At 37.8% G+C, this 114088-nt stretch overlaps 2 protein-coding genes across 7 annotated transcripts; one reads left to right on the top strand and one right to left on the bottom strand.

The window, feature by feature from the left end:
• Positions 1–10180: 10180 nt before the first annotated feature.
• On the top strand, positions 10181–60724 carry cep162 (centrosomal protein 162). Of its 6 annotated transcripts, XM_088905907.1 has the most exons (30): positions 10181–10281; positions 11433–11540; positions 12749–12902; positions 17814–17942; positions 20493–20636; positions 22840–22989; positions 31412–31595; positions 34035–34105; positions 34510–34571; positions 35515–35634; positions 36143–36173; positions 36288–36407; positions 36832–37023; positions 38185–38266; positions 38413–38692; positions 39178–39445; positions 39568–39713; positions 41332–41601; positions 43598–43735; positions 44253–44365; positions 46801–46906; positions 47909–48035; positions 50682–50845; positions 51314–51418; positions 52645–52866; positions 54839–55512; positions 58097–58238; positions 58390–58488; positions 58706–58840; positions 59598–60724. In XM_088905907.1, exons 2-30 carry the CDS (start codon positions 11481–11483, stop codon positions 59814–59816), a joined length of 4707 nt encoding a protein of 1568 aa, XP_088762033.1. In that variant the 5' UTR covers positions 10181–10281; positions 11433–11480; the 3' UTR covers positions 59817–60724. The 6 variants fall into 6 exon arrangements, with proteins under 6 accessions (XP_088762033.1, XP_088762030.1, XP_088762031.1 ...); XM_088905904.1 differs by lacking the exons at positions 17814–17942; positions 20493–20636 and having other exon boundaries at positions 36835–37023; positions 47888–48035; XM_088905905.1 differs by lacking the exons at positions 17814–17942; positions 20493–20636.
• Positions 60725–62897: 2173 nt separating this feature from the next.
• Positions 62898–91413, bottom strand: mrap2a (melanocortin 2 receptor accessory protein 2a). Its single transcript, XM_088905908.1, has 3 exons — positions 91261–91413; positions 79918–80017; positions 62898–65898 (listed from the first exon to the last, which is right to left on the bottom strand). The coding sequence occupies exons 1-3, from the start codon at positions 91385–91387 to the stop codon at positions 65502–65504; spliced, it is 624 nt and encodes a 207-aa protein (XP_088762034.1). The 5' UTR covers positions 91388–91413; the 3' UTR covers positions 62898–65501.
• Between the last annotated feature and the right edge of the window lie 22675 nt (positions 91414–114088).

The raw sequence follows: 114088 nt of genomic DNA, 5'->3' as shown, positions 1-114088 counted from the left end.
AATTGGATTACAGAGACAGGTGTATAATCTGTGTGTTATTGTAAGGATCCCTTTTGTACCCCTAAATAACTTATCATAGAGATCCTAATCAATCCCTCCAGGAATCCCCGATCTTACGATCGCAAGAATTAATGCAAGTTCAACCAATCCCTGCATTATTTGAGACAGCTTGCAATTTTGTCCTATTCCTGCAATATTTCTGCAGAAAACGGTCAACTTGCAAAAAAAAATTAATAGCATCCAATCCAGAGCCATTTTTACGAACCCCAGCCTGGCTCAATCAAATTCATTAACAAACAATTCACGTGTTCAAATGTCTTGCTATAATTTCACATTTCACGTTCATGTCAGAAACCCACTCTCGGTCCCATTTACCAACAAAAATAACAGCCAAAGAGCCATGCGAAACAATTCCCCAATGACAGTACTTTTTTTTGTACTCTGTGCAATATTGTGTTGGAACACAAACGTAAATCATCAATCAACTGTCGCTTTTCTACTGCGAAACACACGAGAAGGATGACTGAAACAACAAACCGGAAACAAAGAACCATGGCATAGGCTGCTGCGTTGATGTCTGTTGCTAGTACAGAAAGAACGGTAGAAAAATGAGTGAGAAATACTTTTCATGTAAATCATTCATTAATTCATTTAAAGTAATTAATTAGTTTAATTATAAGTTAAAATATGAAATTAAATTATGCAGCAGACGTGTGTGTATGTCCATGTGTGCGCTTGTGTATGAATTAATTAATTATTTTACCTAAATAGGCATAAATGTCGTTTATTTTTGTCATGCACTCTACATCGAGAGGGCGCTCCGTCTCTGTTCTGTTCCTAGTTTCCCTGTGCTTTGCTTGTCCTTCCGGTGTGTCTTTGTGTGTGGCTTTATATTTCCGGGTCACCCTTTGCTCCTGGCTCAGCATTGAGGGTTCGGATGTCTTGAGACCTGCCTAGCACCAGGTCATCTCCTCCGCGGCCTGAGGGCTTAGGTTTCTACCCGACATCGTCTGACCCCCCAAGCCCGGGCTAACCTCCGTGTTGCCCCTTTTGCTGGTTCGCATAGGGTCTTTATTGCTCTCCTGGCCATTCCACGGCATGCCCTTCTGACATCCGTGACAATCTTGTGCTAAAATTTGTGAAGAATGGGTCTCCACCTGCACAGCTGCCAACATTCCGCTCTCAAAGAGCGATCATCCTGAAATTAGGACATTTTTCAAGGAAAGGGGTGTCGATGGAGGTGCCATACATGGCACTCACCAGCTTCAAAAATAGAAAGAAATACTTGAGGGCAGGCGATGAGAAGGAAAAGGAATCACTGAAGGCAAATCTTGGAGGAAAGCCTGTTGCTGTGATATTTGATGAGACTCCAGATGTAGAGGGGAGATGTGTGCTGAACATCCTTTTGGCACCACTGAAGAAGGATGAGTCTGGGAGGGTCTTGGCCTACCTTGCAGACACTGTTCCCATGGCTGTGGTAAAATGCCTTCAGGACTACAGCATTGCCAGTGTCATTGCGTTTGATACAGATAATGCAGTATACATGAAGAAAGCCTATACTGCACCACTGCAGTCCTTATTCCCAAACTCAGTACACATAACATGTATGGTACACATACTGAATCTAATTGGTAGTGATTTCAGAAAACCATTTGATCATTTAAACACATTCAGATAATGATTATTGGTGAATTCTTCTGAAAAATCACCTTTTTCATGTCGACATGCAGTTTTCTAATTTTCCCGCAACTGTACCGGAAAATAACAGAATAAATGCCACAAACGGCATTGCAATTTTTGAAAAATGGAGCTGCAAATTCAGTCATTTTGTACCGCAATAATCACAAAAAAGTCTGCAAGATCATGGTGGGACTGCCTAATGTAAACAGTTTCTTTCTGTCAGAGAAGCTGAAAATTTTCCACACATTGTTAGCTTGGGTAGATTTCAGTTTTCCCTGTCCCATTTTATGTCTAATTCTTATTTTGGAGGAGCTTGACAAAACTATCGTGACTTTTTTCTTGCACATAAACTAATCTTCCAAACTCACTATTATATCAGAATCTGAACATATCTAAGTGTTTACCGTTACTTAAAACTGTTCAAACATGCACAAAATAGTCTGGTAATACTCATAATACCTGTTTCAGCCTAGCTTATATTATCTCTACAAATGCAGCTTTTTTAATGTGATAAATCCCTGAAATCCTCACCACAGACTTTGTATCACATATGAAAATAACATGGTACTAAAGTTATACAGGGCAATGTTGCCATAGACAATGTAATCGCATTTGATTGTGAAAAGTAATATTTGTTTATTTAATAAGGAAAGGAGATTTAAAATCTCAATAGAGCAATTACCCTGTGGAACTGATGACACACATTATAACAGACAAAGGGGAGCTAATAAGTATATCTCTGTTATTTGCCTATTGAAATATAATCTATAGGAAAATCAACAGAATGTACAGTAGCTGTTTTCTTCACTACTCTTCTTAATTTATATCAGTAAACTAAATTCAGGTATACTGCAGTTAGTAAAATAGTAAACTACTCAGGTTTGCAGATGATCTTGAATTAGGAGGATTAGCTAACACTATAGAAGCAGTAAATGAACGTTTTTACTAGCAAGGCCTTATTGTGAATGCTGTGTACAATGTTGGTCAGCACATTAAAGAAAACACATTCTAGTTCTGGAAGCAGCCCAAAGACTTGCAATCTACATAAGATTTTTTTTTTAATTCAGGGCTTAAAGGAATATTTTATATTGACTGGCTGAAGGACCTGAACAATATTAGTCTTCAACAAAGAAGACTATGATACAAGTATTCATAATCTCCCAAGGCATTGACACATTCAAGCCAACAGATGTCTTCTGAATGAACAGTTGAACATGAATCAGAAGGCACAAGTGGAAACTATGGCATAAATGCATTTACAACTAAGAACATGAGACACCTCTTTACTTAAGGGTTGTGGGAGTATGGAACTTGCCACACTATTAAAGCCGACACCCTGGCTTCTTTCAAGAAAAAGTTGGAAGAGATCCCTGGATGAATTACCAAACAAGCTAGATGGGTCAAATGGCTTCCTCTCATCTGGAACTTTCCTCATGTTCTAAATAGAAACCCACCAAAGCCAAACTGGCAACACAGGGAAAGCTAAAGTACTTTGAGGTATATTTCACATAATGTTTTGGTGGGTTGAATAATTTCTATACCTCGAGCTCTCATGCATAAATCATTCTGAAACACAGAGAAGAAACTTCACTACTGCATGTGTCCTTTTGGCAACAAATTTTTGGCAAAATGTTGTGCCAGCTTTATCAAATTCTTAGGGTTTTCCAAGGTTGTTCCTATTGTCTTTGGGACTATTCTGCAATTCACAAGGATAACTGCTGGACCTTGCAATCTGTTGTTTGGTTTCACATCCATTTTCTAACCACTTTACCCACTTCAGGGCTGCGAGAGAACCGGAGCCTATCCCGGCAAGCAACAGGCGCAAGGCAGGATTCACCCTGGATGGGACACTTACACACAAACACACACATTCACGCCAGGGAAAATGTTCCCAGTAGGTCTTTAGACTGTGAGGAAACAGGAGCACCCAGAGGAAACCCTCCTGAACAGGGGAAGATCAAATAAACTTCATAAGGCTTGCACTGATAGAATTGAACTCAAGGCTCCAGCTCTGCAAGGCAGCAATGCTCACCACTGCAATATTGTCATTTAAAAACATACTTATACATAATATAGCAATGCCTTTCAGTAGATATAAATTCTGTGGGTCATCACTGATGTATGACAATAAATGACCAAATCGGGGAAAAAAAACTGTATTCAGCTCATTACACATTACTATGCCAAACCCTTTTAACCTTTTGAAATATGTTCACGTCCGTATCTGTACACATTTAAAAGTTATGATCTACAGTATACTGTATGAGTAAAACAAATCGAGTTCCATCTAGCGGCTTTTTCTTTGATATAAAAAAAACATCTTGAGGCTTGTCTGAAAAATGGCAACAGGGGCTAACATCGCAGTTATAACTTGACATAGCAACACCAAATACAACGGTTTCGCTAGCAAGTCCTAACAGGTAAAACATCATCCATCATCAATCTTAATGTCATAGAAAAAAAAAAGGTACTGTTTCTGACTCAAAAAATAATTCTTTATTTTTTACTTAGCATTCAAATATACAGTCCTGTCAGTTTCCTCCTAAACAGGTATTGCCTCTTCAGAACGACTGGGTTTTAGTGGAAATTGACATCAAATTGCTCCTTCCCAGCTCGCGCGCGTATGTAGCGCTCCACTCTTAACATACAGTATCTAGACTAAAACACCACAATACTTTCCACGTGGTTTTGGTTAATTTTATGAATCGGTAATTGACATCAACAACCAATGGCCGTGTAAAAGCTCTCATTTGTACTTAAATAAGCAATGAATTAAATAAATCAACAATAACAATGAATAAAAAAACAATGAAATAGCAATACTCGGATGAAATACAGCACACAATGACAATTTTTAAAAACATACTGTATCTCCCAAAGCAACCAGAATGCAACACTTAAACAAGCTCTATGGAATCGATGATGGAACTGGATGCCAATAGTAACTACTGTATATGTTGTTATTTTGGAACTTTGTCGTTTTCATGCTACAGTGAAATAAATGTGCATAATTTTAATATGCATTAGGAAGACTTTTGGGAAGTTTTTAAATTTTACTCCAATTGTCAAAGACGCATCACTCTAGTACATTATAGTACAGCACGGGACTTCTAATGAAGTATAAACTCTATGTTGAGAGTTAAAACTGAAAGTAGATCTTTTCAATGCATAATAAATATGAGATCTTACATGGGACATACGGTATTGGAAAATGTAAACAATAAGAAAAGTCATACGATTAAATGAAACGATACTGACAGATAAGGCACTGCAATAAGACTAAAAAAAGTTGAATGAGATATACTGTATATTTAGAGAGCGATACTTGCTTGTTTTTATTGAGGTTATCGTCGAAGTCCTCGATGTCATATCTTTCCTCTGGTCCTGCTGTTTGGGGATAGGAAGGCTCGTTCGGATTTTTCTTCTTGCGCCAAGAACCGAAAGTTTTCTTCTTTGTCTCGTTCGGACTAATGGGACAGGCGGCATCTCCGGATAAACTTATTTGTTTTCTTAACTGCTTTTCGTTGTGTTCTTCGTCATTTTCTGAGGATTTCGCCTTTTGAAAAATCTTCTTAAATTTGGAGCCGGTTGATTTACTCATTGTATAACTAAAAAATGAATTATAATGATACAGTAAATAAAAGCTTAGACGAGAAGTCACAAAAAGCTTTTATTGCTGTTTTAAAACAGCTCACTTAATAATACCCTGTACCGTAAGTGATAAGTAACAAGCAGTAAAAATACGCCTGGTGGTTTCCTTATATAGTGAAAACCAGTTTCATGCGAGCGCAGTTTCTTCCTGCCCCTGCAGCACCACGACAGTGTACAGGTGTGCTAAGGCAGGTATTCCAAAACAATAATATTCATTTCACAGCTATGCTGTCGACTCAGCCTTCCGGGATCTTAGTGATTTGCATAAATAGCCTCCGTACAGAATAAAGGCTTGGAGCTACAGTACGTTAGTAAGTGTGCAGTGCCACCGTATGTCCACAGAAAAGTAGAACAGCATTGTACCTGATATTGTGAGTCGCGGGTAATAAGAATTGTGCAACGTGCCATTTCGCAAAGATTAGGGTTCATGGGAATCTCCAGTTTAGAAGTATTCATAAAAATTGAACATTCATTTTCCTTCCCTATAGATTTCTCCACTATGGATTACATTCAAGTCCTATGAAGGAATTCACCTTGACACCTAGAAGGTGGCTAAACAGCTACTCCTAGTTTGCTCCTTTTGCACGCTGACGCAGCTCCCCATTCAAACGCCTTCTCTGTGTCCCATAATGTCCTTCTCCACCTTTTGAGCTCCTTGCCATCTTTGCTTATTAAGCCCACATTTTAACTCATCCCAGCAATTTGCTCCAAGTCCAGACTTTCCAGCCACCTCCCGTTTCTCTTCCAATGCCCTCACCACAATGTCATCCCGAAAACATTCAGTCTGATTCATTTCAACACTTTTTCCTCTGGTTCTGGTACCATTCAGATTAACACTACAAGGGGTCTTCACCATGGTTCCAATGAACTACTGCTCTCTTATCTTTTGCATCAAAAACTGTATCAATCGACAGTACCATCAGAGTAGCAAATCATTTTGCAGCAAGCTGTCCCACACCATCTTCATTTTAATACCAGCCATGTCAGCTCCCAACATGCCAGACAATGACAAAGGTCAGCCTAGCAAGAGTGCTCACCACCATCCGAAGCCTCTGCAGAAACACCTCTACTGACCAACCGCCCAAGGGAGGGCAGTGTGAGGTAAAGTTGAGGATGCTTTACGGACAGAGTCAAATTCCAACCAGGTTTTCCTCTCATCAACCTCTGGACAGTATCTGTAACATGCAGTCTACACCAAGGCCTAGCATTTCAATGTCCTAGATACTGTACAGATTTTACAGATATATTGTAGAAAATTAACTCCCTTGATAAAAAAAGACATAACATGTAATTGAATAAGTGGCAATAAACATCCACAGACACAGCACAACACATACAGAGAACTGTATATCAAACTGTATAAGTTAAACTAGAAATTTAAAATGGCAACATTTGGACTTAAAGTCCCTGCTTTAGAAAAAGACTTAAGTGCTTATGTACACAGTTCATTTTAATCTTCTAGACAAGGTGGGGAAGCAAACAGTTTTGGGATATATAGTTGAAAGTGTAGAATTTATATAAAGGAATATTATGTTAAAATTGTACAGTGCACTGATATAACCACCTCATAAGAGAGCTTTTTCCATTTCTGGAGTCTCTACACTGCCCTCCAGCGATCTAACCCAATTTCAACAATCCGTCTGCTCTGTTACATGCTTTAGAATATTGTGTACAATTGTGATTGTGATATTGGAATTTTTAATGGCATAAAGAGATATTGCTATCCTGGAACCTGCCAAGAAAAGAGTGACCAGAAACATTTCTTGATTCCAAGGAATGTCTTACACTGACAAACTAAAATAATTAATTTCTATTCATTTTGAACAGAGGCATAGTCACATTCAGCACAGTAGACATCTTGTGAAATCCAGGTTTCTGTAAATATATAAAGATTTATTTCATGAAAACTCCCAAACTTTACAACAATGTGACACTTCATGTTTAGCTCTGCCACTCTCCAGTTTCACTTCATATACAGAGAGTCATAGACAGGACTATTTTTGTTTTTCCTTCCTACAACTATGTGAACCCTATCTACCCAGTAAGATTTAATCTTGCCAAGTCCTTCCCTCTCATTCACAATCGGGATAAGGACTTGGCCACTAGTCATTCCCATAAACTCTCCAGTCATAGACAGATTTCCCCCAGCTGCTTCTTTAGTTGCTGTTTTTGATCCGGTTTGACATGCTTCAATCATTCTCTTTTGCCAATTTGTGACATAATCATTGTTAGTTAGTATTCCATTAACCTTTAGGTTAAACAGAAGGTTGATAGAGAGTCTTGGAGTTTTTCCAACAGGAGGTATTAAGGTGGGAATCTGCTTGATAGTGATAGTGCCCTTAGAGTCCTGTTGTAACAGCATTCTTTTAAAGCCCATGTTGTTTTGTTCTAGGACTCCCTTATCTTTGTTTACAGCCTGCATTAAGTAATGATGCTGTGTTCTTCAAGTTCAAGTTTGAAGAAGCGGACTACAATTCATACAAGATCTTGGCCACCCAAGAAAAATATGACTGGTACTAGCAAAGAAATCCCAGTGTCTTTTACAACTGCACTATGGGAGTAGGCACTTCCTGTTTTAGTGCCTGCACTGGTGCAATCTCAGGGGCTTCCATGGTGTAGTCATTGCCTGAGACCATATTTCCAAGAAATCCCACCTTTCTTTTAAATAGCTCACATTTACAAGGAGTAAGGTTGATACCATACCACTGGTATCTTTTGCAGTACAGCTCGGACATTGATTTTAGTGGTCTTACGGATCTAAGCCTGGTAGATGACATCTCTGAGACCTTCTTCCATGCCTCTCTGAAACTGCTGGAGCTGAGCCGAGTCTGAAAGGGATGCAAACCCATTTACAAAGTCCCCAGGGGTAATGTACCCTGTTAAAGGACAATGAACCCCTGATGATATGCCATACCCTGGTCAAGGACTGAAACCCATGAGCTGCCACTTAAGAAATTTAACAAGTCCTGCTCCTTGGGAAAGGATGGCGATCTGGCATTGCTCTTCTATTTATAGAGCCTCAAGCTTCCTGTCACAGGAGCCGGTTCTAACTCCCATGAAGTGCGTTTTTCAAGACCCTATGCAGACGGTATAATACAGAAACGACTGGAGAAGGACATCAGGGGAAGGTACAGCAGGATTAGGATGGGTTGACAGACAGGGAGCGGTGACTGTAGTGATCCGATGCACGGGGGGAAGTGCGAAAGCAACCAAGTCCAAGGAAGTCCAAAACAGGAAGTTGGGGCGCAGTCCATAATCCAAAGGCTGGGAGATCCATCCAAGATGAATACCCTTAAAATCCCCGGGAAGGGGAACCGAGACCGGTAACACAAAGAGCTAAAAACATAATGGGACCAGTTGCTCCAAGCCCCAGACCCAGATGGTCAGGATGCCGGGGAATAAGGTCTGCCCTCGGGCTACCTGCAAGCCCGGGGAATAGGCAAGTCTTGTGGCGTCCATCTTCCAATACTGAGCCAGGAACTGCAGAGACGCTAGGCTTGTGACCAAAAAACAAACAAGACACACCAGAGAATAGTAAAAACTAATCATAACAGAAAAGGGTAGGAGCGCCCTCTAGAGGAGGGGTGTGGAACGTAACACTTCCACCCCTTTTCCTTACACAAACCACAGGAGACGAACATGGAGACCTAGAGTGTGCTATCCACTCTGTGTAGCAGCTCTTGCAGGTACGCCTTCACTTCTTGGTACAGTGTCTTTGGAATTGACAAGAAGGTCTTCTAATAAGGTGGGGTACTTTTGATATTGTAATGAAATCGGGTTCGGTGAGGACGAACACAGAGACTCACACTTGTGAAGTTAAAAACGGCGCTTTATTTCTTTCTCCGTCACCACCTGCCAGCCAGATCTCCCGCGCCCAGCCGAGAGGGAGACACAAGACAGCCCGCCAGAGAGAGCGAGCGAGCCAGAGAGGGAGAAAAGAGAGAGTAACACCCAGGGGTGCGGAACCGGGAAACTATTTACACGGAAAACGGGCGATCTCCCCAGACTGTACGCCCGTTTCACTGTGGGACAGCTGCACTGGTCAGCGGCCTTCCTAAACCCCGACCTGACCACTACCACTCCTGTCCTGCCCCTCACCGCGTACCCCAGCTGGGCGCTCTTCGGCCGCTGCCCGGGGCGAATGCGCTACAATATGCTTGTTAAGAGATGGAATGCAACCAACATCATTGCGATTGAAGGCAAAAGTCTCAAGCTCACCCATTATAATCTGCTTTAGCGCTTGCTCTTAAATATTAAATATAAGTGATCCAGTTTCACTGGGAAGTCCCATTTCTGCTTACATTTGTTTTTACAGTGTGACAACATATTCCTCACTTTCAGTTGTTGTTCTTGAGGCTTAGTCACCAAGAATGATTGTATTTCTGCTCTTCCTGTTGCCCCTGACTGTCTATGCAGTTAGTTAAGCTATAACTGAATATGCTGGCAGTGAACTAAAATAACATCTGTTTAACCACTGAACGCTACAATTAAAAACAACACTATTTTGGTAGTGTGCGCCTGTGCGGCACATATACATCATGGAAATGGGGACTCCCCCCCGTAGGAAAAGCACAAAAAACTTCTGACTGACAGTGTTGATGCATGAAATAGCAAACACATGTTCAAGATAATTGTCTTCATACAATTAGACTATTAAAAGCTGAGCCACTATGAAACAGGTGTTCGCTGCAGTCTGAAGTACGTAAACAAACCTCGCGATACTGTAACTTCTCTCGGGTCCTGGAAGACAGCCCCGCCCTCAGAGGGGCTGGTTGAGCAAGGCGGTGGTTCCGGGCTGTTGGAGTAGCCCGTGGTTGGCGGACAGATCTGCCAATAATGTCTCGCAGTGTTTACAGTGAGTGGAGCTCTTGACTACAGTGGATACCCGGGTAACATCGCGGGAAGAAAAAGGAAGAAGTGGAGGTGGCTGGGCAGCTATAGAACCAGATTGTATGATTTAACTGCTTATTGTGGGATTTTATTGTTTTATTTCAATTATCAGTTGCGTTTGCTTATTTTTAAAAGACAAATCCTTAAACCGGATTCATTTGTTTGAAATCCCTCTATGAAATCTAAGTTGTCACTTGAGATTCAGCTATCCTGTCAAAGCGTACTGTAGATGCATTCATAAACACTGTTACTTGTAAACGTGACTAACGAATGAATGTTATGATAGATTTTTTTAAAGTGTTGATACCATTTCGTTATTTTTTTTTGTTGGGGGTGAAATCAGAAATCGCCACAACTGGTCTGGGTCCTTGATTTTGAATGGGAGTAGGATTGGTATTGGAAGCGGATTATTTGAATATTATTGATTGTATTATTGATAGTAATTTTCAAAAATTTTAAATCCGCTTCCTATCCACAGTTGTGTAACTTAAGACTGATCTTGAAACACTCAACTTTTACTAAACTGTGCAACGTTCATAAATATTTTGACGTTATGTCTAGTTATTTACTGTGACGAAAAAAGCGTTGATTAACTAGTAGCAAACTTATTGTATTAGGTCTACGTGTAAATTGGTTTTCTTGCTTGCTATTTTTATTGCTAAACTTATTAGTTTAAATCAGTTGTACACTGATCAGTGCAGTATACTGTATACTCTCGTTTGTTGCACACAACAATATTTTTAAGGCAGACTATTTTAGACTTCTTTTTATAGGCGTATCATACATTAAAACGGTTTAATCAAACCCATCTTAAACAATTATTTTATTGTAGGTAGTATTTAAAACCTGAAAGAGTTTAGTTACAGCTTGATTTCCCTTTATAAGCCAAATATCCCGTTGTAAGAATTGATCAAGTGAAACGGAAGGAGCCAGGACTCCTGTGTTAACATCGCAGTTTTCTCCATTCCGAGCATTTCCAATACTGTTTATTCTGCAAAACGTGAAAATGAAGCGAGACGTATCATATTTAGGTCCGCTCTTCAGTTGTTGAAAATGTGCTTAAATGGTGTAAAATTTAACTATAACTTAAGTAAGCCAGCGACGGATTCCCCCCAAAATGATTTTATTTACCGATTTAACTAATAATATGTGTAGCTGTAAAACTGTTTTCATTGTGACAGTTGTTCTTTGTGTGCAATACATTTTTTCAGAGCTCTATGTGATCGAGTATTACACATAAGGACTTGTCTTTTGAAATCATGTCTCGCCGATTTACAAAGGAAGAATTGGATGAACAGTTTGAACAGTTTCTAAAAGAGGTGGGTATGAGTTGAACACACTCATTTGAATATTTCTTAATGTCTCCGTCACATAAATATAAAATGTTGAAAAATCGCCAATAATGGAAAAGGCTAGTTTCCATTTTTGGAGTTGTGTAGTTGGATAATAATGATTAATTGGATTTGGATAATCTTTTTTCCCCCCCAAATACAACTGTCTTTTTAGGAGATTGCATCAAAGATATTTAGACGTTCTTTATGATGTCCCTGTGTGTGTGAAACCCTGAAAGACATTTGAGTCTGGCATCAAAGTGTCTGACATCTATTTTTAGAGCAGCACTTTAGAACAGGTTTGTAATGTATACACGTGCTAGTAGTACAGTATTGTTAAGTGTTTACAAGGAAGAAAATAGTGACTATTGGTATACAACAGTATTGCACAGCTCTTGGTGCTTGTACCAGCAGGAGTAAAACCTTTCAAGAGAATTTCAAAGGAGCCATAGGCAGCATGTTTGCATTTATGGAGTTTGTGTCATTTAACCACACAAACACCTGTGCAAAATTTACTTCACAATCTAATGTGGAAAAGCAGGGAAGCCAGATTGTGTAAGCCCAGAGTTGTTGTTTTTTAAAATTTATACCCCTACCCTTATGAATCCTATCCATAGGATCTTTAATTACCAAATAGTCAGGGCCCCATTGTAATGTCTCTTCAGAAGGAGGTCACTTCCTTAAGCAGGGGGAGTGCTGTCTGTGGTATTGGTTTAGAAATCCAGTCCTAAAGGGAAGGGTGCCATCTATAGGTCCACTAAAACTACTCACAGCAGCTGTCTGGTATGCTTTAAACCTCCTATTGCCGTAGGTAATGGGTCTGTGATTTCAGGATATTTGAAAGATCATATCCGTCACAATCAAGATCAGAATCTTGAAAATAAACCTGAAGCTGCCTGTGATTGGAAGAAACAGGCTGTACAGGACAACACGTGCACATACTGTATAGTCCTGTGTGTGGGGGAAAAAAAACGTGAATGTAAGTGGAAATGGGGAACAAAAAGCAGCTTAACTGAGTGAACTTTACCTCCACCTGGCTTTAGAAAGCATTAAATCCGAGATGTGTTAAATGAAAATAACTGCTTAAACATATATCTTTTGTGGTAACAGAGGTTGCAATACGCTGGAAGTGGTTAATTGAAATGAACAAAAATCAAACTGACATTTACGTTTCCCATGGACTCCATTCTCCCCAGTCTGTCTCTGACGATTCCATTGACCTGGGCAGCTCGCAACGGCCCAGTGTTTTAGACTCCCTTGGAAAGGCAGCCAGGAAGGAAACTGCAAACACGCCTCCCAGACCCTGGTGGAACAGTGATGACGACGACAGCGACGTCCGCTCTGGTAGAGGTATGGAGAGCTCTCCACTGCAGGCCAGGCTTTCAATCCCCAACAGAATAATGTGTTTGATGGCGTTTTAACACAATAGGTTTGGGTGTTTCACATTTCTCTGAAGGGCGGCATTCAGGGCTTAGTTTTTTAATGTTTGTCACCTGCAGTTATATATATATATTTTTTTTCCAACAACTTTTTAGTTGTTTTTTTTAATGGATTCAAGATCTCTGGAGGAACTCCTGGTTTTGAAAGAAGAAGAATCTAATGCTTCACTCAGATAATGTTTTCTGCACTACTTTTTTTCCCCCAGTTTGTTTTTGTATGTAATTCAAGTCATTTTTTTTGCTCACGTTTGGTTTGAGAGGATGGAAGGTCTTCTCTGATATCTGAAAGAGAGGCTACTTGTAAAAGGTACAGGTCAGGGACTGCAACAACATATCCTTCTTCTAATCAATAAAAAAAAAAAACAACAAAACGATTTTAAGTTATGTGAGTACTGTTTCAGGATGTTGGATAGAACCTGTGGACATAAATATTCCGCCAATATCTCAGCTTTTTAATGTTGGGGTTCATCACCATTTTTATTTCTTGATCCCTTTTTAAAAAAGGACAGTCTCAGAAAGTCTCAAAATTACTTATTGAAAATTGTAATTTTACTGTATAGCAATATATTCTTAGGCATTTAATTATTATACATAATTGTTTTTATGCCGTGCTATCCAGCGCAGAGCTGCAGATCATAAGCATTGTCAGAGCAGTCTCAGTGTGGACATACTAATGAGCACTCTCAGGGATCTGGCTGAGAACAACTGTGATAAAAGACATGTTGCAGGGTTCCGAAAAGATTAATATTATACATCACCACCCATCATCGCCAGTATTCTTGTAACAGAAAAACATGACAATTTTCAGCTTGTAAGTAAATATGTACACTTAATAATAAGTAATAAATACGCATGTGAGGCATTGGGAATCAGGAAAAATGTACATTCTATATAACATGTTTTGTTTATGTTTTATTCTTGGGTTTTATGTATGTGGTTTAGGCTGCTCCTAGTGTGGGATCACTCATAGCTCCTGCAAAATGGTTTGGCAAAAGCTGTTTCTGCAGGGCCTTTCAATGATGTTTGATTGACATACCGTACAGCCTCAAGGGCACACCACTGTAATTTAATTGCTTCACTGACATCATAGAATACTATATGAACAAGAAAAAGAACATTGAGAGCAAATTATGAATTTCAATATTTCCGTCAGGTGTTCATCAGACTGAAATAGAGTCCTGACACCAGCTTGAGTCCAGTCTCAGTTAATAACACATCTAAGCTGGCCCAGGAATATTGAGTGAAGTCATATGGATTCCTTAATTTTCTAAAAGTTGTTTGATGTCAGAAAGTAGGCAATAGCTTAAAAGACAAGTATTTCTCAATTAATTTAGATATAAAACATGAGGCACACAGATTAATTATTATAACTGTAAGGAGTTCTTGGAGCCTTACGTTCAGACATTTCCACTAAATACCTAACATTGACTACCCTAATGCACTGCGGGTCCTGCGCAGGTGTGTGCCCACCAGTGGTGCAGTGTTTTTGGTTCCCTATGAGATATGCTGACTCGGGGCTCTGCAGGAGCAGTTTGAGGGCACTGGTCTAAACCAATCTTTAACAGGAGACCAGCTCCAACAAAAATTCACCCAACAAACAAGAATTTCAAACTCTGAATTTCAACACAATTAATTCCACAGATCCCTAAATCCCTTAAATACGTGTCAGCAGATATACTCTTAATTTTGCAGCCAGAGAGGCTTCACAAGAGCAGAGCCAGTACAATCAGCAGCCTACACATTCATACACCAACTCGCCATCAGTAGTAAATCTAACAGTCTAGCCCATGCCTATGAGGAGTTTTTGCTGCTACTTTGAGAAATGCGGTACAACTTGTGTGAATTGCAGCACTTATACTTAAATACAAATAAAGCAAGGGAAGTAAAATCTACATTTTCACTACACCAAGTTATCAGGAAGAGCTTTAAAGAATTTTTTTCTTACAAAGAAACTATATTGATAATTCCATTAGGTGGGAATTTTCAGTAGACAACGTCAGTGTTGAAAGAGACTCCGGATTTGTTCAGGCATTTTCAGTAGTTCGTTTTTTTTACTGAGAATTCCTATGTTCGCGGGGGAATTTAAAAGTAATTCTTGATTTTCCACTTGATCTGTTGTGCAGTGAGCCTCTTGGACCTTAATGGCTGCCATGTGTCACTCAGGGCTTTTGTCAATTTGGGGAAAATTATTGAAAGCGGTAGCAATAACAATTCTGTTTCTCTTTAATAGAAAATTACCAGTTTAACTTTGTGAGCACTAGATGGCACTAGACTGTAGAGAATTTCTTTTGAAATTAATTTTGTGCATTACAAAATGCAAAAGTTAAGGTTGTTCTGAATGAAATTTAAACCCTTTTCAGATGAAGTCTGGATTTTCAGTTGTATGTCTTTTGACATATAGTGAATAACAATGCAATTGATAATTTTCTGCTTAGGTTCCTTTGTCTTATAACCAAGGCTATTCTGATGCCTATACTGTATTTTCTAAATGATCACCTATGTGCCCTTGGGCTTTCATGACTTTCAAGTATCACTCAGAAAATAAAGGCATCGGTTAAACAAATGATCATGCTGAGTCATCATAAGCTGACAATATTGTGATACATTTTGATGTATGAATAACTGAAGTGTATATATTTTAGTTAGTTATATCTTCCCAGATAGTGGTTTATTATACTTTATGCAGCTTATTTGTTCATCAAGATAACTAACCTTTACACCTGGATTCCATGCCATTACATTTTACTGCAGGTATTGAATTTATCCTTAATTGCTAATTAACCCAGGTGCTGCAAAACATTGTGATAATTATGGATTTACAGGAGCAACAGACTTGAAATGGTGTAAAATCTGGATGCTAAGTTTGACCCTGCCTGATATGAATATTGGCAATGTGGCTGTGAGCAGATTTGTTTACTCTAATTACTCTACTCAGATGTGCAGCTTAGAATTATTGAGCATTGTTCTGAACTCCAGTTTGGAATGGGTTGATCTTTTTTTTGTCCTCTTTGGGAAACGAAACATCTTCATCTGATATCCAGGATCGTTATGAAAAGTAAGGTTAATAAGATGTTGATGGTGTTTCTAAGCAGGACAGTTTGCTAAAGATGTACCAGGAAGCATGAATTTAAAAGATGATTGCACTATATCTGCTGCTGATTGCAAACCTTTTTTTTTTCTTTCTGTAGTTAAATTTTTGTTCTCACTGTACTGTCCAAAGATTGTTGTGTCTTATTGCATTTTATTTTGTCTATATACAGTTGCAAGAAAAAGTTGGTCAGCCCTTTGGAATTACCTGGATTTCTGCACTAATTACTCATAAAAATGTGGCCTGATTCTCAGCTAAGTCACAATAATAGACAAACACAATCGGCTTAAACCTAATAATACACAAATAATTGTACTTCTTCTTGTCAGTACTGAACACATCGTTTAAACATTCACAGTCTAGGTTGAGAAAAAGTATGTGAGTAGGCTAATGACTTCTCCAACAGCTAATTGGAGTCAGATGTTGGTTACTCAAAGGTTGGTTACTGACAGATTCTTCTCTTCTCAAGAAAGAGTTGTTCATGTGAACCATGCCCCGATCAAAAGAAATATCAGAGGATCTTAGAAGAAGAATTGTAGAGATGCATAAAGCTGGAAAAGGCTACAAAAGCATTTCTAAAGGCCTGGGTGTTTATCAATCCACAGTACGACAAATTGTCTACAAATGGAGGAAATTCAGTACTGTTGCTACTCTCCCTAGGAGTTGGCGTCCTGCAAAGATCACAGCAAGAGCGCAGCGTGCAATGCTGAAGGAGGTGAAAAAGCAAAGGACCTGCAGAAATCTCTTGTCCACTATAAGAAAAACACTGAACAAGAATGGTGTTAATGAAAGGACACCACGGAGGAAACCACTGCTCTCCAAAAAAACATTGCTGCACGTCTCAAGTTTGCAAATGACTACCTGGATGTTCCACAGCGCTTCTGTGACAATATTCTGTGGACGGATGAGACAAAAGTTGATCTCTTTGGCAGAAACATGCAACGCTGTTTGGAGAGGAAAAAAAGCACTGTACACCAACACCAAAGCCTCATCCCAACTGTGAAGCACGGTGGAGGGAGCATCATGGTTTGGGGCTGCTTTTCTGCCTCAGGGCCTGGACAGCTTGCTATCCTAGAGGGAACAATGAATTCAAAATTATCAAGAAATTTTACAGGAGAATGTCAGGGTAGCGGTCCATCACCTGAAGCTTAATAGAAGTTGGGTGATGCAACAAGACAATGACCCGAAACACAGGAGTAAATCAACAACAGAATGGCTTAAACTGAAGAAAATTTCAAGTCAGAGTCCAGACCTCAACCCAATTGAGATGCTGTGGCACGACCTGAAGAGAGCTGTTCACGCAAGGAATATCAATATCAGAAATATCAATGAACTGAAACAGTTTTGTAAGGAGGAATGGTCAAAAATTTCTTTTAATTGTTGTGCAAGTCTCATCAGCCATTTGGTGGAGGTTATTGCCGCTAAAGGAGGTTCTACCAGTGACTAAATATAAGGGTTCACATACTTTTTCTAGCCTGGACTGTGAATGTTTAAACGCTGTGTTCAATATTGACAAGAAGTACAATTGTTTGTGCGTTATTAGTTTAAGCAGATTGTGTTTGTCTATTATTGTGACTTACCTGAAGATCAGACCACATTTTTACGAGTAATTAATGCAGATGTCCAGGTAATTCCAAAAGGTTCACAAACGTTTTCTTGCAGCTATATGCATCTTATGTGTTTTCATTGTGCTTTCTATTCTTTTCTGATTCCACCTAACCTTCCTTCCTTCAGCACAAGAACCAAGGAAAAGCAGGTTTACTAAAGTGAAAAAGCCACAGGCTGTCCATAAAGAAGCAGAGGCTGTGGTTAAAAATCCTGTTGGTGGAGAGGAATGCGGGCTTTCTGAGGGGTCTACTGAGGGTACTGGATATTCTGATTTACTGTAGTAGTTTGTAGAAATGTGCTGCTGGAACTGGACATTTGCTGGATTTTCTAAAAAGGTGTTGTTTCATATTCAACACTACTATATCAGACTTTCACTTCTGGTAGCAGGCTAGAGGTCATCTAAAAATCCCTTTGAGACAATAAAGGGATAATTATTCAGCTGCTCATAAAAGAAAGGTTTTGAGAAGAGCATAAAGTCCCAGAATCTGTGAAATTATTTAAGTACATTTTGAAAGGCTTTGTCCTATTTTTTAGTCTAAATACCCCAATAATCTGTCTTGGGATTTTCAGTCTTTAAAATGAAAAAGGAATTAGTTCAGCTGCGCATGTGGAAATATTAGCCTGTATGTAGTTTTATACTGTACTGTTTTCTGCTAAATGTTATATTAATATAATATGGCAGAAGTACATATCTGATATTGACATTTAGCTTCTATAGCATTAGTGTATGTGTTTTGATTAGGAATTCTTATTAGTGTATGTGGAATAATTTAATATGGGAATTTATTGTACCATACCTAACACCTGCACCTCTGGTGGCATTGTGAAAGCATCTGATATGCCAAGCGCTTACTTTCTTCACTAATGTCACTCAGTGTGAAATCAGCCTCATTTTGGCATGACCGTTTCATATTATGAAACTTGGTAAATACATGACTTTTTTTGGTACTAAAGGTGGTCCTCTGTTATAAGTTGCCCTGCTATGCATCGCTTCGCATGTATATCGTTGATGACTTGAAAAACTCAACATAAAAAAATCCCACCCTTATTCTCATTCTCTTTCTCAAGGCTCCAAAAGTCAGCAATATACAGTAGGTGGTTTGTGGGTTATTTTGTCCTGTAAATGAAAAAAATATTCTGAAGTGCAAAATCGAGCATTAATAACTGTTCTTCTTGTAGACAGTGCAGTTACAGTATACAGTACATGACTTAGATTACGTATTGTTATGCTCCAACATTAAAGTTGAGTTCTTACCACCACACACTACTGTAGATTGAAGTGTAATTTCTAACTTTAAATTCATGAAAAGTGTGTTTAAAAAATGTACCCTGTAGCAGCTAATGTCTTTGTTGGTAATGACGAGTTCACTATTTGAAAGGACTTAGTGACGCTATTATTTCCGTTTATTGTTTTTATGTGTTATAGACCTATTAAATGTGTATACCAGTGACTGAACTGTATGATGGGTATGGATCTCAAGCTAATTACATTATTTCTCATGGACATTAATTCCCCTTTCTAAGTCTTTTGATAATAAGTTGTATTATTTAAGAAAGTAACCTGCATCTTCTGTACTGTATTTAGTTAGCTACACGTGAAACACACTAATGTCTCTAAACTGACTCCTTTCCATTAGCTCTCTTTAAGTGAAACTGCCAATGTTTATGCTCTTATGGTCCTGAAACCTCCATACTTACATTGTTCTTATGCAGAAAAATTCCCCTTAATACAACATTTCACTATACGTTGTGACTTTCTGGTCCGATTGTAAAATCTGATCTTTACATGTTACAGATACAGTCTTGTTTGGTTCACATTTTCGAGTATGATGTTCTTTAGATACTAATGTATGATCACAGAAAGTTACAGAGGGGAATCTGAGACCATTTAAGAATAATAGCAAATTATATGATGGGGGTTGGGTCACTATTCAGCACAGAAATATTCACATCTTTTTGTTCTTCATTCCTGGCTTTGAAATTAATTAAACATTGACATCCAAGCTAATTATCCAATAATAAGTGATTGCTATAGAAAGACACATGTTAGAAGATCTGAAGTTGAGAAACTTGTTTTTGAGATTTAAAGGTTTCTCAGTAGTTGACTTGATCATTGATGTCCTGGGTGACATTTCTGTGATGTGGGTAAACCAAGTTTTAACAGTCTCATACCCTTTGGCAGGTAACAGAAGAATTTACCACAATCTCAGAAGACAACATGAGTAAAGGCTCACAAATATGATATAATATTTCAATGTAAAAGACGAGCCGAGTTCTCTGGGATCTGAGAGATTCCATTTCTTTTTGTCCATAGATATCCCGAATCACATTCTAATTCTTGGCGTTCCTTAAATGATGATCTCCTCACCTCGCCATTTAACCATCCATAGCTCTTGAACTACTTAGGGTCCTACTCTCATTTTCTGTGCACGATATAACATGGTAACACAGTATAAAAAATAAATAAAATCAGATCAAAAATTCATATTTTTCAATAATAAAGATGAATATTAATCAGTTCCTAAGGTGACCATTTTAAATTTGATTACCATTTTTGATTTAGCCATGTATCAAAACTGAAAATTTACGACAAATTCTTCCTCCACATGGCAAGTTTCAGGGAGGTTTGAGTTGCACATGCCAAAATTGGGTAGATTTCAAACAGAATGACTTAGTGCTTCCTTTTTAAAAATGTATTGTCCTCCTTTCTGTTTTTGGCCTCTGATTTTTTTTTCCTTTTCTGACCTATCTTTCCTTCCATCTTTATGTTGTTATGCTTGATTTGTCTACACGTCTTGCATGTAGTTTCATCTAAACCAACACCTAAGGTGCGCAGCAAGGCTCTGGATAAGTTGAATCAGCTGGAACAGCGCTACATTGCTAAAAAGGAAGCCTCTTCCAAGCTACAAGGGGAAAGCAGTGACACTGATTCACAGGGCAGTGGAGATGGTAACATTCATCACCTTTTCTGTCTACCCCCTCCCCTTTTCTGTTCTTCAGTTTGTTTGTTTGAATATAGCTTTGCTTTAAATCCAGCTTACTAGGAATGTGTCTAACAAGGAATACCTGTTATGTTTATGGAGTCTCTTCAGAAAAGGAAGGTGCTATGAGTTATGGGAATGCACATACTGACTCATCCTTGTTACAGCCATCAGATACCTATGGCTTTTATTGAGTTCATGTACAGTAAGTCAATAAATTAAGTGTGCAGACATTTCAGCTTTTTAACATTGTGAAAGAGGCAGAGCTAACTAATTGCCATATTTCATTGTGGCTTAGTGTTTTTGAAAGACACGTTCCCAGTTAAGGGTGCTCCTTATAAGATGCATTAATGCAAGTATTTTAAGAAATACCTGTGCCATGCTGATGAGTTCTTAGAAGTGCAAAATGGCGGTCTGTGGCTTCTAATGTCAACATTATATTTGCAGAGCTACAGTATATAGGATCCCTGTTGAGCTAAATCTGCTTTCTAGTTTAGCGAAACAACCAGAGCTCATTAGTATTTGTATTTCCATAATACTAGATATTTATCTGCATGCCCCATAGCAGGTACATTGCAAATTGAAAGGAATGGGTCGTTGTACTTCATTTGATGCGTGAGTTATTGCATTTTCATTCTTTGATTTGTGTCTTTTAATGTCGCAAATATATACATATCTGTCATATTTTAAAGTCTCACAAAATTCCTTGACATTTGGCTTTGTATTGAATGAGAACATGAGAAGGTATACAGACAAGAGAATGTCTTCAGTATTAGTAGTATGTTAATTACATGAATTTAAATGCTGCTGAATACACAGTCTGGTGCAGGAACTACAGTACTGTAAGTTGCCTTTGAAATGCAACGTGTGGCTCACCTGGAGTCGGGGGGTGGGACAGTGAAGTAACAGGATCATTAAATATGTGGATCTTGGGTAAAAACAGACATACAGTACAGCCGTAAGGTAAAGAAATAGTGTTCTTTATTTTACAGGAGGCTACACTGAATCAAAAGCTACCTCCCAGCTTCGCAAAACCTTCACAAATTAAAATGTCACCTGAGACTGTTCTCAAAACTCACATCTATCAATGGACTTTTGAATTGGTTGATTCTGTTTGCTCCCTCCTCCCTCTGTGAGGTGCAAGGAGAAGTTCTGTTCTCTTCTTCAAGAGCAGAGCCTTCATGGCCCAGACTGGAAACAACGGTTTGCTACTGTAGTTTAAACTGTCACTCGACCAATTGTCTTCCATCAATGGATCATTGAGGATGGCAGGTCATTCCCCTTTGTCTTCTGAGGAATGTGGTTTCAGAGAAGATCCCCAGTAGGTTTATATTTTGTCTAAACCTACTGTACCTCCCTTTAATGAGTAGGAATTGCATATTTAAAATAACATAAATTAAAGCAAACTACATAAAAAAACAGAAAGGGCCAATTAAATGTTTACTATATTTTACTATTACCAGAAATATGGTCTACAAACTCTACTGTATGCCATTTTAGTAAGCATATACTAAGATCTTGTCTATATAAATGATTTTTCTGAAAAGCTGCCTTAAAACAAGAACAACCAAAAAAAGAACAAAATATAGCAGTTTTTACCCTCTTAAAGTGTTTTCTGATGATTTTAATAAAATTTACAATTATTTACTTTTTATTTAGTGTCCAGGGTGTTAATATACAATTTTTGTTATGAAATCTGTTCATTTGGAAATGTACAACAGACTGTTTCTTTTGTATTATTTTTTAATACATCTACCTCATGGAAGGTTAAATGAAGAAATAGAAATTTATTATTACTGTATTTTCCAGAAATACTTGCTAGATAGAATATGTATTGAAGGTGAGTATGGCCAAGCTCAAAGTCCTATTTTTTTACCCTCATGTTTTGTACTTAAGCAGTCTAATTCAGGGTGAAAAGCTTGATGACTCATGACTGACAGGTTTTGGGTTGGAGTCCCACAGCTGGAGATTAGATGGGAAATACAGATTTAAACACGCTGCAGGGATTCTCATTTGGTTGGTAAAAAAAAAGATTATACAATATTCTGTGATGGCGCCGGCTGGATTCTACACTGTATTGACTGTATTATTTATTTAGACCAATGATTCAATAGTACAGTGGTAAAAATCAGAATATGGTCAATGCAGTGGTGCTAATTTGTTTTGTGCAGGAATGCTAGGAACAGGAAAGAATTTTCTGAAGTCTGTGAGAAGTTCCCAGCCCATAAAGGAAGAAGATGAGGACCAAAAGGAGAAGAAACCAGGTGACAACCAAGAAACAAATCCTGTATCTTTCAGCAGAGACAGCCTGGAGCCTGAAGGTGAGAAATTGAATTGATCTTGACTACTGTAGTTGGGGAACTTGCTTTAATAAAGTGTGTAATAATGCTGTATGTTTTTTCCTATGCTCTGCCATGCAGGCCAACTTTGGGGATTGACCGGCATATTAACTGATGCACATTTTATTCCAACTTTCCAGCCATGAGCGGTTATCATTTTAATTGATATTGCACTACTTTAATAATGAACAATTACTCTATTACAATGCACTGTAATAATCTTATTACAGTATAACATTCAATACTTTAATAATAAATATGTAGTTCGGGCAAAGAATATTTTAAAAATGTACAGAACATAGAACTTTTGGCTTACTTTTTACATCACTAGAATGCTTTACTGGGTCAGTCAAAGACAGACGTTGTAGATGGGCCAGTGCACGTTTGGTCTTGTGCTTTGAACAATTGTCTTGCAGAAATGTTTGGAGAAAAAAAGTATAGGGTTCAGTGGCTGAGAAAGGTTGTCACCAGCCTCACAGTGGCTTCCTTCACCAGTTGCTTGCCTGGCTGCTCAGTTTAGAGAGACAGTCTCATCTAGGCAGTACCTGGGTGGTACAATACTACTTTCATTTTTGGAACAAGAAAGGCTTACTTGTTAAGCACAATTATGTTGAAGATATAATACAGAAAATGGAATTAGAAGTCCATTAGCACTCTCAAATTATGAAATCGGCAAAAAGGAAAAGCTTTTAATATACAGTTGCCCGCTCTTTCTTAATACTAGCTGTATGTATTTCTTTGAACTGTTTTTGTTTGCGACAAAAGAAAGAAAATGAACATATGCTGAAATTTCTTTAGTTTTTACTTTCTAGTGTGAATCATATTGTGGTAATATAAAATATACATTATGTGTTCTTTCAATAATGCTGTCATTATGTTTGAAAATTCACTTCTTCAAACTAAGTACATTAGTGACATTTTTTATTAGATTACATCACTGTGCAATGAATACAAAGGACGTCTGAGCCTTGATTAATGCAAGATTTCTGCTTCCATGTGTCTCCTCGAAATTTGAGCAGCTATTCCTCAAAAGAGCACAAGTTCTCTGCCTGAAGAGCACATTGCCAGAGTTTTCAGGTGCTGTATTCAATGTTTTGCTGCTGGTGAACTAATATATTTAGTTGTACTGCACCTGTCTGAATCTGTCATATCATTTTCCGCTCAGTTAAAATTATCACCCTTCTTGTGATGTTGCAGGCATTAGGTGCTGTATAGTGAGGGCTGTGATAATAAACCCATTAACCAAACTAGGCTATCAAATCCTGTGCAATATACCTACCTCCTGGTTTATGGGCATTATAGACGCTTGAGGATCTAATATTAATGTGTCATATGATAATAAAGGCAGAAATAATGTGATCTAAAAATGTAGATGCTATTCAAATTTCTTTTAAAAATCTGTTTTATGGTCAGTATATGTTGTAGGGCAAAGGCTACAATTTTAAACAAACATTCAAATAAATAAATCTTCAGTTTCTTTTAGCCTTTTGTGTGTCCACTCACAGTTAATGTGCCATCTTTCAAATCATGAAAGGCAAATAAGGTGCTTGTTTGGTTTGCATTTTGCTGATGAATAGATCTGAGCCTGTTCATCTTGACATTTTTGCTGTAATACAGTGTGCACTCTTGCACTCAGCTTTCTAAAAAAGTGAAAAAATATACAGGATTCTGGTTAGCTAGACCATGAAAATGAAGGAGGTCAAATCGTGTCATTTTAATAGCAAGTTCCTAGTTTTTAAACCATAAAAACTCTTCTGAATGGCAACTGGATCTGTAAACACATTTTATGATGTGTAATATAAATGTCCATTAGAACTGGCATAAAAGAAACAAAATGATAAAAGCATCTGTGCACACTGAACCTCACCTTTGTTCCCAATTTATTTGAGAGCATGCCAGACCCTATTTTGAATGAAGAATTTAAACTTGAACATGTAGCAGAAATAGTAGCTTAAATGTTAAAATGGGGAAGTACTATGAAGATAGTTAGCGTAGCGCAGCACGAGAGCTGTCATCTTAGGTATTCACTTAAAGTGCCCTCCAGAAGTATTGAGGTAGAAAAAAGTATTTTGTTTTACAGTCAACTTTTATGTGTGATTTGAGATTACTATAAGCGATAAGTCTAATATGGATGAAAGTACCCACAAATGTTGTTTTGTTCATATTAGAATACCATGTGTTCAACACAGCGATTGAAAGTATTGATATCAGCCGTGTCTTGCAGCTGAGACATTTTTGTTAATCATCAGACGTTTTGGAAACCTTTTTCCAATTTGTGTAACCTCACCCTTAGCCATAATGACTCTTACTGAAAATAGTGGCACAGAACCTAAACAGTCGGAGGAATATGGACACTTCCTGAGGAGCACTTTAAAATTGTGCAGGAAGTTGGTCTCCGTGGTCTCTTCATGACTGTGTTTTCAGTTCTTCCCCAGAAGGTTGAGGGCTGGGAGTATGTCAAGGAATGTTTTCACTACTGTTCTTCTTGAACACGTTACTATTGGTACTGGTAGGTAAAGTGGCCCTCACCATTGCAAAAATTAAAAAAAATCTCTATGAAGTTATGTAAATAGGGGGAAACGGTCCTGGCCAACCAGCGGATTGAACTCCCAAATAAAATCAAATATTTGAATACATTTTATTTATAATTGTACCACAAGTCAAATTTAAACTAAATGTTTGATAACATTTATCAGTGTCCATGTGAAACGTGGAGGAAGACAAGTCGTGTGTCTGTAGATACATCGTAGTGGGCAACAATATTTGGTCCTTTTATTCTGTTTTATTTATTGATTGTTAAGGTGGAGGATTAGGTTCATTGCTTTTTAATGACTAACAGTGTTTTGTTGACACATTTCCTGCATTGAATTTTATTAAGATTTTTTCACACAGTAGCTTACCTTGTGTTAGTTTTATTTTACATTATACTCAATTTGGATATTGTATAAAGTACCGGCTAAGACAAAGACATGGGAGATCGGTTTCATCTGGCAACTCTCTTCATCCTAGCTAGCAACTGGATGAAAACGATCAGGTTGCCTGTTGTGGGCCCTGCCCAAGTGCCATATTAATGAGAATTATTTTTTTTCCCAAATTGAGAAGTGGTATAAGTTCTTGAGTCATGGTAAATGAACAATGTGTAGAAATAACTGTGTAAATCAAGAACTTCCTGACATTACAAAAGGTGTTGTTCCCCTGTAGTAAACACAGTAAACACTGCCATTTTCTTATTGAACAGCTGTGGTAATGCACTTTGGACCGTCACAACAAGAAGACCCTACTAGCAGGAGTGAACAGTCTGTGGTGTGTAGATCTCTGATAATAGTAATGAAGACGCTTGTCTAAAGTGGTTGCTCAACTGTATTGGTACCTGAGAGGCTTGCAACTAATAGACAGCACTAGTGATTAACTGCAGACTTTCACATCTGTACCCAACAATTCCACTTGCCCCCCTCTCCACATCTCCGTTTCCTTCCTGCTGAGAATGACATCTGCTCATTTCAGTGATGTTTGTGCTAAATGCATGCTTGTACAGACCACTTAGTCTTTAAAGACCAGTAAGTGGAAGGATGGAAAGTGCTTGATCATCACCTTTGTGCTTCATAGCTGCTGCGTGAGTAAACGTTACTTAAGATAACTAAGTTGGGAAAAAAATGTTCTAATTCAAATCGGCCACACTAGAAGCATTATGAAAAAGATTTCTGTGGTGATTTAGTAACATTTTAAAGGGTAAGATGTAACTCTTAGACCTAATTTGTATTTCATTAATAAGTATTGCTCATCTAACATTTTAGGCAGTTTTCCTGTTTTAAAAATGGTTTTATGTACCATGTATAGTACAAATTTGAATACCACATTATATATTTATTTTCTGAACTGCACATCTGTCCTCACTGTGGTATTTTCTTTTTGCCAATTCAGTTTTCTTTGAGAACGGAAGAAAATCGGTGCTGTCTCAGAAGCTGTAGCTCTGACAGCTGACTAAGCCAGGGCACATACTGTGCTGTGCTGTCTTTGGTGCAACATGAAATGTAGCACTTTACACTTTGTAACTATCTTGACAATTTTCCCTCTCTTTATGGATAGCTTTTGGTGGGTGAGTGCCGTCGAGTCAATATTGACTCATGGTGACCCTATGGACAGTTCCACCATCACTATCCATAGTTTTCATGGCAAGATACGGAAGTAGATTGCCAGGCCTTTGTTCCGCGCAGATACCGCCAACGCCGACACCCTCATACTTCTGCAGCCCAGTAGGGGTTATTAGAGAACCTTGCACCAGACATGGGACACGAACCCACTATCCTGAGATTATGAGTCTCAGGCTCTACCACCAAGGCTAGTCTGGGCCCCGGATAGCCTTTAGGTTGGTCAAAACAAGATTTACTATTTTGGATCAGGTGCTCTGGTTTACTTGTCCCAACACAGGGTACAGTGGCCTACGTTATGTGTTAAACACCAGACCTTGGAGTTTGGGTAGTAGACATTAAAATAATATTAACCAAGAAAATGGGTTTAATTTAAAACTGTGATTTTTTAGCATGTTGTGAGTGTAATGTGTCTGCTGCTACAAGCAGTATAAGCAGTGGTCCATTTTCATGAGGCAGGAGTCACGTGTACGCTATGGGAGCCACTGCTGCAACAAACGAATATTTTGATTATGGGTTATTCAGACGAATATTACAAACGATTAATCAGCTTAGTTGAAAATGATGGCTTGTAAATGAGGAAGGCTGTGACAAATAGTTTGGCATTGTTCAGTATCCATATAACTTTATTCAATAAAATAATGAGAAACACGAAACTTTGACAAAATTTTAAGTGAACTTCATTAACATCTTCTTTCTTCTTACTGCATTGTCTTTTATTCTTAAATTTCAGGAAAAAAACTTTTCTTGTACAAAAATAAAATTAAAAGTAATGTTCAGGGTTAAATATAAAAAATAAAATGAATAAAACAGGATTCAAATAAGTTCAAAGTTCAAAATAAACTTCAAATAAGTCACTTGAAATCCAGCTGTGAACTCAGAACAGCAGCAAGTAAATGCTTTTCAGCTCATACATGGTTCCTGGGGTTTTCAGAAAAGCCCAGTATTGAAATGAAGAAAAGTCAGCATGTCAACATGTTCACATGTCAGGCTTGCTCTCTTCTTTGAGCAAATGGGCCCTGCAGCAGAGATGAGACACTCTGATGGTGTCGACGTAGCAGGAATACTAAGAAAGGCCCTGGCAAGTTTGGCTGTGACGGAAAACGTTCTTCATTCGTCCTCTACTAACCTAGAGGGTCTTATTTCTTTGATGTCTGTGGTTCTGAAAAATACATCTGGACCTCTTTTTTCTGGTCATTAGAACAGTTTGGTCCTCTCTGGGATCCTCTTCTTCATCTATGCTGTCTGTGTCAGAGTGGAGAAGAGTATCCAGGACTGTCTTCTTTGTGTCTTTCCTTGGAACATTGACACACTATTGCTTTGCACATTCCCATTTGTTGTGGCTTCTGTCAACACCAAAACTTCAACAGTGCTCTGTATTTTTATCCTTTGATTGGGAGATATAAACTCCAGTTGGGAGGAGGACAGGGTTGGGTTTGTCTTCAGGCAAAGTAGTCAAAGTAGCCACAGAACTACATACATTTGCATTTGTAAATTCTAAATTAAATTAAATACAACTCCACACCTAATTGCTTAGTAATGAAAAGTTTGTGATTTGAATTTGCTAGTAATAACCTTTTTGCACAAATGTTAACTGCTGACCAGGCTATCAGTTTTCTATTCTGCAGTTACCCCAGTACTGTGACTAACCACGGAATGGGGATGGGGAGGCTAGTTCTCCTTACCATGCTGTGAAGTTTTCGTCCACACCAGGATGTTTCCTTTTCAGATGCTCGTTGTACTGCCATGGAGTGCTAAATCAACTGTGCATATTCTGAATGTTAGAGTTTTATCTTTTGTTTTAAGAAAATGTTTTCTTAAACATTCTTTGATTCTTTTTTTAACTTTTTTCTTCAACCTGTTCTATAGTTACGACGCTATAGCAATATTGCTGCCCTCTTCAGCTTAAATCATTATCTCACTGGAGGTTGGAAGCCTGTTTGAAAATGTAAATGAAAAATTGACGGCGGAAATATTTGTCAATGAATTTTTTCGATAATATTGAATAATCCTTTCAGCCGTAGTGGGAGCAAGTAGGACAGTGTGAGCAGGGAGCAAGATATAAAGCAGCAAACAAAGGAAAGCAAGTCCAAATACAGTCCAGGGTCAGAATGCAAACAGGCAAGGTTCAAAGCCTGGTGGGCGAAGTAGCCTGAACCACCTGGGGCAGCTGTACTGGTATTTTCTAGTAGTAGTACTAGTAAATTGCATCCAGGTGGTACAAGGCTTCTGTCAGATTAGTATCTGCGGCAACCAGTGCTGAATGACAGGTGAGTGCAGGTGTGGCTGGCTGCCCTTTAAACAGTAGCATACCTGGAAGTAGAACAGTGGTGCGAGCATGCCAGTGAGCATAACTTCGTTTCCTCATTAGGCTGTGATCCCCTAGTGGTGGTTCCCAAACTTGGGAGTGGGGAGGGCCAGTGTGTCTAATTGATTACTTTACTTAACTCTCCTGTGCAAATTGATAACTTTCATAAATCTATTGGCTTCTTTAGACTTTTGCTTATCTTGTTTCTGCATTCTGTCTTGAATTTCAAAAATACTCTACTTCAAAGGTAATGTTTACAACCCCTTCAAGTAAGCACAATTTTCAACAATCTTTTCAATGTACTTAGCTTTATTTTTGACCACACAGCTCTTAATAGATGACTGTCACAATTAACTTTTTTTACTTTTGTAGAGGCACAGTTGGTTAAATTTCAGGTAACACCTGAATGAGGGAAATTCTAATATCTAAAAAGTGGTAAAGGGTTGATATTAATGAAAAATGCTAAAATTTCTATAGAATTATAAGTTTTATATCTGCTAGCGGTCTATATAATATTAAACGTATTAAAAAGTTGTTACATGCTGTACAGACTGTAATACAAGAATTGCATTGTTATTATAATCCGTAAGTAAAAATTTTGAAAAAACTAATGATTGTGCTATGAGGTAATACACTTTTATCTCTTTTTCTGAACGTAGTTTGTTACCAGAAACCCTTTTGCATAGCAAAAGTTTGAATAAAGAAAAACTTTTTTTCTTCTTGGGGAAAAATCAGGATCCATTCAGGACCCCAAAATTATCACCACTATTTTTACTTATTTCACCAAAAAATGAAAAAATAATAATAATAACATTCACATTGCTTCTTTGTAATTTCGAACAGCTTATGTTATTTGAAATGTAGGGTACAACTCGCACACTTTGTAGTATTAAGTTTTCATAAAAATATAATTCTTAAAAGAGGTACTGTAATAGTTGTAATTGCAAATAATACAGTACTGCATTACTAATGTAACCAAACCCCCATTTGCTCCTGTAGACAAAAGAAAAATCCAGTTTACATCACTAAGCAATAGTGTCAATTGTCTGATCCTGTGCAGCTATAGCCATTCTGCAATGTAGTAAGATGTGTAGCAAAGGCTTGTAGTGGTGGTATAACAGGAGTCACAAGAACTGGAATCTCATATCAAAGTTCAGATTGTCTTGGTCTGTGTACCATTCCAGTAAGAGCCAGCAGCATCACCGAGACATGTGCAGCCCTACACAGCTTTGCCATCAACTGGGAGGAACTAGCTGTTTCATATCCAAGATTCTCAACTCAACAGCTGTTTTTATACCCTAATTATGGGGCTACAGTCTCAAGGCACAGAAGGCATAGTATCCTGAAGAATTATTGGAAATCCCTTCTAAGAACTCACTTATAATAGTATTATTATTCTTTTATGTAGCCTTATATTTTATTTTAATACCACGGAATGGGCCCATAGGTTAAATTCAACTGAGGCAGCGGAGAAATGAAACCCAACCTCTGGCACAAGTTTTGTGCTAATTCCTAACCCTGTTGTAATGTTTTTTTCTATTTTTATTTATATTATTTGTAATTAAATTTCAAAACCTATAGTTTAAAAAAAAAATTAAAATTATACACCATATGAAATCTAACTGTTCTGAGGAATTCCCGACCCAGTGTTAGGAAGTGCTGCTTTAGGATATAGAGAAAAAACTAAAACTGTGCAGGGTTTGTAGCTTGTGTTCCAATTCAGTGTGTAAGTCAAGAAAGAAAAATGCAAGTTAAAAAATATGATGCAGTAGGATTTGCACTTTGGCTTTTTGGAATCCACAAACATTATTATCTTAATTTAAGTTTAATGCCAGGTCTGAACTAGCAGTAGTTCATCACAATGTATGTAAAAGCTTAGTTTGTTAGCATTTTCAATGATTTATGATAATGTTAATGGATCTGCTTTGTGGCTTTCTCTCTTCATTAGAATCAGTGGTGGCATCAGGACCAGATCAGAGTGCTGCTGGGTTTGGAATGGACACTTTGGATGAGGAGGATGAAAAAGCAAGATTTTTTGCAAAGCTTGAGAGTGGTGTTTCGTCTACAATTGATTACTCCAAGTTAAACAAAGAGCTGGACTCCACAGGCTCCACTGTTATTGCAACCCTGAGGTAAAAGTCCTGGACTATTCCTCTATGTTCTAAGTTTAGAGAGAAAGCTGGCATGCTGAGCTCCTTTTGGAGTTCTTTTAAATGCTTTTAGCAACAGAATATTTTGCAGAACAAAAACAGGTACAGTGGATATAAAAAGTCCACACACCCTTATTGAAATTACAGGTTTTGCGATGTAAAGCCAGAAATCAAGATAAATCATGTCAGATGTTTTTCCATCTTTAATGTGACCTTGCAACCAACAAAATTCAAGAGAAAACACCTGCCATCAATGAAAGTGATTCTGATTAAACCCAAATAAAAATCAGCTGTTCCTGTAGAATTTCCTTGAAATTTTTGTGGTTGCATCCTACTGGGATAGCCATGGTCCTCAAGAAGCTGACAAAACATCTATGGGATCTTACTGTTGAAAGGTACCGATCAGGAGAGGGGTATAAAAGTATATCAAAGGCATTGGATGTACCCTGGAGCACGGTGAAGACTATCATCAATAAGTGGAGAAACTGTGGCACCACAGGGACATTGCCAAAGTTGATGACAGGACAAGGAGAACTTATCAGGGAGGCTACCAAGAGGCCTACAGCAAAATTAAAGGAGCTGCAGGAATTTCTGGCAGGTACTGGTCACTTCTTGCATGTGACACAGTCTCCCGTATTCTGCACATGTCTGGGCTATGGGGTAGGGTGGCAAGACGGAAGCTATTTCTCACAAAAAAGAAAGCTGAAAATGAAGAAGAATTTCACCTTCCAACATAACGACCCAAAGCACACATCCAAGTCAACCAAGGAATGGCTTCAGAAAAGGAAGATCAGTCTTGGAATGACCCAGTCAGAGCCCAGACCTCAATCCCATAGAAAACCTGTGGAATGACCTAAAGAGGGCTCTGGACAGGAGATCCCCTGGCAATTTGAAGGAGCTTGAGCTTTTTTGCAAAGAAGAGTGGGCTAAAATTGCAAAGTCCAGGTGTGCAAAGTTGATAGAGACTTATTCACAAAGACTTACTGCTGTAATAAATGCAAAAGGTGCTTCCACAGTGTATTAGTGGGGGGTGTGCAAACGTACTGTATACAACCAGGGTGTTATAGGTTTTTTTATTTCAATTATTTTTCCTAATAATTATAATTTTTCACTTGAATTTTGTTGGTTGCAGGGTCACATTAAAGATGGAAAACTTACTGACATGATTTATCTTGATTTCTGGATTTACATCACAAAACCTGCAATTTCAATAAGGACTTTTTATATCCACTGTATGTTTATCTTGAACTCTGGCTTTTTGAAAATGGAAACTTTACATGATGTTTGATACGCACTTCATCATGATAAATGGCAATTAAACCAGGTTGTATATCTGCTTCTGCTGATTGAGAATCTTGACCTTTTTGATTGATTTCTGGTTTGAGCACTGGGATATCTCGAAAGCACATGCATTGCCACAGTGGAATGGATCATATTTTAATGTATAGTAAGTCCCGTACTGACTTCTTGCAAACAAGTTTTTACAATCAAGTGCTCTTGAAATAGCACTTTTAAAATAACTTTAAAATAGTTTAAAATAGCAATACTTGGAAATACTTGTTTTATCAGAGAATATAAAGAAACTTTTTTGCCTTGTTTTGTCAGCACAAGAAGTAAGAGATCAAAAGTATCAAAACCAAAGTGAATGTGGTCCTGTAATATCTGTTAAATGGATATGAATGAAGTTATTGATATTATATTTTATATAGGTACTATAATACATATAATATATTGCATATTATGATTATAATATATTATAATATCAATGATATTGTTAAACACTGAGTTTAAGTGAAGATAATTTGTATTGAGTCTGAATGAGGTTAAAATGTTGATTCACCTGTCAGGTTCCAAATGGAAAACCTGTACCAAATGACAGTATTTTGTTTTGTGCTTTTGCCTAATAGAAACCAGTACTCAACTACTGGCTTTTAAAATTCTAATTAAAAGTTTAATTTAATGTCAGCCGTAGTCTACTTTGAATATGTGGATTCTAGTTCATTAAAATTCTACTCTTTTTCACCTCATTCCTTCAGTTCTCTTGTCATCTGTAGTTTTAATTGGTACAGTAGGTTCTATTTGGTGTTTAAAAAGTCATCATATTCATGAACAGAAGTGTCCCTATCTCTTACTCAGTGCAGTGCGATTGCTGCTGTCCTTTGTGATGGCCAGATACTTACAGTATGTGTCAGGTGCTGAAAGTTAAAATGTAAAAAGCCTTTAAAATGCTGCAATTTTATTTGCTTTTTGAATAGAAGGTTGATCATCTATCTTAATGATTCCTTTATCACCCTTCAAGTACACAGATTTTATTTGATGTTTTTTTTATCTGTTTTTGGTTTTTGAAGCTCAAGTTACTATGTAAATGGGGTATTTCGTACACAAGCATTCTGAGCGTTGTTTAAATATATTTTTCCATAGAAATGGTGAAAAGCTGTTGAGTGAGAAGGAGCACACCAAGGAAGTAAAGGACAATTCTAAAAGTACTCCTGGTAAGGATTTTGGGCAGCATCATACAACAAGCCATTTCTTAAAATGTGTAAAGGGACATAATATTGCTGTTATCAGCAGGCCATTAACATGTCAGTGCTAAAGCCTGTGAGGCTTAAACAAGTGACCTTAAAGTAATGAAAGTTCAGTACTGTGCCATATGGATAAATAGGGGCCTTTTCAATGACTGCATAGAACGCTCCAATCTCTCTAGAAAGTAAAGGTGACAACACTGGTGTCATTTTTTCCATCTGTTTATCCATTTCCAGTCCACTTTTCCTGGTGTGGGCCATTTCTCACTGTTATCTTTATTTTCAAAATAGAAAAAAGCTAGTGAATAAAGAATCAGAATACACATTTTTTCAGTTTGCAATACATCCACTTCAGATGTCATTTTCTGCTTCAGTTTCCCCTAATTACAGTGAAGACTTTGAAGATGATACCAGTGAAAAGGAAGGTCATGACCAGGTAAAGTCTTTGTTTCTTAGAGCTATTTTACAGATGCAGTTATCTGTACAGTGTTTCCTAAGAGGGACGACGGTGTTATTTTTAAATTTTATTTTACAGTTCTATGCAAGTAATCGCTAGTACGGTATGGTTAATTACACATTTGAAAAAGAAACGACTCCTCCTGCAGTAGGATAAGGGACCTCCTGGTGGGCAGTTTTTGTAGCAGCACACACTATAGTTAACGTTGCTAGGATACAGATCATCTCATACATTGTGGACATCAGCTGCATGCTTTTACTCCCCTTTCTGAAATTATCTGATTTTTAAAATAAACATGTTCTTGGACAGTGGAAGAATTAATTGTGAAAAAGAAAATGTCAAGGGACCAATTGCTCTTGGGTAAATCTTTTGTTTTGATTCTCATCATTCCGTTTATATCTGACCAGAACACCTCCGTTTTTTTGGTTTTAGTAACTAGTAGTGTCCATCCAGGCCAGTAAGAATTTACATATTGCGCATCAAAAGAAACTTACAGTATCACTCATAGCTGCAACAAGTTCACAGCTTTATCAGGAAGTGACAATCCTTTTGTAGAAGGTGTGCTGACTCTTATTGAACAGACATGAAGAAATAGGTAGATTCATGATGCTTATTAACTTTTGTCATTAACCAGATTGATGAGCAGGTGGTCTTCTGGAAAAGTCACAAGCTAGTAGCACATGTGGCCACTGCCAGAAGCAGTTACAGCTGTATATATGTGAGACATGCTTTGCACCAGATGTTGTACTGTGTGATAATGTTCCATTCCTCTAATAGATCCTGGACAAGCCCATGTATGTTCTAGTGTTCTAGTTCTAAATTGTGCACATCATCCCAGATCATTCCAGAAGTGGTTCATGCACTTCAGGTCTGGCTAGTAGGGCATTGACATGGAATAACTGTGATGTTTTCATCTTGAAAGCTGTCAATACACAAGCACCGGGAGGGCGAGCTGTCATGTCGGGACGAGTCTGCAGGAAGGCCAGCAAGTGAGGATCCACGACCTGATCAGTACAGTGCCGTGCAATCAGGTTCTCATCAGGTAATGCATGAGGAGTTCAGTAGCAGCACCCTTCAAAGTCTGTCCGCGAGACTCTTCTGAAGTCTCTTCCCAGAAAGCCTCACGCTTCTTGTCCCCGCATTGTCACTCGGTTGCTTCCTTGTGCTGTCTTCTCTGGTTCAGCAGTACGTAAAATCTCTTTCCTGGGTAGCAAAGCCCACAAGCCCCAGTAACTCTGTGTCCTGGTACTTTGTAATGTTCTCTGAGGAATGTGGTTCACACAATGATCTTACCCTACTTCTATAGCACTCTCGTACTCAAGTGTGACGTCAATGTTAGTGTAAATTAAATGATGCCAAAAATGTTTAATCATTTTCCAAACTCTGTATACCTTTTCTAAAACCATGTATAGAGTAAGTTTCCATTGATGCTCACAGTGTAGAAAGAAATTGAAGGGTAATAAATTACAGTACTGCATAGTTCATTCTGTTTATGTATATTGCATTGTTCCTTGCTTTTTTATGAATGTTTTTGGTTTTTTCTTTTCCAGAAATCAGAAGCACCTGCGATGCTGGCAAAAGGTGATTTTTTTTTATATTTGAGGAAGCAGATTGAGATTGATTTTATGGTGTTTTTCACATTACATTTGTTTGTTTTTTCCAGAGTAAAATTTTACACAGGTCCTTGTTTTTCAGTGTCTCTGCTTGATTCACTGGAGTCAACAGCTGAGGCTCAGAAGCGTAATATAACAAATGAAAAAGCTGATAAGGAGATGGAAAATACAGAACCCAGAGAGCAGGAAATGACTGGAACTGGTAGGGATGGTTAGAAATAACCTGCCAAGAAAAGCAATTCCTAATAAAGTACTACAGCGTCAAGTACCATTCCTTCATTTTAAAACTGTTCAGATGCTTCTTTGAAGAATCCGTTGTTTGTCGGAGGGCAGTGGGACTAGTAATCATGTAGGAAAGTGGTTCTTTTCTCGTGATAGGCCTTCAAGCAGTTAATCACACTAAGAAATGAACATAGACCTTGAGGGTTTTTTAGGTTACCACTTGAGGTGCATTTAATACATCTATAGCATGTATAATCCCTTGTTATATGGGAAAGAAAACATAATTTAATAGCGTACTACCATAGATCAACTAAAGTTTAAGTTATCAATGAAAAATCGAAATATTAAATAACCCACAGGTTATTTTCTTTCTTTCATTGAGGATATTATCTTTTCTTCTTTAGCAGTTTCATATGGACAGAGTGGTGCCAGTGACATGGAAGCATTGCACGAAGCCTATCGCAAGATAAATTACTCCTTCGGAGACTCGGATGGGGATCACGAAATACCTGAACACCTACAGAAAAAAAATGTCATTGTCCAAACGCTGGAAAGCACAAGAGAAACGGCGCCGAATGTCACTACCACGGAATCAGGTGCGAAACGTTTTTCAGGATAGTAGGTCAGATTAAAATTTATGAGAAGTAATCTGTAGCATTTGCATCTTCCAGTTGCTTTATATTTTGCAATACCAACTTAATTGACAAGATAGACCAAGGTAAACTTTACAGTTGTTTTTGTTTAGGGGACCTCCCACATCTCAGCATACGTCTTCTCTTCTTTGAAGCTGAAAGAGTTTACACTTCCAGATGTCCACACTTTATCTAAACTCTTGGAGACACTTCCTCATCACCTCCAGCTATAACAATGTTAATTCCAATTGTCTTTAATTTTCATTTTTCTGATCTCTGTCCAAGCCTGGATAGTCTTTAAATGGATGAGTACACTCATAGGTACTTGCTTTGCTCATAGGCCAAAACACATAAAAGCAACACTAAATTCGCTGATGTCTCCAGTTTATTACAAATGTTGGTAACAAGACAGAAGCCAGTTGAGTTTAGGTCATTTTTTGATGTGTGTGAATAATTTATGGTGCCAAACGCTACCAACCAACACTTCTTTTTATACAGGCTGTTGTGTTTATTAAATGTATAGTGAAGCAGTTATAAGATAAGATCATTTTATTGGCCAGTCTTTTTGAACATTTTCAACAGAAATTAATGCACAATTTAATTTGATGAGATAACATCACTTTATTGGCCATATACAATTTATTGTATTAGGAATTTGTCTTTTCACATACCCCAATTTGCTCTCCATGAGACACACAGACAGGGAGAGAAGCTTGGGGTCAGAGCGCAGGGTCAGCCATTTATATGGCATCCCTGGATATCCTTCAATATCATTTAAAATTTCTATTATAACAAAAATCTGTTAGTGTGTATACTGTATATAGATCATTTTAGAGAGTACTAAGTGTAGAGTGTAGTTGTGTGTGTCCTTCATGTATGAATAACATTTTTGGGTCCAACTGGAAAGATACCTTTGGTCCCTGGTGATTTGTTTTGAGTACTCCTGGTCCCTGTGCCAAATTGCCTCCAAAGTCATTTGATGCCTGCGTATACCCACCCATACGATAGTTGCAGTAGAATCAGTGAAATTGTATTGCTAGGAGCAGGCAGCAGGACAAAAAATCTATTTTATGAATCATGGCAAGAATATATTTTTGATTCCAAACTGGTTTTCCTCTGTGTCAGACCTGCCTACTGCGGAAGAACTGATGAAACCCATTGGCGTGGGACCTAGTTTTGCGCGTGGGTTTGCGCTGCAGCCAGTCAGGTATGTGTAAAGGACGAGATGTGTTGAAATCACTCATGCTCTCGCCATCACTCTTGTTCCTCTTTCTAGCAATTTCGGACACATTTTATGCATAAATTGGTCACACCTTAGTGCTGCCTCTGACGGTAGGGGTCGTGTTTTCACAGTGAAAGTGGATGTGTGGCTGAAACCATTAATGAGTTTTCTCATAAAATATCCCTGGTGGAACACAAGAACTCAGAGGACAGTGTTTTAGATTTTTTCTCCGGAGGTCTGAATAAGGAAAACTTCTCTGGGATCTTACAAGCAAGAGAGGATACAAAGACTGACAAACAAAGGAAAATTGCCGATGAAGTGGATCACTTAATGAAATATGCTGAAGATTCAAAGGTGAAGAGACTTCCTAGACACTCATCACCTGTTCTAAATAAAAACAAAACGCAGCAGGTGGGTGAAATCTTTCTCATTTAAGGTATTTGGTATTTTGTTGATAGTTTGCTATTAGTGCAATAATTATACTTTTATGATTAACTTCTTAACTTTTATGAAAAAATTATCCTTTTAAAAGTAGCACCTGCGTTTATGTACTCTAACACTATACATTTGATTTACTCTTTCATTTGCTCCTATGTGTAAACCTTAAGATGCTTTCTTACACCTCTGCTTCATCTGCTGGTACTTGAATGTTATCAAAGTGTTTAATCAATAAAGGTCCCAGTGGAGTAATGAATGGTATGTACTGCCACGCCTTGTAAAGTTATGACAGCACTGTTACTGGAAATATTAATACATTTGGAAAATTTTATTATTTTTTATTTTAGTTCATTGATATTTAAGATGAAAGTACCAAGGAATCTCAAGTAGTGTCTGGGATCCTAGAGCTTTTAGAACTAAAAGCTTTATTATCCTTATTGGTGATGCTGTTGTTTCAGACTTCCGAGTGGTCTCCTGTTTTATTGGGGAAGTCTTTGATTCCTGGTCCACAAACACCATCAAAACAAATTAAAAGCCCTCAGACAAAAAATAAGAAAACAGTTAGTGGCTCCTCTCAGTCCACAAAGAGTTACGGTCTCAGCAAAAGTAGCTCATCAGTGAAGCAGTCCTCCCCTGCCAGTGAAAGGAAGACCTTAAATCAAGGAATGAAGAGGAATAGTACCAAACTCAAATCACCAGCAGATCCAGCTGCAGTCAGGACAAAAGGTAAAATGCTTCGGCCTTCAGTTCAAAGTTACACTAATATGTATGTGACTCTGAAAAGGAGCTAATTAACGAAAAAAATGTCTTTGAAGAGGAACCTTTAATCTTTTTTTTCTGATATACAGGTGGAGATTCACAGGCTTTGCATCCCACTCAGTCCGGACTGAAAATGAACAATGAGCTAATTGCATCAGTGCAGTCGTTTGCTGCTTTTCTCCAGCAGCAAATTGATAGGAACCCACAAAGCTTTTTGAATTCTCAATTTCAAGCAGTGAGTAAAATACGTGTTGAAGTTTTTTTACTAACATACTGTAACAGTACTTAAATTTCATTGCTCTTTCTTGCCACTCCCATTCTCTTAGACTATTTAGTTTTCTCTGTGCTTAAAGTCCATGGCCTCTGATTTATTTTACTTTATTTATTTAAATTTTAGTGTTAGTATACTTAGCTGAAAATTATCTTATATCTACGGTAATACGGCAGGTATACCACTTACTACAGTATTAGCCTTAAACATTTAAGGCACTTACTGTACCCCTGTTATTTATCTCCCCTTACCCAGTGCACTTGATCAAAGCACCAGTTGCCTTTTGTGTCTGTATAAAAATAAACCATAACACCTGACAACTTATTGATTTTGTTTGGTAACTCAGCCTTTTAAGTGCAATCAAAGGTGCACGCCACTGTTTTGTTTTTTCATTGTCCTTATATTTTTTGGGGGAAATGAAAGTTGGCTTTCAGAGGTTTCATATTTGTAGCATAATCGCGAGATTGTACTGTATCATATGTAATGCTGTCACCTTTACAAGATTCAGGCTCCAGAAAGCAGGACAGAGTCGAACATAGAAGTATGTCAGTTAAGAAATCAGGTAGGGAGATGATAGGAATACTGTGAGTCATTGTTTATAATAAAGGTGCATTAGAGTCTGAAGAAAACCATAAAAGATGGCTTTTTTCAAGCTGTTGGTCAATAAGGCAGGACATTTTAAAAAGGTTAAGTCTTTTCTCTTTTATTACTATTCTGTGAAACAGACCTCACGTAAGCACCTGTATTGCACCCTCTACGTGTTTTTTTGACTGCTTTTTGACAAATTACTCTGGTCTCTTTGACTTCACTGGGTGGCCTGAATTAATTCAGACTTGGGGGAAATGTCACCAAAATGCCAGCTTGATGTTTAGGAGGTTGGAACCCTATCATTGCAAGGCAGAATAGTGGTTGAAACATAACGGGGGAAAAAAATAGATGATTCTTCCTGGCAGTATGTAGGGAAACATTAATATAAGAAGCAGATACATGCTTTGTTCTGAGCTTTTTTTTCTCTTTCTCATTTTTGGGAATTGTGGTTGCCTTTTCTCTAGTGTACAAGCATAAAATGAAAGTTCATTTATAATGGCTTAGGAAGAAGCACAAGCTGTAAACACCAAATTAAAGAAGAAACGCCAAAGGAAACAGCCACTAAATTTCTTCTTATTAATTTAGATTTTTTGGGGCCAAATGGCCTACATTTGTACCCATTTATATAAAGTAACTGTTTTGTTTTACGGAAGCAGTCTGGATGAAACACCTTGCTTGAGGATATATCATCAGTGCCTCTCCCATACTGGGATGGTATGAATGTATTCGACAAGATTAATTCATTCTTGTTTTCAAAACAAGCTTAATTGCTGATGACTGACCAGATCATAATTTTTAAATTCTCTGCAGCAACAGAATCAAAATCTGTATTTGTTTTCAGTCCAGTAGTCATATCCCCTTGCACCTCCAGTCCAGATAATACACAGACACACAGACCGCATTCCAAAAAAAAGCTAGAAAATCACGTTGCTTCATGAATATGAGCGTCTTCTGGTTTGCTACCATGAAGTTTTCAGGGATTTCTCCTTTGCAGATGGAACATTCTCAAGATGTGGTGCAAGAATTCCCAGGTACAAAGCATATTCCGAGAGCTCCAGAGAGCATCCATAGGGAAATTTCCCTTCTGAAGCGTGCAGAAGAAGCACAGGAAAGGTGGAGCTCAGAACACGTTCTTGTGGAGGAGCTCAAAGCACAGTTGATACAGAAGGAAAAGGAACTTAAGAACCAAGAAGAGGAACTCAAGCTTGCACACAGCAAGGAAGTATTTCATCTAAAACAGGAAAACTATATCCTACAAACTAAGGTAAAGAGAAGTCTTTCTTATTTATGATACTTTTGATTAGCTTAATATAAACCATTTGTAGATTTCTCATGAAACTTTCCTTAGCTCCAGTTTAGTTTTGGTAATGCAGGTAATGCACGTATTATTACGTTTGTTATTTGTAGCTGAAAGAGCACCATACACAAGCAGTGCGATTGGCGAATACATTTGGCCATGCCTCTCGGACCACACCTACACCATCTACTTCATTGTAATTTTATTTATTACACATCTGCAGTCATTGTTTACTTGTCTGCATTGTTTACATTCGAACTATTTACTAGTACAAGTTCACCTACTGGTCCACAAACACCACATACAACAGCTACCTGGTTTCTTGTTTCTTTTGTAGACCTTCCATCCCAGTACTGACCAGTAGCTGCAATGAAACAATGAATTCTTTATTTTAAACTGAATTTTATTTTAACCATAATATTACCCAGTGTCCAACCATACTCCCATTTCCTGTTGGGAGCACCTCCTCAATGACGCTGTAGTGGATGATCCTGTTAAAGAATGGATATATGGATAGTCCATCATTTTATGATTAATTTGTTGGCAAAAGTGTATCTCAGCATCTTTTGTTGTTCAACTGTCTGATGATTTTCCGTGAATTTCAAAACTGGTGTGTTTGGTGATGAGCATGTTTTGGAGAGGCAAGGAGCAGACATGAAGAGTGATGCAGTTTGTGATTACTTTCACGTTGCGAGATGTGATACACTGGGGTATTGCATTAGAACTGAGTTCTAGATTTGTGCAGCACCACTGTAGGCTCGGTGTGGATCTTAGCAATCAGATACCTTTACCAGCCATCATTACTCAAAAATGAATTGAAAGACAATGTCACAGTTCATTCCAAATGATGTGGCCAAACCTCCTCTACTTATAGGGTCAATAAATAAAGTAATAAGCTTCAGCATTAATACATATACAAGTGAATATATATTAATAATATCTGATGTGAAGCACCCAGAGTAACTTTCACCTGTAAAAGGCTATTTTTTAAATGATTAGAATGTAACTTTGTCAGAGATTTGACATTTGACTCTTTCCATGTTGTCTGTTTCCTCTAGTGCTGTTGGCAAATATTGCTGTGAATGTGTCATTTTCTTCTGTAAAATTGTTCAGCTGTAACAATGTTCAATAAAATGTAGTAGCAGACATACTTTATATGGTATTATCTTAGGTTATTCAACTCGGTTGTTGAGCAGTGGGTGTTTTAGAAAGGCAGAATGTATTTGACAGAGGTCCAATGACTTCCAGGTTTCATAGAAAAATTTCCTTCTGTGGTCTTCACCTAAGATTCTCCATAGTTTAGCAGATTTGAACAGTCATTGTTGCATATCGCTGAATATGATTCAACTTGCATGCTAAATGTACATAGCGTTTGAAATAAAGAGGGATTAATCCTCAAATTTAGCTGTAAATCAGTAAAAAGCAAAACAAAATTAAATAGATACAAAATGTTAACAAGCTGCACATTTTATTGTTTTCATAAAAGTATAATGGGGAAACACTGAGGGTTATAGTCACATTTTAAGGAGCAAGGTAGAGCTTGTCAATCATTTCAGAGCTAAAAGGATGCTTTGTCTAAGGGGTCCTGCCCCATGTCATGGGGCAAAGAAGGAGAGTCCATACTCGACAGTGACGTTTAAACTGATTAGATGAACTAGCTTACTCGGGGAAAAAGAGGTCTTGGAAGATGTGCTCATTTACAGTCCGGAATGATTTTTAATTAGCTTTAATGTGGCCTTTAACGTTTGATTGTATTGCTCAACATTTATACTACCTAACAAGATGACTTTTACCCACTCCTCAGTATGTTGAGCAAAACTGTTACTCTCATTACGTTTGTGTAGCTTAATCCTGGGTCAACATAATGATTTTGGACGACTGCATTCAAACAGTAATCATTTCCATTGCCCTTGCAATGCTGACATACCTGACTTTGACTGTTCTTGACTTATTTCTTTCTCAGCTGCACAGTGTGGAGGAAGCCAACAACAAGAAGAACTTGATTTTTGCAGGTGCTACTGATCCTGTGACAGAAGACAAGTTGAAACTCATAGAAAAAGAACTGAAGGAACAAGAGATACTTATTCAGGGTTATCACCAGGTATTTTTAACAAACTTTTAAAAAAATGTATATCCTTAGAAGTAACATCCTGGAAGACAGAATATCTTAATTTTTTCTCCGTCTTTTAAATCAGCAGCTGAAGTGCTGGGAAAAGCTGTAGAATTGTTCCAGTTAAAGCGCACGCTACGGTAATTCAAGTCCTGAAGTGAATGTCACCGATTAGATACAGGGCTAAAGATTGAGACATTCTGCTAGGTTTGGTGGAACAGTATTTTTTACTTGCTTCCTAAAATATTGTGAGCTTGAGTCTTAAATAATATTCAAGCTTAATAAATGCAGTCATATTCACATTAATGCATCGGAGAAATTAATGAGATTAAGTTGAAACCAACAGTGAGTACTGTCACTTTATTCTAATTACTTAACATAATGTGTGCTGCATATATTTGATAATGAAGTGCAATTACGGTTTTGCCTTATCTTAGAAACCAAGTAGTTCATTTACTTTAACGTCTTTTCTGTAATCTGTTTGCTTCTCTTCTTGATTGATTGCAAGGAGAATGAAAGGCTTTACAGACAGGTGAAAGAGCTGCAGGCCCAGAACAAACTCAATGAGGACAAAATGTTCAAAGAAAATCAGCGGTTAAGGACTGAACTTGCATTGACAAAGTGAGTCAAAAAACACAAGCTAATATTTGTTTTACATTTTTAATACTTCCTTACTAGAATAAAATAAACGAATATGATTGAAATAGAAATGAATAAAAAATGGATCATTAAGGCAGACACAATGGCAGACATTCAGGTTTTATACTCCCCTAATGCAGTGCATGCATTGAAATACATTCCCGCCCTGACAAAATTCTGCCCTGTCTCCACATTCCTACATAATGGGATGCACATTCTAGTTATAACGCAGCTGTCTCTCAAGGCATTCCTTTGTATTGTCTCGGTTTCTGTCAGGTTTTAGAAGCCTTTTCTGGCTGACATTTCCAGGCAAGGAGAGGGACAGTGCCTTCGTGCATTTTTTTTCTATTGAAATGTGGGATTCACTCAGGGAATTTGATTTATTTAAAAGGGTCTGTTAGAGAGAGGAAATGGAGGAGAAAGAATAGCGATTATGCCAGCAATCACTGTAAAGTACAGTGTCTAAAATTGCAGATCTGAGATCCAACAAGAGAAACCCATTTCCAGCTTGTGTGTTCAAGAACCAGCACAGATCTACTGGGAACCTGCAACAGTGCCCTGAGAAAGTATTCAGACCCTTGCATAGTTTTCACATTCTGTTGCTTAAAAGATTGTAGTAGTCATGACACTTTAATGTAGCAATTAATGTGTTATATACACAACATAATCCACATATTCAAAGCAGCAAGAAAGATGTTAATAGATTATTATTAAGAAAAATGAAAGACTCATGATAAATATTCGAATCCTTTGCTGTGGCCATCCAAAAACAAAGTGTATAAGGTTATCTTAATGAGCCACACTATTAGTTGAGCGTCTGTATGCAGTAGTACTGGTTCTCGTGATTTCAGATTTCAAAACACCTGTCTTTGTAAAGTTCCGTTGTCAGGCAAGTAGAGAATAACAGGCAAAGACTTAACCTTGACAAATAAGGAGCTTTCAAAGTAAGTTAGAGATAAAGTCATTGAAAAGCAAAATCAGGAGAAGGTTACAAAAAATATTGAAGTTGCTGTATATTCCTCTGAACACAGTCTACGTACGTTCACCAAGAAACACTTGGCATGGAGGAAACTGGTGAGCGGAGTCACTGTAAGGCCAAGAAGAATATCAGTTCAAGGATTTAGCTGAGAGAAAATGTCTGTGAGTCAGTAACACAGTCACTCCGCAAAGCTGGCCTATACTTTATGGCAGAGTGTCCATGCTTTACCAAAGCATTAAAGTGATACTGCAAACATGTAGGAAAACATTTTGTGGTCAGACAAGACAAAACTTGAACTTTTTGGTGTAATCTATCACACAACCAAAACCGCGTACTGTATCTCCCCGTTTAACCATCAACTAAATTGGCAGCAGCATCATGCTACGGGAATCACTATCCTCAGCAGGGACTGAAAACTTGTCAAGATTGATAGAAAAATAGATGGAGCAAAGTACAGGCAAATACAATAGGAAAACCTTTTTCAGGCTCCAAAAAGGCCCAAAACTGGGGAGGCAATTCACCCTTCAGCAGGACAAAGCTTCATCCAAAGCACAAGGCCACTTCTACACTGGAGTGGTTTATGAATAAGGAAGTGAGTGCAAGCCCTGACGTGAACCCTAAGATTCAAGATCTTAAAAGTTGCTTGAAAACTATAAACAATCACCAAGCAACTTGAGAGAACCTGAAAAAATCAAGAAGAATGAGCCGACATTGCCCCCAAGCCAGTGAGTGAGGCTGGTTGAGACCTCCCTAAAAAGACCTGCTGCTGTAACTTCTGCCAAACGATCTTCCCTTGCATTCACTTACACAGTCAGATATTTTTTCTGTTTAGTTTTTGCTGACATTTCTTGTAACTTATCTTACCCTTAGAAGTTTTTGGTTCGAGCATTCGAGTTTGAAATACAGTAGATAATTGGGTTTAAAAAATCGGTATACATAATTTTCGAATTTCACAGTATGGGACACCATACGATGAATCTGAATGCTTCTCTTGGTCATGTATAGCAACTGTAGAAATTAGTTTATCTGTATTTCTTCATATAAGGTTGCAATTGTTGCAGAGCAGGGAATTTGTCAGTATATTATGACTATATAGTTTAACAGGCTTTTTTCTTACTACAATATTCAGAATATTGTTTTTTATGTGCAATAATTGTTGGGTTTGTCATTATAGAGTTGCAATATTTTACATTATTTTGCAGTATTTTTAATACTACTTTTTGCTCTAAGGCTTGGATATTTGCTTAAAAGATGTAATCGATTGATAGAAATGTACTTTTGGGGGAACATATATTCTGTATTCAAATGTTCCTCTAAATGCAGTCTCTCTCTTCATTTTCTATAGTTTTAGTGCAGGAGGCTCTTTAAACACTGAGTGCTAATCGTTTTTTTAACTGACATTATGTCCTGAATGTACATATCTTTTCTTCCTTATTAGGGAACAAATTACCAGAAATAATCTGCAAAAATTTGCCGACAATGGCAGTGAGCAGAGCAGAGATCACAGCTTCACAGAACTATTAACACAGCTGCGTGCTGCACAGGTACAGTGCACATCTGTTGTTGCTTTTGAAAACAGATTTATTGTTCAGTCCTTTCTGGTATCATTAATAACTTACAGCTATTTTTCTTGACGCCTTGCAAAAAATTGTAGGTTTTGATGACACTTTTGGTAACATTTGCCAAATTATTTTTATTTCTGATCCCGTTACGATTTACTGCCTGCAAGAATATTTTAAAATAATTGAAACAGAAATAGTTTCTATAAGGGAATGTTTTATATTTTCCTATACAGAATTTAATTGTTCTTCATATCCTTGCTAAGTAACATTTTTAAATATTTTTCTAAAGCTTTTCTAGTTTGTGTTCACCAGTTCACCATTTTCCTCTGGGGAGACCAGTAAACATTTTATAAGCATTTATGCATTAATTTGTCCTTCATAAGAGCTGTACAGGTCATTCACTTTGCAACCTTTAATGGTTTGACTGAAAACTGCAAGAACGAAAACTGAATGACCAGTTCTAGCTAAAATGCTCTTGTTTTATGAATCACTTAACATTGTGCGATGGCTTAATAACTTTTCAGATTGAGGATAAAACGAAGTTAATTTTTGTTTCAAATGAATAAAGCACACTTTTGTAGAGAAATGTTGTTCTCTTGCTGAAATACAGTTCTTCTCAGATGAAAGCTACATTTTACTTTGGCCTCTTGCTGTGTTAAATCATATCCCTCACATCCTTTCTGAAATGGACTTTAGATAAAGCTGCTGTCTACCACTGAAATCTTTGTTCAACAAAAGACATTAACCCAGCTGGAACAAGCGAGCTGTGTGTGTTTCAAATGTGAAGTTTGTTACTTTGCAGTGCCATAATGGAATGACAGTTCTCTTGGTGCATTCTTTTTTGTTTCCTAGTTTTCAAGAACGCACTGATGATAAGCTGGTGCTTTTAAAAATAATTGTGTTTTTTTTTTGCCTTGCAATAAAAGTGCCTCTGAAGTCTTGGTGGTCTTTCACATACTGTAGGTCCTCTCTGTTGATTTGCAGGGGGGAGAAGCCAGGCTTATGGAGGAAGTAAGAAGACTGAAACAAGACAAGCAGTCACTAGAGGTGGATCTGGAGGTCATGAAAAAGGAAAGGGATCTGGCTAAAGCCCAAGCTATTTATGTTTCAGGTAAAACCCTTGTGTCCATGTTGATTTTATCTATGCTTGGGTGGTATCTAAATATTGTTACAAGCTGGGGGGCTTAGAAAAATGAAAGGAATGAAGCTAATGGGAAACTCATTTCTTTTTAAAATCGAAGACCCCATTCTGAACAAAGTAACTCCCTAAACAGATGCTAACCAGAGGTGAAATTTTCTTTGTATGCAAAAATACAAATGAAATATTTTGCTTCAAAAACATCTCAAAATAGAAAAGGAAATAAGAAAATATTCCTACATCTCTAAGGTGAGTTTGAAGTCTGTGGTGCTCAAATTACCTGAAAGGTTTCTGTATTCTAGCCTGCAAAAGGGGGCATCCACTCACAGTACAGTTTTTTAGATGGCTGGAGTATAAAAGAATAGTCTTTTGAGTGGATGGAGTCTTCTTAATACTGCATTGCAAGGCTCATCATTCTACTAAGCCATCCAAATGTGCTTACTGACTCGCACACGCACTTCAAAGAGTGCTCATTGTCTGAAATACTAATAGGTGTATTTAATCTCTTGATACCCTGTCACACATAACAACATGCTATAGGATGCCGAGATGAGATGTGTAGATTGTGTAATTTTCTCCTTTAATTGCTTTTATTGAGAGGCATTCTAATTGAAGTATGAAAGTAAGAAAATTACTTAAACCCTTTTTCTTCCTATAGCCTTGGTTTTCTCAAGATGTGCATGAATACACTAAAGATTAATTTCCACTTGGAAATAAAGAGTATCAAATTTACCAAGACAAATACTTAAGAAAATGGATACTTTGCAAACAATGGGAAAACAAAATGTTTTTAGTGAAGGAGAACTGTGGAACTCCTACTCTTTTTATCTCCGATGTAGCTTTTGATCACCTTTACCTGATGAGAGTGAGCCATGGAAACACATTTTGGATGGTTTTGCCCCTGCGTGAGGGGAACAGTTACACTGCTTCTACGGCATGGGGATTAGTTCACCCATCATTTGTGAGCTTTTACCATTCCATTGTTCTGCCTCTGCCTTAAATGGCATTTTCAAATACCAACACTTGAAAATGGTACTGATCAGGATGATGTGTTTTATGCTTTGCTGATTGCTCTGCAATCTTTGTTCCTTCTGAATGAAGTACTGTAGATAAAGCTTCCCTGATAAATATTTCAAGTACGCAGTACTCCTCGAGTCATCCATTGCTCTGGCTCATTTACACAGGCAGCTAGAATCTTCATGTAAATTGTGCTTTAGCCTAATTATACCTGAGGCAAAACATTTTCAGATTTAACACAATTCTGTACTGAGCTAGCAGTTAAAGGTTGACCACTGACATGTTCTTGACATTGGAGGTAATGTTCACACCTTTCAGTATACTCCAAAGTCTTCCAAAGTCTTTAGCTTTCCACAGATTTTATCTTTTGTTTTTGAACAGATTACTGAAAACCACTTGTAATGAAAAATGTCCTACCTTACGGGAGTTAACAGACACGCTGAAGGATACAGTCTTACGGGATCATTTATGATCAGTCTAAACATGAGCACAATTAGGTAAACTGCTTGTTGCATTTTCTTCAGTTTAGTATTTAATACTAAACACCGGCAACATAGGTCACAGACATGAGGAGAGTGCTTAGATCATCTAGCTTGTTTGTATTTTTTAGTTTTTATTTTTCCAAAGTTCTCATCCAACCTTTTTTGAAAGAAGACGGGGTGTTCAAGAACATGGCTGTTTAGCTTGTTTCAGACTCCTACAACCCTTCTGTTCTCATTTTGGACAGCTTTTCAGTTTTCAGTGCGCGTCCCCATAGTTTCCATTTGTGTGGCTGTGGTTACCGTCTCACTTTCAATGTTTCAGAAGAATTCCACTGGATTGACTTTATTAATACTTTGAAGGTTCTGAAATGGGTTCACTGTCTTTTTAGTTTGTGAGAGCAGGACATTCCTTTTAAACCTGGGATTCCAGGCTTATTATTACATTGTACTATTGTTTTTAACAATATGTCCTAATACTGTTTGCTGTTATTGGCTAAAAAATTTACAAAAGGTGTTTGCATAAATGAATATCTTTCTTTTTATTAGCCTCCTGCTTAGGAAAAGGATAAGTGTTTCTTTCTGGGTTTTTATTCTTATATTTAGTTTGTTTCAGTTCCTACAGTACATTTGGCCCAGTCTGATTTTTTTCAATGTCTTTTGCAACTTCTTCAGTATTTGCTATCTCATTTTGCTATCTCATATGCGCTGTTTTCTTATTTTAGTGTCAACTGCAAATGTCACTAGTTTACTAGCTAAACCGGAATCTAGATTAGTGGTATAAATTGAGAAGTTGTCATACTGCTGACCCTGTGGTACTACCCTAATTTCATCACCCCAATCTGACCACCAATTATCTATACTGTCTGCAGCTTTGATACTTCTCTCTTCAATTAGTCATGAAAAGACCTTTGAAATAAGCCGAATAAGCCCCCAAGTTCATAAAACAAAAAATAAAATTACTAAAACCGGGAAAGAAGTTTTGATACATCCTTTGAAAAGATGTTTAAGCCGGGAGAAAGAAATGTCCATTGCAGTCTGAGAAGTGCTAATTGTATTAGTACTAAATATGGCCCTGCTGAATCACTGTGTCATAGGCTGTGTGTGTCCGTGCAATTGGTAGGTGACAAGACCTTTGAGATGAAGGTTATGGAAGAAAAATACAATCAAGAAATAGCCGATTTAAAGAAGAGATTGCAGTGGTATGCAGAGAACCAGGAACTGCTGGATAAAGACACCATGAGACTCCAAGCAGCAACCTCTGAGATTGAGAAACTGAAAGAGCAGGTACAACAAAAATTTCCTAACACTAAAACTAGAGCGCAGTTTAATTTAATAAACAAATGCAAAAGAAGTTGCAGCCGGAGGTTATTGTGCACCATTCATCCGATTTTTTCCATGGCTATTAATTATTATTTGGCAGCAGGGATTGTTTGATAAGTGCAGGGATTCTTTAATGGCCTAACATGCTTCTCTGAAGGATGACCATGAATAAACATGGAAAGGTTGTTGCTACAGACCAGACTTTCACTGTCATCATCTAAAAATCACCTACACTTCTGAACTTTGAAAGACCATTAAAAAAACCTTCAAGAGTATATAATTGATTTTTTTGTAAAAGAATGTGGTGGGTAGTAACTTTTTTTTTATATTCAGCATGCCCGAATAAAAAAGCGGTTAGATTTTTTTTTTTTGTCCATCACCTTTAAAAAAGGCTATGTAAGAGCTTAAAATAACTTGAACTTCTCTGGACAGGTAGAGAAACTTAAGGCTGAAGTTGGAAACCGAAATATTCAGCAACAAAGAAAGATGAAGGAGAGAGTGGGGGATGCAAAGAGAATTCAAGACCTGGAACGACAGGTACTCTTTTAGAAGAAATGACTTCATAAAAATACTCTGCCTTTTCTGTTTTTTATTTCATTCAATATCAAAGTACAAGGCTCCTTTGATTTTCTATTTAACATATCGACCTGGCCAAATTGATCAGACTGAAGAACAATCAATGCTTCCTGACTTTAAATTTAATAATATGCATATCTATAATAGATAATACATATTCAGTGGATGGGAAAACGTAACCATGCTTTCTTTTTCTGTCTGACTCAGTTTTGGTTGTATCCTGAAGATTTAAAATAAATAACTTAAAATTTCTCTGCACTGTCCACATGAAAGGTTTCATCAGTGCACCATTTCTCTCTCTTGTTTACTGGTCTGATCAGTCGAGTTTGATCTCTCCAGGAGAGGACACCGAGTCATATGAGTCTGAGTAGGTGCCAGACCTTTTCATGAAAATGACTGTGACATTTTCGGTGTGTATTAAACAGTCATTAAACAGTATTTTTGAAAAACACATTGTGAAAACATCCTTCATAGTCTTGTTTTCATGTAATATTTTAACTGGTTGTTACTCTGATTTGTCTGGCTGGGACTTTTCTGTGCATAATATGATGGTGTGGAAATAAAGGGCCTCCCAAGGCCCACCCTTTGTTATTTTGTTTAATTTAATTCTCTAATAACTTAATCACTGGTACCAGTTGAACTTCCGAAATGTATATAGCCCTGGTCAGATTTAGGGATGTAGAAAGGAGTTATCTCATGTTCATGATAAAATATCCAAAAGATATATGTTCCAGTGAAACACATACCAGAGGACATGAGTGCATTTGATCACAAACGGGAGGCACCTCTTTACACACAGGGTTGTGGGAAGTCTGGAACAATCTATTCAGACATGATTTTGGAGACTATACTGGATGAGATAATTGAATCAGTTAGATACTAACTACTGTACCACAGGGGATAGATGAACCAAAAAGCCACCTCTGGATTCTTACCATTCTTATGTTCTTAAGACTGTCAGTATTTGTGTTTGTACATTAAATTTTCCAATTTGTTTAAACAGCATGGATATGTGATTGTAAATTGTGCTAAAATGTAGATACGATACACATGGAGTTCTAAAAGTTATTCCATGTAACTTTGCTAGTTTCTGCACTTTTACAAAGGCACATTTAAGTTGCATATTGTGTGCACATGTGTGAGGGAAATTGGAATGAAAGTGTCGTCTCTGATGCCATTTCTCACAGGTGAAGGAAATGGAGGAGATTATCAGGAGAAGACATCCAAACTCTCTACCTGCACTCATTTATGCAGCGGCCTCAGCAGGAGAAGGTGGAGCAGCAGCAAAGCCTGAAACCGTGACCTTCCTGGAGAAAAGAGTGCAGAGGCTGGAGGCTGAACTGCAAGGCAAAGACGAAGAAGCCAAGAGGAGTCTCCGAGCCATGGAGCAGCAATATCATAAAATAAAGGTACTGAGGAAATTGCTGCTTTTTCCAAAGTTCCTTTTCAATGCTGGATTTCTGAAGTGCGGCCTGTTTTTGGGCCATAAATAATTTATTTAGGAAAGCACATGTTAGCATGTCGTTACGAAAAAGGGGATGATAGTAGGGGTGTAACAAGATGAGACGTACAGTTCCAGAAATAACTCTGGAATTAGGAGAAAGTGGGAATGGAATGTATTGATTCGGTTGCCCCTTGCTCACCTGCCATTCAGCGGTGAGCTGACCCTGGGGAAGGAGTGGGTGGCCTTGGAACTGGAATGTTCTGTCCTTCTATTCCAGAAGCAGAAGTGGATGTTTCCATGGTAACTCCAGGGCCCCACTAGGGCCATAGGTGAATAGAGAGCAGAGTGCCAGTTCCCCCTTCCGCCTGCTGTGGGAATTCAGTTATGTTCTCCATACACTGGTTTCCTTGAGTCTTTTTAGATATCTCATCCTACAATACATGCACAATATTGTATGGGAGATTTCCTCCCCAGAAGCAATGGAAATTTAAAACTACAGTGGAATCACTGCCTGTACCTAAACGAGGAAGTTGATTACTTTTCTTTTCAGTTTCAGTGAACATCAAATAATACAAAGGAAAAGAAAAAAGATAATTGAACGGAAAACACAAACCAGTATGCTGCCAGAAATAATTACAAATCTGAACACATTTATTTGGCATGTTTAAATAATTGAATTGTTTTTTTACTTATTTTTTGATTTTTTAATAGCATTTTAGCAACACTGCCTTTCCACCTTATAAGCATTGAAAGAGGCAGTACTTTAAACCTTTTTGTTACTAACAGATTCATTACAAATGAATATTTTTCCTTTTTCTATCTTGCGAAGGCATATAACATAATATCAAACTCCTTACATCTAACATTCACCTTTAAATGCATAAAAAGATAAAGTTTATCCAAAACTTTGTATATCTACGTAACAAATAAATGTGCTCTTTTTCAGCCTTATAGAACACGCATCCATCATCCTGTTCATGTTTTAATCTAGAAAACGTTCACTTAACAGGGTAAAACCTACAGATGATTTTTAACCTTAAATGTAAGCTGTATCTGCCATGGGTGGTCCTGACTAATTCCAGTTAATCTTTTCCAACACTGGATTCCAGATGTACAGGGGGAATGAAGCAGGGTTTATACAGATTACTTATTTGGTTATTTTTGCATTTAAGTGTTTTTTTACTGGCAAGATTATTGGTTTTTAATGCATTATGTAAGGCAGTTTCATAATTATTTCGTAGTACTCTATATATTCCAGTTGATATTCACATTTTGTACTGAAACTGAAAAATTGTTCTTTTTGTTCTGAAATGTAATTAACAGAATAGTAGTTAACTTTGTCCCTCAGGGTAATTCTGTAAGGGTGTTATGGATGCATTAGACAATATCACACTTACAAAAAATACATAAATATTTGAAAGTGACATAAAACGTATTCAGGTTCTGTTGAGCATTACAATTTGAAATGTATTAAGGAATGTTTTTTGTACCTCTTAATTGCAGTTTAATATACTCCTTTATTGAGTATATGTCTTCTCAGCATAAATGTTTTAAGTGTTACAAATGATTTTTTAATGTGATTTATTGGTCCGTTCAGAATGAGAATGGAGATGTACTGTATGTGCCATGATAAACTATATACTTATGAAAGGCATTAAAATAATGGACATTTATGTTACAGGCTTAATTAAAAAGTGATCTACTGTATGTTGCTCTGAAGGCTGTAATGCATGCTGTGACTGCATTTGTGTCTTCCATTGTATTATTTAAGACATTATTGATGCAAGTTACATTTATAGTTTTTCCTGTGCCAATTCTCAAGTAATCTTGTTTAAGATTAATCAGGATTTTTATATGTTCCGATGTGCCTTTCTACACTTTGTTCTACATTGCTAATTACTGTAATATAAAGATTGTCAACTGTCATTTTTGTTCAGATCCAGTATGAGCAGAGGATTTCTGAGCTGGAGCAGCTGCTGTCCCATAAACTCATTCCTGAAAGAGAGGAGTCTGATCAATGGGCTGCCGAAGCAGGGGCTTTGGGAGAGGAATTGAAACAATTAAGAGAAGCTTATCAAGCCAAAGAAGATGCTCTCCAAAGAGAAATTGAAACCTTGCAAAACCAGCTTTTACCAACCAAGCAGAAAGTGGCTGAAAACTGTAGGAAAAGTCCCCAGAGACCTGAAAAGCAAGTAGAAGGGACATATAAAATCAGGTTGGACAAGCTCAGTCAAGAAGTGGCTGCCAAGAATAAAACAATACAAGAACTTTTGAGAACGGTGGAGAAGCTTCAAAAGGAAAGACGGTCCCTGCTGTCCAGACAGACAGGAGATGGAAAAGTGTGTCCAAGCAAGCTGCACTCTTCCCAACGGAACAAGAACGAGTCCGTCCCCGGGGCTGATAGGAACAGTACTGGGGCGGTTGAGGATTTTCCTGCCACTCGGGATGAGAAGGACTACCAGCCCCATGCCTTTGCTGGCTCGCATATCTCAGAAGTCCTTCAGGACAATGAGAGGCTGAAGCGGGAAGTGGAAAGGCTTGCATTAGACATGGATCAGCAGAGAGTGAAACTGCAGGCAGAGGTTGCACGGGCTGAATGTGAGGCCCGAAGGTAAATACAGTGAATTGTACTCCATACCAGCCTGTATTTCCCATGTAGACAAGAAGACAATTGAATTTTCGGAAGAAACTCGGAATTCTTTCTTGCAACAACTACAGTATTGATTTTTGGTAATGTACTGTATTATAAAAAAATGTCTTCTTGTGAAAAAATAATTAACAACTGTGTTTCTGTGGCCACACAATTTTGGGGATCTGGGCATTAAAGTAAATATGGGAACTTACCTTTCATAGTGCTTGGGTATAAAAAGATTGACATTTTTATTCCCTCTTATTAACTATCAAATTGAGAAATTTGTCCTAATATGAGCCTAACAGCAGCCTTTCTAGATCTGCAGGATCTGTTCTGATGAAGAGCACTTTTAAAAAAACTCTTACTGATATATTAACTAAATTGAATTCCTTTTTCAAGTGCCATTAGAGATTAAGCACACATCCCTTTTTAAGAGCTTTTGCCAGAATTGCTCGCTTATGAGTTAGCTTTTAAAAAATTAAACTGCTTTTTCTGTAAATTTGAGCACAGTGGCTGCTGAAGGACCTAGCTAATTTAAATGCAGAAAATCGTCGAACTGGGAATTTTGTCTTTGTTTTTTCTGCGAGAACCTGTCAAGCTGCAACAGTGAGATTGTAGTTTTATTTCTGGCTGTGCTTCTTACCACCCTATAAATCTAGTGGGTGCCATTGAAATGTCTGAGTCCTGCTGGAACAGAGGTAAAATCAGGACTGGAATACTCATCTGGTCACTGTTGAGTTATGCTAGGGTAAAAGGAAAGGTTGGTGGTAGGGCTGTAATGTTATTACTGTATGTGACCGGCATTTCGAATGAATAGACTAACAACTCAGTTTCAGAAGATGACATGGATTGACTAGCAATTTTCTTATTCTGAAGGAGCATAGACATACAGTAGGAAGAATTATCAGCTCAAAATGGGAAAGAAAGCAATGTACATTCAACTTCACTTTACATATGCTTAAGCTTTTCACTACATTGAAATTAATGTACAACTAATGATTGTCAATAACTATTGTTGTTCAGTAATTAGGTAATATAAATTCACAGTAATTTAAACCATGTGACTGTACCACTCTTATTGTTCACTGAAATAGCATGGAGTTTGAGGCTAAATGGCAATTTTTACCCCTTTTCCTACCCAGCCACAAGCCAAACCATATTTTGAAGTTGTTTTAACACCAACCTTAACAACAACGTAACACTGACACTACTGTCACCTTCAGTGCATCCTGAATTATTCTAAATTATTCTCAACTGTAATAAGAATGAAGAATGCCATACATATATACCGAGTTTGACTACTGTTTTATTGAGACTGAAAAGATTAGCTTTTTTCAGCCTTTCCTTGTAACTCATCTGTGTTGTTGTTGTTTTTCCAGACTTTATCCAGGGTTTCTTGATCCATTTTTATGAAGCTGCAACTTTATAGAAATGTGCTTATTGTACAGTTTCAGCATACACATTAAAAGTACCTATAACCGATACAAAATAACCAACAATAAATAGAAATAGTGTCACAAACTCTTTTCCAATTGTGTTCTCGTTAAAACCATAAAGGGCATTCCCTGCTTCAAGATGGATTTTAGTCCATACAGAACGACGTGTTTAAAGTTAGTGATCAAACCTTAATACATTGGTTAGATCACCGTATTTCATGGTGGTAAGCTCCTCAATTCATCAAAGAAGTTACATTGGAAACAACATATAGTGGGGTATCTTATAAGGGTGACAGCCTGTAAACACAAGTCAGTCAAGGTTACCTGAAAGAAGTGTGCATAAAAATGCAGAGAACAGACATGTAAATACAGTAAGTTTCCAATTTTTGTTGGTGGGAATATTTTGTTCAAAGGTAGCTGCATATCTGAAACTGTAGAAAAATGTTCAAAGCCTGGCACCTGCAGTCACGAAAAGGCTCAATTTCAAAAGTGGAAATAGCAGATTTTGTGTGATGGATATCCCTTTTGCAAAAATCATTTAATTCAGAAAGGAGTATGCTGTGCAGATTTAATTAAGAGACTGCAATGGTTGGCCATAAGAAAACACTTTGAATATTTTGAAATTGGGCAATTTTGTAAACATTAAATAGCATTGTATTTAGACATGATTTAAATATTGACAGATGTTTATTATTTTGTAATGATTTTTTTAGTTTATTCTTTCTTTAAAAATATTTGCATGCATTTGACATTTAGCTTTTTTGTCATGCATGCATTTGTCTGGGCCCCTTCAGCAGTAGCGCAATATTCCTAATGCACAAAGTGACAACTGCAAATGCCAAGAACACTTTTCTCAGAAACTGCTACATTGTTCTGTCACAGAATAAGGTTTCTTCTCTGACTTTATAAGGTCAGAGACATAAATAACATTTATGTTAAAACTGTGATGATGTAATTAATGGCACTATTTTAATACCAAGTCCAGGACCTGGTTTTGTAATCAATTTTGACATTTTATTTAAATAGGACTCTTTTTTTAAGCTGTGTTCAGTTTATATACCAAATATAGCTTTTATTAATAAGCTCTGTTGTAAGTTACTTTAGTTTGTCTTGGTTATTTTGCACAGGACTCAAGAGGAGTCTGTGGAATATGTTTCATCATTAAAAGCTGAACACCAGAAAGAGCTTGAGCGCCTTGTCACTCATCATGCTTTGGAACATTCTTCTTCTAAAGTTGCTGAACTCTCAAACAAAGTTTCTACACAGGAGGTAGGAGGTTTATGCATTGCCTTATTGTTTTAATTGTTCATCAGACAATATTGGTAATGATTTACTGATATTTGTTCTCCGCAGAGCACTGTGGCTACAAATGCTTTCTAATGTGCCATAAATGGATCTCTAATAACTCTTTTTTCTGCAGATAATGATCAGACATTTACGTGATCAAGTTAGTGAGTTACAGAGAACCAAAGAGGCTCTTGCTGTTCTACATGTCCGTGAAGAAACTCTGCAAACCCAGGTACCTGATAACGTTTTAAAAAATTATCTTCCTCTCGTGCAGTTGGAATGTTCAGTAAAACATAAGAAAGCAGTATTCAAATTAAATGTCTACAAAGAACAAGGAGCAAATTTTTTTTTTGACTCTGCGTTTTAAGGTTTGCATAAAAGAATGGATTTTTTTGCATCATAACCGATTTCAGAAATGCCTGCAGTTATTTATTCGTCTAATGTTGTAGATGGCAAAGCTTTTGGAAGAACTCCGAGAAGCAAAAGAGGCTCACACACCTGAACTGAAACATTTCTCCGCACTAGAAAGAAAAATTAAGAATATGGAAATAAGGCATTTGCAGAGAGAACAGGAACTCCAACAGGTAACAAAAGCCGTTGATATGACTGATAAAGGTTACACTGGGATTGTATGAGACTAAAATGTGTGATTGAACAGGGTAGTTGTTTTCTTAGGCGGTTGTGATATGGAGAGGATATTAATTGGTATTATATTTGGGAACAGTCGCAATTTAGTCAAATTACAGATTGGATGAATTTACTACATTCCTATTCTAAAAATTCAAGACAATGCTGCTTACCTCTTAAGATGTTATCTTTATATTATCTTTTTGAATTCCATTCAGAGTTGATTGTTAGGCAGCTGCATTATGGTATTGGCATGATATCGTCAGATCTCTGAAGCCAGGCGAGGCTTGTGCCTATTCAGTGCTCCAATCTTTCAGATAAAACACATTTAAAGGAGGTCCTCCCTGCTTTACCATGAAACATTCCACAGCACTGTTCATAACAGTAGATGTGTTAACCCTGGTGTCCTGCCTGAATTCAACCGTAGCTAAACCTCCTAAACCTGAGTAATTTCTCACTTCTCCACCTAATCTGCTGTGTAGTGGAGCTGCTTTTGCAGAGATGTGTATCCATGTCACTAGTTACTGTAGATTTTAGGCTTCAGTGGCTCGATATAGTGAGGCCCCTCCTATACGCAAAGCACCTTAAGATGAAAAGCACCACACAGATGGAAGGGATGGTTTTTATGATTGGAGTTAAGAAAGTAGCCTTCAGGACTTGGCTCAAGGTCGCGGTGGAGTGCCACTCAGTAGTGTTTCCTGTGCTCACTTTCAGATTATTGAGCAGACCCGGCGCGTTGTTCATGAGGAGCAGCAGCAAGAGGTGTCCAAGTGGAAGAGGCTTGCGCAGCAGAAGACTGGGGAGCTGGAGGCGTTCAGAGTGGAGCTGGACTCGATACTGGACGTGCTGCGGGAACTGCAGAGGCAAGGAGTTGTCATCCCTGCTCCCCACACAGCCGCGCAACACGTGACAGGGCTGGACTGGAGGACATGATAGCAAGAACAGCCAAGGACTGTGGTGTCATTTATTGCACACAATCAGTGTTTTTTTTTAAGTATTTTGTATAGTGTTTTATTGAAATAGCATAAATTATCCATCAAAATAGGCTCAACATGTTCTTTTCTGGTTTTGTTTAGTTTTCCCACAGGTTCCTTTTCAGATGTTTAAAGTTCACCTTCCCCTAGAGATCTCTTTTCATTTTAGCTTTGAAGCAGTAGGGCCCGCAAGGGCATTTTGTTGTCCAAAATGCCAAGATTTTCAATCCTTCACTTCAGTCTTAAGTGCAAGTAACAAACAGCAAAGGAAAAGCTCTCAATTCTGAATTCCTTTTCTGCCCCTGAAATGTTCAGGTTTGGCCAAACACTCCTCTAATGGGGAAGACCTATTTGTCTGCTGCTAAGGAGGACCGTAATTGTGCATGTACTTGGATGTGTTTTATTGAAGAAGTGTGCTGCAGTGATATGTATTATTGGGAAGGTGAGAACATTGTGTCCCCACTTAACAGATGCTTTCTTGTGTTGGGATAGGGGAGGGAGAGCAGATCTCATGCCTGTGTTATTTTAGGCAGGGTTCTATTCCACCTGCATTCTGAATTGTTCAATTAAATCCCTTTGCATTTATTTTTTTTTCTGGTTTCTAGATTCTGTTAGTCCATCTGTGTGTGCCATTTGAACAAATGACAGATGATTTGACTCATCTGTCCTGTATTAGCAGTTAATAGAATCAAGGATCTCGTCCAGTCTTTTCTAGAAAGAACCCTTTGTATTCGTTCTTTGATTTATGTGCCCTTCCCTGTGATTTTTATTTGTGTCCTTTACATGTTACAGTTATTTGAAATTTTAATCCATTTTTAAATTTAATTTGGCAAGTTAGAAGTTAGAATAAATAATCTGGATACGGGTTGTTCTTGATTCATGCACGTTTATTTTGTGCGTCTGTAGTTAGTATGCATTTAGGAATTCTCAGTTTTTCACACTTTGCCATGGCCAGCAACACGGGACTTGATGGAGTGTTCAAGACAATATACGAAGCAACAAATAGAGTTGCTTGTAGGGAACATGTGGATTTAACCTTTACTAACCTGGAGTAAACCTACTTGTTCCCTTGTTACTCTAAAGTCAAGTAAAACAACAAATCCACAATCATTCAATAAATAAAGCAAAGGTCTAAAATAATGTTCAGAAACCTGAATAAGGAAATACAGTGACATAATGTAATATTATGTTACTTTAAACATTTAAAAGGACTGAGGATGGATGCATGGTCAAAGTGTATCTACTGTACTGTATGTTCACACAATTCCTGCATTTTCAACATTATTTAACACACAATACCGTTCAACCCACTGATAAACATTAACAAACGTAATTTTAAAATGACTTTATTTTATATATCTTACATGATTAAATATGTGTGATTATTTTTATTTGGCTGTTCAACACTCTGGCTGGGAAAGCTTACCACCCAAGTTATGTGGATTCTTATGTGAAATTGTTTTTTAAATTTCTGCTGTGCTTTTCAGGGATGCATCTGCCCTGTGTAAATCAAGAACTACCTGCACTATTCTTTATGTGCATATGGATTTCTCACTTATGTTGATAAAGTACAGTACATTTCCCAGTATTCTGGGTTTACAGAAAAACAGAATGTGCCCTTTACGATACTTACTGTACATGGCACTGCAGAAACACAAACCCACTTTTGCTCACTTTGTGGTTTTCAGAAGTACCTTTTGGAACCTGTTGTCTTGTTGCACTTTTGTGGGCTGAGCTTAATATTTGGATTTTTTAAAGGAAGTAATTTGACTTAGAATTCCTGTAGTATTCCAGAAATTAGATGGATATCCCATCCCCGATATTCAGAGTCAGAGTTATCCTTTTTGTATTACTAATATACAGTTTACATGGCACAGTATATGCTCAGAATATTATTTAAAAAAGTAATATCTGTGGCCATTTGAATACATTCACTTGATTACGAAGTAATCCATTGAGTTGTCAATATAATTGCTTTGAAGGATTTTGAATATATCCGGGTACCTCATACTCTGCTCTGCTCAACACTAAACATTTAAAGTTCTTCTGGACTACCATTATAGGACATTCCTTTATCGTTTACAACTGTCTTTTACATTCTACTCTTAAATATCTGTTTGCTATCACTTTTTCAGTTCTCAATCCAAAGACGTTTCCTTGAATGATTATGGCCTTCAGTTAAAGAAGTAATCCTTTTGTGTGGAAATTCATGATTCAGAAGCCTTCTAAAAATGTTAATACATCATACTGTGTACTGTTATGTCCATTAGAGCTGTTGCTTATTCAAATAATTCTTACTGTGTATATAATGTTATGTATTCCATAACCTTACCTGTAATTGTTTTTGAGAACAGGATTTGTTCTAGGCTCCCTGGGGGAAGATTAAGAGTGTGAATGTGTGGGAGGGGGCAGTATCTTTGTTCTGTCAATCTGACCAAAATTGAAAATTACAAAATTAACACTCTAGGTGGCAGTTGCTTTTGTAGTGTTGCTAAAGTGCATGGAGTGGGGTTTAAAAAGGAATCCTGCCTTTGAACCAAAGTCTTTATCATCTTTCCATGAACTCATTGACCAAGAGCTGTTTAAGTACCAAAGCTGCTCGGAGATCAGCTGGGCCACAGGTCTACAGTCAGAAATAACGCTTTGGGAATTAAACTCGTTGATTCTATTTTGCCGAACTAAAATCCCTCTAATGTCACCTAATCGTTTTGTTAAGAGAATGTTGGTTGCATTTCTTTTTAGAATGAAATGGATATAGAATGGTTACTTCAGAAAGTGTTTAATTTAAAAAATCTGTCTGTGTACTTTCAGAGTTTTAAATTCTGTCCTTAAAACCCCACTTGTTTATTTGTAGGTTGCGAAATTGTACCTTTGGAGTACAGGCAGTAACAAGCTTGGTTGCCATAGCAAACCTTATTATAAAGCATAATATCAAAATAATAAATGCAGAGGCACAGTTTATAGCTGAACGTTATTATTCTGTCCTTGTAATGAAACAAAAACTGTACATTTCTATATACAGAGAAAAACCTGAAATAGCTTAATCTTTTATCACACTTTATTTGGGAAAATAGCAATAATTGTCCAAACGTTTACAGAAGGAAAAATGCTTTATATCACTGAATCTATAATTGCAGATTTTTGTAATATTTATGAAAAAATAATAGAAATGATCAAAATGTAACTGTTTTTGTACATTCACATACAGTATTATGAATTCTGTTTGGTATTGCAGCAGTGGACTGAAACATACAGTAGATGTATATACAGGTATCATATTTCATTTTTTTATTTTGCTGCCCATTCTACCGGAGTATCAGTTTTAATGATTTTTCTGTCCTATTCTAATTCTGATCACCGCAATTTAGAAATATGAATGCGTTTGTCAGAAGACCTACATATCATTATCATTTTGTTTTTGTAGACCACAATAGACAATTGAAATAAATTGATTTATTGAAATTGTCACAGTTCACACTTGGGTAGATTTGATTCTGACCTACAATACTATGTGCTGGAATGCACTTTACCATCCATATGCTGGATAAAACCAATGAATGAACTTATGATGACTTGAAGTGAATAAAATAAGATGGCCATTAAAAAGTGAGCTTGCCAAGTTTTGGGATTCATTTAACCCAATAGAAATATTATCAAAGTGCATGAATAATTTTTTAAAGATCACAATCTTTTACATTTGATTTGGCTTGTTTATGATAAATGTATGATAACGTATTAGTATCATTATCACATCCAGATACTGCATCACGCATAATGATCCTTCTTTTGTCTTGGCTCGGTTTCATCAGGATACATAAGTGATTCTGATTTTCTGACTGCTGGGAAAACAACACTGAAATAAAAAAACATCTCATTGATCACTACCCTCCAGGAACTGTATACAGTTCTTTTTCATTCAATTAAAATCTGGGCAATGCTTCATATTAATCTGTTGTGGAATTCACCAAATCATGATTCTTGAAGATAACTTTGTGGAAGTTGCCAGTATAGTCTGGAAATCACAAAAAACTCCTAGAGTTTCTCGGTGCTCATACAGTATATTTAATGAGAACCCGGTCCATGGGGAACATTTCAGTCTCACATCACGGTCTGACGTTACACACAAGTGCTGTACAAAAACTGACAGCTATATGACCAGAGAAAAGTCATATCTATCGCACCCATAGGAACCTCCACTTATACAGCACCATCAGAAAGCATGATTATGAGGTGGGAAAATTGTTATTTTTGTCATTTAAGTAAAACATTTATCTGTCTTCTTTGGTGGGATTTATATATAACCTAGAATAAATAAATATATATGCACTAAGCATTAAAAGGAATGCTTTTAGAAAAATACAATAGATGAATTTTGAATGTTGATTTAAATAGTTTTGGTGTAATTTGTGATGGAGTTGATTGGACAAATGTGATGAGGTAATGTGAACTCTGGAGTGTCAGGTCTCGTGAAAGAAAAACAGAATGTAACACATACACTGTACAGTACATCCTTGAGTCATCATTAGGTCTGTCAGCAATAGGCCAGAATCTGGTTGGTCATGAGTCACAACATCTCACCAAATTTGGTGGGAAACTCCGCCCAACTTCCAGTTGCTCATCCTGCCCTGACAGCTTCCCAACAGGATAACAGACTGTATCTGCATGCTTCTTGTGTAATAGGTGCTATGTTATGGGTGCTCTACTTCCCAGACTTGCACCCCATTGAACATTATAAGTGGCATTAGAGACTAGTGAATTGGTACATGTTTGTTCAGGCTAAACGAGAGGAATGAAATAAGATCACTTTATTGGCCATATACAATTTCTTGCATTAAGGAATTTCTTTTCAGATACTCCAGCTTGCTCTCCATGAAACACACAGGCAGGGAGAGAGAAGCCTGGGGTCAGAGCACAGGTTCAGCCATTTATACAGCACCCCTGGAGTAGCTGGGGTTAAGGGGCTTTGCTCAGGAGCCCAACAGAGTAGGATTCCCCTGCCAGCCACAGGATTTGAACCGGCAACCACAGAGCCAACGCTCCACCCATGTCTTGCAAGATGTTATCTGTGGCATGTGTTATATGTACAATTTATATTGCTTCCAACAGTGGCCTCATGCTAATTGCCTGTGACTTTCACAGTAGTCCCTCTGTTCATTAGCTCTCTTGATGACATTTGAATCGATATAATGTAAAAAAATATCAGGTCAACTGCTTCAATATTTTGTCACTTTCCTAGTGGTAACATTTTGCCTTTGTTGCAGTTGGGTTTTTTTTTTCAATGCCCAGTATATTAACTAAAAATGTTTTTTCTCTGACTTACTCTCAAAACCGCTTATGTAGAATCGTTATCAAGTTGGGTTTTTTTTTTCAATGCCCAGTATATTAACTAAAAATGTTTTTTCTCTGACTTACTCTCAAAACCGCTTATGTAGAATCGTTATTCAAGGAGTGCTGACCACAGTACAATTTGTAAAATATATAGACAACATTTGTATCATGGTATTATTTTGCTTCTTATAAGGAAGTGATGCCTCATTAACGTGCATGAGCATTTTAAACGTTTAATGCCTTGGCATCATGGTCCTCCACGCTGTTAGATATCGCTCTGGACCAGGTCAGGCATTGCTCTCAGATGTCTACAAGTTTATTTGATGATTTGGTTCAAGTTGTTGGGTCTGGATTCCCCATCAATATTTATCGGCTGTTCACAGAGCAGTAGGTCGTCATCGCCCAGCATGGAGCTGTGCTCTGAGCTGACAAAGTTGGGGATATTGAAGTGGGCCAAGGAGTTCATCTCCTCCGCCAGCTTGTCGCCCCCTACTGTTCCCTGAGTTTGATGGCCGCTGTGCTCCAAGCTGGATGCCTTGCTGGTCAGCTTCCCTCTGTCCCCATTGTCCACCTCGTTGATATAGCAGTGGAACAGTGAGCGAGACTCCTCCGTTGCCCGCCGGGACAGGCCCTTGTTGCCCAGGTCCTGGGGACAGTTGATATCGATTGCACAGCTGGTTACACGATGCCGCTTTTCTCCTGGTTCTGAGTTCCTTTGTGGACAAAAAGAGACATGTCAGTTTACATGGAATTACTCCACATCAGCAGCGTCAAATGATCTTGAGTCATTTCTAGTTTTCAGTTCTGTCTGAGTTTCTTAACAAGCTTTTATGTGAGCACAGTTCAAGCATTTTATAGAAGTCTTTTCTTTTGTTGAATGTTTAAATAACGAGCAGCAAAACATGAGAAAGATAACTTGAATACCTATCCAGAGAAGTGTAGCAATCTAAGATACATTCATGCTTGTGAACTGGGAACTGGAAATGTAAATAAAATATAAAAAGTAAAGAATAACTTCATTGTACAGCAAAAATCAGTACTGCTTCCACTGCAATTTCAACCCTGTACTGTGACCTAGACACTGCCGTACTGCATAAGCGTTTGGATTTTGCAGGGGACGGAAAACTATATGGCTGTCACCACTGCCAAATTAAATTCAAAAGTGGAAGTACAGCATGTCTCGTTAGCCTGATCTTCTCAGTAGCTATTGTAACTGATACAAGTACAGTATCTCATCTGGCCTTTTCATGAAAGACTAGATATTGGTAGACAGCATCGTCCGTGTTCCAACAATCCTTTGTGCAATAAAATACAGTTCTCAGCTTTAAATGCATTTGCCCATTGATAAATTTGCCCTTAATGCTTTTAAGGATTTTAAATATTTGAATCACGTTACCTGGTGATCTTTTAAGTCTTCGTTTGTCCTGTCAAAGTTGTACTTGCCATTTTAAATGAGGTCATGATTTTAATTTTATTAATTTATATCCTAACATCATGGTTGACTTCTTATTGCTTCCATACTGTGCCTATAGAAAGTCAACATGCCCCTGAACTTGTTTTCACATTTTGTTGTATCCATGGCTCAGAGTTTCATACGTTTTAATGAGTATTTTTTCTACTTATCTACACATCATACTCCAGATGTTTAAGGGGAAGATGTTTTTATTGGGAAAAGGTTATATTAAAAATACAAAACTAAAATAATTGGGTAAGTCTCCAACATCCTGAAATAATATGTGGTAATAAGATGTTTTCCTCAAGGACCTTTCTGTATTTTTTCACTGAAAGTGAAGTTTCATTATCACTTCTATCCTGACACATACTCCAGCTTCTGCCAATGATAAATATTCCCAGAACATACTGCTGCTGTGACCATTGGTTCCACACTTTCTCATGCCCTCCTCCGCTCCACCCCACCCGTTTTGTCTCACAACACCTGGGGCATGAACCAGGGTCTCCAGCGTAACGCAACAGGGAACCAGCCACATGAGCTAAAGGAGGCCTTCCTCAGCCCAGGCGGCTGAGGTCCCTGCTACGCGCAGGGAGGGCGATGACATCACCATGTCCGAACTACTGTAGCTCCGCTACACTGCCACCACTGTGACTGTGCATCAAAGCTGTAATGCTTTGCATTTAGGCTATATAGTTCCATTTTAGTTTCAACAGACCACAAAACTACAGATTCTAAATGCGATTCAAGTTTTCTTTAGTAACCCCTTCCTTCCAAATGATAGCTCTTTGGTTCATGTTGAAGCTGCTTTGAAATGCATTTACCAGCAGAAGAAACATACAGGAACTGCTGAATTTATCCTGTGTGAATCCTTACAGTTTAACACAGGTGGAGACCAGTTATCTTGGTGTGTTATTTTGTATGCGTTTGTTGTTCAAAAGTGAGCTAATTCAGGATTGCTATTACAAGGGAAGCGGGCATCAAACCAAGCTATTTCAGTTTTTATTTTTTATTTTCTTTCAAAATAATCAAGAATATTTTTTCTCTTGGATGTTCTAGGGTAGGATTTGATTACAAAAATGCATTTTCCAAAGTATAAGGCAGCAAAAGGTGAAAGGTGGTGTGGACTTTCTGTAAGCATTGTACACTGCCTTAAAGATGGATATCTCTCTTTCCTAGCGTTAATCCCGCATCAGCAGGGTCCGCTTGTCAGCACACCGGTCTCCATTTGGTGGTTTGAACCAAATCTTTGAGCTGACGTTGCCATTAACTGTGACCAAGAAATACTCCAACCGGCGTGTCGCTCCTCCTGCTGTCAGAGTGGGGGGGAGAACAAAGTAATGTAGCTAATTCACAGAGGGGGATTATTAGGAGGCATGGGAAATTTGGCTAGGACACTGGGGTTACACCCCTACTCTTTTTGAGAAAGGCCCTGGGATTTTTAATGACCACAGAGAGTCAGGACCTCACTTTTACATCTCATCCAAAGGACAGCACTTATTTACAGTATAGTGTCCCCATCACTATACTGGGGCATTAGGACCCACCTGGACCACAGGGTGAGCGCCCCCTGCTGGCCTCACTAACACTTCTTCCACCAGCAACCTTGGTTTTTCCCAGGAGGTCTCCCATCCAGGTACTGACCAGGCTCACACCTGCTTAGCTTCAGTGGGTTGCCAGTTGTGAGTTGTGAGTTGCAGGGTGATATGGCTGCCTTAAAGATGGATATAATGTACAGTATTTAAAGTAGAAGCCTCTTCAAACACTGTGTTTTCTGCTTTAAATTTGTTGTTCATATTTTGATCACCAGTAACCGCCAACAGTTTTCTGCATTACATTTTTTTATTTCCTTTGCAGCTTCCACAGTTTCCTTTTTTGGTAATTATCTGTGAATTTCACAAGTTTATTTACTATACCAGAATCTAGATTATCAATTTAAATTAAGAAGAGCAGTGTTACTAATACTGATCCTTGCAGTACTCCGTTAACGATGTCATTCCAATTTCAGCATTCACTCTTTATCTGCATTCTGTTTTCTAGTAAGCAATTCATAATTCAAAGCAACAATTCAAACTTACCTGAGGAACAAAAGGCTTCTGAAAATCTTAAAAATTCTATATTGTGTACAATATACAATGTCTGTACTTTGCCATCTTAGAGGATGATCCCCCAACTGGTACCCTTTTTTCTGACCACCCCATCATCTCATATCGCCGACCACCTAATCTGCGTAACCTTGTTCGCAGCTCCCTTGACCTCCCTCAGCAATCATCCACACCGGCACTTTCCCTTGCAACAGAACTTGCTGCATCACCTGTAAATATATATCCAGTATCACGCTCATTCAAGGCTTCTCTGGACAATTCTGGGTCACTCAGATGCCATCTTGTACCTCCAGCAACCTTATTTACTACATCTCTTGCAGCAAATACCCAGCTATCTACATTGGTGAAACAGGAAGGAGACTGGGAGAGTTTTGGGGAACTAAGGATCAAAAATCTCTCCAAGCCCATAGTTTCCCATTTCACACTGTTCTCTCCATCTGCATTCTCAAAGAGGGGTTTCGGAACTCCTACTGCAGACAGACATCCAAAACCAAAATTATCCTGAAACTAGGATCACACCTACCCCCTTCTCTCAATAACAGACTCGTTTCTTTCTAACCCTCTCTATTCATTTGCAGGTTTTGACTTCACATCTCTCTTCACCTCTCTTGACTTCACACCACCTGAGTGTCCACTCCGTTTCTCTCCTGCTCCTGCCTCCTCTCCACTCCTGGCGTCTGTTCTCCCATGCTTTATCAACTGCCAGTTTTCCTCTCTTTGTCACATCTGAAAAAGGCTCCACAGCTGACTGAAACGTTGTTTCTTTTCTTCTCTTTTCAGCATGGAATAAACCTTTACTTGTTCCTGTGTTAATTACTTTTATTGCTTGTTAAAATAATACTAATAAGTAAGTTAACCAATACCTACTTTTTTAAGTCCCTTAAAAGTTTGACTATCCCCAAAAATCTTAATAACCAGGTGATCCACTGGTCTATCCATAATTATTGTTTACATAACCTTAAAAGTAACAGAAGTGAGATTTTGTCTGATAAAAATGGTAGTATTCTCCCTCTTCCAGGGATGACACTTTTTTGGACTACAAATGTGATATTGAATTTTTATTGAAGTGAACAATTTTATTTAAAATTTTAATGGTCATATTTTTATTATGTGTGAAAAGTAAAATGTCAGCAAAAAAATGCATAGAAAAATTGAACCCCTTGAATCAATACTTGTGAAACTATCTTTGACAGCCATCACTGCTGTAAGTCTTACTGGATTGCATGCTCCCATAGAGCAGTTTTCATCGCTTCTTCTTTGCACATTTGCTCAAGATCAAACTAAATGAGGATTGTTTACTCCTTATCTGTACCTTCTGTTTACTGTCCATTAACAAATTCTTTATCCAAGAACATATGTCGTCTTGAGTGCCTACTGCCTGCAGATTGCAAATTAATCAGTTTTGAAGAACTTTATAAAAAACCTTCTGAAATTCTAAATATCCTGTATCGTATACTCCATATCTAATATTGCTCTTACTGAAAGAGATCTTAACAAGGTAGTTAAGCAAGACCTTTTCTAAATCCAATTTCTATCCTTTAGAATCATTTTGACATACAGATTATCTACTTAAATTCTGATCACTAAAAGTTGATTAATTTTAAAGGCTACATTCATTTTAATAACCATGAATGTAACTTATTGTCTGTAATTACATGATTCAAATTAATCACATTTTTTATGGATGGATAAGACATTATCAATTGTTTTAGTCAGTGGGTACGACATCTGCCTCTACATTCTATTGGGTTTACTATTTTAAACTAATACACAACATTTTCTTAACAGTCCCATGCGTGGCTTCCATTTACTTGAGTGGAAGTTTGATTCAAATCCTTTAACAAGCAGGAGTTCTTGACTCAATTAAAAATTTATCTTGCCGAGGCGAAGCAGCTTACGTTTATACCCATTTATACAGCAGAGCACTTTACTGAAATCATTTCAGTAAAGTACCTTGCTCAAGGATATAACAGCTGTGCCCCGTCAGGGACTGATTAAGAGCCCGAACCACTATTCCACACTGCTGCCCTAATGGACAACAGAAATCGAAAGAAGCTAAATTTGCTGACTGGCCTCCTCTTGACTGTACCAAAACAAAGTGGCTGTATTTCCCTCCCAACATTCACACAGTGTAAGAACCAGAACTGGGAGGAGGTATTGATCAATGCAGTCTCTTATACCAACAGTGACCATTCAATGTCAATGATCGTTTGAGAAACTCAGATTGATTTCCTTGCCAGAGGTAAAATGTTTTCAGTCTGAGCTGCTATTCGGATTATTTAGTTTATAAGCTATTGGCAAACAATTTCTCCAATTGACAAATGATTTTAATGATTTCATATTTTGACACCTTTATACTCTGTTGCATCTTTGTCTTAAAGTTTTTAAATGTTCTTACAATCTAATAACACCTCAGTCGTCAAAAGGCTTGACTTTTTTGAGAATATTAGCATTGATTTATATTCTTCTACCATTTCACTGAGAATGTAGTCGGTTTTACTGGTAAAATTGTAAAATTCAAATTAGTATTTTTTTTACTCGCTTTTAAAACACACCTTTTGTCATTCTCATTCTGAGACACTGTTGCTGTTTAATTAATTCATGGGGTTGTTGACCAGGTTTTTCATGTGCTCAAAGCACTAGTTTCCCAATTCAGCGTAAGGGCTTACCCTTTGGCTTCTGACTATATCCAAAAATGGGGTCAGCATTTGCAAAGATCCACATCTGTAACTGCAGCATGGGGCAGAAAGGCATTTGCATAGTGGTTTTCTTCTACGAGGATCTCAAAGTGCTTCACATACACTGTATTCGGGCTGCCACTTCAACTTCAACTGAATTTGCAGCACACTGGCTGAGGCAGGGATAGTCATTCTGCACCAACTGCACGCATAGTAGAAGGGGGGAATTAAAAATACTTTAAATTAAAATAAGGCACCTAAAGGACTACCTTTTTAATCAAATGTGCTCAGCTGTCTAGGACCAAAGAATTTTACATCTTGTAAAATTTTACAAGATGTTACACAAGACAACCTTTGAGATGTTACTAACATGAAAAATCATAAAATATTATAAACAAACTGGCAGCTATCTCAACCTGCAACTCACAACTGGCAGCCTACTGAAGCTTAGTAGGTGTGAGCTTGGTCAGTACCTGGTTGGGAGACCTCCTGGGAAAAACTAAGGTTGCTGCTGGAAGAGGTGTTAGTGGAGCCAGCAGGGGGTGCTCACCCTGCAGTCTATGTGGGTCCTAATGCCCCAGTATAGTGATGGGGACACTATACTGTAAACAGGTGCCATCCTTCAAATAAGATACTGTAAAACTGAGGTCCTGACTCTCTGTGGTCATTAGAATTAGGCTGTGAAGTTTCAAAACAATTTTCAAGGACCAATTGTTCATTTCTTTCTATCTGTATTTTGCATGGTTACTTTCAAAATCGTGGGCATATCTAGACAAAAATGTACATTTGAAGATGAACTGAGGCATAAATTGTTGACTTTACTGATAAAGTGGGAATACTTTGCTGAATACTTCTATTCATTAAAATCATTCTTCCCTGTGTACACACAGCGGCATATATCAGTGTGTTTTGTTATTCCTAATTATGTCCCACAACAATTATCATAAACCTCATAAACAATTCATTCTCAAATTGCAGACAACAGGCATTCAGGGAAACAAATGTCTGCATTAAGAATTAGTTATTATATAAAAAACAGAGTTCAAATAAGGAGTGCATACTCAAACTGGTATAGAATAGGTGGAGTAGAGCAGGGATCTGTAACTACTCTTTTTAATTTATTTCAGAGATTTAGATTTCAGTATAGTTAGTAAATTAAGTTGGCAGAGGAAACCAAATAAGGAGGATAAAAAATAGAAACACTGTAGAAACGGAAAATTTAATTAAAAGAGATTTAGATAAAAATTCAAGACTGTGCAAACTCTTGGCAGACTATGTTTGATGCTGACAAGCGCAGGTAGTAAATTTGTAAACTATTCATACAAAATGGGAAGTAGGCTATTTATGAAAAACAATGTTGACACATCATTTACATCTTGAAGATAATGTGGGTGAGTAATTAAAAGCATAATTTAAATCAAGGGATTTTTTGTTAAAATTGTATAGCAGACTACTCAAGCCTGATTTAGTATATTGTATTCAATTTTGGTCATCGTGTTATATAAAAGATATCATTGCTCTTAAACTATACAGAGAAGAGAAACCAGGTGCATTCTGGGACTTACGGGAATTTACTACACTGACAAACTTAAGGAAATGAACGGAGATTATGAGGAAAATTCATACAAGTATTAAAATCCACAAAGGCACTGACAATGTCAAACCAGAAGATTTCTTCAAAATGAACACTGAAACATGGGAGTGCATTTAAAATCAAGGCACTTCCTTACCTCAAGGAACAAGGTTGAGCAACAACAAGGACAGGAACAAGAGTTCTGCCCAAGAAAACCCACATTGACACCAATTAGGACAATTCCCTTTGCTGAATCTGATCTGATGACACTAATGTTGTCATGATTTAAAATCAAAACACACAAAAAAAACAACCTTCTAACAATCCAATCACACATCTGGACAACATCAAATCAAAACAAATCTCCCATCTAACAGTTTCCTTCCCTTTACTCTGTGATACAGTGCAGCCCAGAGAATCTGATAGCTCTTCTCCAGAGATCAAATGTTTGTGAATGTTTCAAATACCACCCAACCAATTGACTTCCTCCAGCTGGTGAGGTGACTGAGGATGGCAGGTCAGTCTCTTTTGCTTTCTAAAGAATGTGGTTTCAGACACAAACCTACACTTTGTCTAACCTACCATCTTTTGCAATGTAGATCTCAGTTTCCCCTAACGTATGAATAAGTAGTTTAGCTTCCTTAACTCAAATCTTGCTTCTAAGATGCTAATGATGTCCTTCTAGATCAGGGGTGTCTGATCCTGGGCTTGGAGGGCTATGAATCTTTAAAACATTGTCCTGGTCTCTTTAAATTATTAGCACCCAAATAGCTTGTAGGAGCTGGTAAATTGATTCATTTAAGCCAATAATAAGAAGAGATACAATTTTAAATGAAAACATATATACACACTGGTCTTGCCAAGACCAGGGAACAAGACCGGACATCCCTTTTCTTGATGTAAGGTTCACATTTTTTACATTTAATACGTGATCTGCATGTCTAAAAAGGTCATAAAAATGGTTTCTTTCCACACACCACAAAAATTTCTCGACCTTCTCTCAGTAAGTCACTACCTGCGGGCAGTTCTGATCTCCTATATTAGAATCAATGTGAGCATGTTCAGGTGGGTAGCTGCGTCAGCATGCGTAGGCTGCAAAGGAACAAGTAATAGGTTTATTCCATGCTGAAAAGAGAAGAAAGAAAACAGTGTTTCAGCTGTGGAGCCTTCTTCAGGTGTTGAGCATATTACAAAAATCAAACTGCAATAGGATATAGAACAGAAAGTACGAAAACCAGATGTTTTGTCATCCTCACTGTAATTCTTAATCTTTCATCAGGTTTTGTTGATTACTTCATCCTCCTCAGCTGTGTCCGCCATTACCCCTGCTTCATTGACTTACTACAGCTCTGACCACTTTCCCCAGGACTTACTGTATGGTATAGCTCTCATTCCTCACCTCTCCTGCTCATTGCAAGCCCCCCAGAGGGTTAACACTCTTTTCACTCTTTACAGCCCTACCACCTCGACTAGATTAGAAAGGTCTACAGTAGTTTTACTACTGTAAGTTATGGATTAAATAATGTAACAGTCACTGGTCATTAGATATTAAAACAAGAGCAACTGCAATATAAGAGAATCTGTCCTGGCATTTATTATTAAATTACGATATGAATACTGTATAACAATGGGACAATACCAAGCTAAGAGGGCAATAATAAAAGAATAAAATCAGAAAGAAAAGGCAGTTAAGACTGGTATGGAACAATTTAAACTTTTATCTCTGTTTCTCGGTTGGATTTCATATAAACTGCTTTTTTATGTATAATTGTAAATGATTAATAAATATGTAAAAGTGCCTATTGTGAAAACTGTTTTGAGCAGGCTTCCTACTGTGAAATATCAGTCTGGTTCCTAATGGTCTCTAAACATCAATTCCACTTCGAACACAGACAATGCAGTGATGTAATGTATAGACCAGTGATTCTTAGCCTTGGCCCAGGGAGATACCTACAGCAAATCATTTTGTTCCAGCTGTGCTCAGAAACCCCAGTGATAACTGATGACTTTAATTGATCTGCTTGCTTGTTAAGAGTTTTGGTAAGTTTTTGTTCTGCACTCAGTCCTGAGTTTCAAAAAGTCTCCTACTTCAAGGTTACCGTTTCCAACAACATCTGCTCTCAGAAATGTAAGCAGCTTCATTTGCTCATTTGCTCACCGTTATTTCAGCCTGAATACTTTTTAATCGATGGTCAATTTAAGATGAACAGAAATAGGTAGAAATGACAATGAATCAAACACATTTGAATGAAATTCACAACCTGTTACAGGTACCACTGCAATCACACATGCAATTTGACTTTTTAAGAGAAAGCTCATTTAAAGAAATCTCAAATAGATAATTCAAATCAATTAGCCCCTGATTAGGAACTGGTATAAAAACCAGAAAGTAGAGTGGTCTAACAGGACCAGGGATGAGAAGCACTCATTTTGAGGGGGTGGGGAGAGTAGGAAATATATTGCACTTGGCCGCGATTTCAGAATTCTTCAAATTTCAGCTGTGTCATGAGAAATGTTTACTGCTAGGGTGTCCAGGCCCTGAGGGCCTGTGTGTCGGAAGGTTTTTGTTCCAACACATCATTGTCTTAATCAAAACAATTTATCCGTTTTCCCAGCTTTTCAGCTGCTGCTGATTTCAAGAGACAATTGAAAAGCTGCAAATACACCTGCCCTGCGGGACCAGGATTGGACATCCCTGGCAAACGGAGGCCCACTTTCAATGCGTCAGATTTCCAGTGGGGTTATAGCACCTTTAGCAGCAGCAACTCTGTTTCCAGTTCTTTGTTGACAAAAACAAAAAATTCTCCAGACTACTAGGAGGATGGAATGAGTAAAACATAATATTATATAGAAATATGAAAAAAGAAGAAAGACATTTTTTTCTTTCTAAACTAAAAACTTTAGGCTTTAGTGAACTTCATTAGTTGGAGTCAGGAATGGGAGGACTGTAACTCGCACTTCATATGTATAGGTCTATCTTTCATATCTTTAACCTTTTGCAAGCCTTGTATATTTTAAGTACTACCTGTTATTTGCACTAAAGCAATGCAATAAAACAATACAATAAGGTACACATATAAAATTCAATTATTCAGTACAAAATTATATTAACACCTAGTGTTAACACCTAGTGTAAGCCAATGCAATAGAAAGGGTTATTCCCTATCATCTTTCATTGCATAAAATAATTCAGTAAAAAGATTATATGGAGACATATTCAGAGAAGAAACTTGCTTTGGGCCTTTTTGCTAATATTGTATTACTTTTGTCAAAACAGTACTACATTTCAGCTGGTGTTAGAATTAACTTTATAATGAATGCTCAGGAGGGATGACAACAGCCAGTTCAATCAACCTCAGCTGTCAGTAATTTGTAATCACTCCTGACGTCATTTCCTCACTTAAACATTATAAATACAACATGTACCCTTCTCTCCCTCATATCCATTTTGTGCATCCCAGTTGTACCCTATTTCTACACTTACAGCTGCCCCTTGGGCACTCCTCACTCTGCATGGGGGTCCCAGCCTCCCTGACCTTTGGCCTGAGCAGGTTGAGCCAAATTTACTATGACTAAAACACTCCATAAGCCTTTCAGTATGCTTAATTCCTGGGTGTTGTTATTCCTAGTGAAGACCAGTGTATCTTTTAAATATTTCTCTAAATGATATTTGACAAATGGACTCAAGTTTTACATAGCTAAGCAAAGATCTCCTCTTGTTATCAGTCATCTTTTGAAGTTAATATGAACCTCTCCACTACATTTCTATGGATTAACTTTTAAATGCCACAGAAATAACATAGAGGCATGAAGAAACCTTGACTGTAGGTCATGTCTTCATTAGGACACAAAGCATACAGTATCTACATGACAGCTATATGACAGCTAGCCCATCCATCCATTTTCTAACTGCTTTATCCAGCGTCTCAGGGTCATAGGACATTAGTGTGACCGCTAGCCAAATAATACACCATAATTAAGAGATAAGGATTGCTAAGCATATGACAATGATATGTAGCATATCTAAACCAATTACTGTACGGTAAAACAACTAAGCAATAGTTCTCTAGATCACTTTAATTACTTGTAAATAAATGCCCAATATTTCCAAAATATTGCCCATAAATGATTTCATTGTTTTGGCATATAGACTATGCTCCAGTATGTTTTTTCTTTGGGAGAAGAAATATGATATTTAGTGTTAGGCCAGTGCAAAAATAAGTAAACCTACTGTAATGTGAGATTACCGAAAGTAAAATGAACAGATGTTATAATGACATAACATAGAACTGAAAAACATTATCCCTGCTAAACTGAAAATTACAAATGCAACTCTCCTGAAGGATGTAAGTAGACGGATTTTAAATACTTTAAATGGATTTTTAACAATATAATTCAGTTTCTTACAAAACATAATGGGCAGAGAAAGACTGTAATAATCTATAATAAGATTTTTAAATGTAGCCATAAGACCACTCAAAATATGGCCCTTAAAAACAGGAGATATAAAACACGACCATGAATCAAGTACACATTAAAGATTTACATCTTTGGTCCTTACCCATATAAAAGTGTACTTGTCGCTGTTATTCTTAAGACACATCCATTAGTTGACATGGTTACCAGTGCCTGACCTTTAAAAACACTAATTTGTGGGTGCAAAGCCCTTATTTAATAATGAATGTTAGTTAGAGGAGAGACGATTTGTACTATAAAAAATGTTAAAAGAGCACTCTTAAACTCACAGCTAAACAAGGCTAGCACTTCTTTTGTGCACTACATATTGTCATTACTTACTAATCCTGACACCTATCCCAGTGAATCATTTATTGAATCATCCCTGGAAGAGTCACCTGAATGGTAAATGGAACTGAGTAGTTTGTCTTTTTTAAGAGAACTTGCTATACTGATTGATATGTGACAGTGTTATTAAATGCATCTAAATTAAAATTCTAGAATTAGCAACAAATCTCACTGCTCTATAGAACTGTCCACCTGCCTCACAATTGATAGTATTAGCAATTAGTAGTAAATGAGAATATACTGTAAAACAAAACATTGTGCACATTGTGCATTGATGCAATCAAGTTTCAGAGATGTTCAGAAATACAAGCTGAGCTGTGCAAAAGTCATAAAATATGTCATAATATACTGTACATAGTATACAACATAGAGTAAAGATAAAGTAATCTGTTGGTCACACTGTATTAACCATTTATTGCAATAAAATGTGCTGGTAATCTCATATCCATTCTGCTGGCTCACTCATAAAATCTGTCTTAATGAAAAAACTACTGAAATGCCAGCAAGACTGGAAGTCTTTGTTGTTTTGCCCCAAAGGGACAAAGAATTACTGAAAACCTACAGCCACACATTCAGTCCTGGAGGGCCAATGTGTTTGCAAGTTTTAAGTCTAGGTGGGCTCTGAATACCTTGGGGTAGCACTTTTTAAACATCAATATTTTATCTACCTCATTATACGTTTCATCTAACATTATTTTAAATATTGATATTTTATAATTATATAATATCCATCCATCTTCTAACCACTTAATCCAATACAGGGCCATGGGACAGTCGGAGTCTATCCCAGCCAGTGTGTCTGCTGTGATGCCAGTCCATCACAGCAGACACACACACACACACACACACACACACACACACACAGACACACACACAGACACAGACACAGACACAGACACAGACACACCCACCATGGCCAATTTTCCCAAAAGCCTAAGAACCTACAAAACGTTTTTGGACTATGGGAGGATAACAGAGCTCCTTGAGAAAACTCACACCAACACATTAATAACATACAGACTCCAGGCAAATAGCCTCCCTAGGTCCAGAATTGAACCCAGGGCCCCATGTGCCACCCTATATATGATATTAGCTTACATGAAGTATGGCTTCTTTTTTTCTAAGCACAGATTATATCATTACTCAATGTCATATCATTACTCAATGATTACAATGGCTTTCAACAAAAACTATGCTTGAACAGTTAAGTTTTAGGTTTTATCTAAGGGTTTGGCAGTGTGGATCATTCCATTCTTCTGAATGCTTTGTCGTATAGTTCTTGATACTGTATGAGGTCCCTCTCAGGGTTTCAGAATTATTTACAGAACTGTAAACAATGTGTAAAATCTGAAAGATTTGTTTCAGACTTGTGACAGGTACAAGAAGGTCCTTCTTGGGCCCTACTCTTTATTTAATCTTTTAACAATATAGCTTGGGCAGCAAGAACTTCAAATACACAACAACACTGATGAAACCATCTTATGTTCAACCTGACCTTGGTTTGGATAAAATTTCACAGGGTTTTTGTGAGCTGTGCTTTTTTCTAAACTAAGATAAGACTACATTCCTGCTATTGAATAAAAATAATTAAAACCTGCACTTACAGAAATGATTTGAAGTCAGGCAAAGGTCAATTCACAGTTTATAAACATCAAGACATTTGGTTAGACAGGGCTTTAAAATTTAAAACTCATAAAACGTTCATACTCAGCATCTTGCAACTTACCAGTAGTGCTTTAATCAAATTGCTGCTTAAGACAGTAACTAGTGACTTTGGATGTAACTCATTTCAATTTTCTTTAGCTAATGACTGGAAAAATCTGCAGAGTGAGCTGAAACTGCTCGCCTTTTTATTCGAAGGCATTTTCAGCTGTATGATCAAATCTTTTCTGCCTCACACTGCCGGTGATTAACACCGCCACATCTTGTCATTTACCTTTTATTGATCGTTGTTCTTCCTTCTTTCTCGGGTTTGTTTTCTGTGAAAACATGGCACCCGCCTCCTGATCAAGCCATCTTTGTACATGGGGATTGGTTCTCAGCTGACTTATCTGATTAGTATTGATTTTCACAATGACAGACAATGGAAAGGACCTTCAAGGACTCTGAATTCAGGGACTTACTCTGAATGTGGTGCACCTGTCTTCGTCAGCAGTGTCAGGACGAAAAACATGAAGATGACAAAAACTGCCAAGCCAACCCAGAAGCCAATCACAATGGAATCTGTGAAACAAAAGCATTGAGTCAGCTTTCATACATCTTTCCTTACGCCTCTAGCTTTCATGGTGCAATTCATCTTTCCTTGCAAGACCTGTTTTACTGCATTGATTACGTTCACCAACTGTGTCAAAGAGTTTAGGTGCAAAACCCAATCCAGGTAACGAATTGATCACTTTGATCCCTTATTGTCACAGGCAACAAAGCATCCAGAATTTTGTACTGATGAAAGGTTGACAGATGAAAACAATGTCTTGAGTGTTCAATTATACAGCATGAGGACAGGGCAACAAAAAATGCACAGAGGACACAAAAAGTCATCAAAAACATATAGTATAGTAAGTATATTAAAAGGCAATAACATGTATTAGATACACTGTGACCCGCTGCCGTCTAAGAAATTAGAAAGTTACTTTACATATAGTGATGCCGTTGGATGATGCTGTTGGATGATGCATGGCTTCAGAGAACAAAATATTACATGGCAAATATTGCTAATGAAGGCTAATATGCACTGCATCCCAGCTCCATGTTTATACTAAATCATTATTTTAATTAAATTGATACTATTAGCCTCAATTAAATGACATTTCAATGTAAAGTATAGCCTACTGTATATATCAATGCAGTTCTATGTTATTCTCCACTGTAACTTTACCCATGAGATCCCTTTAGATAGATTAGATCAATCAGACCTAACTTTCCACAAAATCATGTTCACCCTACATTCTAGGTGAGGTTAAAACATTAGCTGAATATCCATTTTCTATTTGTGAGCATTGTGTGAATGGTCAGACATTTTCCATTTGGATGAATTAAGCATTTTTTACATTTTACATTTTTGACATCTCAAATCAAATGTAATAAATTAAGTGCATTTTCAGTTTACAGTACTGTATGTGCAACCCAGAAAATATTCTTTTTCCATTATGATATCTTTCTAAGTAAAACATCAATCAAAACTGGACAAGAATGTCATAAGGTTATATCTTTAAATTACATTAAATAACAGAAATCACTAAGGTTATAATAAAAATGACAGTATCCCAGTGTGCCACACAGCAGGAGAACATGATTAGTATAACATGTACTGAATGGTGATAATGTAAAGTACCACACAATATGTCACTTTTGTACGCTGCCAATGCGATTTTTCCTTCAGCTTGTAATCAAAGAGTCAAAAAGGGAGAGAAGTATCCATTCACTTTGCTGTACAATATACTGTAATTACCACCAATCACTGTCAGTTACAATACAGTACTTTTAAATGGAAGTTCTTAACTGAAGTACAGTACGGGAGACATAACAACACATAAGCCAGTCTCACCCAGCTGTTTAATATTGAAATCATTACCTACTTTCACTATATACTGTAACTCTTGCACACACCTCTTCTCACATTTTTTTGCATTCATTCCACCCCCACCCAATCACCACCTTTGTACAGTACCTACAGTACCTCTCTCTGAATGGGAGTAGAGCCTCCTCATCCTATGGCCAGGAAGCTACCCCTTAACCAAGCAGGTTAAACCAAAACTTATTATACATACTCAAACCTTCGCAAAACATTTCATTATTGGATTATGTTATTTACCATACAATAAAAAGAGTGTTTTTCTCGCTTTTAATGAAGTTATGAAATTATCAGTACAGTCTCTGTTGTCCTATTTATGTACTTCATGTCATGTGCTACAGACCCATTGTCACACTAATGCAACTTGTCTTACTCTGCAGAATTTCGAATGTATTTGAAGATTAGTGCTCCTGCTGTTCCAAGAGTAGAAACATGACGTTCCTTTGAATAAAAAAAAAAACACTGAACAGATTTTTCCATTACAAACTGAATTTGAAAATGAAGAAAATGAACTAAAGCGTAATAAGGCAAAACTCTTCACTAATTTAAAGATGAAATTAAAAACCTCACCAGCATTAAAGCTAATTTCCTAGTATTAATTTCATATGTTCATTTTACAGGGTGCATTACATGGTAAAATCCTCCTTGTATCATTTTTTAATCTGCTGCTCTTTGAACTTCATTTCCAACAATCAAGAAAATATTACTTCCATTATAACTAGGTTGATTTGGAGGGACAAGTGACCTAGTGTTTGATTTGCAACTTTACATCTCCTTAAAAATCACAGTGGATTGGGTACGCCTCTGAAATGTACTACAGGTGAGCGTGGCGCCAATTTGCATATGTTTTGGGAATGCTCTGTGACAGGGAATCTCTGGATTTATCCAGCTGGTATGGTATTGGCTATATCCGGTATGATCATATATACAGTGGCTTCCAAAAGTATGCACTCCCTTCCAGTGATGTCCTGTTTTGATTAATTACAAATGATGTATTCACAGTTATTAAAGTGATTTTTTAATCAAATCTCAAAATGAATCCTACTATACAGTAGGTGAAACGAGTTAAAATATCTTGATGACATATGTATTCATTACTCTCTGATATCTGCCAGTGTGCAATAATAGTGATTCACATGAGTTCACATCTCTGTTAGACTATGAATTCCATGCAAAGACGTAAGCATACACTGTATCAAGGTCAAGATCAAGGAGCTCACAAAGCTCAAGGATAAAGTTGTAGAAAGATACAGGAAGATATGAAAAGACAGTGAATAACCCTTTGTGTATGGTGAAGTCTAACATTAAGGAGTAATACTTAATAATACTTAGTAATATTTAATAATCTTATGTAATATCCAGATATTGCCTAAATCAGGATGTCCCTCCAAACAGAGCATCTGGGAACAGGGGGGAAACAGAAGGATTAGGGATACCACCATTAGGATAGTGGAGACTTTGAAAAATGCTCAGATGATAACATCCATCAGACAAAGCTGTTTTATATAGTAGAATGGGAAGAAGAAAGCCATTATGAAAAACATCAACTGAAATGAAGTTGGAAATAAAGCACATAAGTGAAACGTGATAAAAGGTTTGTTGACAGCCGAGGCGAAACTGAAGCCTTTTAGTTTAAAAGGCAAATCACTACATCTGGCACAAATCCAACACAGTACATAAACTGATAATGTGTTAACAGAAAACAGGGAGCATAGATAATGGATAAGAAAATGGATAATAATCAGATTGTGACGATGTAGTGGAGTACCACTGTGCTCCACTGTAAGTGTAGTGTAATTAGTGGAGCACCACAGAGATCCAGATGTGGTCCACTACCCCTCCCAATTTAAATCAATAATATCAATTCTGGTAAAGTTTGTGAAATAGTCAAATTTGCAGAAAATACCAAAATAGGAGGATAAGCAACACTGCCGAAGCAGCAAATTAAATTTAAAAAGATTAATAAGAATTCAAGACTGGGCAAACACATGGTAGATCATATTCAATGTAGACTAATGCAGGGTTTTTGCAAGAGGCTAAGGTGTTTATGTTAACACATTAACATCTCCTAGGCAATGTGAAGCTGCAGACGAAAAGCTAAAATGTTAGTATATATAGTAGCTAAGAGTATAGAATTGAAAATAAAGGATGCTAAAAATGTACAATGTAGTAGTAAGAGCTCATTTGAAATATTTGTTCATCACATTCTAAAACAATGTTGCTGCTTTGAATTGGTCCAGAGAAGAGTAACCAGATCCATTCCCCGATTTAAGAGAATATTCTCGACTGACAGGCTGAAGGAACCCTTTGCTTACTTTGCAGGTACTGGTTAAGACTGAACTTCCTTTTAAATCTTGCATTTCATTTGCAAAGAGCAGCTAAATAATAATGTTGATCTTAAACACCTGTCTCAGTCTTGACGGTGGCTTACTTACAAAAGTTGTCCATACAGCCCTGTTCCCCTATATTTTTAATTCTCTCTCCATTTTAGTCTTTTCTAAATTCTAATGTTTTAATTTGTAACTGTGTTTATATGTAAAAGTGCAATACATTATAATTGAACACATCAAAACAAATGAAACCCCTAAAGCACTTTACACTAGGTAATATTACTTCTGCAACTAATTTTTACTCTTATGGCACTTCTCATCCACAATTCAGTGCTGAGTACTGAGAGCTGTCATCAGTGAATGTGTGTTTGGGTCGAGGATTCAAACTGCAGGCACTGGAACACGTCCAAAAACTTAAGCTGCTTGACACAAATGAGCTTCAAGCTCACTACAGTAAATGATTGGTTGACTGCTGTGGGGATTTGCATTCTCTTGAGAGATGATACATGAGGCCTGTTATTCTCACCTCAGTTAAGCACTTAGCCCCCTTCACAGTTCTCAGTTATCAAGTTTTTTGTCACAGTTACAGTAACACTAAAGCCATGTTCTTCAATTAGCAGCCTGTGGGTTAAATCAGCCCTCACAGTAGCTCTCAGTTTGACTGTGACACAATAGAAAAAAATAACAGTCGAAGATACACAAGTAATAATAATTCACTAGGAATGACAATGCCCAAGACCGAACTATTATGGAGCTGATATTTGGCTTAACCTGCTTGGCTGAGGTCCGGCCTCCTGGCCATAGGATGAGGAAGCCAGAACCCCCCCCCCGTCCGGTAACCAAGGCGTAGCTGCAGAGGTGGAGTTGGGGTAGAGGTGGGATGCAAAAGTTGCATGCAAGGGAGAGGGATATCGCGTTGGTATTTATAGCATTTGGTGGAGGAAGGATGAAGGGAGTGATTGCTGATTACTGACGGCTAGGAACGATTGATCGTGGTTGTTGTTATCCCTCCCGAACTTTCGTTATTTAAACTCCATTAATAATAATTGCTTACACTTTTCTGGACACCACTCAAAGCGCTTTACAGGTAATGGGGACTCCCCTCCACCACCACCAATGTGCAGCCCCACCTGGATGATGCGACGGCAGCCATAGTGCACCAGTACGCTCACCACACACCAGCTACCAGTGGGGAGGAGAGCAGAGTAATGAAGCCAAGTGGGAGGATAGAAAGGGGCCTCAGCCTATCAACTTCTCAAAGGTAACCTGCTCCACTGAGAACAACCAACTTTTCAATCTTGATTTAAATAGTAAAAAGAAAGAAACTTTTCATTGGGAAGTTAGCCAATAAATAGATATTCTAGATTTTTTCGGAGGCTTAAAATATGTTAGTACAAATGGGTATTTTATTGTATAGTAGCACAATAACATAAAGGTTACAACAGACAGGATATCTGTAACGTCCCAGTGTGTGTTCTGTGTGTGTTTTTTCTGTTATGTCCACACTGCTGACCCTTGACTGTTCTCCCTTCCCCATTGGCCAACCATCACACCACTGTTTCAGTATGACGTCATCATCAATTAGCTCTCAGCCAAACAGAACACATCTTATTCAGCATATAACATGGAGGTTTTCAGCAAGGAGAGGCCTTTCATTTGACTTCGGTCCCGTTTGGTTTTGGTTATCACTTCGCTTCGCTTCGCTTTTGGTTATTGCTTCGGCTTCGTTGGTTTGTTTTGTTTTGCTTTGTGTGTGTGTATTTTCATATAGCTTCGGCTTTGTCGTTTTGTTGGTTTTCTGTTAGTTTCTTTTTAGTTTTGTTTGCTTGTGTGTTTATCCTTGTTTTGCCATTACCTTGCCCTAACATGTTACATGTTCAACTTTTGTGTTCTTTTGTACCCTGTTCCTGTTGATTACTCTTGTTTTCCCTTATTTGTATTCCTGGTTCACTTGTGTTTTTGTGTGAACTTTTGTATATAAGGTTAGTTTAGGTTGTTGGGTACACTATATATACTTAGTTGACTTTGTATTAGTACACTAGTTTAGTACGGATGAGTGTCATTTGTCTTGTATGGTTTTGGGTAGTCAGTGGAAGTTAGCTAGGGTGTTGAAGACGCCGAAGACCGTGTGTTTCAGGTTTTCTTTTGTATTCAGATTAGCTTTCCCTCACTGTCCTAGCCAGCTCCATTTTGTTTGTTATTTTCTTTCCTTTGGCACCACTCTAGTTCCTTACCCTTGTTATCATGCTTCCTAGTCCCTCACCAAAACCCACCTGCTTCCAAAAGAATTATCCTAAATGTTACACCCCTTTACCCCTAGACACTTGGGGTCATAACAATATCAAATGGAACATGAGAAAGATTACAAAGGAGAGGATAATATTTGGTACAAAAAAATGTTACACAGGACAGGATGTCATTCAGTCCATCAAAACGGTTTTTGGCTGTTAGGTGCTAAATGATCCAAGAATCTCATCCAGTTACATCTTGAAAGAACCCAGAGTATTGGTTTCAAAAACATTTCACAATGCATTTGAGGATTTTGATGGGCTAATTTTAACTCCCCTCATAGTTCTTTCTGTTTCTAGCTAAAAAATTTCTTCAGTCTGTCAGTGTAGGACATCTTGTTGCTCTTAAATGGACTGACTCATAGCAGCAGTATCTTTTCTGGAACACGATTAAGGAAATTGTACACAATATTCTAAATGTAATCTGATTATTGTATTATATAATATTATGAAAGCATAATTTGATTTAAACAGTAACTATATATCATATTGTTTTACTTTTTAAAGCTTCTCCACATTGTCTAGAAGATCTGTACAAGATGCAATTTGTAAATGTTAACATAAACACCCACTATACGTCTTTTTCATAAGTAACTTCTTCAAGCTCAGTGTTTCTCATTGTACGTATTCAGTGCTGAGAGTAAGTATGTGAACTCTTTAAGTCCAAATAATACCAAATGTTGGCCTGATGAGACAAAATACAAAATGTGATGCTATTTCAACATTTATTTATCTTCAAATGCTGTACAATTCAATTTCCATGAGTGACAAAGTTTATGTACATTTAGATTGAGTAATTTGTGTCACTCCCTTGAGCAGCAGACAGTGCAACTAAACATTCTCTGCAACTGCTGATCAGTTTCTCACATTAGTTCTGAGGATTTTTGGTTTATTCTTCCCTGCAGACCTCCTTCAACTCTGTGACATTTGAGGGCTGCCTTCCATGGAGAGCTTGCTTCAGGTTCTGGCAAACTTCAGAACTGGAAGCAATGTACTTTTTAAAGGACAGCCTTCCATCAACACCATTCTTGTTCTGTCATTTTCTGATGGCTGAGTCATGAACAGTCACATTAGCCAAGGTGAGAGTGGCTTGCAGTTTCTTGGATATTCCCCTCTGGTTCTTTTGGAACTCCCTTGGTGATTTTCCAGTTTGTTCTTGGGGATATTTTGGCAGGATGATCTCTTCAGGGTAGAGTGACTGTGGTCTTGAACTTTCTCCATTTATAGACTATCTGCCTGATAGTAGATTGATGGAGTCTTTCCAGTCTTTCAGTTTTTGAAAGTCTTTTGTAATTTGTAGCTTCTACAGTGTTTGATAATCTTTCTAATGTGATATAATCTGCAAACCTGACTAGTGCAATTACTATGCCAGAATCTAAACCATTGATATGCAGTAACTTAGGAAAAGCATTCTTTCTAATATAGATAACTGTAGTGTTCTATTGATAACATTACAAATATTTTTTTGAAAATGTATTTTATTATCACTATTAAAAACCTGCATTAGAATTAAATTATAACCTGTTGACATTAATTTGTGGGATGATTTTGGTAAGGTTTCAATCAGTCAGCCCTTAAGTGTAACCTATCGCTGTCACAAACTTTAAATGTGTACCTACTATATGTGATGCTGCTTGTGAGCAAAGTAGCACTGAATACTCCAATAGAGGATTTTTCTGAGTTTCAGATTCTTTCTTGTGACAAAATTACAGTGATATCTGTATCCTAAAGCATTTTTGTCTTCTTTTGTTTCCTGCCCTGCCATGTAAAGAATGAAAAAAACTGTACATTTATACAGTATTTCAACACAGCTGAGCTACATGTTCATACAGCTCAATTTATAAACGACATTTAAATGATCTGGTACCGTACTTCAGTCTTTGATGTGGTGTACTCCTGGTGAGGTGTGCGTTTTAATGATCTGGAGAGATCAGGTAAGTGGCATTACCATGACACCATGAGTCCTGAGGCTCCTCCGTGCTGCTGACGGGTTTTTATGCATGCGTATTAGTTACAAGTACATTTTACTAACATTGAAATATGAGAATTTGACTTTGTATTACTTATAACTGTAGATGACCTGAAAATGACTGTGAGACTATGTTTTGACAGAGTACTTACTGTAGTGTTCTAGGAAATAGAAAAGCTAATACGACATGTTACTTTTAAATTTGGTTGCTGCACCTACAGTTGGAAATAGGTCATTCAATTCAAATAATGTGCATAATGGTATGAATGAATAATATCTCCACTTCAGATCCCTACTTTGGTAACATACTGCTATGAGGATGAAAGCAAGTTAATATTGTCTAACCTTTAGAAAGAATGGCTCAGCAGTACTCTGTAAGGGAACTAACATACAAAGCAGAAGGAACAATATTTTAAATGTGACCCTTTGTCTGTTTGGAGTACTCAGTGTCCAAGGCATGGACTGTACACTATAACTGACAACAGAAAGGAATTTTTTTTTACAAAATTACACTTTTCACTTCATTTTTTCTAGATGGCTTCTTCTAGCAATACATGCTTAACATACAAGATGAAGTACAAATACACATCAAGCCACAAGAGATCAACATATTCAAAAACAGAAAATTCTAGAGATCAGTTTTGTTTCTGCACATTTCTGTTTCACAGCACCTACATCAGGCCTTTACAAAACACTTCTTCCATCCCTTGTCTATGGAGTCACTGAACCCTGAAAAACTCAATCTGCCCCCATGCCATTTTATTTTCATTGATAAGTTGTAAGAAATGTATTGCTTAAGTCACAACAGCTCGACAAAGTATCACCAGGTACTAAATCTAGGATTTCATATAGATATTTAAACAAGGATATTTACTTTTGTATCATTTTGTTAATTAAACAAATATATCTTGCATCATTGAATTTAACAATGCATGCATTTAATTGGGTTATCTTTATCTTTTATGAATATTTTCATGAAAAACTAATCACATGAATATGGACAAAACTAGGAGATTCACAAACTTTTTCTTAGCACTGCACTGTATATTATTAGCTAGAAAAATATTACATATCATTGAGTCAGTACTGGTTTCACACATTAGTGGTTATATTACAAAAGAACAATGTTCATAAGAATGCACAATACTAATTGTTTTCAAGACATATTAACATAAACAGGTGAGGGGCATAAGCAAATCATATTTTCTTGATAAACAGGCCTAAGGCTTTGTCAAGTAAATCATTGCTAATGTTTTTTGTATGTTTGGTTCACACTTTCATTTACCTGGAGAAAAATAAATGATAATATCTGGTCAAGTGGCTACAGATGCCTGGAATGTCCATGGTAACACATTATTTGCTTCACTTAATAGTTCTTAATGACTGACATAGGACAGCATTCTCATAACTGGTAAAACGAATCTTGGCATCTATCAGATTTATATTATTGTAGTATTTATATTCAAAACAGCCAGCCACTTGCTTGCCATCATGAGGTTTACTTCAATTCACAAGACAATATTTGGGCTGTACATGTGTCATTCCTGACCACCTCAAGAAGATGAATATCCTCATCATACTTTGACATCTTTCTTCCTACAGCCTGAAGTAAATATAGGATTTCCTTTGCAGGTGTCTTTGACAGTGTCAGCCACACCCACAGACCCTACAGGATTTAGTTATCATACAGGGATGGTACTGGATCCCTTCTGGGCAGCTTGGTCAGCTACACAAAGACATGAGACCTGTATGTCAGCCTACTGTACCTTTTTGCTAACAGCAGAACAGCAATAGGAATAACACCTTCTCATGGCTGGATGTTTTAGCTGTACTGTTATTCTAGAGTACTGAATTAATACACACCATATCATTTGTTTATTTATTATACAGTTTATTGGGTTTTATAATAACAGCAGGCTATGCTCAAAAATGCTGTGTCCAATACTAACTGGAGGAAGACTAGCTGTGGTAGCTATCCTGGGACTAAGACACCTGGGCTTGAAATTACAATATCATGGAGAACTGCAGGGAGGAATTACTTGATATTCCCCTAGATTCTTGCATTGATTCTGCACATAGACTTTGCATAATGGCTGCAACAGGACAGAACATTCCCAGGCGTTCATTTGTTTCTTGAGTTGATTGGTGTTTTAATTTAATCTGGGCCACTCTATGACTGATTGCAATCCTGACACTGGGGAAAGATTGCCGGTGATTTTCCTACGTGGGGTTCCATCCTTCTTGTCGTTTAAAGTTGACAACACTCAAGGTTTAAGTATATTGGTAACTAAGGGTTATCACTGTTAGATTTTCTTTCTCAGGCTAAAAATTATCTTTGGGCCTGGGGTGTTGAAATTTCCATTTGCTTTTAATTTTTGCTGTTTCATTCTTGTGTTTGTCCTTTTTTTTTCTTACACATGGTAAAGATCATTCATTTTAAACATTATATAGAACAATGTTTTAAATTAGCATGACTATTTGGCTGAGGGCAAAATTCCAACACTTACAGTAGGTACCTACAGTAAGTACATACAGTAAGCAGAATTTGTAGCATTTACTGTTGTAGCAAAACCTGTTGTAGCATTTAATAAAATATACAGTAAAACTGTTTCTTTTAATATTTCTTCAGGTGACATTAATATTGATATTAATATTCTGTATCATTTGGTCTGGATTGTGGTACATAAGATACAGAGTAGTTTACTACTTCTATAGTAGTAGTAGTAGTTTACTACTATACTACTAAATTTTTCATCCAAGATAGAGATATATTATGTTTTTCTCTCCTATTGAAATGGCTGTAGAAATGTATACAAATATATTGTTTTCGTAGATGTCAGTACTCCACATGAACTGTACTGTACATCTCTATTTTAAGATTACTGTAATTCAATGGGAACAATGTACTGTATAAGCTTATTCTATGCTAAACTAAAAACTCTTGAATTTCCTAATAATTGTTACCTATATTGCCTAAAATAAACTGACAAATCTAACAATCAAACTGATATCGATTATTGATGGCAATCGCAATACTTGGCATTACAATATTATTACTCTGCATCCATCAAAGGAATAACTTAATTTGTCTGGTATAATAAAAACATAATTCAGATCAATAAACTGTGTTTGGACCGCAAATCTCATGGAACAAAGGTGATTTTACACAGAGCATTGCTGTTAAAATGTGGAAAGCTTTTCCAATTCACCTGGTCACTGCAAAAATGTGGCAATTTCTAAAAGTAACAGAGTACTAAAATAAAACAGATCGACTGTCTTAACAATAAAGATAAAACCAAAAGACTCACATCTGTGCGCTTTAAGTCCTTCAAAAGAAACGGGCTCATCGTAGTCGTAATACTCATATTCCCAATAGTAATCATGACCCCGCGCAGTGTGACGAGTTTTATTAGAATTATGGCTGTACTGAGACATCGCCAGGTAGTGTTTCACGGAATTCAGGAAAGCTAGAAGAAATAAAACACAAAAATTATAAAACTGCGTTCGAAGCAGCTAATTCTTTCAACAGAGATACAAAAAAGGAAACGACTTTAAAAGACTGCATAAGTCAGAAGAAACATTTTTTCAGTTTTCATCAAAGAGTTTTGGTGCTGCATCAGACTAACCCTTAACAGTAACGGTTTTATCTTATGCTCAGAGGCTTCGCACTTAATGCATAATATGCCCACTGTTAAAACGACTCCACTTACAGTACAGTATATCGTAAGTGCATATTTTATACGCCATTTCAGAAGCTTTTTAAAACACTTTTTAAACACTATATGCCTTTAGATAACGTTGATAATTGTATTGCAATTGTTTGTCGTTATACATAGTAATAACATAAGGACTTACAGACTTATGTCTCCAAAGACAGCTGCATCATGATATATCCAAAGGAAGAAAAGGCGCAGAGTAACCTTCAGTTTTAAGGAGCGCACCAACACGATCCCTCGGCTCTGTCTCTCTCTCATCCAACTGGTTTGAGAATGCGCCTCCCGGAGGTTCTCCGACTCATTTCTGATTCCATTTACATCATCGGGATTTTCACAACGAATTGGCTGCTAGGGCACCACGGCTGTGGTGGGTGAATGAGTGTGTGCGCGTTTTCGTGTTGTTTTAAAAGATGTTACGAATCAAGGAATATCGAATTAATAGTGAAGTCTGTTCTGTGTAGAGGCAGATGACTCTTGCATTTACACAAACTACAATTCAATAGTGATACGAGTAAGACTTATAGTGGACAACACAATTCTGTTTGTAGAATTTAAGATTAATGCCAGAAACATTCCTCTCGAATATAAATACTGCTTATCATGATGAACTATCGGTTTGAAGCTGAGCACTGAAAAATCAGCATATCAGGACAAAATTACAATAGGACAGACCATTGGAGACACAAAATAAATCCAATTAATTGCAGGTAACATAGAGTTACATATTTCAAGAACACTACGTGAGATGTCAAGGTGTAAAGAACAGTTTCTTGATGCCAAAAGGTTAGGCAGTATTACAGGTCTATTTATGTAAAAGGTAAAACTGATAACTGGTACAGAGACTGATCTCCCAAAACAGAATTTAGACTGACTTGAGATGAGGGCTACAGCAGGGTATTGATGCAGTGGAAAATGTTCTTTTAAATGCATTATCAAAAGCTTTATTCCAATTTACTGTTCACTTTTCCAATTTAATAAAATCAAATACATTATAAATATGATGTACAGTAAAAAGTATATAATACTAATTTTAATGTATGTTTATATTCATGAAAAGCACTTTTTCCTTTTTTATCTACTAAAAAATTGGAAAAGAATCTCAGTGCTTTGAAGCATAGTGAAATTTGGATTTTTTACAGCAAAATCTCTTAAATCATTACAATTTTTTGTAGCTGCACTGTATACAAAAATCAAAATCACCATCAAACGTTTCCTCTGATAGTGTCAACCTTTGCATTTTTTATTCATTACATATTACCAGATGTACAGTATCTGGAGTGACAACAACCCATTCTTGTTTGTGTACTGTATAAATGTTCATTGATACAGAGTTTTCTGAGTGTTTTATTCTTCTTACAAGAAATCAAAGCAACAGACAAAATAAAGACACTAGCAGACTTGATTTACTTCAAAAGGAAAACAAAAAATACAATTAAGTAAAACCAGCGATGATGCATCCACTACTTGTTTTAGGAACAAGATGTCACACTCCAGGTTAGTGGCTGCCTGCATACTTCAGTTGCTCCAGGAAACCACATAATTCCCACAAGCCCAAGCATTCTTCCCAGGCTCATTAAAACACACTGAGGCTGGCTGTAGGTTTGCCCATCCCCCTGTCAATCAAGCACTCAATCATTTAATCAGGCTTCCAGTTGAACTCCCTATGTAATCCCTTAAACACCACTGGCGCTCTGCTCTGACATTGAGCTACCTTAGGTAGTCCTGTGACCAGCCTTGCTCTAAGAAACCTGAACTCAGCGAACCCTGAAAGCCTGCTATACTGAATCCCAAAGACCCTGAATCCTGGAGTAAGATCCAGCTCTAAGTGCCCTCACTGACATCCTCATCACCATTGGTCCGGTGGTGTTGTTCTCCTGCCTGCCTATCATCTGCCTGTAAGCGCCCCATCTGCCTTTCTTCCATTCTCCCTTTACTCTCCTCCATCTTCGGTCCTTCCAGGATCTTGCGAAAGGTATTAAGTCCTACACTTGGATCTCATACTGTCATTTCAACCATGGCAGTGAGCTGAGAGAGCCAATCTTGGTATAACACAAGACCTTCCATTTATTTACCTTCTATATTCGTATTCAAGAGTATTTCTATTTCTAATTGTAGCAATGCTTTCATTAGTAGAACACACATCCAATTCCACAGCATACCCACCATTAATGCTTGGTTTTTAATTAACATAGACATTAGGCAAATTAAATAATGCAGTTAGAATTCCATTTAAAGATGCTAATTGTTAGTGTAACCTTGACTGGAATGAAGAATAACATATATATTTGCTAAGGAACAAGTAATAGGTTTATTCCATGCTGAAAAAAAGAAGAAAGAGAACACAACGTTTCGGCCGTGGAGCCTTCTTCAGGTATGAAGAAGGCTCACACCTGAAGAAGGCTCCACGGCCGAAACGTTGTGTTCTCTTTCTTCTTTTTTTCAGCATGGAATAAACCTATTACTTGTTCCTTTGCAGCCTACGCATGCTGACGCAGCTACCCACCTGAACTATATATTTGCTATTCATACACCTATTATCTGAAAACTGCTTTTCCTGGTAACAGTTAACAGCAACCAGGAACTTATCCCAGATGCACAGCAGAGGATACTTCTTGAAGACATGCTGTACCATGACCTGTCCTGAAACTGTTAGGTAGAGACCATTATCTCTATGAAAGCTCAAAACTTGCTTGTTGTTTGTGATCTCCTTGTGCTTCCCTTCTTCTGATCAAGAAGGGGATCTTGTGTAGGAATGCTGTTCCATAAGGGTGTTGTGATGGGAAACAAGTTATAGATGGATTGATATTCAGCATAGAGGAGTAGGTTGTTATGTAATTTTTTTCAACCATCTTTTGGATGATTGCCAGTCGAAGATGTGTACAGTAGCTTTGTTTTTCATTATAAGAATGGCTGGATACAACTGGGTGTTCATGATATATGTGTGCAATAAATTTGACCACACAGGAGCATGTTATAAAATATGATAGCAGGTTGCTTCTGGATTTAACTTTTTTTCTTTGGATCTTCTTGGAAGATTGAAGTCCTGTCTAGTGTTGTTAACAGACATGGTAGAGTAGGATTGTGCTCTCGTCTTTGGTCATCCATGTAAACATTACATTGTTTACTGACCCTAGAATGGAATACTATTTTGGCATGGCTTGGTATGAACCACCATACTCGAGAGTAATCAGCCAACTTTAGCAGGTCTCTGGTCAGAGAATGGAACTAGGCAAATATCATGCAATACTGCGTGCTACACAAATATCATTAGCATGGTAGAATTTAAGAGATTCATTTTTTGTTAGATAATTTGTGTACATTATATGTTGAGTCTCTTTGGGTTTTTATGAAAATTATTTTCAGTATAGGCGGTGATAGCCAGTGCTTGATCAAATGTGCTAAACGAAGTTCACCAGGGACAATTTAGAGGCAACAATTAATCTTGCTCCCTTGATTTTGGAACATGATGGTAGGTGGGAGGAAACTGGAACCCACTACTGAAAACCCACACAAACAAAAGGCGCAGGTTACAATGAAAGCCAAGAGCTGTGAGATAGCAGCGCCAGCTATGAAGAATGCCAATACAGTTGTAATGAAAATGATATAATAAAACAAAACATAAGTAGTTACAGCAGAACACAAAAGTACATTCAATGCAAACAAGATACAAGATTTCAGTGTGCTGGTGGAGTGAAGGGAGAAAACAGGAAACACAGGAAATGCTGTTTAACATCAGACCACCACCAGATAAACATCAGAGCACCTGGTTTTATTATTTCAATCTAAATGGGCATCTTTAGTATTCAAGGGACAAAGTCCTATAGCTTTTCAGGTACTTTATATTGAGGAACTAATTAAAAATCAGGAAAATGGATATTCTGACTTCTCAGTTTAACATAATTAGTTGAGTTTACTGATCAATATCAGAGGCAGAGTGAAAGCAGGAGGGCTAATGCAGTAGAAGGAAGCCACCAATAATTTAGCAAAACACTTTAGATTTAAAAACAGTTGGTTATGCTCAGGAAAAATTACTTGATAAATGCAATAAATTATGAAATGTAAAATGTAGAGTATAAATAAGTAAATCTACTTCATTTTCTAGGATTATAAAAGACCATTTCTTGTTAATATATATTCTTGATTATCTCAGATATCAATTAACATTTCCACCTTGATCCTGCAGGTATAGCTTTTTGTCTAATTCAATAACATGATGTTTAAATTGACCAGCCAGAGCTCTAAGCTGTGGAGCAGACTGAGTAAATGCTCCTTAATTAAGCACAACTGTTCTCAAGGCAAGAGTTCTCAGACTGCCTGGAACAAAGACAGAGCTGTAGGACACCACAGCACCTAGGCAGAAATGTTCCAGACAAAGACAGGAACCTGGACCATTTTCAACCAAACTGAACATTTACAGTACATCCAGGAGAACCATACACATGTCATATGGAATTGGCACAGAAAAAAACAGTGAAGGCACACAGGACAGGGGGACATAAACATCACTCTATGCCCAATTATTTTGCTATCATTCAACTATTGTGAGTCCTATTCCAACAGCAAATCTGCAGAGGAATCAAGACATCTGTCGTTACCACCTCATCCATCCTGGAACTATATCTTGGCTTGTGTCTACTGCTGTCCAAGCAACCCCATGTAGGCACAGCCTGTGGTTGCACTGTACCCTACCACCTACCAATAAGTGTGGGCTGCTCTGCTGGTGCCACAGTAACAATACAATGTGAAAGTTACTGAACGGTATAGATGGAGTGATTGCTAACAGCAATTAGAAACATCACTTTTAATCATCTGCAAATCAAATCACCTGCAGCAAGGAGGCCATTAATTCCGTATATGTTAAAAATATGAGCTATGGGTTGAAAGTTTAGTGATGGTTAATTACTTTATAACTGTAGAATCAAAACCATTGTCTTTTGGCCACTGAACTTAATTAATTAGAACCAAACAGACTAGTTACCATTCATAACATTCAAGAAGATCCCCTGGCCCCGATTAAATGATATAATTAGTGTTATAACACAACATTGGCAAAAATTGCATTTGTGTTTTGAAATATCCCTATAATAGCTTGACTCTGGAATTAGTTAAAAACTCTCAGGCAGCAGTTAAGAGGTAGATTTCCTGCTGAATAGCTATCGCACTGGCAAACAGGCAAACAACAGTGCAAACATGTCACCGTTCCAATGGTGACGTCTTTGGAATACTAAAGGCCATGTTCTGTGGTTGAAGGCTTTCTTCCTTCCCCATGCCACTGAATCACAGCGAAAGGGAAATCTGATTCTCTATCATTCTGTTACAGTATATCAATATAAATACAGGAGCAATTTTTGACGTCTTTTTAATTCAACCTGATTTCCAACCTTAAGGACCTATAGAGTTTTAATTATACATTATTAATTATAAAACATATGAAGCTAATCATAATATTTCTACTCTTTTTCTTGTTTTTTTAACATTTACAGCAGGATGACAAAAACTGTTTCTGTATCGATGGATGATAGCATCAGGCTGCTTTGTACTTGTTTTCTATCTACAGTCTTAAGAAAACATATGTGAGTATGATTTTATCCATGTTATCTGCTTTAACTGAAAGTGGGCTCATTACAACGAGCAAATCACATTCTTGTAATGTGTGACTAACTCTGTTTTCTCTTGTAATTGGTTTCCTACCATTCCTTACCCAATCCTTTAATAATCTTATAAAAATTCGTAGATGATGATGATCAGACAGAAAGGGGATTTAAATGTAAATACGCAGAACGTAATTAATCATCTCCACAACTAAAAGATGATAGATAGAATTGGCAATCATGTTCTTGTTAACCACATGATTTGAAATCGCACTTATTGTGTTTCACTCGACCTGTGGTTATAAACCCATGACTGTGCACAGGGGAGAACGAGAAAGTGGAGAGTCCTCTAGCCCCCTATGTTTGAGCCATTCAACTTTTAATATGTTACAGGCTGCACAGCCCTGTGCCGGAGGTTGTGTGCTGACTAGAAGAGAGGTGTGTCCCTTGCCTACCACACCAGAAGCCAGCAAGGCTGCAGGAGCTGCTGTGTCTCTGGGAGCCAAGAGAGTCCTGCAGACTAATCCCAAGTGCGAAGTCAATTGCTTGCCACCACATGGTGAATTACTGTCTCGGGAGGCTAGTGACATGACCCAGGCCCAATCCTGCCTATCAGCTGTTTCTTGGGGAGCTCCATCTTCTGCACCCTCCTGGTCCACTGCTGGAAGAGGCCTCTCAATGAACCTCTGCCCGCAACTCTCCTCAGCCAGCTTTCATCTACATACAGTACTGTACTTCGGCAAGTCTCTTTACACAAAACCCTGTTTTTGGTCTTAATTTAAAAAAAAATCCCATCTCAGTACAATGCTATGTCTCAATTTCCTTGGCATTCTATGTATTCTAAAATACTTGAAATCCTATATTTTTCTTAACACTGTCTTTTTGCAGAAAGACAAATGTAGACTTTTACCATATTATTTTCTGTCCTTCCCTGTGATGTATGAAAAAATGAGCCTGCATTTAACAGTGATTGATTTTCAAGTACTAAGGTTTGAGTGTACTTTTTAGCTATAATTCTTTAAGTGCTGTTCTCTCACTCTCCCAGTAAATATATCGGCAGTGCACTGGTGTGACTGATCAATCACACAGACGGGAAAGGAATCCTTCGATGCTAAACTAAAAGATAACATCAATTACAAAGAAAAGCTTAATTGTAACAAAACTGTAGAAAAGGCAGCATTTTATTTGTATTACAGAATGTGCAAGCTTTAAAAAGAGCAAAATAGCAACATCTTTCAGAAACAAGTCTTTATTACAAACTTATAATGGTGGCCACCTTGGGAGGCTTAAATGAAGGTTTGAACAACTGTTACGGACGTCCAAAAGGGACTAACCGTGGGGAGCAGGAGAGCGGAAAAAGACCCATATGCGTAGTGGCGAGACGGGAAAAAGGCCCGGGCTCATAGTGCAAAGAGTTCAGGAATGCCGTATAGAAACCTATGCCCTCAGGGAGCGGACGTGGGGCGCCCTGGTGCTAGGCGGGTCTCAGGACATCCGAACGTCAATGCTGAGCGAGGACAGAGTGCAAGACCCGGAAATATATAGCCCAAGGGAAAGAGAGGGACAGGAAGGACAGCAGACCAGAAACTAGAGACAGGACAGAGAAGGAGCGCCCTCTGGCTACAGAGGGCGTGACAAACAGCTCTATTGAGAAAGGTCAATATCCTTTTCATTTATTTGACCTGTTTTTACCAGAATGAGCCTTCTTCATCTTCTTCTTGACTCCATTCTGAAAAGAGAAGAAAGAAAACAACATTTCGGCTGCGAAACGTTGTGTTTTTTTCTTTTCTTTTCAGCATGGAATAAACCTATTACTTGTTCCTTTGCAGCCTATGCCATGTATCATCAGTCATGTTTTGCTGGTAGGTCTAACTGCAGCCAAATAAGTTCTGGACAGTTGTGGACAGATTTTTTTTCCTCTTAAGAATCTATATAATCATGTAAAATGTATTACTGCTGTATGTATTTGTGATCCCCTTGACAAATACAGTCCATGTTTTCTCTTGTTTAAAATCACATGAAGCTATAGCTCCCACTTAAACAAAGAGCATAGACATGCTTGCTCCCCCATGGAAGCTCAATGAGTTCATTCGAAAGGTGACTTCACTCGGTCCAACACCATTCTCTTTATTTTTCAGATTTTTCAAATTGAGTACAGCCCATTTGAAACAAAACTTTGATCTAAAATAGGTGACTTTGAGACCAAGAAAGACTCAATACCTGGACTTCAGCTGGGAGGTTATTCACCAATATCTCAGAAACACTCCTACAACTAGGAGGTGGATCTGAGGGAGCAGAAGAGCAAGGAAACAGAGGATGTGGAAATGAAAGTGATCTCATTGCAAATCTAGCCATCCAAGCGACTGCAGAACCCAAGTCCCTATTAATATCGTTGTCATGTCTCCTCTGAGACTCAAATCCAGGTCAGATTGTCACCTGGAATGAAGAGGAATGTGTTTACTAAGTGGTAAGACTGGAGTGCCTTGTCCTGTACAGTCCAAAAACCCATGGGCACCTCATTACTCTGTTACGCTGAAACTAGCTGATAGTAAGAGATGAACCCTTTCCAGATATAGGGAACTCAAAGAGCTGCGAGCAGAATAAACAGGGAGATCCAAGGTCGAAGTCCAAACAAACAGTAGGTCAAAAAGCCAAATGGTCTTGGAGCAAAAAGTATCAGACGGAGAATCCAGAAATCATGGTCAGAAGACAAGGCAAAAGTCCATGGGCCAAAAAGGGAAAGCAGAGAGTATCTCATGGGGGAAAACAGGATGTGAGGCTCTCAAGGTGAAAACCTAATACTAAATGAGTGTACAGTATACAAACTGGAAAGAGGAAATAGCAAAGGAAAACTGCTTTGTGTCTTTACATTAATGGCACATCAAAGAAACACCTTTTCATTTTAATTTTTCCTCAGTAAAGTATAATAGTACTTGCTGGAGACAGAGTACATTTCATATGAAAGATGGTGTGGCTGCATCTGCAACACAGCAGACATGATCGGTAAAAACAAGCCATAATGAAAGAAAGTTATCAAGAAGGCCTGGGAATTTTCTTCTTACATTTTAATAATTTAATTGAATCAACCCTTTATTGCCCCCTAAGGGAATTTGTCCTGCAAATCAAGAGCTCATAAACATATGATTTACTGTATGACAATAATACAATACCATAATACACGACAGCATTCGACAACATATTATTATCAGAACTCTTCAAGTACCACAGGATTAAAAAACAGACAATTAGATCAAAAAGAGTCTAAAATCAATAATAATAAGATCTTTTCCAGGAAACATTTTTTTTATGGGTACCTCCGTGCTGATGCTGATGGTGAGAGACTACCTCAAGCTTTCTTGCACATACTCAATAATGACCAAGATTAAATTGATCAATTATCTTTTTGAATTAACTGAAATGCGTGCTGAATTTGCTGAAAGAAATCTGCAGTTCAGACGCGTGCCAGTTACCATCTGTTTAGAAATCAACAAAGCCAATTAAATCATACTAATCACTGAAACACAGGTAGGCCACAAACTCAGCACACTGAAGAGAGCAGGCTTCCTTAAACATCTGCATGCACAGAAGCTCATCATAGGAAACAAGATTCCTCCTGTAGGTTTCCCATGCACATTAACTTAATACTGTACATACAACATTATTATAGCACCAGTGTACATTATTTTGGAAGAGACTGTTTCTTGGACCTTCGGTCACACTGTATTCATCACAGCTTAAATAGCACCTTGAAAAAATGGAAAATAAAGAGTGAAAATGCTTCTGTGAAAATGAGTCATAGTAGAGGTGTGAATCATCCTAGGCAAATACCAAAGGATCATATCAGTCAATTTCATTCTGAAATCTCAGTTAAAGATGATAGAAATCTCTTCCCGTCCTTACAGTGTATTTGGGGAAAAAAGCAGATAAATCTTTCAGATCATTATCTGCTGCTTTTGCTCCTCCATATATCGAAGTGTCTCATGCCAGTAACCAGCCATTATTTTAAGAAGATATTAAGGATGATCCTTTAGGCTGCAGTGATTTACCTGCTGATCACATGACACAAAAACCTTTTGGCGTCCTCCTAAACTCTCAGTACCATTAAGCTGTGCTCATATTAAAACAGCGCAGCGAAACACTTACAACTACTTGGAGAAAGGCACTCAAGCATGCTTCTTTTAAAAATGTATTACCCCCTTAAATTATGCTCAAAGAAACTAGAAACATACTTGACTTTTAAGTATCATTAATGTTTTTTACAAGGTTTCACAAATGATGTATTGAAGATCCTAGAATTGTAGGTGGTTTCTTAGGAGAACAGATTGCTCTTTAATGAAATTATGTACTGTAGATGCAAATAAAAGAACCAAAGAACCTTACACACACAGTACCTTTAATACCTTTCCTAGGCTTTGAGGCTGTCTTCAGTGCTTCACTTGGTTTGCTGTGGAATAACATAAGAATATAAGAAAGACAACGAAGGAGAAGCCATTCAGTCCATTGTGCTTAATAATAATAATAATAATAATAATAATAATAATAATAATAATTGCTTACACTTATATAGCTCTTTTCTGGACACTCCACTCAAAGCGCTTTACAGGTAATGGGGACTCCCCTCCACCACCACCAATTTGCAGCCCCACCTGGATGATGCAACGACAGCCATAGTGCGCCAGAACGCTCACCACACATCAGCTATCAGTTGGGAGGACAGCAGAGTAATGAAGCCAATTCATAGATGGGGATTATTAGGAGGCTACATTTTATAATTAGCTACATTTCTCAGATTTAAGACCTCTTCCTGACTGAAGGATCCCAAAACTCTAGGATCCACAGCAGGTGCTGGCAGCTTGTTCAAAACATCCACACTTTCAGCTGTTAAAACACTTTCTTCTGCTCTTAGTCGTGATTCTATTTGAATATAATTTCTGTTTGTGACTCCTAGTCTGGCTTTCCTGTTCATTTCAAAAGTATTGGTTTCATTGGAATTTGCCAGTCTCAAATTCCTAAGTCTCTTTTTAGAATGCCTCTAATAAGTTTCATTTTTAAGTTCAGTGACCCGCACATCAAATTGTCTAAACTGATTCCACATCTCTAAGTATATAATCAATGTTGAAAAGAGCTCTTTAAATTGTATACATGTTTTAAAATTGTGGTCTGAATCATGAATTACAACACTCAATAAAATCCATCTACTTAACACCACACTCATTCAAGGCCCCTCAGGACAATTCCGGATCACCCAGATGGCATCTTGTACCTCCAGCAACCTTATTTATTGTATCTCTTGCAGTAAATGCCCAGCCATCTACATTGATGAAACAAGAAGGAGACTCGGTGTCACGAACACGGACTGAAATCCGTGTCAGATCTTGTAGAAGACCCTATGCGATGTGGTAGGAGCTGGAGAAAACAGGAGGCGTGGTAAAAGGGAACACACAGGGGTTTAATAGTGCACAAAATAATAGTGACAGTCCATGAGACAGTGTACGGGGAAGACAAAACGGCATCCAAATCCAAATGGGTCCAAGGGCAGGTCAAAGCACAGTCCGAGAGTCCATCAATAAGGAATCCATCCTGGGATGCGACAAAGTTAAAATCCCCGGGAGGGGGGAGCACACGGACAAACAAAACATGGAGGTCCAAGGGTGACGGGGTGAGATCCTCCAGACCCCGGGCTCAGGAAGCAGGAGGTGTCGGGGATGAGGCCTATGCCCTCAGGAGACGGACGTAGGGTTTTCTGGTGCTAGGCGGGCCTTGCGACATCTTACCCTAATGATGAGCCCCGAGGACTGGAGGAGCTGGTCTTTAAATAATAACGCTAAAAGGGTACACCTGGAGAGCTTAATCACACAGACAATAATGGGAGCAGTGGAGCGCCCTCTAGGGAGGGATGTCGGGCGTGACACTCGGAGAACGCTTCAGAGAACGTTAGGGATGTTAAGATTAAAGATCTCTCCAAGCCCATTGTTTCTCATTTCACCTCTGACGGCCATGATCATACTAATCTCTCTGCTGTGTTCTCAAAGATGGTTTTCCAAACTCATACATCAGAAAGACTACAGAAACTAAAACCATCCTGCAGCTAGGATCACACCTTCCCCCTTCTCTTAACGACAGACTACTTTTCTTCTAAATTCTCTCTTTTCATTGTAGGTTTCATTTCACACCTCCTGATTACTGTAATTGAGAGCATTATTATCAGATATGGTATTTCAGTGTGGTTTGGTAATCTATCAGTTCATTTAAAATAGAAAATTACCCGCCTCATCCAGACAGCTTTGAAGGTCATGGGAGTGAAACAGCATCCCTCCCCGCAGACAATGTTTGAAAAATCCATAATCAAACAGGCAGGAAAAATTATTTCAGATCCTTCCCACATCCTCAATTCTGAATATCAACTTCTTCTTTCTGGCAAACGTTTTAGGGTTCCCAAATGTAAGTCAAACATCCATTAAAACTGTCAACGCAAATGTCAAGGATAAACACAATTTTGACTTTTACAACCAACTTGAGTGCAATATGTTTTATGACGTGTTATAAATGTACATGTTGTTATGTGTTATACTGTACATGTGCAATAGAGTGATGTGCAGTGTTTTTCTTATTTTTTTAATAGAATAATGTGCAATGTTTTTCTTTCCTTCTTCTTTTTTTTTGTTTGCATTCTATTTAAATGTACAGGATGTCACGAACAGTTCTTTCCGGGCCCTATGCGGACGACACGATCCGAAAGGTGAAGAAACAATAGGGAAAAATAACATGCAGGAGTCGGTCAGGAGACAGGGGGGCGTGTCCATGCAGTGCTGGTGTCCGGGGGGAGTGAATCCAGGGCGAACAATCCAAGGGTAAATCCAGAGGGGGAATCCAAGATGGGAGATTTAGTCCAAGACCAGGGGATCCATCCGAAGTTAAAACCAGAACCGGGTCGGGACCGGCGGGGCAGGGAATCAGGAACAGGAAACTAAAACCATAACGGAGCCAGACGCGGCAGGACCCCGGGCTCTCACGAAGCGGAAATCAATGAGAAGCCCCGGGCAAACGCCTGCGTCTCGCTTTAAGGTGGAACTAAAGAGGGGCTGGAATAAGGAACAGGTGTGGGGAATGGGACAGAACGAGGAAGGGCTGGAGCGCCCTTAAGAGGAGGAGTAACGATCGTGACACAGGAGTGCTGGATGTCCATAAAAAAATTCCCTCAGGGGAAAATCTTATCTTAGTGACATAACCAGTGGGTTGTGCCCTACAGTTTAGACTTGACCACATCAAGTCTGAACTGTTGCTAACTGTAGCCAGGATCTCCAAAGCATTCATGGCTTTGACTGGATGAATGGTGCTGGAGCTTGGTGGACTTTAGTTAGCTAGAGGGCTCTCAGCTTTGCAATCAACAGCAACCCCAGGTGACTGGACGAGGCATTCAAGAGCTTGCAGTGCAGGTCATTAAAATCAGGAAGTGAAGAGAAAGCTCAAAGGTAGAGAAGTGTTAAAACGTGAAATTGGTACAGTATATAGAGTTATGTATAGTGTCTTGCAAAATAATTCAGTCTCTTGTACAGTTTTCACAGTTTGCATCTATAAAATTTTCAGTCATGACACTTTGAAGTCACAAGATTTGAGGAAGACTTAACCTACTCCTTGCATTCAAAGCACAAAACAAAATGAAAGAAGTTATAAGACAATTTAAAAGAAAGAAAATTGTAAAAGTATCAAAGGCACACAATTAGTTGAGTGGTCTCTCTGTGTAATACATAATCCAACAATAAATTAAACTGTTTCTGTAAGGGTTCTGAGTCAGGTAGTGAATGTCAGACCAATTCAGACATGTAGTTGTAGCAAGGTAGATAACGAGCAAGAGAAAAAAATCCACAATACTGAATAGCCCTTTTGAGCACAGTAAAGTCAATCATTAAAAAAAATAAATATGCACCAGATGTTACCTACAGTAGATCTGGATGCTCCTCTTAACTGAGCAGCCAAACAAGGAGAAAACTGGCTGCGAGGATGCAACTGTGAGGCCAATTGTTCAGATGGAGATTAGATTCCACATAGCTGGCCTGTGCTTGCAAGAAAGCATTTAAGTGATACTTCAGAAATAAATTAAAATTCCTCTCCAAGAACAGAATAAAATTAATATTTGCTTATTCGTATTTCTTTTTATTCATTTTGTGAACTTTAATGCTCACATCTAATGCCAAATATGTGGGAAATTATTTAACGTTCTGCATTCTGTCTAAAAAGATTAATAATGTGTAAATCTGAGCTGGGAAAATTTCATGAACAGTACATTTTCTTTTGGTTACAGTTATTAAAGTGAAGAATTTTGCTTCGCCAAAGATTAGCATGAGCATCCTGGGATATCTTGAACATCCCTTCATTTTATGTTATCTTTTTTATAAAAATAAACATGAAGACATTTGAGAAATTTGAATCTGCTAAAAAAGAGTGCCTGAAATTAAGATTACAGATCTGCCTGTCTACAGAACTAGCAAATTTAATAATAATACTTACTATACTAATGATACCTTACTGGTAAAGGAGTAATGGTGAAAGAAATGTCTATAAGCAGTGAAAACAAACTAGTATTGAAGAATAATTGGCACTGTTCAGTGAGCATGAAAAGAACAACCTGCAAATATGACTGGGATTTATAATGGACTATAACTTTAAAGGCGGTGTTTTATTTAATTTTGCATTAGCAATAAAAGCAAAGTGTGACTTTGTCATAAACACATCTCTGCACTACAGAGGTGTAATCAAGCACTTTGCCTTACCTTAGCAGCAAATTTAACTTGTGGAATGGTTCTTGCTTTTTAAATTAACTGGAGCTTTTAAGAAGTTATGACAGGCAATGTTGTCTGATGATCCTTTGAAAAAGCTCCTTCACAGATTGAGTAAAATTGGCAAACACCGAAAAAATACTCGCTGGTTTCATAAAAGGCCCCTTTCTCAGAGTTTCCAGTCACAAAAACCAAATCTATATATTCTGATCCTGCTTGGTGTATTTTTTTTACTCTACCTGTTTCACTGCTAATGGAGAAAAAAACGTTGCTGTCAAGAACAACGTCTCAAGGGTGTACAGACAACAGGTGTAAGGTATAATTTACAAGAATACTGAACATCAAAAAAGACTTACAATCTTTGTTTTGACTTTTTAATATGAAATCATCGCCTGAGGCAGGATCTCAAGTAATTACAGTATGTGTGTTGTATACATGAATGTGTAACTGGATCATAGTTGTCAAGGACTGTAGAGAAAAAAAGTGTCAATAGGTTACTAGACTGAAGCAGTATTCTGCAGTCTTATGATAAATAAGCTACTAAATTATATAAATTTTAATTAAGTATAAGTTTTAGTTATACAAACGGTGCAATTAATTCAAAGCAGAATAAATTAATTTCACTAGGAACAACAACACCCAAGAATTAAGCATATTGAAAGGTTTCTAAAGTGTTTTAGTCATAATAAATTTGTCTTAACCCACTTGGCTGAGGGCCAACCTCTTTGCCATATGATGAGGAGGAGACTAGGATCCCCACGCAGAACGACAAGCGACCAATGGATAGTTGCAAAGGTGAAGCTGGGATAGAAAAAAATGTATGCAAGGAAGAGAAGGGAGTTACTTGTGAAAACTGGAAACTGTTTGAATAAAGTGGATGAATGATCAGAAGGAGAGATTAAGGCCAATATGTTGCGAACCGATGGCCTCGATAGCAGCTTCCAAAGGCGGAAGGAACTGAGTCTGGAAATTGCTCTTGGTGCTCTGGACTTCAACGTGTTGACCTGTCTGATCTGCCTGTTACTGCTGCATATAGGAGAATTCTGGTGGAAGGCCAAACCAGTGGAGGGCAGACATCCTGCAGGGGTTTTGAGTGGAAAGATTAATTTGTGGATGGTGTGGAGAACAGATGGAAGAGACCACTGAGTCAAGGAAAAGAGAAGATCACAAGACGCTTGCTGATTGAGCTGAAATTAGGATGCCAGACAAATCCAGGGCTTAAGAGGCAGGGGAGAAGGGAAGAATCTGGGGCTAAAGTGGACACCAGGGATTGTGGCATGAGGAAAGCAGAATTAAACGTCACAGGATGCCTTGTGACTGAGCTGCAGGTGGGATGCTGGACAGAACCGGAACTACTGAGATGGCATCAGGAGTCAGCAGGGGCTGAGAAGAAGAAACCTCAGGCAGAACTGGACTCTGGGGATAGTCGCACGAGAATGGCAGAATCAAAAACTGTAGGACGCCTGCTGACTGAGCCAGAAGTAAGACACCAGGTCAGATAAGTAGACCTGGGCCCAAGATGGAGCAGCAGGGGCTAAGAGGCCTTTGGACGCTGGGGAACAGAAGCAGAAGAGAGTACAGGAGAAGGAGTTGAGATTAAATTAAAGAAAGAAATTGAAGGAGGGAAGAGGGTGTGTGGCTTGAAATTCCAAAGAGTAAGTAGTTTGGAAAGGATGATGAAAAAAACGGGAGAAAGCAGAATAAAGAAAAGCAGATACAGACAGGGAAGAAATGTTGAAAGAAGAGACACACATAGGAAGAAGGCCCAATGGATGGTCCTGGGGTTGGCAGTAGCAGTGACCCAAGGCTCCGTCTGTCTTGCTGTGTGCTGAGTGATGTCATCACCGGATATGGAAGCATGCCGAACGCCTGCAGTTTGCTTATGAACTTCAGAAATATGGGGGCAAAAAAAATTCTTTCTTTGGTGCATTTCTATTAAACAGGTTTGAGAGAAACCAGAGATAAGCAGCATATTTCTTTTCTTTTGTTCTCGTTTTGTCTTCCTTGCTTTTTGTTGTTTGGAGGGTGGTCCAATGAATGTGACAAAACATGCAAGGAGAGGCACAGCATGTGAATCCACAACGTTTCAAAGAACGTTTCAGAATTCTCTTTGAGTTGTCATACATTTTGTAAAAAACTTTTTTCCTGTGCTTACCATTGACTGGAAAAGGTATTTTCAGGTTGTCATTTAGTTACTGCTGATTTGAAAGGTGAGGTTTCCATCATAGATAATCTAATAAGCACCACCAGCCCTGCGGCTTACCTAATATTCTCTCTGCCTCATATAACCCCTTGCCTTCACAGTCCCCACTGGCTGCTTTTCTCTTCTCAGGTCCAATTTAAGATCCTAGTCCTTATCTTCTGCTCCCTTCATCACTCCGATGTCTTTGATCTCCAAGCCATTGTCTTTCCTTATACCCATTTTATTACTTTTTTTGCACTTCTGCCTCTTATGTTGCTCATTCTCTTTCCTCACACTTTTGTGGTATTTTCACATACAGTATCAAGAAGCATCAAAACAACATTACAGCTAACCAGCCTCCTACTTTTTAGACAGCAGTTCAGATTGTATCTTTAGCTCCTATAGCTCATCCCTCTATTTTCTGTCATAGCTGTACATAATATTGATTTTCTTACAACAGTGTATTGAATCCTTTGAGTTTAAATCAATCTAGATGTCTGTGTTTCAGATTTCTTACACTTCATTGATTGGTGAGAACGAGAATCACCACGGATAAAGACTAAATCTAAATAATATCCAAACCATGACCAAAGCAATCTTCATGTTTCAATAATTTCCCCATTAAGTGAATTTTTAAAAGAAGGCGTCTCAGGTGCCGGTAATGTCAATGATGTCTAAATCTAAACGTGTTACTCTCCACTCTGCAACACAGTGCAATAAAAGAAGCCTGATTTTGAGTTTAAACGACAGGACTGTGAAGACCTGCTTTTCCTTTATTTAAATGAGGTGGTAAGATATTGCTGAAACAGCAAATTTCTGGAACACCTTTTTTTTTCTACTGAGAATCTAGCATTAGATTAAAGATTAAAGTACTTTAATTCTATTTTGACATTTGCTCATTATTCAGTGCTGTGCAAATAGCTTTGCTGTGAACCAAACTGTGAAAGCAGTATTTTACCAAGAAATGTTAGGAAAATACCTCTTACATCTGTTTGAGATAAGACTAAAAAATACTGTCTTGAATTTTTGTAGTCTCAAGTGAATACAGAAGTTTTAGCTCCGCTATTTACTTTTTTGCACAAATGGCAAATTATAATCTCAATTCTATTCTCAAAATCTCTTTTTTACAATTAAATATCAGCTTGGATCATGTCATATTGAAGATGGAAGGTGAATATTCCTGTTTCAAAATATAAAAATAAAACAAGATAAAAAGGCTGCATTTCACTTCAGACCACATCCTTTTACAATTACAGTGAACGTAAGAGGAGTGTTTTAACACTTGACTTAAAAACCTCAACCTTTGTGCCAGTAATTTGAAGGATGAATCACCTACCACAAAAGGTGATTGAAATGACAAATACGAAACATTGAACAGACATTTGTGCTGGCTCCAAAGTTCGACGAGCCTCTCCTCCATTTGCACAGTCCAAAACACTCGCTTTACTTCTTTTCTTGCAACCGCATTGTATGCATTGTACTTCCGGCTGAGCGCTCATTGGCTGTCGACTGTCGCAGACACAAGAGCCCACCCCTACGACACGCAACAATTTCATTGTTGTAGTGAGTCGCAGAGTCGTAGGGGCTATTAAGAGCACTATGACTGAGTCGCTGGGGGTGTCACACTACGCAATTGATGGTAACGGGCGAGCGCGAGCTGCGACTCTACAACTTGCTGTGATTTTCTTATGATTATGTAAACAGAAGCTACGACTGAAAATCCTAGGAAAAGTCATGCAGTGTGATGGCGGCATTACAGAAGCTCCAGGACTCTTACTGCAGAAAGACATCGAAGCCAAAATGATCTTTTTAAACCTCACCATTCTGACTTTTCAGGTTTTCACTGGAATTTATCTCCCCAGATCTGCAGACCTTCCACTTGGCCACTCACTCACCTGCTGTACTCACTCACATGTTCTTCACTTTGATCTCCTCCACCTCCCCTCTTTCTCCCGCACTCCTGAAACACACTCTGCAGCCCACACAGTGTTCCCTCTTCTTTCTGCTTTCCAGTGTGGCATTCACCTCTGCTTGATCATTGATACAGGCTCAATTTTGGAGTTCATATATAGAAACATGTTTTCTTTGGAAAGCCTGTTAAATGTGGTCTTATGAATCACAAGACATTTAATCCCCCATCCTTGATAAGAGTTTAGGATTAGGATGAATGACATATGAGATATACAGTGGTGTGAAAAAGTGTTTGCCCCCTTCCTTATTTCTTATTTTTTTGCATGTTTGTCACACTGAAATGTTTCAGATCATCAAACAAATTGAAATATTAGACAAAGATAACACAAGTAAACACATAATGCAGTTTTTAAATGAAGGTTTTTATTATTAAGGGAAAATAAAAATTAAAACCTACATGGCCCTGTGTGAAAAAGTGATTGCCCCCCCTGTTAAAACATAAATCAACTGTGGTTTATCACATCTTTGGAAAGCTGAGTTCAATTTCTCCAGCCACACCCAGGCCTGATTACTGCCACACCTGTTCTCAATCAAGAAATCACTTAAATAGGACCTGCCTGACAAAGTGAAGTAGACCAAAAGATCCTCAAAAGCTAGACATCATGCTGCAATCCAAAGAAATTCAGGAACAAATGAGAAACAGAGTAATTGAGATTTATCAGTCTGGAAAAGGTTATAAAGCCATTTCTAAAGCTTTGGGACTCCAGCGAACCACAGTGAGAGCCATTATCCACAAATGGCGAAAACATGGAACAGTGGTGAACCTTCCCAGGAGTGGCCAGCCGACCAAAATTACCCCAAGAGCGCAGCGACGACTCATCCAAGAGGTCAGAAAAAAACCCACAACAACATCCAAAGAACTTCAGGCTTCACTTGCCTTAGTTAAGGTCAGTGTTAATGACTCCACCATAAGAAAGAGACTGGGCTAAAATGGCCTGCATGGCGGAGGTCCAAGACAAAAACCACTGCTGAGCAAAAAGAACATAAAGGCTCGTCTCAGTTTTGCCAGAAAACATCTTGATGATCCCCAAGACTTTTGGGAAAATACTCTGTGGACTGACGAGACAAAAGTTGAACTATTTTTTTTAAGGTGTGTGTCCCATTACATCTGGTGTAAAAGTAACACAGCATTTCAGAAAAGGAACATCATACCAACAGTAAAATATGGTGGTGGTAGTGTGATGGTCTGGGGCTGTTTTGCTGCTTCAGGACCTGGAAGACTTGCTGTGGTAAATGGAACCATGAATTCTGCTGTCTACCAAAAAATCCTGTAGGAGAATGTCCGGCCATCTGTTCGTGACCTCAAGCTGAAGCGCACTTGGGTTCTGCAGCAGGACAATGATCCAAAACACACCAGCAAGTCCACCTCTGAATGGCTTAAGAAAAACAAAATGAAGACTTTGGAGTGGCCTAGTCAAAGTCCTGACCTGAATCCGGTTGAGATGTTGTGGCATGACCTTAAAAAAGCAGTTAAGGCTCGAAAACCCTCCAATGTGGCTGAATTACAACAATTCTGCAAAGATGAGTGGGCCAAAATTCCTCCACAGCGCTGTAAAAGACTCATTGCCAGTTATCGCAAATGCTTGATTGCAGTTGTTGCTGCTAAGGGTGGCCCAACCAGTTATTAGGTTTAGGGGCAATCACTTTTTCACACAGGGCCATGTAGGTTTGGATTTTTTTTTTCCCTTAATAATAAAAACCTTCATTTAAAAACTGCGTTTTGTGTTTACTTGTGTTATCTTTGTCTAATATTTCAATTTGTTTGATGATCTGAAACATTTCAGTGTGACAAACATGCAAAAAAATAAGAAATCAGGAAGGGGGCAAACACTTTTTCACACCACTGTACATATGTCTGTTAACAAAGTTATATATATGTGTATTGTGTATTGTAAAGGGTAAATATATGAATAAACAAAGCATTGTTGACTAATTTGGATAAGACTTTACAGGATTATTCCTTGAATAAGGCAATGTAAAAGTGCATTTCAAATGAGAATAGAAGGCACTTCTTTATGTAGAGGGCTTTGGGGTGTAGACAAACTGAGGAATGTTGTTGAAGCTGCTAACTTGGCTTCCTTAAAGAAATGACTGGTTGAGATCCTTTGATCGATTAACTACTGACTACCAAACCTGTTAGATGGGCCAATTAGCCTGCTCTCATTTATAACTTTTCTGTCCTTAAAAAAAGAATGTGATTCTGTCACAAACAGAAGTGCTGGGTTGAAACTTGGAGTATCAGAATGTTTACCCATCCATCGTTTGATACACTAACCATAGTAATTCACCAGAGACAATAAACCTGAGCTGTTTGTTATATTACAGAAGTGCTATTGATCTTACAGAGGAAGAAACACATTTGACACCCACGTTCATATGTTCATGCCCAAGTAGACTGATCTTGAACTTGTTGAGAAACTACACACAGCTAGACATTTACTTTGCTGAGCTAGGATGATGGCGAGACAGTGCATTTATCTATAAGGACCTTTTAACATTACAACAGCAAACATGAAGTCTTGTCCTATTCCATTAACATCTGCTCAAACACGGAATGCAAGATTCTAAATGAATTCACGCCACTCAGTATTCAGAATACGGTGATGCCAAACAGCCAGACCTGAGATCACAAGAGGAACCTTAATTATCAGGAGAATAAAAAAGAAGATACATTATTCAAGCCTGCAGAGCTTTACAGAAAAGGCAGAAATACTTAGTTAGGGGTTTAGAATACTGGGATCAATAGTGTGCAAAAACACATCCTAACATTGCAAAATTGGTCTGTCGAGCCAAAAAAACTGTTTTTGTTTTATATAATTGTATTCCCCTCGGGTAAAAAAAAAGTGGCATTAACATTTACATTCTTATTTTTGAACATTTCAAACCTCCCTACTGAACATCTAATTTTGTTCATATTTACACAAGCCTGGCAGAAACATTTTTCTCTACATTCATTACACTCATTTCCTGTTTTGATTTGGTTTTACTGGTAAAGAACATTGAAATCACTTTGAGCAACCGTGTGCTGATCTGAGATGGAATTTCACAATAAAGGCTCATATACTTTAGAGGTTTTGCCACTAAACTCTGGATTTTAGATTTGAGTGGCCCATGGCAGCTCTCGATTAATCACTTCATACTGAGGATGTCTGACAGAATAATGGTGCCTTTCAATCTAAAGGGATCAAGGAAAGACTTTGCTGCACAGTTCTATCATATCTCATTTCATTCACAACAACATACGACACAGTTCAGGACCTGAGAAGCAGAATATGGAGATGGTCAAAGGTTGTTATTTATGTAGCCTTTATGAAATCCTACTCCATTGGTACCAAACAATAACTTGTAATAATGGCTGTTCTGCAAGCACCCTATAAGAACAGAAGCAATCTGAGACCAGGATTTGGTGTTAAAAGAACAATAGCTAATAGCTTGACCAGTGGCACAAGGTGGAATGAGCCAGCGAGCTGCTGCACAGGCGACAATGGGGACAATGGAAAGATGCAACAAGAAGAGGAATGGGAAAGGAACGTTCACGACATGCAGTTCTACTTACAGCATCACAGAGGATCAGCCCTTTGTGACTGAATGTCTGCTATAAACTGTGTTGTACACAGAGTGCCTGGGATGCAGCAAACACTTTGGAATTCTATGGGCACAATTCACTTTGTCTGTGTTAGCTGGACAGATGCCTTTAAGAACTCGTTATAATACCATACCATAGGTTGCAGCGGGTAATGCGTTTTTGTCCATTTACTACAATTTTATTAATGTTTGTTTCATTATAATTTATAATTAGTCATATAATTATGGCTCTTTAACCAGCAACAAAGGAGTTAACTGCTAAGCATATACAGCAGATGTGGGGTCTATTACATTATATTCACATTTAAATGTTT

Source organism: Atractosteus spatula, chromosome 2 (genome assembly GCF_055471065.1).
Source record: "Atractosteus spatula isolate fAtrSpa1 chromosome 2, fAtrSpa1.hap1, whole genome shotgun sequence".
NCBI classification, from domain to species: domain Eukaryota; kingdom Metazoa; phylum Chordata; class Actinopteri; order Semionotiformes; family Lepisosteidae; genus Atractosteus; species Atractosteus spatula.
Note: the sequence above shows the minus strand (reverse complement) of the source record. Positions and strands in the feature narration are given on the sequence as shown.

Bases quoted from the DNA above. Each gene is read 5' to 3' on its own strand.
- cep162 (XM_088905907.1), top strand. From the start codon at position 11,481: ATGTCTCGCCGATTTACAAAGGAAGAATTGGATGAACAGTTTGAACAG. The intron at 17,943-20,492 runs GTACTGGATATT...TCTTGCATGTAG, and splicing joins TTCTGAGGGGTCTACTGAGG to TTTCATCTAAACCAACACCT. The intron at 37,024-38,184 runs GTGCGAAACGTT...CCTCTGTGTCAG, and splicing joins TGTCACTACCACGGAATCAG to ACCTGCCTACTGCGGAAGAA.
- mrap2a (XM_088905908.1), bottom strand. From the start codon at position 91,387: ATGTCTCAGTACAGCCATAATTCTAATAAAACTCGTCACACTGCGCGG. The intron at 80,018-91,260 runs GTGAGTCTTTTG...TTTGTTTCACAG, and splicing joins AGGACTTAAAGCGCACAGAT to ATTCCATTGTGATTGGCTTC. The intron at 65,899-79,917 runs GTAAGTCCCTGA...TTGTCCACAAAG, and splicing joins ACAGGTGCACCACATTCAGA to GAACTCAGAACCAGGAGAAA.